We start from the raw sequence: 140,642 nt of genomic DNA on the forward strand, positions 1-140,642 counted from the left end.
CATAAAAGATTAATGAGAGAAAAACAAAAGTTTACTCACACGTACACTTCATATGTACATAGGAGATACCCAAAGGGAAAGTGGGTAACTCCCGAAGGTGACAGAGATTTCAGGATTAAATACCATCCTAACAGGGAAAGGGGAGGAGGGAGGTAGGCCTCTTAGGGGAGAGTAAATGTTTTTGTTTGTTTTTTTTTAAGATTATTTATTTTAGAGAGAGAAAGGGAGGGGTAGAGAGAGAATCTCAAGCAGACTATATGCTGAGCATGGAGCCTTACGCGGGGCTGGATCCCACAACCGTGAGATCATGACTTGAGCTGAAACCAAGAGTTGGACGCTCAACTGACTAAGCCACCCAGGTGCACCAAGAGTAAAGGATTTCTAGGAAAGCTGAATGGGCCCTAAGAAGGATAGATGGGAGGTATGATAGTTTGTGACAGTGTCTGTCTGGATTTGGTACCAACATCTTGCCTCCTCTCCTCTGGTGAGTCCATCTTTCCTGGTTGGTGAAACTCCTTTCTAACACACGAATTCCTCCTGGAGGATCTGTCTTTAGGCAGATACGTCCTTGAGTCTGTAAGTTTATGGCTTTTGCCAGGTATGGGAAATCTTCAGTCATTTTTTCATCAAAATCTTTGTCGGTTTTCCTCTTTCTCCTGTCCTTCCAGTACTCCAGTGACAGTAATGTTAGATCATTTCTTATAGGCCCAAAAGTCCCAGAGGCTCTGTTCATTTTGTTTCCCCAGTCTGTTTTCTCACTGTTGTTCTGGGTAATTGCTGTTGTTCTATCCGCAGATTGAATGAGTCTTCCCTCTGTAATCTTCATTCTGTTGTTGATCCCAGAGGTGTGGTTCTTCTTTACATCTACTTTTCTTATTTCCTGAGACTCTTTCTTTTTTTTTTTAAATTTTTTTTAAGATTATTTATTTGTTTGACAGAGAAAGACACAGCAAGAGAGGGAACACAAGCAGGGGGAGTGGGAGAGGGAGAGGCAGGCTTCCCACGAGTGGTGGTGATATCGAGTTGAGCTCAGAGAGACTGGCACAGTCCACCCTCTTGAAAAATAAGCATCTTTTTCTTTCATAACCATCTTTGACTCTTCCAAATAGAGTGGTGGTACCATTTTTCCACCTAGCGTGATAACAACTTTCTCTAACAACCTACAGACACACTCACCTTCTCCACAAAAGAGAAGTTCGAAGATGCACTCTCTGTCTCTCAGCTGATTCTCAATCCTTGGATGTACCCCTATCATTTGAGAATAGGAGGCCTGAGGATGCATGGATGCTGTGGAATGTTTAAGAAGTATAATAGTGGCTGATATATTTTTTCTGACCTATAGGATGAGTGTTGTGGAAGCCATCTTTTTTTTAAAGATTTTATTTTGGGGCGCCTGGGTGGCTCAGTCAGTTAAACATCTGCCTTTGGCTCAGGTCATGATCCCAGGACGCTGGGATCAAGTCCTCCATCAGGCTACCTGCTCAGCGGGGAGCCTGCTTCTCCCTCTCCTCCCCGCTTGCTATCTCTGTCTCTCTCTCTCAAATAAATAAATAAAATCTTTAAAAAAAAAGGATGTTATTTATTTCACACAGAGAAAGAGAGAGCGAGCACAAGAAGGGGGAGTGGCAGGCAGAGGGAGAGGGAGAAGCAGACTCACCACAGAGCAGGGAGCCCGACGCGGGGCTTGATCCCAGGACTCCAGGATCATGACCTGAGCCGAAGGCAGATACTTAACCGACTGAGCCACCCAGGCGCCCCATGAAAACCATCTTGAATCATAAGTCATATATGAACATACATGGAGTTCTGCGTGCAAGTAGTTTGAATAACACTGGGATATTAGGAAGTAGAGCTAGAAACTAATAAAATATTGCTAATGGTCTCATCTCGGTACACAACACGGTGGATAACAGAGCAGAAAACCATTGCCCGATGGCTAAATCACCTACAAAGTAAACTTTGGTAAAATACAAATTGGCAGAAGCCTTCAGAACTTAAAAAATTACCCCAAATCATACAATCCAATACAGATTGGATTTCAATGAGTTGAATTTAGTGGATTAACCTAAAGAGAGAGAGAAATCAGTATTGTTTCATTTGAATGCCACATCTATACAAAGTAAAGGCCACCACCTCTAAAAACAAAATAAATGATTTCGAAAGCAGAAAGTGGGGGGAGAAAGTGAGTAGATAATTTCAAAGTGGGTACATGAGGAAATAAATCCATATTGTTGGTAGAGCTAGAAACCGAACAGGAATAAAACCGGGAATAATTGTGCCAGGAAATGGGGGAGCGGGGGACGAGGTCTCCTTTTTGTTTGTACAATTCAGTCCTGTTCCAGTACTTGTGTTAGCACAGCCTATGCGTTATGTCTGCCTTAGAGAACTTTTTGGTGGGTTCCGATGAGAGGAAGTTAGGGAGGGAATACGCTCCTTGAATGCGTTGCCCGTGGTTTCCCCCCTAAAGTTACTTCTGGGAAGATCTCCCTAATTGTGCAAATTAAAAGGTCAGGTTTCCTTAATCCTTTCTGTTATTTAGCACTGATTTTTTTTTTTTTTTTGGTGTATTGATTTTGTAAACCACTATAGTTTTGTTTGTGATATTTTCTGTAGGATTTCTACATTCTGTTACACAGGATAATTGCCTAGAGCAGAGTTTCTCGGTGGAAGTTTTTCTTTCCTGCTTAAGTCATTTCTGGCAAAGGCTAGAAACTATCTCCTACTCCGTGTGTCTAGATTGCTCTCATTTATCATGGCTGGCCTCGAACTTATCTTATTGCCCTCATACTGGTCCTCATTCAACATTTCCCAAGACACAACTGGAATTACTACTATCCATCCCGTGTCTGGAAGCTGGAAATTTACAGGGACAAAACAACAACAAATTTAAGATTATTTTTCATTAGGAGAATATTAAGTTCAGGGGCGCCTGGGTGGCTCAGTTGGTTAAGCGTCTGCCTTCGGCTCAGGTCATGATCCCAGGGTCCTGGGATCCAGCCCCATGTCCAGCTCCCGGCTCAGCAGGGAGTCAGCTTCTCCCTCTCCCTCTGCCTCCCACCCCCAGCTCCTGTTTTCTCTCTCTCTCTCTCTCTCTCAAATGAATAAAATCTTTTTTTTTTAAAGAGAGAATATTAAGTTCCAACAAGGAAAGGGAAGAAGAAAGGATGGAGGAAACCCCCCCCCCCGAAAAACTAAAATAACCTGGAGTTTTCAGATCTGGCCCTGGTTTGCCAGGAGTGTTGTTCAGGAGCTGGGGAGCTCAGCGGTGGATCTGGGGGGCAGGGAGAGGCCAAAACCCCAGGGAGAGATGCTGGCTCCCCAGGTCCTGGCTTCATTCCTCAACCCTCTGGTGCCTGGACACCGCTCTCCCTCCTTGTGCTCCGGGATGCGCTCTGCTGATGTGTAATGGTGCATTAGTCCACGAGCGCAAATAAACCAGAGCAGATGTTTCAAAATCCAAGACAGAAAAAAACCAGTGATGAGCCAGAAATTCAAGACTGCTCACAAATATAAGGTAGTTGATGATGGATTGTTTCCAGGACAAGTGTTCTGCCAAGATTCTTGAGAGGGAAATGTCATTCCACGGGGAAAAATTAATCAGAGCTTATTTTTATCTAAACCAGGGAGCAAGTGGCAAGGAAAGCAGGCCAGTTCAACATCAGCAAGCAGCCAGATGGGTAAGTCTCTGTCACAGTGATAGAACTAGCCCACTAACGTTTACAGAGGGCTTAAAAAAAGAATTACCTCGCTGAATAAAAATTCTGAGTTTTTCCAGACTGACTTTTAGGAGCGAAACTATCCAAGGCACAGGGGTTGTATTGCTTTGCTTGGGTGAAAAAATAGAAAAAATAGAGAAAAAATTAAGGTAGGAAAAAAACAGTCATCAATGCCGTGCATTACTCCCGCAAAATTTACAAATTACGACTCATAAAAATGAGAAGGAAGAAGGGAGTCCTGCAGACAAACCAAGAAATAGGTATATCGTTTACAAGGCCTAAAACCAGAAAAAGTTCCTGTTGTACTTTGAGGAGTGTACCTAGACCAGGGTGCTGGAGGTGGGGGGATGGATGCTTCATTTTATTTCCATAGTTTGGTGCATCTTATTATTATGCTAATCTCACACATTCCTGCTGCTTCACAGAATTGTTTTGGGAGGCCAGTTCCCTGCCTGTCTTGCCTTTGGATTCCATGCAAAAGCACTTTTCAGTTGTGTGAATTAAGAAACTTAGAGTCTGGGGCATCTGGGTGGCTCAGTCGTTAAGCGTCTGCCTTCTGCTCAGGTCATGATCCCAGGGTCCTGGGATCCGGCCTCGCATCGGGCTCCCTGCTCGGCGGGAAGCCTGCTTCTCCCTCTCCCACTCCCCCTGCTTGTGTTCCCTCTCTCACTCTGTCTCTCTGTGTCAAATAAATAAATAAAATCTTAAAAGAAAAGAAAAGAAAAACTTAGAGTCAGGGGCGCCCGGCTGGCTCAGTCAGTGGATCATGAGACTTGATCTCAGGGTTGTGAGTTTGAGCCCCACGTTGGGTATAGAGATTTCTTAAAAATAAAAGCTTTAAAAAAAAAAAAGGAAGGAAAGAAAGAAAGGAAAGAAGGGAAGGAAGGGAGGGAGGGAGGAAGGAAGGAAGGAAGAAAGAGAAAAGCAATCCTTGAAGCTGAGAATTGACCCGAGTTTATCATGGTGTTTGATAGTGATGGGTTGTAGAATATCAGCATGTTGATCATTAGATGTTCAAAAAGGAATTCAGTGGGGTGCCTGGGTTAAATGTCCAGCTCTTGTGGGTCTTGATCTTAGGGCCATGAGTTCCTGTGTGTCTTTTCTTTTTAAAAACAACCAGAGAGGGGGCGGGGCCCCTGGGTGGCTCAGTGGGTTGAGCATCCACCTCTTGGCTTTGGCTCAGGTCATGATCTCAGGCTCGTGAGATTGAGCCCTGTGTTGGGCTCCATGCTCCACACGTTGTCTGCTTGAAAGATTCTGTCTCTCCCTCTCCCTCCCCTCCACCCCCCATTCTCTCGCGCTCTCTTAAATAAATAAATAAATAAAATCTTAACCAAAAAAAAGACACAAAGAAAGCTGAATACATAGGTATAAATATAGTTACCTGGGGTAAATGCAATATAAAGCAAACCAAACCAAACCACATTAATATTTAATGAAGTATAATTCAAAGCTATAATTTTCCAATGGGACAAAAGAAGCTTTTCAGTTTGCTGAGTCCAATTCCTGAGTAAGATCTACCAACACTAACAAGTCCCTAATCTGAAAGTGTTTATAAAAACAAAAACCGATTCCCCTTTACAATTAGATAAAAAACAAAACAAAAGTGTACCAAGACTTTTAAAAAACTCTGCCTAAAAAACAATTGGGTCATTAAAAAGGGTATCGGTACAGGAACATTATTCGCCTGGGTTGGAGAGAGAACATTGTAAGGGGACAGGCTTCGGGTCAAGCAGAACACAGTGGTCTAGAAGCTTTCACTAAGAAAAGGTTTCTTTTTGTCAGTTCTCTCTGCAGTGTACAGTGGATTACAGTGTAGACCGCAGTGGAGGCTGCATTCAGAAGTAGCTTCCAGAGCTTTCAAGGCTGCAATCTTTCTTTTGCACATTCCTCAGCAAAGTGTGAGGCAAGAAACTACCTTGACGTTCCACCGCAGCCTTTTCCCATTGGTCACCTCACACACAAACATGGGGATCGCTTGAGTGTCAGCCTTTTTAAAAAAATGAATCTTGAGTGCTTGCTTTGGCAGAACCCGTACTAAAATTGGAATGATACAGAGATTAGCGTGGCCCTGCATGTGAGGATGACAGACACATTCATGAAGCATTCCATATTTTTTTAATTAATTTTGAAATAAATTTAGACTTAGAATTTCAAAAACAGAGTTTCCATATACCCTTCACTCCACCTCCCCTAATATCCTCTTGCATAACCGGAGTACAGTGATCGGAACTGGGAAATTAACATTGGTGTAATACTGTTAAATAAACTCTAAGCCTTATTCAGATTTCATGAGGTTTTCCACTTGTATCCCTTTTATGTCCCAGGATCCAATATGCTGCACTTCCTTATTACGTGTCCTTGGTCTCCTCCAAACTGGCATCTCAGACTTTCCTGTCTCCTGTGACTGACATTTTGAAGAGTAGGTAAGTCACCTGTTCTTTTATAGAGTGGCTTTCAGTGTGGGGACTGAGATTCTGAATTTTTGGTGAGGAGATCCTGAAATCATGGTGTGTCTTCTCCTGTGCATCATATCAAAGGGCTTGTGATGTTGCTGTTAGGTGTAATCACTATTTAGGTGTTTCATATCCAGGTTTCTTCCCTGTAAAGTTATTCGCTTTTCCATCACCAGGTAAGTTGCATTATGCCTGTTAAGTCAATTTCATTACTTAGATTCTTCGGCTGGTGTGATGGTTATTTTTACGTCAACTTGACTGAGTCCAGGAATGCCGGAGTCTGGTTAAACATTATTTCCGGGTATGTCTGGCAGGGTGTTTCTGGAAGAAATTAGCGTTTGAATAGGTAGACTGAGTGAAGCGGATGGCCCTCCTCAAGGAATAGATTTCTCTGCCCTTGCATTTATGATCAAGGACTGGGCAATGCTGCAGATTGCAGAATTGCCTGGGAACAGCCAAATGACCTCGGGGATTCTCTCAGGAAGCAGATCCTGCCCACCTTGCAGTAAGCAGTGGTAAAGGGAAGGGGCTCTTCCAGCTGGTGGCTGAGCTTCAGCCTGGGGTTTGACAGCTCCTTCGTTCCAAGCAGCGTTGAGAACAAAGACAAAACCCCATCCCTTGTGGAGTAGACTGGCACATGAAGCCCCGTGACAGCAGGAGTTTTATTCCACTAGAGCCAGCTACAGAGGTACAAATCCTAACGGCCCCCTGAATAAGTACTTTGAAGTATTATGCATATCGTTGGACACCTGATCCATGAACTGTGGTCAGGTAGGATGGGGTGGGTGGGAGGAACTGGGGCTCAGCCATCCTCTCTCTCCTTCTCCGCTCTATACTTAGGGGGACTGATGCCTGCAGACTGTTTCCCAGGCTCCAGTGTCAGCTGGCTTTGGGCTTGATTCAGCCTGAGGGGTGGGGTGGGGTGGGGGGACATGGGCAGGAGATTGGAAGAGGAGAAGAGAGACCAAGGGTATTGTGGGGCATCTCAAGGGGGTGGGAGCTGATAGCGTCGGTGGTGAAAGAATTCACCTGAGGCAGAACAAAGGAGACAGAAGTGTATTGAATACACCACAAGGGAGCAGCGGGCAGGACAGCAAAGGAGAGACTGGGTGCCACGAGGCGGTGGTGGCGAGGGGCTATAGTTATAGGGAGGAGTGAGGGAGTTTGAGGATGTAAGGAATTTTCCCTTTTTTGGTAATCTTAGGGACTGTACCTGGTTGTAATTGGGCAGTTAGGGCTGTGGCTTAATGAGCCTGTGTGCATCATCTTGGTGGTCGCTGTGGGCCCTTTTGGCTTGCTCACGTTTCCGTTGCTCAAGCCTGTTGCCTAAAAGCAGCCTCTACAGGTATCTCTTTCCCCTGTCCCCCTGCCTTAGCCAGCACCTGTGGCAGCAGCTGCATCTCCCCCTCCCCAGCCCCAACCTTAGCCCCCCGACCCAGTCACACCTGCCTATTCCAGTTTTCATTGGTGACTCCTTCCCTGGGCTCTGAGAGCCCCACCTCTTGCCTTTTCTTTCCAGTAAAGGGATGGGCACGGTTACCCTCTGCTGCTGATCTGGGTTACCACACCATGCCCTGCTTGACTCTCAGCTCCTCCATCCCCTATTTAGCTAGTTCTCTGTATTAAATTCCTCTGTCATAAATACTCGAAGTGATTCCTGTTTTCCTGGAGAGACCCTGACCGAAACAGGTCTCTAGAAAGTCATAGACTCGTGAAACTGGCAGGTGTGGTGATGGAATTAAGAATGACATATATTTTAGAGAATGGAGTCAAGGTAAATATTACCCTTTTGTTAAGAAGCTTACAGGTCACCATAAGCCAGAGATGAAAACCAGCATTTACAGGGTCTCATTTACATACCCTTAATGAGAAACTCAACAACATCAAAAGTTACTTAGAGAACACGAGAGAACAGACAGGGATCTGTCAGACTGTGTCTCAGGAATCCTGGTCTTAGGGATACGGAGACCTTGGGTTAGGACTGTAGATAAAAATCAGCTGCTAATGTGAAGGAGAGCTGAGAAGAAGGAAGAGCATCATGGTGCCATATTTAAAAGAAAAAAGATTTTATTCATTTATTTGAGGGAGGGAGAGAGAGCACGCACAAGCAGGGGGAGGGCAGAGGGTGGAGGAGAAGCAGACTCTCCACCGAGAGCAGAGCCCAGCTTCACTGGACTCCATCCCGGGACCCCGAGATCATGACCTGAGCCCAAGTCAGACGCCTAACTGACTGAGCCGCCCAAGCACCCCTACAGTGCCGTGTTTAGCACTTGTTGGCATACTGGGTAGAATTGTGGCTAGACAAGGAACACCCAAATGAAGGCAAGAGTGTGGCATGATCGCTTGGAGCTCTTTGGTGGGAAATATTGGGGAGCTCTTTGAATGCCTGAATTAAACTACTGCAAGGACTTTTGGCAAAAAGTCAGTCTTTTTTGTGGGACAGATTTTATTTTGTGGCAGACACACACCTTTTGCAATGATTATTGGGGCAACTTTGGAAGAAGCTTATCTGGGATTAGCTTAATTTTAACCAACAGCAACCTCTTGTTAACATGTTGAGAGCAAAGGGGGAAAGGAACAGAGGCAGGGATTTCTTGTTGAATCTCTTGCTGGTTAGCAATCACCGCAATATAATGTTTAGAATCGGGTGCCTCTGTCAGGGCTTCTGGAAGAAAATATTTTCATTCCAGAAAGAACCTATCTTGTATATAATACATGCAACCCGGTTTTGCAAAGATCTCTACTCAACAGGCTGAGGGAAATACATGCTGCTCTGAGATTGGTACCAAGACAGGAGCAAACAGAGGGGAAAAGATAAGACAGAACAGTTCTGTTGGAGGAATCTTCGAGGCAAGCATCATGTCTATAAAGCGTCTGACTTGGGTACTATCTGCTGTGCAGAAGATGGAGGGACACCAGAATACGTTTCCTTTCCCTCCTTGTCCTGATCTGCATTAGCAAGATTTGTAGATTTTGATCTTTCACAAATCCCGTTCTTCCCAATTTATGGTTTCTCCACCTTCTTTGGGGGATTTCAGATTTGACAGTTTTAACCTTAGGTGTTTGGGCTCATTCTGTCATTCTGTCTTCTTCCCTGGATAGGCAGTGGAAGCTGTCGCAGGTCAGCCACCTTGACTGTGAGGTTTTATAACTTGACGCCTGGCCAAATGAAGGAGTGTGATTCCCCATCCTGTAAAGTGGTCATTTGCCCCAGCGAAGCTACTTCTACTTCAGCAAAGAACACGGTGTGACTATTGTCACTTGATAATGTTTAAATGATATAAGAGGGTGATGGTGGCCGGCTAGTGAAATCAAGGATAGCTTTGATTTTTATTTATTTAAGTAATCTCTAGACCCAATGTGGGGCTCGAACTCACAACCCTGAGATCAAGAGTCACATGCTTTTCTGACTGAGCCAGCCAGGTGCCCCCAGGATAGCTTTGATTTTCTTAAAGATTTAATTAATTGATTGATTGATTGATAGAGAGAGAGAGAGAGAAGGGGGAGGGCCAGAGAGAGAGAGAGAGAATCTCAAGCAGACTCCACACTGAGTGCTGACCCTGATGTGGGGCTCAATTTCAGGACCCTGAGATCATGACCTGAGCTGAAATCAAGAGTCGGACGCTTAACTGATTGAGCCACTCAGGCGCCTCTGGATATCTTTGATTTTTAATCTAAAAGTTTATACTTGCCAATTGGGTGTATAAGGAAGTTGTTGGAAATACATACATACATACATACATACATACATACATACACATCATACTTATCTATACTGAAAATTCATCTTTACATTTTTCCCCATGCCCCTTATCTTGGGCTTGGATGAGCACTTGACTGTCTCCTAGAATCAAATAGGAGTTTCATTGAATTTGAGAGACTTATGTCCTTTATTTCTAATTTTTAAATAATTGTGGAAGTGAGAAAAGAGAAAAGCCCTCCCCCTCCCCCCAACATCCAGGAGCTGACCTGGCACCCCCAGCCAGGCCTTGGTGTTTTGTTTTAAGATTGTATTTATTTGTTTGAGAGAGAGGAAGAGAGCACAAGGGGGTGGGGGAGGAGCGGAGGGGCAGAGGAAGAGAAAGAAGCAGACTCCCTGCTGAGCGGACCGATATGGGGCTGGATCCCAGGTCCTGGGGATCATGACTTGAGCTGAAGGCACACACTTAGCCCACTGAGCCACCCAGGTGCCCCAAGCCAGTGACTTTTAAGGAAACCCTTCCTCAGGAAGCCCTTTGTCTGGGACCTATTTCCCTCCCTGAGTCATACATAGGCTCTAGTTTGGATCGTCGTCTGGGTATAGATTCTAAAAGCGAGTCAGCTCCCAGAAGAGGCAGTCACAGTCTAAGGATATTTCTCTCTATATTTCTATTTTGTTTTCATACTCATTTTTGTAATACTTGGTCTCATAAAAATGTGGGAAAGGTAGGTCTCAGCACTCAGATCTTCCTGGAAGCTTTCCTCACATCGTGATTTCACTTACTTGTGTATTTCTGTAGAATTTCTCTATTTTTTTTTTTTAGTAAGGGAAAGGAAGAACCAGATACTCAGAACCCACTTGGGTGGGGTTGCTTGCAGACTAGCCAACAGGGCTCCCTCTGGTCCTTCAACACCATTCCACTCCTCACCAGAGGGAGGCGCTGAGTCCCTGTGGAGAGGCAACCCCCTGGGGCTGTTGCCTGTCATGTGCAGCCTCTCCAGGCTCTCTCCAGGTTTACTAGCAGCTCTCTCTGGTTTCCGAGCAGCAGGGGAAACACCCTGTGCCCATTTGGGCCTCATTTTCATGAAGGAAAAAACACTCTATTAAAACCAGGAACCTAGCCAGGCCTATTTCTGGTGAAGAGAGTTTCTAGCTCTCCCACCCAGAAGCTGGTGGTGGTAACTGATTAAGAATCCACCTTAATCTGTATCAGCCTTCACAGAACACAGATTCTGATTCCTGGCCTGCGAGACAATAGAAAACAACCCGTGTATATATTTTCGTTCACAGTTTCTCTCAGATTTGTTCAGCAAAATGCCTCCTCAATCAGTGTCACTTCAGGTTGAATGAAGAAGATTGCTAGGGCAGACCTCTGTTGGGGCCTCCAGGCAGGTGGGTCGCTCTCAGGTCTCCATCGGTGTCTGGGCAGCTGACCTAGGACCACAGACATCTGTCCTCAGCCCTCAGATCAGTTTAGTCAACTGATTCATGGCCCCATTTGTGTGTGAGTGTACATTTATTTACTTATTAATAATTTATTTAAGTTAGCTTGGGCTGAAATTTTTCAAGATTTTATTTTTTTAAGTAATCTCTACACCCAATGTGGAACTTGAGCTCACAACCCTGAGCTCAAGAGTTGCATGCTCTACCAACTGAGCCAACCAGGCACCCCCATCTGCGTATTTAAATGAAGCAAGCCTCAATATATTGGTTCAGATATGAATACCAGCAGAAACTTGGCCTTTGTATTTCATTATGTGGAAATTTTTTCCTAAAAAAAAAGCATGGTACTTAAGACCACAGAAGTTTTTTTTCACCATTACTGCCAAAGCAGTAAGATAATTAAAGTAAGACAGCTAAGCAGAATTACAAGTTTCTCTCTGAAACGGGACATAGCCACAGTTCCTAAATTCTTGGAATATGGGGCGCCTGGGTGGCTCAGTCGTTAAGCGATTGCCTTCGGCTCAGGTCATGATCCCAGGGTCCTGGGAACGAGCCCCGCCAGAAGCCTGCTTCTCCCTCTCCCACTCCCCCTGCTTGTGTTCCTTCTCTGGCTGTGTCTCTCTCTGTCAAATAAATAAGATCTTTTAAAAAAATAAAAATAAAAATAAATTCTTGGAATATATTCAGGACCACTTTGTGAAAATAACACTGCCAGGATAGAATAAATAAATTGACAAAGAAGAGAATTGCCTTATTGGAAGAGATTTTTAACAGATTTCTGTGGCAGGATGCTGTTTTTCCACCTGTGGCTCCACCTCTTTAGTTGCCTCTTGCTTTTAAAATTCTGAAGACTGGACTTTTAAAACTCAGTTCTAGAATGTAACTACAGTTGACCCTTGGACAACACAGGGGTGAGACACCAACCTCCCATGTGGCCAAAAATTCACGTATAACTTTGACTCCCACAAAACTTCACTGGTAATAGCCTACTGTTGACAGGAAGCCTTAAGGATAACATAAACAGTCAGCTAACACATATGTTGTATGTTTGGTGTATTCTATACTGTATTCTTCCAATAAAGTAGGCTAGAGAAAAGAAAATGTCATTAAGAAAATCATGAAGAAGAGAAAAGACATTTTATAGTACAGGAAAAAATCCACACGCAAGTAGACCCGTGCAGTTGTTGAAGGATCAACTGCAGATAGCTTTAAGTGCACAAAATCGACATGTAGTGATAAGTGATAAGTTGCATTGGTGGAAATGAAGAAGGGTTTTCTGTATATAAGATCATGGCATCTATAGAGACCATTTTACTTATTCCTTTCCAGTTTGAACACCCTTTATTTCTTTTTCTTGCCTAATTGCTCTGGCTCAAACTTCCGGTACTGTGTCAAATAAAAGTGGCAGGAGTAGACCTCCTTGCCATACTCTCGATCTTAGAAGCTTTCAACCTTTCACTACTGGGTGTGGTGTTATCCCTGGGCCTGTCATATACGGCCTTCATTATGTTGAGGCACATTCCCTTGATACCTAATTTGTTGAGAGGTTTTTTTTTTTTTAAACCATGAAAGAGTGTTGAATTTTGTCAAGTGCCTTTTCTGTTATCTATTGAGATGATCATATGATTTTATCCTTCATTTTGGGAGTTGGGTGATGGTTTCACAACAGTATGAATGTACTTAATGTCACTAAACTGTATACTTCTAAATGGTTAAGATGGTAAATTTTGTTATCTGTATTTTACCACAATAAAAAAAAATGGGGAAGAAACTTTATTTTGAAAATAGGCCTATCTTTAATAAAATTTAGATCATAATAGCAATATGTGATTCATTCTTTGAGTAAACAAAGAACGAATCAAATGATGGTTTTTTTGGGGGTTTTTTGTTTTGTTTTGTTTTGTTTTTGGTGGGGAAGGAGGGTAAAAGGATTAGAGTTTTTCCTACAAAATTATTTAGCATTTGACTTTTCTAACCTAAGTCATAAAGTTAATTTTTGCAAAATTATTCTAGGGTGCCAACGATGTCCCCAAAGGCCTCTCTTAACTCCTTCAATATTCACCTCATACTTTTTTGAAGGTTCATTGTGCCATTATCCTTGTGGATGTTAATTTCTTCAAAAGTTAGTGTCTCAGGGGCGCCTGGGTGGCTCAGTCGTTAAGCATCTGCCTTCGGCTCAGGTCGTGATCCCAGGGTCCTGGGATCAAGCCCCGCATCGGGCTCTCTGCTCCGCGGGAAGCCTGCTTCTCCCTCTCCCACTCCCCCTGCTTGTGTTCCCTCTCTCGCTGTGTCTTTCTCTGTCAAATAAATAAATAAAATCTTTAAAAAACAAAAAACAACAAAATAAAGTTAGTGTCTCAGATCCCCGTTGGTCAAGGGATTTGGATGGGATTCCATCACTTTTCCCCCCGTCACTTACAAAGACTTTTTGTAACCAAGCATATTTTGTAAGATCTGCAATTTCACCTTGCATCAGAGGGTCACAAAGAGGACATTCCTGTAATGAGAGAGGATTCACACTAGTAGTAAGTAGGGACATGCTTGGGGACTACCGCATTAACAGTCAGTTTAATATTTTTGTGACAACAGCTTTTATTTCCCCACAAAGTCTTGTAATTGCAAGACCCGGATAATGAACTCTGATAACAAGTACTCCTGCAGCCAAGAACCTAGTGGTTTGGTAAATGTTTGTTGCTGTTATAGCAAACAAACAAAGACTGTGATAACCTTCACATACTTCAGATTTCCCTTTTAAGTTAAGCTGCAACATCAGTCCCTGTTTTTTTCAGTACGAATTCTTTCTGAGTTCATTCCCACTTCCTACTGGTTACTTCTGTCACTGGATTCAGACAAGCCATGCACAACTGCCTAAATAATTCCAAAGACGCTTTGAACCCACCCACACCTGTCACTCCACTGATATTACCCTATTCCTCATATTTCCCCTGACTCCACCCCACATTGTAGCCAGAATGGCCATTTCATCCCACCTGGGCCCCTTTACTAGAGGCCCATTGCTTTTGGAAATCAAACAAGCTCTTTATCATTTAGCATTCCACACTGTTGGCAGATCAATAAGTGTGTTGAGTCAATGAACTGCCTGCATTTTTCCTACCCAGAATTCTACCACAAATGCATTTCCCATCAACATAAAAGGAAAGAGCCACAGAAAGTTAAGACCACATTTCACAAATGTATTCTATGGGTGGCTGTCTCATTCTCTTGGCTCTGGAAACCAATGCATGGTATTTTGCAAGACTGAAACAGATATTTTTAGAATTGTCCTCTTACGTCTTCCCAGAGAGGACCTCCACACTATCTTGATACCTGTGTCTCTATTGAACCCTCATTCCCACCAGAAGGTCTCTTAGAAATCTCTCTGCATATATGTGTGTGCGTGTGTGTGTGTATTTGTTCTTTTTTGTCCTTCATTTTGTTAATGTGGTGTGCCACATTTTTGACTTCCATATGTTAAACCATCTTTGCATTGCAAAAATAAATCCCATCTGGGGGCGCCTGGCTGGCTCAGTTGGAAGAACATGCAACTCTTGATCTTGGGGTCATGAGTTCAAGCCCCATGTTGGGTGTAGAGATTACTTAAATAAATAAAACTTAAAAAAAAATAAATCCCATCTGATCATAGTGTATGATCCTTTTTATATATTGTCATATGCTGCTGTTTTGTTGAGGATTTTTGCATCTGTTATATCAAGGATATTGGTCTGTAATTTTCTTTTAGTGTCCTTGTCTGGCTTTGGTATCTGGGTCATGCTATTCTTGTAAAATTAGTTTGTAAATAATTCCCTCCCCTTCAGATTTTTGGAAGAGTTTGAGAGGGATGGGTGTTAATTCTTCTTTAAATGGTTGATGGGGTTGCCTGGGTGGCTCAGTCAGTTAAGCATCAGACTCTTGATCTCAGCTCAGGTCTTGATCTCAGGGTCATGAATTCAAGCCCCACATTGGGTTCCATGCTGGGCATGGAGCCTACTCAAAATAAATAAATAAATAAATAAATAAATGTTTGATAGGATTCACTAGTGAAACCATCGGGTCATTATTGGTCTGTTCATCATTTCTGTTTCTTCATGACTAAGTCTTGGTAGATTGTATGTTTCTAGAAATGTATTAATTTCTTTTAGGTTATCCAAATTGTTGGCATATACTTGTTCACAGTAGTCTTTTAAGAGCCACTGTATTTTTCTGGTGTCAATTGTAATGCGTCCTCATTCATTTATACTTTTGTTATTTGAGTCCTCTTTTTTTCTTCATTAGTTCAGTGAAAGGTTTGTCAATTGTGTCCGTTTGTTTGTTTTCCAAATAATCTACTTAGTTTCATTGATTTTTTTTGTATTGTCTTTCTAGTCTTCATTTCATTTATTTCTCTTAACTACTGACAGAACTAAAAGGGGAAATAAACTTAAGTACAATAATAGTAGGGCCAGGCATCCAAGTTCACAAAGCTCCTAAGTACCCCCAGAATTTCAACCCAAAGAAATGGTCTCCAAAACACATTTTAATAAAACTGCCTCAAATCGAGGGAGCTTTATTTTATTTCTTTTTTTTTTAAGGTCAAGATAAGTTTAAAAGCAGCAAGAGAAAAAAAAATCCTCACAAATAAGGCTATAATGGATTTTTCAGCTTAAATTCTTCAAGCCACAAGAGAATGGATGATATATTCAAAGTTCTGGAGGAAAAAACCTGTCAAGCAAGAATACTTTACCCAGCACAGGTATCCCTCAGAAAATAAGGTGAGAGAAAGACTCCCAGACAGAAGCTGAGGAAGTTGATCACCAGTAGACCTGCCTACAAGAAATGCTGAAAGGAGTATTTCAGGCAGAAGTGAAAGGACATTAACCAGTGACATAAAACCATACTTAACGACTAATAGCCCACTTTTGACTGAAAGCCTTATTGATAACATAAACAGCTAATTGACACATATTTTGTGTCTGTTATATGTATTATATACTGTATTCTTACAATAAAGTGAGCTAGAGAAAAGAAAATGTTATTAAGAAAGTCATAAGGAAGAGAAAATAAACTTACAGCATTATACTGTATTTTTTTTTTTTATAAAAACCCATGTATAAGTCAGCCTGCACAGTTCAAACCTATGTTGTTCAAGGGTCAACTATATAGAGTCAGATTCAGAATACTCTAATTCTGCAATAGGATGGTGTGTCAATCACTTAACTCTAGTTTAAGGTCAAAAGACAAAAGTGTTAAAGATAACTATAGCTACAATAATTTGTTAATGGATATAGTATACAAAAAGAGGTAAGCTATGTCATCAAAAACACAAAATGTTGGAGGGGGAGTAAAATGGTAGAATTTTTGTATGCCCTCAAAGTTCAGTTGTTATCAGCTTTAAGTAGACTGTTACATCTATAAAATGTCTTATGTAAGCTTCATGGCAATCACAAAGTAAAAACCTAAAGTAGATTCACATAAGATAAAGAGAAGGGAATCACAGCGTACCATTATGGAAAATCATCAATTCAGAAAGAAAACAGAGGAAGAAAGGAACAAGGGAACCAGAAATCAACCATGAAACAGTAAGATGGCATAGTAGTCAAGAATTACTTTAAGTGTAAAGAGATTAATTTCTAAATCAAAAGGCATGGAGTGGCTGAATGGTTATAAAACCAGACCCAACTATATGCTGTCAACAAGATACTTAACTCTAGTATAAAGGTTGAAGGACAAAAGTATTAAAAATAACTTTAAGGACACATGTGGGCTCAAAGTGGAGGCACAGAAAAAGGTAATTTTTTATTATTATTTTATTTTGAGAGAGAGAGAGAGTCCATGAGCATGAGTGAGGGGAGGCGCAGAGGGAGAGAGAATCTCAAGCAGACTCCATGCTGAGCATGGAGCTGGATGCAGGGCTGGACTTCATGACCCTGAGATCATGACCCGAGCTGAAACCAAGAGTCAGACGCTCAACAGCTCAGCCACCCAGGCGCCCCAGAAAAAGATAATTTCATGCAAATGAAACCAACAGAGAGCAGGGGTAGCTATACTTATATAAAACAAAATAGACTTTAAGTCAAAAACTGTAAAAGAGATCAACCCCCCCCCCAAGTCCCCTCCCAAACTAACAAGAGAGAAAGAAGGTCATACTATAAGGATAAAAGAGTCACTTCATCAAGAGTATATAACTATTGTAAATAGCTATGTACCTGACACCGGAGGACCTAAATATATAAAGCAAATACTGACATGTCATTAGTGACTTGAAGCATAATGAACCCAGCAACTAGGAGTTGCCCAGCAAGGCCTGCTGGCATCTGTCATATCTCTTAAGTTAGGAGGCCATACAGAAGAAGTCCAAGCAAGTCTGGTACCTGCTGGAAAATCTTCTCTGGATAAGTTAGGGTCTGAAGAATATATTAGTTTTGCAACAGAAGCCCATGGATATTTAATCACAAAAGGTGTTTCCTAGATCAAGTGTACCCGGGACAGGGCACCTCCCTGAGGTGATTGACTAACACGTATCAGCAAGGGTGGAGAATGACGATGGAGGGGCAGGAGGACAAGGAGCAATGACTGAGACAGTGGGCAGACCATAAAATGGAGCATTTGGGAACATGGCCGTCAGACAAGGCCTCTCAAACGTGTGAACCCCAGGCTCTTCACCGCGCAGACTCCGATGCCTGCCCCAGCCTTCCTTTCCAAGCCGCCGTAGGGGAAATTGATTTTCTTCGGTATCTTTCTCAATGAGAAAACATCTTTCTGCTGCAAAGAAGGAGGAACCAAGAAATTATGAAGCGCAGGCAAGGAGACGAATGTTAAGAGTTGAACCACTGCTGGAGATTAAGTGGGCAGGGTTTCCTCAAGGGGAGTGGCCTGGACACCCAAACTCCCTGCCTCCTTTCTCTCTCCCCACCCCCACCCCCATTCCGTAGCCAGGGGCAAGGTCCTTACCTCTCATAGTCCCCAGAGATGGGGGAGGAATAGCATTGAGCATTTACACCCAGAACCTTCAACTTTATAACCTACTTCTCCTACAAAGGACTCAGGACAACAGAGCTCAAAGCAGGGCCAGAAGGTACAGTTGGGGCCGCAGAGGTTGGTCCGGTTCAGGGGCAGGATAGTGTCATCATGACAGCAGTACTCTAAGGGGTTGTAGATCTTGTCCCCACACCTGGGCGCCTGATGGCACAGCCACGCCTCTGGGCCAGTAGGGGCGTCTGAGCAGACATTGCTGGTGTGAGCTCTGTGAACCATGACCCCACTTCCCAAGGGGAGCCCTGAACCTCTTCACTCCTCCCCATTCTTGTACTCACCTGTGACTGTCTTTGAGCACTGGAGGAGAAGGAAGGCTAACACACAGACAGGAGCTGGAGGAGAGGGAAAGGAGGTTGAGGATGGGGCTTCTGGAATGTGGCCATTGGGCTGACTGACCTCAGGAAGGACAGGCCAGTATGGGGAAGACTTACACCCAGATTTTCTCTACAGGCTTGGGTTTGGGGCCATCTGTGCATAGGGTCTAGTTCCTGAAGGAGGTGAGAGTTCAGACAGCTGGGCCTGAGCAGCTGTCTTTCCCTGCAGGAGAGAATGCAGGGAAAACTCTTGGGATGCCATAGCTTAGGATTCTAAGAATGCAGTGAAGTTGCCCAGTTGGGAGAGAGGGTGGGGCAGGTGTTAAAGATACCGAGAGGGTGAAGAAGAAGAGGAAGGAAGCTGAGGTGAGATTGACAAGGAGAGAATTTGGGTGCAGAGATGGTTTGGGGATATGATTGGGCTTGAATTGTCTTGGAGGTGGAGCTCCCCTTACTTGTATTGCAGCTTCTGGACTCTCCCTGACTGTGGATGGAGTTGGAGAGATACAGGAGATGGGAAAGAAGGAATGGGGCATGAAGGGATTTTAGAGATGCACTCACATGACTGGGGTAGTGATTCACATATTCCACAGTTGTCTTTATTTTGAAAGCATGTAGAGGCAGGTAACAATGGGATTATATGGATGAAACAGGAGGTGAGGCTATGGTTTCATCTTCTACACTTGCAAATGGAAAATGTCCCATTATTCCATAACCTCTGGCCCCTCCTGGGCTACTGCGTATCAGATAGTGAAGGCATCTCTGAGGATCACTCCATGTTGTGGTTCTAGAATGCTGCTGGCCTTCGGCATGATTGGACATTTTCCGTTAAGGTGCAATCAGAGAGGGTGGCTCTCTCCATTTATTTTAAGCTTTTTCCCCGACAAAACACCTGGTATTTCTGTATTTCCCAAGTACCTTATCCTTAGAAGTTTCAAGAGATTCTGTCCCAAACCACTTTGTTTACTCTGTGGAAAGCTATTTGGAATCAGCCTCACAGTTGTCACATGACCTAGCAGAAGTGCACAGGCTCCTTAAACTCCAGAAGGGAATCAGAGGAGAGCAACAGTTGCAATTTCTTTTCAGGGGGTTGTTGTGAGGATCCAAAGAGGGTATGGTTCTAGAGGGCAGATCATAATAATGTTAATAATAACAGGGCGCCTGGGTGGCTCAGTCCATTAAGCATCTGACTCTTGATTTTGTCTCAGGTTATGATCTCAGGATTGTGAGATCAAGCCCCACCTCTGTTCTTCCCACCACTCACTCTCTCTCTCTCTCTCAAATAAATAAAATATTTAATAATAATAGTAATAATAATAATAAGTAGCAGGGGCTCCTGGGTGGTGCAGTCAGTTAAGCATCTCTTGATTTCAGCTCAGGTCATGATCTCATGGGTCATGAGATGTAGCCCCATGTCAGGCTCTGAGCTCAGCACAGAGTCTGCTTGTCCCTCCCTCCCTCCCCCTCTGCCTCTCTCCTGACGCTCACGCTATTTCTCTCTCTCTCTCTCAAATAAATAAATAAAATCTCCTAAAAAAAATGATCCACTACTAGAGGGGAAAGTACCAGCCAAAATCATTTTGGGGAATAAAACTGGGGGAGGAGGGACCTTTACTAGATGTGGTCTGCTTATAAAACTTCAGGGAAAGGTTTTAAAGCCTTCTATGATAATAGCTGTTTGTGAGATGCATTTATTGAATTGCTAAGTAATAACAGTGGCTTTTTATCATGTCCCACTTCCCCTTAAATTTCACTTTAAAAGTTTAAAATCCGTTATGCTTTTTGCCCTTGGGATTTTTCTGGCTTCTGGGCTTTTTTTTTTTTTAATGTTTAAAAATATGTTGGCACAATAGTTCAGTTCTTTACCAGTGACTTAGGCATAATACAGCTTTTGTCATTGGAATTTAGTGAGTATTAGTCATGCACATATGGGGAAATATGTTTGGGTATGCTGTTGGGATATTGTAAGAACTAGTCCTTTTGCATCATGCCTGTGATTACTAATCACTTTTCTTCCTCTTTAAGGCACAAATAAAGGTTTTGAGTTCTAAACAAACAAGGTAAGACAATTCAGCAATGCTAGCTGGAGACTTCACCACCCTCATTTTCAGTAATAGAACAATAAGGCAGATAGATGGTCATCAAGAATATAGAATACTTGGGGCGCCTGGGTGGCTCAGTCATTAAGCGTCTGCCTTCGGCTCAGGTCATGATCCCAGGGTCCTGGGATCAAGCCCCGCATCAGGCCCCTGCTCAGCGGGAAGCCTGCTTCTCCCTCTCCTACTCCCCCTGCCTGTGTTCCCTCTCTCACTGTCTCTCTCTCTCTGTCAAAATAAATAAATAAAATCTTTAAAAAAAAGAATATGGAATACTTGGAAAATCACTAGAAACCCACTAAAACTAACAGACATCTGTAGAACACTTCAAAATAGCAAAATACACATTCTTCCCAAATACGCACGTAACATTCTACAGGATATGCTATATTCTAGGCCATTTAAAAAAGCCTTGATAACGTAAAAGGATTGAAGTCCTACAAAGTATGTTCTCTGACCACAGTGGAACTAAATGAGAAATAAATAACAGAAGGAAATTTGGGAGACTCACAAGTATGTGGCAATTTAAAACCCAACTCCTAAGTAAAATAACCAGTGGATCAAGAAAAAAATCACAAAGGAAAATAAAAAATAGTTTGAGACAAATGAAAATGAAACCACACTGTATCAAAACATATGGCATATAGCTTATAGCAGTAATGACAGAGAACTTTATAGACATAAACACCTAAGTGATGAAAGAAGAAAGCTCTCAAAGCAATAATTTAGTCTTCTAACTGGAAAAATAAAAGCAAACAGACCCAGAGGAGAAGAACTAAGGAAATAGTGAAGATACCAAAGAAAATAAATGAAGTGGGAGAAGAGAAAAAACAAAAATTCAATAAAATCAAAAATGTGGTCTTTGAAAAAATTAACGAAATTGATAAACCTTTAGCTAAAATGACCAAGAAAAAATCTTTAATGCCAATCATTCATAAACTTAAAAAAAATGAAATAACAGAACTTTCCAACTCTCTTTATGAGGTTAATATTACCCTGATATCAAAAGCAGACAAAGATACCACAAGAAAAGAAAACTATAGACCAATATCTCTTATGAATATAAACTAAAAAATTCTCAAAAAAAAAATACTAGCAAACAAAATCCAGCAGCTTGTATAAAGAATTCTACACCATGACCAAGTGGGATTTATCCCAGGAATGCAAGTTGGTTCAACATATGAAAATTAATCAACATAAGAAACCTTATTAGTAGAATATGGTGGGGGGAAACATGATTATCTCAAATGATACAGAAAAGGCATATGACAGAATCTGCATTCTTTCATGATTAAAAAGAACAACAACAAAGAACAAACTGGGAAGGAAGAGAGCTTTCTCAGCCTGATAAAGGGTATCTACAAGAAAACCCAGTTTGCTGTAATGCCAAAAGACTGAGTGCTCCCCCCTAACATCAGGAACAGGACAAGTATATCCACTCTCACCATTCAATTTAATACAGCACTGGAAGTTCAAGCCAGAGAAATTAAGCAAGAAAAGAAAAAAAAATCGGATTGGAAAAAAAGATGTAAAACTATTTCTGTTAGCAAATGACATGATCATCTTGTACATTAAAAATGCTTAAGGAAGCTACTAAGAACTATAGAACCACTATAGAACTAACAGACGAAGTAAGCAAGGTTGCAAGGTACAAGACCAACATATAAAAACCCATTGTATACATTAGCAAAGAACCATCTGACATTGAAATTAAGAAAATAGGGACAACTGGGTGGCTCAGTGGGTTAAGCATCTGCCTTTGGCTCAGGTCATGATCCCAGGGTCCCACATCAGGCTCCTTGCTCATTGAGGAGCCTGCTTCTCCCTCTGCCTGCTACTCCCCCTGTTTGTGCTCTCTCTCAGATAGATAGATAGATAGATAGATAGATAGATAGATAGATAGATAGATAATCTTTTTTTTAAAAAATTAAAATAATTCTACTTAACAACAGTAGCAACAATAATAAAATACTTGTTAATAAATTTAACAAAAGAAATGCAGAACGTGTACACGGAAAACCATGAAACTGTTGAAAGGATTTAAAGAACATGTAAATAAGTTGAACTACATCCGTGTCCATAAATTGAAAAACAATACTGTTAAGATGCCAGTGCCCCCAAGTTGACCTATAAGTTCAATGCAATCCCTATCACAATTCTAGCCGGTTTCTCTGCAGAAATTAACAAGCTGATCCTGAAATTCATATTGGAATGTAAGAGACTCAGAATAGCCAAAGCAAAGAGGAACAAAATTTTTGAACTGACGCTCCATGATTCTAAAGCTTACTACAAAGCCTCAGTAGTTAATTCAGTGTGGTAATGACCTAAGAGATGCACATATAGATCAATGAACAGGATCAACAGTCCAGAAATAAACCCGTATATTTATGGTCAATTAAATTCCAACAAAAGTGCTATGACAAATAAGGACAAGAATAATCTTTTCAACAAATGGTGCTGGGAAAACTGGGTGTCTGTATGCAAAAAGAGACTAAGAAGGACATGGAGGAGAGAAAGAAGGAGAAGAAGAGGGATCCCTTCCACATACTGTACCCAAAGATTAACTTCAAATTGGTCATAGACCTAAATATAAGAATTAATGCTGTAAAACTCTCAGCAGAAAACAGTGGAGTAAATCTTAAGGACTTTGGCTTAGGCAGTGTTTTCTTAGCTATGACATCAAAAGCCCAAGAGACAAAAAAATAGAATTTGTCAAAATTGAAAACCTATGTACTACACACAAAATATCAAGGATGTGAAAAGACAATCATGTCATGGGAGAAAAATATTTGCATATCACATATATGATAAGGGATGAGTATCCAGAATATGCTGAAAAACTCTTACAACTCAATAATGAAAGGACACTACAATTTAAAAGTGGGAAAAGTATCTGAGCACTTTTCCAAAAAGGATGTAGAGACAGCCAATCAGCACACGAAGAGATACTCATCACTGTTCACCAAGGGAATGCAAATTAAAACTACAAGATATCACTTCACTCCCACTAGGATGACTGTAATAAAAAGAAAAGTGGAAAATAACAAGGATTGGAGAGGAGGTAGAGAAATCTGAACTCTCGTTACATTGCCGATAGGAACATAAAATGGTTTAGCCGCAGTGGGAAGCAGTTTGACAGTTCCTCAGAGAGTTAAACATAGAATTACCCTTTGACCCAGCAATTCTGCTCCTAGGTCCTTACCCCACAGAACTGAGAACAGGTACTCAAGACAAATATGTGTATACACACATTCGTAACAGCACCATTCCCAGTGGCCAAAAGATGGGAAGAGCCCAAAGGTCCATTAACAGATGAATGGATAAACTAGTTGTGGGATCTACGCACAGTGGAATAGTATTCAGCTCTATAAAGGAAGGAAGTACTGATAAATTCTACAGTGTCAATAAATCTCAAAAATATGCAAAGTGAAAGACGAAAGTGGGCCACATATGGTAGGATTGATTCCCTTCATACGAAATGTCTAAAATAATAGGAAAATCCATGGAGACGGAATGCAGATTGGTGGTTGCCAGGGGTAAGGATAAGGGGGAATGGGGAGCAACATTAAATGGGTATGAGGTGGCCTCTGGCTCCAATCCTAGGGTGGCTCAGATAAAAAACAATTCTGGAAGATGGTTGGGTGACTTTTCTTCAACGTGAGAGAGAGAAGAAGGGAGGGGGGAGGGGAAGGGAATACAGGGAAGGAGGTAAGAGAGACGTAGTTACCCAAACGGAAGTGTTATGAACGTAGCAGGCATTGCTCATCTGGTTGGACCATAGATGACAAAACTCCATCCACTTCTCCTTCCTCCCTGCATCTGGACTGGAATAAGCCCCTAACTTGGGCACAGATCTGGGTGCAATTGGGCTTCATGCCTGGGACCTTCCACCTCCCAACAGCCTGATCTGAGAGCTCAAGGACTTGGGGAAACAGTGGAAGGAGAGGCAGAAGGTGCAGCTGGAGCCACAGAGGCAGGCCCATTTAGAGGGTAGGAAGGTCCCCTCACCACCGCTCCAAGAGGTTTGTAGGGCTCTATACCTAAGCACCAGTGGCTACATCCACAGTCCAGTATCCGGGGGAGTCAGAGCTGGATTGGATTCCAAGGATTAGCCTAGGACCTCTGGAGCCCCCACCTCCATCCATGGTACCATCTCCTTCCTCCACACTACACCTGCTCTCACCTTCGAGTCCTTCTGAACCTGAGCTCAGGAGTTCAGAATGGAAGGCGGCAGCTGAGAAGCAGAGCGGCATGAGAATGATGGAGAGAGTATCGGCACCAGGGTACAGAAGAAGATGGTTACTGAGCTGCATTCACTGTGGGCCACATCTCAGAGTGGATGTTGACACGGACTCGGGGTGGCAGGGAGGGCTCCGGGAAGGGCTGGGTCTAACAGTTGCAGGTCAGGGGAGAGACTGAGGTGCAGTCAGAGATCCCCTGGGGATGATTACCAAATAGGAAGCCAAGAATTGAACAGGCAAGAGAGCATTACATTTGAGGTTCAGAGGTACATTAGGGATGTGACGAGACAGAAGCTTGGGACCCGAGTGCCCCATGGATCCTTACCAAAGATCCTGGGCACCACGGTTCTCGATTCTTGGCTCCAGAGCAGCTGAGGGCAAAGCAGCCCCAGAGCTGGGTCTGGGACTTTATACTGGGACTTTGATGGACACCCTTACCCCCCACCTGGGGAACCTACTAGACTCACAGGACAACAGAGGAGGCCGAGCCGCTGAAAGGGGAGGGGCATGAAGACTCACGGTTATGTTGAGCCTACCTTCAGCCTCCCCAGGAAACACCTGGGACCAAGGATGTGAGAGTGAATCAATTTTTTATTTATTTTATTTATTTTTAAAGATTTTATTTATTTGAGAGAGAGCGAGAGCATGAGGGGGGTGAAGGGCAGAGGGAAAAGTGGGCTCCCCGCTGAGCAGGGTACCTGATGTGGGGCTTGATCCTGGGACCCCGGGATCATGACCGGAGCCGAAGGCAGATACTTAACCGACTGAGCCACCCAGCGCCCCTGAATCCATTTTTTAGAAGTGATGGGGCAGCTAAATCAGTGGCTCTTAGGAAAGAAGAGCGAGCTTGTGCCTGGAGCCTCTGGTGTCCCTGTGCTTATTAACCATTTGTATGCAACTCACTAGGAGAAGTAGATACTACATCATTGTATGGCTTACAGTCCAAAAGAAAGTTTCATTACCCAGTAATGGTCAAGATTCTCTGCAGTGCATACAATTCTATTTCTAGTCTATTCTCTTTATATTTTTAAAGTACCCATCATGACACTCACTGCTTTTACATTTGGAGCGAATGTCCTGATCCACAGTTTGGAAAACACTTTTCTACCTTGCAGTTAGCTAAAGAGAGGGGAGACCTGGAGAGCAGGAGAGAATGAGGCTGGGAGGGGAACGTGCTGTCCCCCAGCCCTTGGCGAGGACTCTGGTAATTGCACAATTGTTTCTGCTTCAGAAGCCTCCTCCCTGGTTTCCTGCCTCCTGTCTCAATCCTCCTGTCCACTCCCCTCACAGGAGGGGGATCAATCACAGACTGAAACCTCACCATTTCCACCCCTGCTGAGGACCCTGTGAAGTTAAGTCCAAAATCCTCGCCGAGGCCCAGAGGGTGACTGGCCCTGCCCTCTGCCCTCCTAGGGCTGAGCCCCACTGAGACCGTCGGTTCTTGCTCACTCCAAGTCATAGCTCAGATCTCCCTTCCTCCAGGAAGCCATCCCTGATGCCCTTGGCCCTCCTTCCCAACCCTACTCACTATGGGTCACTATTGTTTGGGGTGGCCTGTGTCCCCCACTGGCCATAAGAACCAAAAGGACAGGGCCTGGGGCTAAGTCACTACTATGTCCCCAGCACCAACTAGCACAGGGCTGGTGACAGAGCAGGTGCTCGGGGAATACCGAGTGAATGAATGGATGAGTGGATGGATGGATGGATGGATGGATGGATGGATGGATGGGTGGATGGGTGGATGGGTGGATGGGTGGATGGGTGGGTGGATGGGTGGGTGGGTGGGTGGGTGGGTGGGTGGGTGGGTGGGTGGATGGGTGGGTGGGTGGATGGATGGGTGGGTGGGTGGGTGGATGGATGGGTGGGTGGGTGGATGGGTGGATGGGTGGGTGGGTGGGTGGATGAAAGCACTGTGTTCAGGGTGTATCTAACTCCACATGTCTGTCCTGACATACTGGCTTTCTGAAAATTGGTCAGAAAGTAGCCTGGGTGGCTCAGTCATTAAGTGTCTGCTTTCTGCTCGGGTCATGATACCAGGGTCCTGGGATCGAGCCCCGTGTCAGACTCCATGCTCAGTGGGGAGTCTGCCTCTCCCTCTCCATCTGCCTTCCCCCCAGCTCATGCTCTCTCTTGCTCTCTCTCAAATAAAATCTTCAAAAAATAAAAAAATAAAAACGATATCTCATTCATGACCAACTCAAGTGGTTCTATCACCTACTAACATGGTGAGATCCATAGTTAGGAGAATGCTGCTCTGCGGCACAGAGGCTGGAGAGAGCAGGTCAGAAACGGGCGATGTGGGGCAGGAGGGGAGCATGTCCTTCTTGGGTCTCTCTCTCTTTTTTTTTTTTTTTAAAGATTTTATTTATTTATTTGAGAGAGAGAGAGAATGAGAGATAGAGAGCATGAGAGGGAAGAGGGTCAGAGGGAGAAGCAGACTCCCTGCTGAGCAGGGAGCCCGATGCGGGACTCGATCCCGGGACTCCAGGATCATGACCTGAGCCGAAGGCAGTCGCTTAACCAACTGAGCCACCCAGGCGCCCTTCTTGGGTCTCTCTTTTCCACTGCCCTGCCCACGTTCTGTTCTGTGTGACCCTCCATCTCTGTCTCTCTCTCTCGCTCGCTTTCTCTGTCCTTCTTCAGTGTCAGCAGAGGATCAGGTGATCAGAGGACCTGCTGGATTCTACTTCTTAAATAAGCCTGGTGAGCAGTGTCTGTTTGTTGACTTAGACCCAGGACATGGAGTGGTGTTTGGGAACAGGAGACGCTCAGCCTGAATCTATCCTGTGTAGGGTGACTGTTCCCCTTTCTCTGATTCTGGACAGTTGTGAGGGATGAGTTCACTCTGGGAAGTCCCCAGGGCCCTGACACTTACCCCTACAGCCAAATTCATTAGGCACAATCCCCAGGCTGGCATGGGGTACCCGTTTCTGACACATTTTTCATGACTTAGGCCCTTTTCTTGCCAGATGCAAAACACAAGGCCCTTCATAAATTTTGCAATTTTACATGGACTGTCATCCTTGGAGCTTGAAGGTTTGGGAAGCGTCAGAAATGGTGGACATGGGGTCCCTTCTCTGCTTCCAGAGGTGGCAAGGTATACACACTTTTTCCACCTATGAACAAACTTCAAGATACTCACCATGATCTCCTGGTTTCACTGAATAAAATCCCATCTTTATCACAAGGCTCGGGGTTCTTGCATCGACCTCACCCGGGTATGGGACAGGGACATACAGGATGCACAGGGAAGGAGGCATCAGCACTGAGCCTGAGTCCCACCTGTCTCCACCTGCCCAGGGGAGGGAGGACAGAGCTGCCGCGCCCCCTGGCGGGCATCGGGCGTGGGGGCAGAGTTGGCCTGAGCGTGGACCAGACAGGAATTGCCTAACCTAGGGAGAAAAAAATTCGCCTCTCCTGGAATCCCAAACCCAAGCCTGGTCTCACCGCTTGTGCCCCACCAGCCAGTAAGCGGTGGTGTGGGGGTCAACTGCATTGGCCAATGGGCTACTAATTAAAAGAAAATATTTAGATCCCAGCTTTACATCATTCAAAAAGTCATAAATTGAGCTGGACAAGAATGATGTCAAAGGAAAAGCAACACAAATATTAAGAGTAAATACAGGGTAATAAGCTTAAAACAAAGTGGTAGCAATTGCTTTATGATGACGTATGAGAAACGTCGGTGATTCAGACTATCCAAACAAAAATCTTCCTATGGCATAATCGTTTTGTGTTTAGGACTGAGCACATGACCACATCCACTGATGTCTTGGGAGGAACCCTGGTTTCTGTGTGGGAGAGTGGAATTAGAAATACGGAATTTCAGAGAAAAAAAATGACCAGATAAGAAATCAGGCTACCTCCAACTATGGAGTTGGCCTTTAGAAACTCGGGGGTAACTGAGATAGTTGGCTGCTTGAGTGACCTTCTTATGCTTTAAATTCTCCAATAAAGAGTGAACCTGTGAAAACCTATACACTCCATCCTCCGCCCCTAGCAGAGGCGGAGCCCCCGGGTGCATGCATCTTCCCTCTCTTGCTAGTGGGGACCTCACTCACTCTGTGGCCCTAGGCATGCCATGTACCCCCCAGGACTTGCGAGCAAGAAATCTTATTCAAAGTTCTCTGGTGGTTGTTGCTAAGGTGTGCCCTGTGATCTTAATAAGAACCACAAGGGCTGGTCCAGCCACAACATTGGCTCCAGTTGGGGAAACGCTTGTGGGGGCTCACCCCCACACACATGTATGGGCCCAGGTGAGTGCCTCAGGCATTCCTAGCAGGTAGCATCACTGTTGGAGGCTGAGACCCACACAACATCCATTCATCAGGTGATAGACATGTAGGTTTCCAGTTTGAGGCTATTAGGAATAATTCTGCTGTGAATATTCTTGTACAAGTGGGTGTAAAGAGGTACTTCTTGCTTTTCACCTGGCCTGGGGGGTTGGGGGGCGGGCCTTCTGAGCTATAATGGAAGTAATGCCCTCACGCGGCCAGGAGGGAGAGTTGGCTACTTCCTCCTGGAGCAAAGTGGGAAGCCAGTGGGGAAGCCAGTAACGGGAGGAAAGGAAGCGTCCTTTTCTGTTTCACCTTCCAAAAGTACAGATCTGCCAGCCGCACCCAAGAGCTGTGGGAACATTGCACCGGGGGACTGTCCAGGGGTGTCTGAGGTCAGAACCTTCCTGTCCTTTCTGGAGGGGCTGGCCCCGGACTGAGGGAGGTGGGCTGGGAGTGGCAGTCCAGCCCATGTCTGTGACCTGCAGGGGGTCCTCCTGCTGGGGTCTTCCTTGTATCCTGGGACCCAGGGGGAGAGAAGACCCCAACCCCAGGATGGGGGTTGGGAGATACTCTTCTTTCCTCTGAGACCCTGAGCATCCTGAGGAGAAAGAGACAGAATCCCCAACAACTGGGTACGTGGCGTTGGCCAGGGCAGCCCTAGTCCTTGTCCTCATAGAGCTCTAGGACCAGTACATCCCAAGAAACAGTGACAACCAGAGGGGTAAGGCCTGGCTCAAGAGGGCAGCTGGCTGTGGAGCTTTTTATTTGAGGGTCTAGTGTCTCCTGTTGGGAGGCTGGACAGCTCCTTGCCAGGAATCTTCCATTGGTGTGGGACAGATGACACACAGGCGCCAACGTGTGCGAAATAAAGTTGATCATGCACACAGACAGCAACAGGAACCCTCTGTAAGGAGCAGGGCTCATGAGTGGTCTGGAGGGAAGGCCACATGAGATGAGGTGAAGGATGGCTTTGGTCTTCCTTTGGGCTGGGACTTGGGGTCAGTGAGGGTTCCTGGATATGGGATGGGTTTATGTGGTTGGAACTTGCTGTTGGTACCAAGGGAGGGAGCATCTTGGCTCTCCTATAGGCCTGCCCACGTACAGCAGAAGTGGGGGGATGGGGGGCTGAGGCTGTCAGGATCTAACATCAAAAATGGAGTCTTCCCCTTTATTACGTGGAGGTGGATGGTACTACCTGCAAATGGTTAGGTGCTGAGTCCTGACTGAACTGTTAGAGGGTGCCACAGCCTAAGGACACACCCATGTGGGTGGGTGGGTGAGGGGTGTCTTCCAGACCCATGGCTGATCCTCCAACTTGAGAAGCAGAGGTCCCCAGGTGTGGGCCGGGGTCTCAGACCTCAGGCCACAGGCAAGCAGGAGAGAGAGAAACCTTTTCTCTCCAAGACCCTGATTTTCTGGGATATTGACTTTGCGGCGGGGAGACATCTCGGTTTGAACTCCTTGGCGGAAGCCCTAAGAGGGAGCCAGCCTGGTTGGGAGCTAATACAGAACGTAATATGGCAGCCAGAGTGGATTCAGCCAGAGGAGCGTCCGCCAGAGCAGCACTGACACTCCACTGAGCTTGGTGGCCTGGAGGCCGACTTGAAATGGGCTGCGATTATAGCCAGTGGACCCTTCTTCATACCAGGCTCTTACACGGACTGCCTCCAGCAACCTGGACCCCTAACCTAGGCCCAGAGGAGGACAGCCACTCAGAGGACAACAGGAAAGTTACTGTCCTTGTAGGAACCAGGGCAAACTCAAAAGGACCCTCCTCCTGGGTCCACTGTCCTGTCAGTGCTGTATTCTCTAGGAGGCCCCTGCTGGAGACCAGGTATCTATGGGGTTGGGCAGGACAAGTCTCATGCAGGAAAACCTTAACCAGATCAGCTCTGAGGCCTTGTGTCTCCCAGAGCTTCCTGATGCACTCGGAGGAAAGTGAGGCCACCATCGACAAGACAGGCCCCAGGGCAAAGGTGAGGAAGTCCTGCACCTTGTAGCCCAAGTGCTAGAAGCCTCTAGTACTGAGGCCTCCCTAGAGCCCAGAGCCCTGTGTTGCCTGGTGGGAGTGAAGGCTTGGCCCACCCCAGGCAGTGACCTGTCACTTCACTGTCCCTGACCTTCTTGATCCAATGAGACTCCAGCTCGGAGGGTATGTCCTTTCTTCCACCCAAGTGTGGTGTACCTGGAGCAGCCTCAGGGAGGCCTCACCTCTCTGTGCAATTCCAGCCTTGCTGTGCCCTCCCCTCCCCCAGCAGTAGGGTGAACAGGGCCAGAACTAGAGCTGGGACCCACGTGCCTCTGGGCCTGCTCCCACCCCCCCACCCCCCACCCCCCCGTCTCTTCCAGCGTCTGTCTGAGCTGCCATTCCTTCTCCTCAGGCCCTTGGTCTCCCTCCCAGGCCTCTGCTCCTGGTTCCTTAGACCCCGGCCTGCGACTCTCGCTTATCACAGTGCAAGAAGATCTCATCAGAGTATCCCAGGCTCACCCAGACACAGAGCCGTGAGGTCCTAGTGGACAGGGTTCCCGAGGCAGGAGGGACACACAGGTGATTCTCCCTGCCAGGTTCAAAGTTTCTAACAGCTGCCTCCCTCTTGAGTTCTTTAAACCAGGCTGTTCTGTGCTGCCCCGTTCCAAAGGCAAGAGCGAGGAGTCCGGTGGGGTGTTTTGTGGTGGACAGGCTGAGAGAAAGAGAGGCCTGGGCAAGATGAGGGTGGAAAGAGATTTGAGCGGCGAAAGAGGTGGAGGAGAAGTCACAAGTGCACGTAGGTAGGAGAGGTGTCCTTGTTTCCAGCAGTAACACGCCAGGGATTCAGAGGTGAGGTGATGAGGCATGGCACTGGCCACTTACCCTCAAATGGCTCAGGAAACAAAAGTGAGGTAATAATATTTATTCACAGGAAAGACGTGAGGATCGAGTTTGGTGATGTGAAATAGCTTGTAATAGTCCCTGGCACATCATCTTTCAACAGATTGATAATTTATTAAAATGTAAAATCAGGGGCGCCTGGCTGGCTCAGTCAATAGAGCATGCGATTCTTGACCTCAGGGTTGTGAGTTCCCCACATTGGGTGTGGAGATTACTTAAAATAAAATCTTTAAAAAATGTAAAATCAAGCCACTAAAAATATTTAACCGATGTGGCCTTTTTTTGTTGCTATTTCTTCACAGCCAAACACACACACACACACACACACACACACACACACACACACACACACACACACACACACGTATGTTTGAGTGTGTAGATCGTCACATCCACCCTAATGTCTACCACTAGAGGGCACCTCAGGTTAGGTTAGGGCATGACTGGTTTTTAGTTTAGATAGACCAGAGGTTCTGAACTCCTTTATATTCTTAAAAATTATTGAGGACCCCCAAAGTTATGCAGGCTGTATACAGGGTGGTGTACGGGTAAACCAGCTGTCGGAAGGAAAGTAACCCCGTGATGTGGTGTTTCCACAGTGTAAATACTCCCACCATGGCCCATTGCAAGCTACTGGAGTTTTAACAACTGGCTCACAGGATCCCGAAAATTTAACAATTGGGTCTGCGGGTCAGTAGGGGCTGGTACCAGCGCGCCACTGGATGGCTAGCCATATTTACCTTACATGAATTCAAACAAAGTTTTTAAAGATCTATTTATTCATTTTGAAATAGCAATAATAAATCCATTACATTACTGTCAGAGCGATGACATCATCACATATCACATAGCCTCTGAGAAACCTCACTGCGCTCTGGGGAAAATAATACACAAGTAACATCTTAGAATTATTATGAGAATAGTTTTGACCTTGAGGATCCCATGGATGGATCTTAGAGACCCCCAGGGTTCTGCAGACCATACTTTGGGAACCACTGGCTTAGAATTTCAGTTCTCAACTCCATTCAATCCAGTACCCTTCTTTTAAAAAAAAATAGATATTTTAGGAGCACCTGGGTGATTCAGTCAGTTAAGTGTCCGCCTTTGGCTCAGGTCATGATCCCAGGGTCCTGAGATTGAGCCCCGCATCGGGTTCCTTGCTCATCAAGGAGCCTGCTTCTCCCTCTGCCTGCCGCTCCCCCTGCTTGTGCTCTCTCTCTCTCTCTCTGTCAAATAAATAAAATCTTAGAAAAAATAAAAGATATTTTATAATATCCTTTTATTATCGTGAAATGAAATCTGTACACAGCCCACCTTACCCATGCATATGATCTCTAACTAAAATTCATTGGGATACATTGTCTGTAATATAGAGAAGAAACAAAGGAAAAATACAATCTGTCCTTCACCAGACACATGCATTTAAGAATCGAGGAGGTGGTTAGATTTTAGAAGGGTGGCGTACATACACGGCACCTAGGCTATAATGGCCCAGCTGGGGTCAGGATGGCTCCTGGATTCAAACTCTTCAATATTTCTGCAGGGAAATGTGGCTCTTCACCTCAAAGTGGGATGTATACAGATTACCAAGAAGAGCCTGTGTCAGGTCAGGCTTTGCCATCAAGTTAGACAACAGTCTTTCCTTTTTCAGAGGTTATTTGGATCTTGGAATTATGAGTGGCTGATGGAGAGCCTGTGATTTATAAGGAATAGGAAGTGCTCCGTTAGCTCAGTGCTCACAGACATAACAGAGCCAACTGTCCCTGCTTTTGTGAATTATATGTTTAAATTTCAGGTGAATAAGACAAGAGTCGGTCAAATGTCTATTTTATTTATCGTTGACATTTTGGAATAAGGGCTAAGCAAGAACATTGATCTGTCCGTGTGGACTACAGGAGAAGCCAAAGCAGAATGGCCAGCTAGATTGTCTGGGATTCAAATACCACCATGAGGGGAGACGTTGATGATCGGATTCTCTGAAATGGCGAACACTCCCAATACCAGCTTCTGCCCCAAACAGGGTATGATCTTCCCTTGATTCACATGGACTTGCTCGGAAAATTCAGAGCAGATGAAAATAGTGCAAAATTCTTGCTGTTTAGATATATATAACGGGAGCCACTGTAGCCTCTGGCAGGAACGGATTCCTCCTGCACAAGCAGACTCCAGCAGGACCCAGGAAACCCCACCTCGTTAGGGCTGCCCAATGCAGCACAAGAGGCCTAGGGTCCCTGGTCCCAGCCACCAGCTGCCAGAAACCTTAGGTTTACATACACCTCCTGGGGGCGCCCTGGCTCCTGAGGCTGCTTGCTGAGCTCTGAAAAGTGTAAGCAGGTGAGGTGGGGGGCTCAGGGCTCTGGGGGGGTACTCCCTGGCCCCGCAGAGTCTAGTGAGAGATCCTCTTGCAGGGGGCGCCAGGGCGCTGAGGAAGTGAGCCGGAGGGGAGGGCGGAGACTTGGGCCACAGCATCCATCCATCATCCCAGTGTCCCGGGCGCTTACCTGTACCAACACAAACATACACATCAGCATCCGTACAGGGAACTCTGACGTGCGTGTGAGCATAGACGTGAAGGTGAGCTTTCGCCTGTTTTCTGGATGACAGGTACCCTTATTTGCAGAACCCAGATATGCACTGGTGCCAACATGCATCCACGTGCCAACATCGACAGGCATGCTAATAATCAAGGTGTGCCGAATGCTAAGACACAGAGCTCAATCTTGAGGTACAACACACTTATGTGTCAGAATCCACGGCGGTTGATACGGACGTGTGTTAACGGCAGCCTGTTTTGTGACACCTACATGTGTGATGTCGACACGCACGTGACATGTTTGCATGTGGACACGTGGGTGGCGAAAGTGCCTGTCTGAGCCTTTTCCATCCACCCTCCAGGCTGGAGCCCCTTGCCCAGCAGGGGCAGTTCTGGTGAAATCCTGTGTCCTCTGCATCGGGCAGAGAATAGATGAATCATAAACGCCTGAAGGAATGAGCAGCCGAATGGCACCTGATACTTGAGCTTACCACGTGTGGGGCGCTATGCTAAGCACACACATGCCCGCTCTCATTAAATCCACACCACAGTCTCTGAGACAGAGGGACTATTATATCTTCACCCTGCAGATGAGGAAAACTGAGTCATCAAGACACTATGTAACTTTGGGGCGCCTGGGTGGCTCAGTCAGGTAAGAGGCCAGCTCTTGATTTCAGCTCAGGTTATGGTCTCAGGGTCGTGAGATCGAGCCCCACGCCGGGCTCCGCTGGGCATGGAGCCTGCTTGGGATTCTCTCTCCCTTTCCCTCTGTTCCTCCCTTCTCGCTCTCTCTGTCTCTCTCTCAAAAAAAAAAAAAGAAAGAAAGAAAAGAAAAGAAAGGGGGTGCCTGGGTGGCTCAGTCGGTTAAGCGTCTGCCTTTAGCTCAGGTCATGATCTCAGGGTCCTGGGATCGAGCCCCACTTCGGGCTCCCTGCTCAGCGGGGAGTCCGCCTCTCCCTCTCTCTTTGATCGTCCTCCACTTGTGCTCTTTCTCTCTCTGTCTGTCTCAAATAAATAAACAAAATCTTAAAAAAAAATTGGCAGACTCTGGATTTGATCCAGGCCTCATAAACTCCAAACTGAGTGTGCTTAACCACTGGCCTGTTCCGATCCCCTCCCCCAATTCTTGGGATCCACCGCCATCTTTCTAAGGCAGGCACTCAGCAATCTAGAAGAACAAACAGAAGGCAGCCTTCTATCATCAATTCAGAGAAATAAAGAGGCAGACACAGTTCAATCCCAATTTAATTCAGGAACGCCTGACCCTGTGTGGGGGGGGCGGTGCCTAGTGGACAATTAACTTTCAAGCAGAAGAAGGGGGTCCCTCTCATTCCCCCATCATCATGGATCCATAGCCCTTATGTTAGTGAGGATGTGGACATATTGGAACCCTTGTTCATTGCTAGTGGGAATATAAAGTGGCACAGCCGCTGTGGAAGACAGTTTGGCAGTTCCTCCAAAAGTTAGAATTAGCAGCAATTCCACCTTCCGGGCATGTACCCGCAAAGAACCGAAAACAGGTGTTCAAGCAAATACTTGTCCGTGAATGTTCACCATGGCATCATTCATAAGGACCACAAGATAGAAGCAAACCCAAATGTCTATTAGCTGATGAATGGATAGGCAACATGTGAAACAGCCAGACAATAGCATAATGCAATAATACCCATGCAAAGCAATGAAGTTGTGATACCAGCGACACCGTGCATTACTGCCGGAACCTTGCAAACGCTGTGCTCAGTGAAAGAAGCCAGACACAAAAGGCCACATAATGTGCATGCGACTCTGCCGATGTGAGGCTCGATCCCAATGTTGGGACACCTGGGTGGATCAGTCAGTTAAGTGGCTGCCTTTGGCTCAGGTCATGATCCCGGGGTCCTGGGATCGAGCCCCGCATCGGGCTCCCTGCTCAGCGGGAAGCCTGCTTCTCCCTCTCCCACTCCTCCTGCTTGTGTTCCCTCTCTCGCTGTGTCTCTATCAAGTAAAAAAATAAAATAAAATAAAACGGTTCATTTTATGGTATGTGAATTTCACCTCAATAAAAAAAGATAAAGAGCAAGCTACCTCCGGAGTAGCCTGCGTGGCTCAGTCAGTTGAGTGTCCGGCTCTTGGTTTTGGCTTAGATCGTGATCTCAGGGTTGTGGGATTGAGCCCCATGTGGGGCTCTGCGCTCAGCGGGGAGTCTGCTTGAGATTCTCTCCCTCTGCCCCTCCCCCCACTCCTTTGTGCTCTCCCTCTCTCTTTCTAAAATAAATAAATCAATCTTGGGGCACCTGGGTGGCTCAGTCATTGGGTGTCTGCCTTCGGCTCAGGTCATGATCCCGGGGTCCTGGGATCAAGCCCTCATCAGGCTCCCTGCTCAGCCGGGAGCCTGCTTCTCCCTCTCCTGCTCCCCCTGCTTGTGTTCCCGCTCTAGCTGTGTCTCTCTCTGTGTCAAATAAATAAATAAAATCTTTAAAAAATAAATAAATCTTAAAAAAAAAAAGAAAAGAAGGAGCTACCCCAAAAACTAAAAATAAAAAATTCAGTTCCTCAGTCACACTGCATACATTTCAAGGGCTCAGTAGTCACACGGGGCCAGTGGCTACCATACTGGATGGCACAGACAGAGAACATTTCCATCATCGTGGAAGGTTCTACTGGACAGTGCTGGTCCAGGGTTTCCCGCAGTTTCCATCTGGCTGATTGTTTTTTCATAGTGTTGTTTAATGTGTTTTTCTGTCCACTGTCTTTCCTATGAATGGATAGTTATATCCGGAAGCTTGATCTGATTCAGGTTGGGTTACTTTGACGGAAGTATTTCATGGGCGCTGCTGTGTCCTCCCAACAGGAGGCACATCACGTTTGGTGGAGTCTTTGGTGTGCATGTAATGACAACAGCATCCTTCCCATCTCATTGGCCAAGCGATGGATGTCACATGACCAAATGGGCCAGGGAATGTATATGATTTACTCAGGAGGGCCTCCATGGGCACATAGTGAAATCATGGACGTGCGGTTCTATAACAAGGAGGAACTGGAGATCGGGAGACAATAATCCACTCTACCCCGGGCGACAGTGTGGTTTTTATCAAATGCATTTTTCGGAAATGACTCTCAGAGTCGCAGAGAAGTTAAGTAACTTGCCCAAGGTCACACAGCTGGCAAATGAGGGATCCAAGATTTGAACCCAGGCAGGCGGGCGCCAGTGCCCTGGATGGTAATGCCACACTACAGGGAAATACCTGATGGGGTTGTCATGATGTTCTAGTAAGAGCAGGAATGTGAAGGGCTTAGTACGGCACTTGGCACAGGAGCTGTGCATGATACTTCTGACCTGTGCTGTTTATTTCCATCACCTAATTCCAAGCTAGTCTTGGTTCGATGTTGGAGGGATTTTCTGCCCCTGGCAGCATTCCAGGAATGCCAGCTGGCCTTTCTAAACCTATATGATTAGGAGTCAGAGTCCGGGGAAGGGAGAGTGGGGAGAGAATCAGATCACAAGAGGTAGCTGTAAAGAGGTTAGGAGCAGGGGCGCCTGGGTGGCTCAGTTGGTTGAGCATCTGCCTTCAGCTCGGGTCATGATCTCAGGCTTCTGGGATCAAGCCCCGCATGGGGCTCTCTGCTGAGCAGGGAGCCTGCTTCTCCCTCTCCCTCTGCTGCTCCCCACTACGTACTCACTTGCTGTCTCTCTCTCTGTCAAATAAATAAAATCTTAAAAAAAAAAAAAAAAGAGGTTAGAAGCAACTCCTGCCCATCTCCAGCAGCAGGGAGGGTGAACATAGGGAGGTGAACACCAGGGGTAAAATGTCTGAGCAGATGTACAGGAGAGAGTGGCCAGAGATCCTGACTTATCAGATTTGGGTTGTCTGCACAATTTGGGGACCCTATCCCCCGTTCCTTCTCTGGTATCTCAAAGCTCAAGACTCCACCCCCACGGGGCTGCTCCTAGGCAGAGCTCCAAGATGGTCTTATGAGGAGTGTGGCTCATGTTACCCCCGCCAAATGGCCACAGGAATATTTTGAGTCCCATGAACTCTTCCTTGTGCAAGCTTGCCCCTTCCCATCAGGAAGTGGGGTCTCTTCCCTCCCCTGGAAGCTGGGCAGGACCTCGTGACTGACTTGAGAAAGGGGCGTGGAGGTGACACTGCATGGCTTCCAGGTCTAGGTCATAAAGGAGACACAGCTCCTGCCTGTTCCCTCGCTCGCTCTTCCTCCCTCCCTCCCGGGGCCCCAGCTGCCACGATGTGGGAAAGCCCAAGCGACCACGTGGAAAGGTCGCGTGTGGAGGTTCCAGCCACAGCCCACAGGTGAGGTCCCAGCTGAGAGCAGCAACAACAAGCAGGTGAGTGGGGGAGCTGCAGATCATGCCAGCCCACTGCCTTTGAGCGGCCCCTGCTGATGCCAGGTAGGGTGGAGGTGAGCTTTCTGCACAGAGCCCTGCCCAGATGGCAATTCATGAGCAAAATAAATCTCTCCACGGGATGGTTTGTTTTGTAAACGAGAGAGCTGCCAATTCTTTCCCACCTGAAGGGAACGAGGACTTCATTCAAACCTAACCCAGATGTCACGTCCCTGTTCAAAAGCCTCCCATGCTCCCATCGCCCTCAGAGTGAAAGCCAAGGTCCACGCGTAACCTAAAAACCCATCCTACGTGATCTTCCCACACTGTTGTCCACCTCATACCCCACACCACCTTTTCTGACCTAATCTCCCACTCTCCCCATCCATCCTTCTGCTCTAGCCACACTGGTTTCCTTGCTGATCCCTGAACTTACCGGGCCAGTCCAACCTCAGGACCTTTGCACTTGCTGTTCTCTTCGTTCAGCACACTCTTCTCCCAGAAATCCATGGGGTATCCCCCGTCCTCATCTTCAAGTCTTTGCTCAGATGTCACCTTCTCATTAAGCTCTTCCACAACCAAACCATTTAAAATTATAACTCCCACTGCCAAAAATCACTACGCCCTCCATTCTCTGGGTTACATTTCCCTATAGCACTTGTTAAAATGTACTATATATTTCACTTACGTTTCTGTGTATAGTCATTCTGCCCAAATAGAGTGTAAGTTCCATGAAGGCAGGTCAGGCATCTTAACCTGCCTTGTTCACCACCATATCCCCAGTGCCTACAACAGCTCCTCCTGTATATTTGGCACTCTGTCTCCTGAGTCCTTCTGCCTTCTATCAATATTTGTTTGCTCTTCAGATTTTTCTCTTTTGAGATAAAACTTACATATAACAAGATGCACAAATCTTAAGAGTACGATTTGCTGAGTTTTGACAAATGCGTATACCTTTGTAACCCAGACTCTGTCGAGATAAGGAACCACTGTCCTGATTTTTTTTTTCCCACCTGCGATCAGCCTTGCCCATTCTGAACTTCATGTAATTGAAATCACGCAGCATACTTTGTTTTGTGTCTGGCTTCTTTCATTCATCATAATGATCTTGAGATTCATCCATGTCGGATGTGTATCAAAAGTTCATCCTTTTTCTTGCTGGGTAGTGTTCACCATACGGGTATACCACAGTTTGTTACTCATATTGATATATTGATGTGTTGGTATGTGAACCTCAATATCTCTTCAATCCATCTCCTCTCCTTCACCCCCCCACGGCCCCTGCCCTGGCCCCGGTCTTCTTTATACCCAGGCTCCTTCCAGTTCTCTGACCTCCTGTCTCACCCCATCATCCGCTCTCCACAGAGCAACCAGAGGAATCTTTATAGGCACACATCGTGTTCCTGTCCTGCTCAAAACTCTGCCATGGCTCCCTAGTGCCCTCAGGAGATCGCCCAATCTTCTTCAATGCCTTTCAGACCTGCTTTGATCTCACCTGCATGCACCACTCCAGCATCACCTCCCACCTCTTTATGCTCCAGGTTGCAGGCGGTCTCCTTCTCAGGTCCCTCATGGTACCAAGCTGTCTTGCCTCCACACCATTATAGTCTCTGTCCAGAGTACTTTTCCCTAGCCCTCTCTTTACCTTCCTAACTGCTATTCATCCTATTCATTCAGATGTCTCCTCCTTAGGAAACCTTCTTGAGAGGCTGGGTGAGACACCTGCACAGAGCTCCCATGGTCCCTGGTGGCTCAGATCAGTCTACATTTTAATAACAAAAAGGTCTCTGCTAAACTTCCGTTCCAGGAACAAACCTTGTTTCTCGAGGCAAACAAGAACACATCCATTCAGCAAAAATGGGAAACCATTTCAACAAACACATTTCCCCTATTGCCTTAGCTAGGAAGCACCGAGTGAAGCTTCATGCTAACCTAGATCATAGATGCCTGGTGCATCCATACGTATTTGTAAATTCTGTTTCGATGTGTGTTTAACAAGTGCCAGTTTTCCTTGGGTCCTGTAGATCCTCACATGGCTCTCTGCTGTGTCTTGCATAGCCCCTACTTCTTCGTGTAGGATACTGCTTCCCCAGCAGCCCTTTCTAATTTAGGCCTCTTGTTTTCTCATACTCCACATGCCTCCACACTGGAGCGTGGGAGATGTTTTCTCTGTTTATCAAGATTCTTTCTTTTGGGTGAAAGCAGCTGAAATTAATTCACACCAATCTAAGCACAAAGTAAATGAATAAAGTAATATTTAACAACAACAGCAACAGCCAAAAAAGCCCATAATGGTTCTGAGAGTAGAGTGAAGTTCAGGTACGGCTGGATCCAGGTACCCAAGTGCTGATGTCAGGACCGTCTTTCACAAATTTTCATTTCTGCTTTCTTCTGTATAAACTTTCATCTCATAAAGCCTCTTCTTTCCTGGTGACAGGCTCACCTCCCACCAGCTGGGCAACTCCAGTAGAAATAAAGAACCTTTTTCTTTAGTTGCAGCAAATGTCTCAGGGTTGGTTCTCACTGGCCAGGTTAGGTCACATGCCTTCCCTGAACCAATTACTGTGACCAAGGAAACAGAATAAACTGATTGGCTAGGTTGGGATCCTATGTCTCTGGAGCTGGTGCGGTGAGGGTTATGGCCAGCCCTATTCAAATTTAATAGAGTGAGAGCCGAAAGAAATGGTTCCCCACAAGAAAGCTGAGTGAGGGCAAATCCTAGAAACTTTGGCTATAGTATCCTTTTCCCTGTCCAAAGCTGCATCCAGAATACCGGTCCCCTGTGGATTAGTAAACCGTCCCATACACACACACACACACACACACACACACACGCACACACACACACTCGGTTCCCTAGCCAATCCTAATGCTTTAGCCACTCCTTGGTGACCTTGTACCTCTCTCTTCTTACTTCACTAGTAGAAAGATACCATTTCTCTGCCCTTTTAAAAAGTGGGTGTGTTTGGGTTTTACATATTTACTTGACATAAACTTAATCATTCAACAGTGGGAACTTGAAAAGGGAGTGAGGGAGGCAAGGAGGTGGGGCTGGGGTACAAAGGGTGCCACACTGGAGGAGGGGGGTGAGGTGGGGGGTACTGGCTGCAGGGATGGGGGCAGAGGGGCTGCGGACCGAGAGGGAATGGCGAGATACAGAGGGGGAGGGATTGTAGAGCTGCGGTATGGGTGGCGAGAAGCGGGGGTTCTCCGTGGATAAGGACGAGGAGATGGAGGAAGCAGAGCTAGGCGACTTGCAGGGGGTGGGACTGGTGGTCTGAGGGGCCCAACCGGGGGTGGGAAATGGAGGGGTGGGCCGGGGGTGAGGGTTAAAGGGTGCGGTGTCAGGTCAGAGTGAACTGGGTGGTTCGGGAGAGGGCTGGTGTCGGAACTTGGCGAGAGAGGCTGGGCCAGGAGGCGCGGCCCGCGGACCTTGCGGGCGACACTGCCGAGGAAGCCCGCGGCTAGGGGAGTGGCTGGGGGGCGGTGTACGCCGCGGTATTCCCCCCCCCCCCCGGGAGTTCCAGGTCTTCGCCTCTGGTCCCGCCTCTTTCTGGGAAGTGACACACCCGTCGTCCAACCGGAGCCGCGGGCCGGGCGCGGCGCAGCCAACGGCGCGGCGGGGGGCGGAGCTGGGGAGGGGGCTCGCTGGGCCAGGGGAGGGGGCTAGGGGCCTCGAAGGGCTCCGGAGCGGCGACGGCGAGCCATGGCGCTGGGGCTACAGCGCGCAAGGTACTCGGGTTCGGGGCAGGAATGATGGGAAGCGGGGGGCTCTCCTTCCAGGGACCCCCCCGAGCCGGGTGGGGGATGCGCGGGTGCAAGCCGAGGACGCCCCGGGACGCGCGGTTGGAGGCACATCCCCGGCGCACCCTCCACCCTACGGGATTGCAGGCAAGGGGGATTTCCCCAAGTCCCCGGCTGCCCCGCCCCGCCCCTTTAGCCTGGAGTGACTTCAGGGTGGTGATCCCCAATTTCCTGCTGCTCCGGGTTCGCTTTCCCTCCAGGTTAGGGTCCGTACGGAATTGGGGGTGCTTGTGTTCGAGTAGTTCCCGGGCTTCTGCGGAAGGCATTCTCTTTCCACGTATTGAACCTACTGGCCTCCGAATTCCCAGAATTGAGGTTGTTCCTTGCCACGGGACTCTGGGGATCCTAGGGTATATGGGGTAACCGCCAAACTAAGCCTTCCCAGATCCAGGGAGTCCCTTGGAATGGGAAGTCAGATTCTGAGTTCAAGAGCAGAGAGAGATCCCCTATAATTGGATGCTCCCTGACAGTCTCTCAAACCTTGGGTTCCTTAGAAATAAGCAGGGGGGGGTCCCCTTTCAGCAACTACCTGGGACCGTTCCCAGGGACCTTTTTGTATCCTTTTGAAAGGTAGAGTCACCCCTTTTAATAACAGAGAAACAGCCTGACCCACTTCCCAAAGTCTAGCCCCTTATCTCCCTCTCCACCCCCACTCAGTGCCTGTGACTGTGGACAGGGGCACACCATCCAAGCCTTATTTGGGGAATCCCCCATGGAGGGTGCTGTGCCTGATTCAGTGCAAGCCTTGATGGGAGCACCCCCTGCCGAAGTGTTCAGCTGGGTCCTACTGGCCAGAGGGTAGGTTTCTGTGATCACCTCCATCTGCTGAGTGCTCTGGGTCCAATGCCAGGGGGTCTACCTGGCCATGTTTTCTTGGGGCCCTGGAAAATCTTGCAGGCCCTTGGTTTCCCTTGTCCAATCTGAGGCATCCAGGAAGCCTCACCCCCTTCCCTCCTCCCTGGCTTCCCAGGTCTGATTGGGTCTGTCCACACCCCCATGTTTTTTAGTCCCCCCTCCCCTGCTGTTCCCCCCTTCAGTTCTATTCCAGTCTCTGGCTCTGGGCCTGCCAGGGAACTCCATCCCACCCCTTCTGGGCCAGTCTCAGCGCAGCCCCTCCCAGCGCCCCCTCCTGGCTAGGTGGGGGCCCCTCTTGGCTGAGCTGGGGCGCTCCCCCCCTCCCCACCAAGGCCAGCCCTTTCCTGTGGTGTCATCCCAGTGCTGCGCACCACCCACTCATAACTCGCACCCGGATCCTGGCCACGCTCCGTCCCCTCCTGCACCCCTAGGATGGCCCTTGGGCCAAAGGGGGCCTGGGTGATGGTGAGTGGGCCCCCGTACCTCCTCACCCCTTTCCCTTCTTCCAGCTCAGGCTTACTGCCATCCTACCCCGGGCAGGGATGTTCTTGGGAAGTCCCTGATGGGTATAAGGGCCCGGGTGCCCCCCAGATCCGAGGGTTCCCAGAGAAGATGGACTTTGGGTACAGGTACCCCACTGGATTACCATGTCCTTGGGAATGAGCAGAGGCAGAGGCAGAGATACTCCTCCTGACTGACCCCACCCCAAGTCCTTTCTCAAACCCAAACCCTGCTTCTGGACAGCCTAAGGCCCCATAGATCCTCTATACTTTCTTCAAGACCCCCACTACCCGCTCAGTGTCAGAAGAGAGAGGGCCAAGAGCAGCCCTGAATGTGGCTCAGGGTCTTCCTACTTTCTCCTTGCCTTTGCTCTCTGGTGGCAGTTTCTTCAGAGGTGGGCTTCTCCCTCTCTTGGTTGGGCGGGGGGTACTGGGCCCCAGCCCCCATTCCCAGGCCTCACTCTGGGGCCTCCAGACCCTGGCCCCGCCTTCTGTTCTCTGCTGGAACACAGAGGAAGGGTGGCAGGGTTCCAGCTGCACGTCCCAAGCTGGGCAGGGTGCCAGGGGGCTGGACCAGGGCTGGGCATGGGGCCAGCTGGGGAGGCTGGCCAGCTGGGGAAATCCGGAGGCAGCAGAGGTGGGACAAGGGGAAGGCACTGAGGCCACCGGGCAAAGGAGGGACAGGGCGGGGGCCCCTGGGGTGGACGTGCCCACCCAGGCACGCATTTAAGAGCAGAGGCCCTAAAGTCAGGTTCAGATCCCCGCTCATCTGCTTCTTGGGTGGGTGGCCTTGGGCCAGTGACTGCCTCTCTGAGCCTCAGTGACATATCCTGGAAAATGGGGGGTCATACCTCCCCTCCCTTGCACCACATCAAAATAAGGAGCAGTGAGGGAACCGATCTTTAGGGGCAAGATACCCCACGGGTTGCAATAAACTGTGCTCAAGTCAGACAGTGTTCTGGGTAGAAGTAGATACAGCATGGGACTCACTGAGATGCGTGGAACAGAGTTGCACTGTGTGGTGGGGTGGGGGGGGCCTGATTACCAGCTGGGTTACTTGGGCCAGTGATGCCATTGCTCAGAGCCTCAGGTTCAGGCCCTGTGAAAGGGAGACCACTTTTCCTGCTGCATCGGGCTATTGAGAGGATTTAAGGGGGTCTCTAGCTCCTTGAGTGCTCAGTACAGCAAAGCGATCATGATGATTACTCTCATGATGCTTTGGTCTACTTCCAAGGCGCCTGTGTGAAGGTCTTGTACACACACCACACCACGGGGTTACCACCAAAGCCCACAGGTCTCTCCAGTGCGCAGGAGACTCCGGAGCCTTCCGTCCCTGATGTCGACAAAGAGGGAATAATAAAAAGTTTAGCCTTCTCATGGCACTTACCAATTGCCAGGCCCTGTCCTAAGTCCTTGACGTATATGAATGCATGTAATCTTTAAAACAACCCTGTGGGGTTGTGTCGTTATGCTCAGGGAAGGCCTGCAATTTGTCCCAAAGTAACACAGCTCTTACGTAGTGGAGTCGAGACTGGAACCCTGCTCTGGGCGAACTCATCCCTGCTCAGTTTAATGAAAGAAAGGCTGGAGACCCAGGCTTCTCTGAAGCCAGGACTTCCTGTCAGAAGAACATCCAGAGGTCAGGCTGGGAGCTGGAAGGAGGGTCCCGTGCAGCCACCAGCTGGCTCCTTCTATGGAGGGAGAAGTCAGCCACAGAGAGGATTGCTGAGCCCAGCTGCCCAGGAGGTGGGGGGCCGGCCCCACCCCCATCCCCCACTCCCGCTCCCACTCCCTCTTCCCTCTGTCTGGGCCCCCGGCTCAGGGAGGCCCGCCCACCCCCACCCTCTGGGCAGGAAGACAAACAGGGCTGGAACAGAACAGGACAGCACGGAATGTCCTCTGGGCAGAGTAGGGCTGGAGGCCCCTGCCTCCCACCAGCCAGGAGGGAGGGGATGGGGGTGACTGCTGGCTCCCTCCACCCCTCCACCCAGCCTGCCCCCTTCTGTGCCTCCCACTGGTTGCATGGAGTTTTTTCCATCTGCAGCCTGACAGGACAGTCCCCTCCCCTCTCCCCATCAGGCCTGTGGGTGGGGCTGCAGGTCTCCTGCTTGGCCCCGAGGTTGATGCCATCCCCAGGAGTGGCCTCCGGTTTTTGGAAGGGACAGCCTCCCTTCCTAGAGTTCTGCTTCCCCCGGGGTGGGTCACAAGGAAGGGATCAGAGAGAAGAAGGAAGGCTTTGGAACTGCACTGCCCGAGTTCAAATCCCGGCTCTGCCAATACTAGCTTTGTGACTTTTTGGGCAAAGGACTTTACCTTTCAGAGCCCCGGTGTCCCCTTTGTGAAGTGGAAATTTAAGGTGCGTCCTGGGATTGAATGAGTGCACACAGGCAGAGTACTTAGAACAGGGCCAGACCCATGCATGCTCAGCAAATCGTAACTGCTTATTAACGGTTTTATCAATATTATAAATATACAGAAGATTATGCATACTGTACTATATGTAATATACTCCGGTTTTTTTTTTTCAAAACCTGTTGTTTGGATTCAGACATTTAAGACAGTGAGAAGCACTAACCTGGAGATAAACCCAGGGCCATAGAACAGAGAAAACTGAAGAGCTCAGGCAGACCACTGTTCAAACCTGCCTTCACTCCTTAGGAGCAAGCACTACAACCTCTCTGTGCCTTGGTTTCCTCATCTGTTCAATGGGGATAACGTTATTACCTTCTTTCTGGGGTTGTCTGAGCTCTTAGTGGGTTAATGTAAGTTACCCACTTGGCACAGGGCACTGATGGAAAAAAGCTGGATAAGTGGCAGATATTTCTGACAAAACAGTCCTCATCCCTCTTCCCCTTCCCCCCCCCCATCCCACATTTGAAGCGGATTAAAGGGTAGGGGTGAGTGGTTAGCTGTTGGCTCCAGAGAACACTCGGGTTGGTTTGCTGTGTGACATCGGCAGGGCCCCTGTTGGTGGGTGGTTGGACTTTGAGATCTGTGTTCTAAGATTCTGAGGATTCAGCTCAGCTGAGGAGGGGAAAGGGCAGGAGAGGGGGTTCTGGGAGGCTGGAGGGCAGGGGGCCCGGAGGCTGCTGACATCTTCATGTTCCCTCCCTTCCCTGGCTTCGGGCCAGCTCGGCCAGCCCCCTCCCAGCAGGAGGCCTCCCTGTCCCCCAGGCGTCCCAAGCCCGGGGAACAAACAGCAGATAAGTCAGGGAGGGGACAGCGGGCCCCGGGCACGCCTTAGAGAGCGAGGCGCTGGGGGCAGCCTGGGCTGGCGCAGGGACAGATAAAATCTGCGGCTAGGAGCTGCCCCGGAGTATAACCCTCGCAGGCCCAGAGAGCTCCGGGAACTCAGCTCCGGGCCACACAGCGAGCCCTGCACGGTCGCGGCCCTGCCCTCTGGGAGCCCGGGCCCCATGTGGCAGCGCCCCACGTGCATGTCCCATCCAACTCTTTCCCTTCCGGGGGCGCCGCCAGTGAACGCTGCCGATGCCCGCAGGTCGAGCACGGAGCTGCGCAAGGAGAAGTCCCGGGATGCGGCCCGCAGCCGGCGCAGCCAGGAGACCGAGGTGCTGTACCAGCTGGCGCACACGCTGCCCTTCGCTCGCGGGGTCAGCGCCCACCTGGACAAGGCCTCCATCATGCGCCTCACCATCAGCTACCTGCGCATGCACCGCCTCTGCGCCGCAGGTGAGCCCCGCCCCCGGGAAGTCCCACCTCGACAAGGCCCCGCCCCTTAACATATTCCCGGCGGAGCCCCACCCCCTGGGAGCGGCTTCCCTGGCGAGGCCCCGCCCCCTCGCTGGTCTATCACGTGCGAGGCCCCGCCCCTTGGGAAGCCCCACCTCCTTCGGGTTGGCATTCTAAGGAATTGGAGGCCAGCTAACTCCCTTGGGTGCTTCAACCCGTAGGATTCGGTCCCCAGGGCGACCTTCTTGCAACAAATATCCCTGCGAGGCTTAGCTGCCCAATTTTTAATGACCACTTGAGAGAGTCCCCTCCCTAGCTCCCTAGGTCTGCCTCCCCTCCCCTCAGTGCCACCCTCTTGAATTCCCACCCAGTTAGAATTCTACCCTGCAGGGAGCTTTCACACACACACACACACACACACACACACACACACACACACACACACACTCCCCTTGGAGTCCCCGAGACCCTGAAAAGATTTTATTTACAAGGTCACCTGGGAGTCCCTGCTTTATTAGAATTCTGCCCATCTACAAGGTCTTGCCCCAAGAATTCTGAAATTCTGAACTCCTGGGAGGCTTGCCCCCCGCTTAGAATTCTGACTCCCTCTAGCTCCTGGCCCCTTAAATTTTGACCCCTGGGAATCCCATCCTTTTAGAGGTCTGTCCCCGTAGCAGGCCCACCCCCTTAGGATTTGATTCTCATGCGAGACCCCCACCTCCTTAGAATTCTGTGCCCTTGGGAAGCTCTGCCCCCCGAGGATTATAATCATTGGTGGCCCTGCCCCCTTCCTTGGGACTCCCAAACCACTGGCATATATTCTTGCTCACCTGGGGGCACCTGCAAGTTCTTCTGAGTGAGGGAAGGCAGAGGGAGGCTAGCCAGGGTGGCTCCGTGGCTGACTAGAGACACGCCATCCACCCTGATGCGGACACCAGGGGAGTGGAACCAGGTGGGAGCAGGGGGCGAAGCTCTGGATGCCTGCTACCTGAAAGCCCTGGAGGGCTTCGTCATGGTGCTCACTGCCGAGGGAGACATGGCTTACCTGTCGGAGAATGTCAGCAAACACCTGGGCCTCAGTCAGGTGAGAGGAGCTGTCTGCTTTGTGCCTGGCCCTGTGCAGGTGATGCCAGGATACAGAGGTGACCGAGACTGCCCTAGCCCTGCCTTTACAGGGCTCACAGCACAGAGGAGAGACAGATGTGTCACCAGACAGGAAGATGCAGAAGGGTCAGGGCTGGGACGGGGCAGCCTAGGGGGCCCTGTGAGCCAGGGGAAGGGGGTTACCTGAGCCAGCCTCAAGGGGGAGTCGAGGGCTTCCTGGAAAAGAAGACATCTGAGCTGAAACCTGAAGGACTTAGCCAGTCAGAAGTTATGGGGAATGGATGGGAACAGTGAAGACTGGGAATGTGCATGGCTGAGGGAACAGAATATGCAAAGACCCAGAGGTGAGATAAAACAGAGCATTGGGGGGAAATAAAGATGTTTATCCTGGCTAAGTGCAGAGTGCAGTGGGAAAGGTGAGAGAAAAAAGTCTAGAGAGGTCAACAGAGCTGGATAATTTAGGGCCAAATTAGGTTTATTGCCAGGGCACTGGGGAACCGTGGATGGATTTTCATCAGGGGAGAGGCTGTGAGAGAGGCAGAATCGGATTTACCATTTGAAAAGCTCCCTCTTGGTTCCCACAGAGGTAGAGTTGGAGGGATAAGACTAGAGGCTGAGGGGGCGCCTGGGTGGCTCAGTTGGTTAAGCAACTGCCTTCGGCTCAGGTCATGATCCTGGAGTCCCAGGATCGAGTCCCGCATCGGGCTCCCTGCTCGGCGGGGAGTCTGCTTCTCCCTCTGACCCTCCCCCCTCTCATGCTCTCTCGCTCTCTCTCAAACAAATAAATAAAATCTTTAAAAAAAAATATTAAAAAAAAAAAAAAAAAGACTAGAGGCTGAGGGTCCATCCACAGGGAGGGGTGCAGGGCCCTGGGCGGGAGAAGAGGAGTATGAGCAGCGGTCTGGGGACGGGAAAGCAGGAGACACAGGGGAGAACTGATTTCAGCAAATCCATACAGCATGCCTCACAGGAGAGTTATTGTTCTTTCTCCTATTTCACATAAATGGGCTCCATAGTTGGCATCTATTCCTTTCTCCTTCCTTGTTATCCCACTCCTGGTACCAATTTCTCTGTTAGCTTGAGCTCTTCTTGGGTTCAGAGAGGTGAATGTCCCAAGGCCCCACAGCTAGGAAGTGGCAGAGCCAGGATTTGAATCCAGCTACAGGAGGTGCCGTCAGAGGAGAGAGATCCCTCTTCACTGGACTGTGAGCTGTGGAGGCCCCCTCCTGCCAGCACCATGCCCGTTTCCTGAATTGAAACAACCTGCCGAATCTTTGGCTTGGCAAACAGTGGGATCTGAATGGGGTCTCACCTCAGGGCCTTTGCACTTGCTGTTCCCTCTTTTCAGAACACTCCAGAGAGCCACATGACCACCTCCCTGGCTTGGTTCAGCAATTTGTTTAAATATCACCTCAAGACACAGACTCTGACTACGGCCTCTAAGATAGCATGCCATCATTTCATGGCCTTACGCTAGTTTTCTTCCTAATACTTAGCATTTTGTTTTATATCTGTGTTGTTTTGTTTTATTTGTTTCCTTATTGACCATCTACCCCGCTAGCCAGTAAGCTCTGAGAGGCAGGGATTTTGTCTGTGTGGTCACAGCTCTGCCTACCCATCTGGAAGGGGGCCTGGCTATAGCAGGTGCTAAAGCCATGGTTGCTCAGTGAGCGTGTGAGTGAGTGAATGAATGAACGAATGAACAAATGAATGAATGGACTAGTGAAGTAATCCAGGCTCGTGAATCAGCGCAGGGATGGTGAGGATGGGAAGGAGAACTCCGGTGAAAGTGCTCTTCCTCCCAGACGCCCTCTGCTTCCCTCCCTGGCAGCTTGAGCTCATCGGACACAGTATCTTTGATTTCATCCATCCCTGTGACCAAGAGGAGCTCCAGGACGCCCTGACCCCCCAGCAGAGTGAGTTCCTCAGAGGCCTCTGACCCTGGTTATAGAAGCTGAGGCTCCACCCTCCCCTCAGCATATCCCCTCCTCCTCTGGACGACCGGACTGAGGAAGATGGAAGAGGGGACGTGGCCCTGCCCTGGGGTATCTGAAGGAGCATTCCCTCCCCGTGGGGGCCCCTCCCTGGTTCCAGGTCTCAACTCTGGGGAATGAGGCTGGCGGGGTGCTGGAGGGAACTGGGCCGTGTCCAGAGCCTCCTGGTGACCTGCTCACCCCCCTCCCCGTGGCCCTCCCCAGGCCTGTCCAAAAAGAAGCCGGAGGCTCCCACCGAGCGGTGCTTCTCCTTGCGCATGAAGAGCACCCTCACCAGCCGCGGGCGCACCCTCAACCTCAAGGCGGCCACCTGGAAGGTGGGCAGGGCCCGGCCTGGAGGAGGGTAGAGGTTTCTCCTTCTCAGCTCCCAGTGGGGCCCCCAGAGACATACCTCCCAGCCCCATGGGAGCCCCAGGCCCACGTGCATCCCTGCCTTGCCTCCTTCACCCCAACCAGGTGCTGCACTGCTCTGGACACATGAGGGCCTACAAGCCCCCTGCACAGACTTCCCCAGCAGGGAGCCCCAACTTGGAGCCCCCCCTGCAATGCCTGGTGCTCATCTGTGAAGCCATCCCCCACCCGGGCAGCCTGGAGCCCCCACTAGGCCGGGGGGCCTTCCTCAGCCGCCACAGCCTGGACATGAAGTTCACCTACTGTGATGAGAGGTGGGCAGGAGCCCCGCTGCCCCCCCACCCCTCCACTGGCCCGGCTCCTCTTCCTTTCTGCCCAGGGTCCCTCACTGGTTCTTCTTCCGCCCCCTGGTTCTCCCTCTGGTCCATCTCCATCTCTCTCTGATGCCATCTATCTCTGTCTCTGTGGCTGTCCGTCTTGGCATTCTCTGTGGGTCTTTTTACCTTGGGTTCTCTCCCTGTCCCCTTTGAGTCTTCATCACTCCCTCCCTGTCCTTCTGTTGCTTTCCTTAAATGAGTCGGTGCGCCTAAAGCAGTTAGCGCAGTGCCCAACACGGAAGGCAGCACTCAGCACACTGTCCTTATTCATCGCCCCCCCATCCTTCCCTTTCTCTCTCCTTCTCTTCCTCCCTCTCCCCCTCTCTCCCTTCAGCCCTTCATGTTCCTGCGTCTTCCCTCCTTCCCTCGCCCTGGAGTCATGCTTGGGAGTGGCAAGCCTGGGCTCCGTCAGCTCGGGTTTAAAGCCTGGCTGTGTACCCTTGGCCAAACGCGGGCGCCTCTCTGCACCGTGCTCTCCTGGTCTGTCCTGTGGAGTGAAACCAGAACCTCCTTAGAGCAGTTGTTCTGAGCACCCAGTGTGTTTCCTGGTGCAGAACACTATAGAGCTGTGTTTTTTTAAAAAAAAATTTTTTTTTTATTCAGTGGGGCTCGAACTCATGACCCTGAGATCAAGAGTCACATGCTCCACCGACTAAGCCAGCCAGGCACCCCCAGAAGTGTATATTTTTAATCATTATCATCATTATTATGTCTTATTTTATTCATTTCTTCCTATCTTTCTTTTTCTGGTTTTCTTTCTTCCTTTCTCTTCCCCCGCTCCTTTTCTCTCTTCTTTTTCTTTTTTTTTTTTTAAAGATTTATTTATTTATTTTGAGAGAGTGAGAATGAGAGAGAGAGAGAGAGAGAGAGAGAGAGCGCACATGAGAGGGGGGAGGGCCAGAGGGAGAAGCAGGTTCCTCGCTGAGCAGGGAGCCCGACGCGGGACCCGATCCCGGGACTCCAGGATCATGACCTGAGCCGAAGGCAGTCGCGTAACCAACTGAGCCACCCAGGCGCCCTCTCTCTTCCTTTTCTTTACTCACCCCGTCCCCATCACGCCTGTCCCTTTCCTGCTGCGTCTGTAACAATCACCACAAGCCAAGGGGCTCAGCACAACGCACGTTCACCGTCTCAGCGCTCTGGAGGCTCCTTGCCTTAAACACTTCTGGAATCTTCCTACATTCCTTGGTTTGGAGCCCCTTCCTCCCATCTTCAAAACCCATGGCCCTGCCATCTGCCTCCACAGAACGTGTCCTGTTCTCCGAATCTCTCTGTAAGGGCCCCTGTCGCCACAGGGGGCCCATCTGGCTTGTCCAGGTGAAGCTCCACATCTCAAGACCCTTCCCTTAATCAGCCCCGCAGAGTCCCCTTTGCCTCCCCCCCCCCCCCCGCAGAGGTCACAGTAGTCACAGGTCCCCGGGATTAGGAGGCGGACCTCTCCGAGGGCCCTTGTTCAGCCTGTCACAGTCCCTTTTCTCTTTCTTACTCTCCCTTTCTCTCTGTTACAACCCTGTCTGCCTCTGTCTTGCTGGCTTCATCCCTGTATCCCCCAGCCCCACCCTCCACCTCAGCCAGTTGAACTGACCGGGCCCCACTGCACCCACCCCAGGATCGCGGAGGTCGCTGGCTACAGCCCTGATGATCTGATCGGCTGCTCCGCCTACGAGTACATTCACGCTCTGGACTCGGACGCTGTTGGCCAGAGCATCCACACCCGTACGTGAGACTTCCTGGCACTCTGAAACCAGCTCCCCAGCTCCCCATGCTCCAGGGAGCCTCCCCCCACACCCCGACTCCAGCTCCCTGCTCCCCACGCCCCAAGGAACCTTCTCTTCCCTGGTCCCTGGTACCCAAGCCCCTGCCCCCAGCGCCTTTTCTCCCCATCTGCCCCTTCTATGGCCCTGACCCCTCCCCGTCCCCCTCCCCAGTGCTGAGCAAGGGCCAGGCAGTAACGGGGCAGTATCGCTTCCTGGCCCGGAGTGGTGGCTATCTGTGGACCCAGACTCAGGCCACAGTGGTGTCAGGGGGCCGGGGTCCCCAGTCTGAGAGTATCGTCTGCGTCCACTTCCTGATCAGGTAAGTGGGAGGGGGTGTGCGTGGGTCTGGTCTGCATGGGTGTGGTTAGGTGTGTGTGCGCGCACATGACCGTGAGAGGGAGTGCTCACATGTCCGTGTATGCAGACCGTGTGTGACTGGATGCACACAGGTGTGTCTGCATGTACGCACACGTGCGTGGGTGTCTGTACAGTACACCCACGCACGTGTGCGTACTGTTCACTGAAATTGAAAAGTACTCTATATCCAAATTAAAGTGAGAAATCTAGCAGAATCATGGGGGCTTTTTTGCTTTTTAAAAATTGAAGTGTAATTTACATATAATAAATTCACTTCTTGCTCTACGGTACTATGAGTTTTGACAAAGGCGTGGGATTGTGTAATCACTTCCACAATCAAGCTATAGAGAATCACCCAAAAATATTTTGTCATGGTGAATCCCACCTCCCCTAAACACCCCTCACCCCCACCCCGAGTCCCTGGCAACCACCGAGCTGTTCTGTGACCCCTAGCATTTTGCCTTTTCCAGAATGTCATGTTCACAGAATCCTGCAGGATGGAACATTTTGAGTCTGGCTTCTTTCCCTTAGCATAATATATTTAAAATGGATCTCTGCTGTGTGTATCACAGTCGCTCCTTTTTAATGTTGAGTGGTGTTCTACGGTATGAATATGAACAGACCAGAGTTTGTTTATCCATTCGCCAGTTGGAGGACATTTGGGCCGGTTCCTATTTCGGGTGATTACGAAAAAAGCTACTGTAAACATTCTCATAGAAGATTTTGTGAGGTCATGTTTTCGTTTCCCTTGGATAAACACCTAGGCATGGTCAGTGTATATTTAACTTCATAAGAAACGACCAGGTCATTTTCCCAAAAGCCTGCACCATTTTGCCTTCCCACCAGCAATGTGAGGGTTCCCGTTCTCCTGCATGGCTGCCAGCATTTTGTGTTGTCTGTTTTTGTCTTCTTTGCTTTTAATTTTAACCATTCTAATGGATGTGCAGTGGTAAATCACAGGCTGTCCTCCACTGCATTCAGCATATTAGAAGTTTTTCACCATGACAACATTGTGACAAGGGGCAGCAGATTAGCACAGAAAACAGAGAATTACAGCTTTTCTTTGCAAATTATCTTCCAGGACATGGTATCAATTTCTAAAGCCTTAGGTGTTTCCCTACTCCTTTTTGATCAAGGACAGATTCTATTTGAAGACAGAAGTGGGGACGGGAGCCTGGGTGGCTCCAGTCAGTTAAGCATCTGGCTCTTGATCTCAGCTCAGGTCTCGAGATCTCACAGTTGTGAGTTCAAGCCCCATGTTGGGCTCCATGCTGGGTGTGGAACCTACTTAAAAAAAAAAAAAAAGCGGGTAGCAGGAATATCCATAGTCTTTGTATGGCACAAGAAAACAAGACTGATCGTCTGTGGAATGTTCTCATTTTAACATCTTTCCAAATCAGAGTCTGAATAACTTGTCCACATAGCAAGAGGGGCCTTGCCATTGTCACTGCGAAGGAGAGGGGACCTGCCCCCGCCTCTTCTGGAAACTCCTTTTATTCATTGTGAAGATTTGCCTTTCTATGGCCAGGCCCTGTGGTTTCAGTCTTCTGTACTCTAAGCAAAGAGCAGGCCCGGAGCGTTCATCTTCATTGGCAGACTTGGGTGAAGAAGGAATAGCTTACTTAATTACAGTGAAATAAGGAGCGTATGGTATTAATTGTCCTTGTTATGTGTACGTTGTGTGGTGTGCAGTTGTGTGGCTATTTGTGTGTGCTCAGATGCTTATACTTTGTAGTATAAAAACTCCTCCCCTTCCAGACCTAAGCCTCCCTCCATTGCAGTGAGCAATTGCTTTATAAGAATAAAACTCATTTACATAGGGCACTGCTGAATCTTCAGCACCTAGAACAGCGCCTGGCACCTAGTAGTTGTTCAATAAACAAGAATCGCAAATACTTACATAGAGCTCACCATTTGCCAGGCACAGTTCTATGCATTTTATGTGTATTAGCCCACTGAGGCCTCCTAATAACCTGGGGAGGAGGTATTATTATTTTTTTTTTTAGATTTTATTTACTTATTTATTTGAGAGAGAGAGAGCATGAGCAGGGAAGAGCATTAGAGGGGGAGTAGTAGACTCTCTGATGAGCAGGGAGCCCGGTGCGGGACTCGACCCCAGGACCCTGGGATCATGACCTGAGCTGAGGGCAGACGCTTAACCAACTGAGCCACCCAGGTGCCTGGGAGGAGGTATTATTATATTGCCTCTTTACAGAGGAGGAAAATGAGGCGCAGAAAGGTTCAGCCACAGGCTCGAGGTCACACAGCTTCTAAGTGGCACGGCTGGGATTTGACCCCAGGCTGCTGGCTGTAGGTCCATTGCTCTTAGCCACCAGACAGTACTAGTTGTCTAGGACATGTTTATGGAATGAACGAATGAATGAACGAATGAGTCAACTTCATGTGCCGAATATGCACATGCGTGAGCCTGGGAATAGGGATTATGAGTGCACATCTGTCTGTGTATACACTTGGATGTATATGAGTGCTCCTGTTTGTGCTCCCGTGAACCGTGCGTATACATGTGGGCCAGGTGCATGCTGGCGTTTTTTCAAAAAGGGGAAGGTGTGGCTTTGGTCCAGCCTAAACTGGGAGGTGGTCCAGCCCAGAAGGGGTTTGGTGAGGGTGGGGAAGGGGTGTAGCTTCTCAAAGAGCCAGTGGGAGGACCACCCCTGCGCTAGCCTGGGTATTGTTATGCAAATGAGATGCAAACGACGGCCTGGTTTTCAGCCCCCTGGCCAATTCTCCAAAAGCCGATTGGGCTCGGAACATTTGGGTTGTCTCAGCAGCTAGAGACTGGGGAGAAGGTAAGCGCGGGGGCATAAGAAGGATATATTTATAAATCCATTCCCTTGAATATGAAAAATGTCTATGAATAGAAACTTCATAAATAAAATCTTATTCATTAAAGTATATCCCTCTGAATTCTTCATATTTGGTAATGTAAGAATGTTAAATACATATAATTCATCAATCATTTATAAGAGTATGTTTATAAGTAAATATAAAGAGAATATTTCGTTCTTACGCCTTTTGACTCTCACCTTCTCTGTTCCCCGTTCCCCCCACCCATCTCCCCTTTCTATCCAAGCTGTGTTAAATGCCAACTCTTTTTTTTTTTTTTTCCCCTGTCTCCTTCCACAGAGAGAGCTTGGGAAGACACACGTAACTTTATTTTAAATGCTATTATAATAAAAAGCATCCAACCAAAATTAAATCCATAAAAGAAACAAGTAAATGTGGCAAATTATTTTCTGCACAATGTCCTCCTGCCCCTGAACAAGATCACCTCCTGTGATGGGAATCATCTAAGGGGGCTGCCTGGGCCGGGGCCCGAGGACGCTCCCTGACTTCCGCTCCCCTTTTTGCCCTATACCCCAGCCGGGTGGAAGAGACCGGAGTGGTGCTGTCCCTGGAGCAAACGGAGAGACACTCTCGCAGACCCGTTCAGAGGGGCACCCCTTCCCAGAAGGACGCCCCTAATTCCGGGGACAGCTTTGGTATGGGGCAGGGCTGGGACTGGGAGGGGTTGTGGCCCCAGGACGCTTGACAGAAAGCCCAGATGCTTTAAGAATGGGGCTCACCAGGCCCTGTGTGACCTGACTCCCGCCTCCCTCCCCTTCTCACTCACTTTGAGCTCCCAGCTTCCTTAGTGCTGTCGGAATGCTAGTCTCTCATGCCTCGCGGCCTGTGCACTGGCAGCTTCCTCTGCCCAGAATGCTCTTCTCTCTTCTGTCCTTCCACTTCTCCTCTGAGAAGAGGAGATTGCTTCAGTCTTGTTGCTCCTCTGCTTGGAATCCTGCTATGGCTCCCCATTGCCCCCACCCTTCAGCTGGTTCCCTGCTCCCACCTCACTGCTCACTGGCATCCAATAATCCTGATCCTCCTGGGTCTGGCTCCTTTCTCCCTCTTCCTTCTTTCCCACCTGACCCCCCCCCCCCGCCTCCAGTCCTGGAGGAGTTTCTCTTCCGGTTGGTTCTTCAAGGCCATCACCTTCTTCAAGCTGTTGCTGGCAGCCCATGCTCCTGGGTGTGGTGTGGGGGTCACTGGTATCCTTTCCTTTTCTGGCTCAAAACTCACCTCCAGGGACCTTAGAACCTTCTTGAGGGCCTGGGGCCAGTCTTTTCTCCTAATATGCAAGCCCCCCCCCCCCAGAGCGGAGTGGCTGATTGCTGCTCTGTGCCATTGGAGAATCGGGTCAGTCGTGTGCCTTGGTCTGGCCATGCTGATTTTAAATACTAAAACGTTTCCCCATCATTGGGCAGTTGCTACTCTCCCCAGCCTACTGTGTGCCCCCCACCCCACACTGGCCCCTCTAGGACCCTTCAGGGTCTCACCACAGTCTGGCAACTGGAGGGATAGAACCTGGTCCCGCAAGGGTTCTCCAGAAATCAGCTCCCCAGCACTGTGAACAGCCTCCACCCTGTTTATAGAAAATGTCAACGAAGCTCCCTGGGGTTGGTGGGGAGGGCTCTGCCCCTCAGCCCTGGATAACCATCCTGTGTCCTCCCCATCTGTGTGTCCCGTAGATGCCTCTGGTCCCCGGATCCTGGCCTTCCTGCACCCCCCTGCCCTGAGCGAGGCCACCCTGGCCGCTGACCCCCGCCGCTTCTGCAGCCCTGACCTGCGTCGCCTCCTGGCACCTATCCTGGATGGGACTTCAGGAGCCGCCACCCCCAGCGCACCCCCAGCCACACGGCGCCCCCAAAGTCCTCTTCCAGTAAGCCGTCCCTCCCAAGTAAACCCTCAGCATCCAGGCTGCTTTGGCCTTTGGCTTGAATCTTGCTATTCTCTGGGCCTCAGTTTCTCCCTCTGTGCAGTGGGAAGGTTGGGGTGAGATGGGGTTCCTTTAAGACCTAGATCCCAGATTCTTCAACTGTTATCTGGACCAAAACCTAGGTCACTGGGGACTGGCATGGGTGACCCCTCCCTCCTCCTGCTTGTGACCCATCATCCAGGCTCTCAGAGTCAAGAATGTCTAATGTCTTAAATGACACAGACCAGGATTCAAATCCTAAATCTGCCACTTACCAGCTATGTTACCCTGGACACGTGGCCCCTCAGTGTCTTCATCTATAAAATTAGGATCATAGCAAGTAGCCATCTCATTGGTGTAAGTGAGGGTTCATTGCGATCATTCATGGGAAGCACTTAGTAGACACCTGATACCTGGTAGGTGCTCGATATACCATAGCAGTTACTTTTTTTTACTTGAGTTCAGATAGTGTGACCTCTGACTCGGGGGCCCATATTATCTGGTGTTGACTCTCCTCATCCTTCCCCAACCCCCCACACCTCCCAGATCTTCTCTCCACCAGAGAAATAAGACGGTGGCCTTTGACGTCACCTGTACACCTGGGAGAGCGGACTCTGCATCATTTTACCCAGACTCCAGACACCAAGAGGGCCTGAATATCTTGGCCTCAGGCTTTGGTCTTTGAATCTTCGAGTTTTCCCTGTCAATCTATCCCTGGCCACTTCCACCTTCTGAACACCCAGGTCCAGAATTCATTTGCTTTTGCTGTTTGACCCCCTTGGTGTCCCAGCTATCTGACATTTAACCCTGAATTCTGCCCCTGAGCTCAGATGTCCACACTATCTTACTGTTAACATTTCCTAAACTCCAGATTTCCTTAAGTGTCTACTCTCTCCCCACAGGCCGATCTCCCAGATGAACCACCCGTGAACATGGAGAATACACACAAACTCTTGGCCTCGGGGAAAGACCTTGAGGCTGTGGAGACAGATCTAGATATAGCTCAGGTAAGGGCTGGCCTGGAAGGAACAGTCTTTACCTCTGTGCTCTGGGGGCTGACATATCTGAGCTTTAGAGAGGGTGGTAGCATGGTTGAGGGGACGAATGGATGGAGGGATGGATGGATGGACCACTGTATTCATTAGGTGATGATGGGGGACAGATGGATGGGTGACGGTTAGACAGACGGATGGATGGAGGGATGGATGGATGGACCACTGTATTCATTAGGTGATGATGGGGGACAGATGGATGGGTGACGGTTAGACAGACGGATGGATGGAGGGATGGATGGATGGACCACTGTATTCATTAGGTGATGATGGGGGACAGATGGATGGGTGACGGTTAGACAGACGGATGGATGGAGGGATGGATGGATGGACCACTGTATTCATTAGGTGATGATGGGGGACAGATGGATGGGTGACGGTTAGACAGACGGATGGATGGAGGGATGGATGGATGGACCACTGTATTCATTAGGTGATGATGGGGGACAGATGGATGGGTGACGGTTAGACAGACGGATGGATGGAGGGATGGATGGATGGACCACTGTATTCATTAGGTGATGATGGGGGACAGATGGATGGGTGATGGTTAGACGGATGGATGGAGGGATGGGTAATGGATGTTTGGATGGGTAGTTAGACAGGCCACTGGTTCATTGGATAGATGATAGATGGATGGATAATGTTTGGATGATTGAGCGGCTAGATGAATGACAGTAACATGATGTAGTAGTTATCTATTGCTCCGTAACAAATCACCCCCAAACCAAGCACCTTGAAACAACTAACATTTATTGTGTCACACCATTTCTGAGATTCAGGAATCTGGGAGCAGCTCAGCTGGATTGTTTTTGCCGAGTCTCTCGTGAGACTGAAGTCAAGCTCTCCATCAGGGGTACAGTCATGTGGGGCTAGAGGATCCACGTCCAAGCTCACACACATGGTTGTTGGCAGGCATCAGTCCCTCATTGGCTCTGGCTGGAGGCCTCAGTTCCTTACCACGTAGGCTCTCTGGCTTCCCTGAAGGCAAGGAACCCAGGAGATAATGAGAGTGAGCCCAAGACAGAAAATGCAGTCTTGTATAACCTAATCTCAGAAGCAACACACCGTCACTTCACTGTATCGTATTGGTCATAGAGACCAACCCTGGTACAATTCAGAAGGCATCCACATACACCAGAAGGCAAGGATCATTGGGGCCCCCAATAATTCATGTCTCTCCCTCATGCAAAACACACTCACCCCCTCCCAAGTGCCCCCAAATTCTCTTCCCATGACAGTATCAGCCTAATGTCTGGAACCTCATCACCTACATCAGGTCTGGGCGTGAAGCGCTCACCCTGTTGGTCTCACCCCTGAGACAAGTGATGTGCCGCCAGCCACATGCCCCGCATACAGTGGTGGGACAGGCACAGAGTAAGGCCATGCATTCCCCTGTTCAAAAAGAGGGAGAGGACTGGAGCGCATACAGGTGTCACTGGTCGACAGCAGTTTTGAAATCCGGTTGGGCAACTATGGGAAGTTCCTTGATCAGAACTCATTCCTACTACTTCCTAGGGCCTTTCTCCATGGTTCTTGTCTCCACTCTGTAGACGCTGGGCTCCTCACTTGGGAGTCCTCCTTGCTTTTTCATAAAGGGTAATGTGTATTTGCAGCTGAGAGGGTTTTCATGACCTTCTTTCTCGTTAGGGAACTTTGGTGGCCCAAAGGTCTCTCTTCATTTAGTACCATCTCTGTCCCTTCCAGCTTGGACTGTTTATATAATAATCTTAAAAAAGGGGCGCCTGGGTGGCTCAGATGGTTAAGCATCTGCCTTCAGCTCAGGTCATGATCCCAGAGTCCTGGGATCGAGCCCCACATCGGGCTCCCTGCTCCGCGGGAAGCCTGCTTCTCCCTCTCCCACTCCCCCTGCTTGTATTCCCTCTCTCGCTCTGTCTCTCTCTGTCAAATAAACAAATAAAAAATCTTTAAAAAAAATCTTATAAAAAAAATGTAGGGGTCTTAGGTGAATCTCTTCGGAGGTTACTCCTTTAGACAGAAGTCATGCCCACAATCTCTTTGAGATAAGCCCTTCTCTGCTTTGGGCTTTTGCTGAGATGCTGAGTGACAGTCCTCAGAAATTTAACAGAAGCCCCGTTGTCTGATTGAGAGGGTATGTGGGGCACATCCTCAAACTCTAAAGTGCTGTTGTCTGACTAAGGGATATTCTAGGCAACACTTTGATCTTCCTTAACAAAGAATTTTATAGTCGTACCCTGGGCCTCATCTTTAGACCATGCCCTCCCAAGAGTGCTCTTCGCTGCTCAGTTTTCGCATCCTTTGCCACCTGGGGAGTTCCCAGGGTCAGCGAAACCCAAGGTGAGGGCCGCAGTCCTCTCGTCTGCCATGTCTGTCCAAGACTTCCAGCCTCGGCTGCAAGCTCAGGGCAGGAGGGGTTGCCCAGGGCCACCCTCACTATAGACCAGCTGCCTACAAAGTCAGAGATTCCCACTGACTCCCTCAGTCTCAATAATTTGCTAGAAGTAGCTCTAGAACTTAGGACAGCACTGGACTTAATGATGATAGTTTTATTACTTCAAAAGAATATTACAGCCAAACGAAGAAATGTATAGGGTGGAATCTGGGACTGGGAGGGTCCCAAATGCAAAACTTTCATGACCCTGGCGACATGTCATGCTCCCGGCAGCACACATGGCGTATTGCCACATCAGGAAGCTCACCCAAGTTGTGGTGTCCAGAGTTTGTTTGTTTGTTTTTTAAAGATTTATTATTTATTTGAGAGAGAGAGAGAGAGAGAGAGAGAGAGAGAGCGTGAGCAGGGGGAGGGGCAGAGGGAGAGAATATCCAAGCAGACTCCTGCTGAACTCAGAGCCTGAAGTGGAGCTCAATCCCTGAGATCATGACCTGAGCCGAAACCAAGAGGCAGACACAACGCACTGAGCCGGGCAGGTGCCCCAGGTGTCCAGAGTTTTCAGTTAAGGGTCATTATGTAGGCATGGCTGAATTCTTGCCCATGCAGTTGACCTTGATCTTCATCTCTACCTCCCCAACACACACGCTTCTCCTGGAGGTTAGGCTGATCTCATGTGGCCCCAATCCTCTCATCACATGGTTGGCTCTTTGGGCACAGCCAGCCCCCCAGCCTGAGTCATCTTGTTGGCATTCGCTGTCAGATGTGGCCCCAGAGACTCACCATGAGGAGCAAAGACGCCTGTCACTCAGGAAATCCCAAGGAGCTGGGGCAAAGGCTGCACCTCGTTTTGGGTAAAGTTAATTCTTCATTTGAACGGCGAGGTTGAGAATCTTCCAGACCTTCAAATCCCCAGCTCCTTCGTGTTTCACATTTCTCCTTCAGCTCCTCTCTCCACTTGCCTTTACTCCAAGTGGCAAGAAGAAATCAGGCAGCCGTTCAGCACTCGGGCTGGGAATCTTGTAGCTGGATCGCCTGGCTCACTAGTTACCTGTTCTGAGTTCCACAAAACCGCACGCGACACTAAAACTTTAGCCACCACACAACAAAAACCTCCTTTCCTCAGACTTCTGGTCACGCATTCCTCACCTCCCTTTATGCCCTCACGGGCCAGCTCCTCATGCTTCACGTTGTTTGTTCAAGGCAGTCTAGGCCCCGACAGGCTCTCCAGAGCCCTTCCAGCCCCCAGCCCCTGCCCAGTGCCAAAGCCGTAGGGCAGCACCCCACTCTTGGGATCAAAATCCTACCTGCCATTTGTTTGTGGGTAACAAATTCCCCTAAAACTGAAAATAACAAGCATGTACAACCTCACGTAATTTCTGGGGATCAGGGGCCTGGGAGCCACTTAGCGGGGTGGCGTTTGCTCCGGGTCTCTCTCTCGAGGTTGCAATCGAGATGTCATCACCCAGGGCTGCCATCACTTGAAGGCTTGCAAGGGACTACAGGATGCGCGTCTAAGATCACTCACTCATCTGTTGGCAGGACGTCTCAGTTTCTTGCCATTTGGGCCTCTCTGTAGGGCTTCCCCCAGAGCACGTGACCCAAGAGAGTTTGCAGCAAAAACAGAAGCCATGGTATCTTTATAACCTAATGTTGGGAGTCCCACACTGTCATCTCCTCAATAGCCTATTGTTCCCAGCTCAACCCCAGTTGCTGTAGTGGGGGATTACACTAGGGCTCAGATACCAAGAGGCGAGGATCCTTGGGGGCCATCTTGGTGACTGGCTACACAGAGTCCTTCTACCCATTTTACAGATGAGGAAAGTGAAGCTCAGACTCTTGACCTCGGGCACACAACTCAGAGGTGGTGGAGCTGGGAGTCCAGCTCAGGCCCACCTGAGGCTGAGGCCCTTGCTCTTAACCTCCTCCTGCCTCCCGCAGGACGTCGATGCTCTGGATCTGGAGATGCTGGCCCCCTACATCTCCATGGATGATGACTTCCAGCTCAACTCCAGCGAGCAGCTACCCAGGGCCTTCCACAGACCTCCAGGCGCTGTCCCCCGGCCCCGTGCTCGGAGCTTCCATGGCCTGTCGCCCCCAACCCCTGAGCCCTCCCTGCTGCCCCGCTGGGGGAGTGACCCCCGGCTGAGCTGCTCCAGCCCTTCCAGAGGGGACCCCTTGGCACCCTCCCCCATGGCTGGGGCTCGGAAGAGGTGAGCCACAGTAGCCGGAGGATATAAAGGGAGTGACCCCCTGTCTTGCTTTTGCCTCCTGTTTCAGCCCCATCCCTCATCTTTCCTCCTGCTGACCTGCTGATCTCTGCTCCAGCCAGGCCACATCCCCAGCCCATGCCATGTTTGTTCCAACCTCCGGCTCTGCCTCGGCTGTGCCCCCTGGAGTGCCCTCCACTCTTCTCCTCGTTTATCCAAATCCCACCGGTCCAGTAGGGCCCTCTCCTTTACAACATATTTATATCTGGCCTTGTCAGGATTTTTGTCACAGTTAAGAGAACATTGCAACAGTGTCAAAGAAACTGTCTAGAACCAAGTTTCCTAACACCTTTGAGAATCTGTTGAAAGCTATGGACTCTTTCCCAAGAACATTTACACATACGTACAGATGCACAATTTTGCATATAATTTCAGAGGGTCCATGTCCTTCCAGAGACATTAAATTACTAATACTCAAGCTTTTGCTCTCCACGTTGCAGGCATGTGCCCATTTAGTGTCCAGAATGGTTCCTTTACTATCCCTATGAGGTTTTATGGATACATCTCATTATTTCCCAAAGCTCTCAGCTTCGTGCTGGATACACAGTGGGTGCCTGATACACAGTGGGTGCCTGATAAAGGCTTACTGAATGAGGGAGGGAGGGAATTAATGAATATAGTAGGTAGATGGATGGATGGTGAGTGGGTGGGTGGCAGATGGATCACTGGATAGATGAATGGGAAGATGGATTGGTGGGTGGGTGGCTGGATGGATGGATGGACGGATGGATGGGTAGATGGACGGATGGGTGGGTGGATGGGTGGATGGATGGATGGATGGACAGATGAATGGACAGATGGATGAACATATGGGTGGGTGGGTGGGTGGATGGATGGATAGATGGATGGATGGACGGGTGGATGGATGATTGGTGGATGGATGGATGGATGGATGGATGGATGGACGGATGGGTAGAATGGACGGATGGGTGGGTGGGTGGGTGGATGGATGGATGGATGGATGGACGGGTGGATGGATGATTGGTGGATGGGTGGGTGGATGATGGATGGATGGATGGATGGGTAGATGGATGGATGGGTGGGTGGGTGGGTGGGTGGATGGGTGGATAGATGGATGGATGGACGGGTGGATGGACGGATGGGTAGATGGACAGATGGGTGGGTGGATGGATGGACGGGTGGATGGATGATTGGTGGATGGGTGGATGGATGATTGGTGGATGGATGGATGGATGGGTAGATGGATGGGTGGGTGGGTGGGTGGGTGGGTGGGTGGGTGGATGGGTGGATAGATGGATGGATGGACGGGTGGATGGATGATTGGTGGATGGGTGGATGGACAGATGGGTGGGTGGGTGAATGGATGGATGGATGGACGGGTGGATGGATGGATGGATGGGTGGGTGGGTGAATGGATGGATGGATGGATGGGTGGGTGGATAGATGGGTGGATGAATGGCTGATGGATAGAAGGATAGGTAGATACACAAGTAAAGGAATAAACAGGCACTTGGGAGAGTGAATGAGTGCTCATCACCTGCTTACAGTGGTGCCCACACCTGCTCAGGTTTGTTGTGTTCTGAGATTCTGACCTGTTTCCCTCCAGGACCCTGGCTCAGAGCTCAGAGGACGAAGCCGAGGGGGTGGAGCTGCTGGGAGTGAGACCCCCCAAACGGTCCCCCAGCCCAGAGCCCGAAAATTTCCTGCTGCCTCCCCTCAGCCTGGTATGTTGGGGGATTTGTGGGATTCTCTGGCCCTCAGAACCTAGTGGGCTTAAACCTACTGTTTTACGGGTGGGAAAATCAGAGGGGCAGGGCCTGGCTGAAGGTCAAATGGAAGGTGAGTCATCCAGGTGAGGCTAGGACCCTGAATTGCTAGCTCAGGTCATGGGTATGAAAAGGCTCTGCAAATTCATATAAGTTGGTGGTAAGTTCTAAGAAGAAAAATTAAGCAGGGTAAAGGGGGGAAATGACAAAGGCTAGTATGTATAGGAACTTCTCCTGTGGGCCTCCCTCCCAAACCTAGGACAGTTCTTGGCCTCGGATTATTAGTGTAGCATTAAGAGTCCAGACACTGAAGTCAGACTGACTTGGGTTCAAGTCCCAGGTCTGCCACCTAGTAACTGCGAGACCTTGAGCAGGTGATGGGACCACCATGAACCTCAGTTTCCTCATCTGGGAAGTGGGATGGTTACATCTCACAGGACTCATGAGAAGCAAATGAAAACAGGCCGATCCTTAGTGGCTATTGATAAACCGTATAAAAACCACCAAGCAAACGCAACATCCCCCGTCCCCTTCCTTCCCCCATCTCCCCGCTTCCATCTCGCTCCTGCTGTCCTTTCAGCACAACGGCAACCAGGACGCCCTTTCCAAAACCCAGCCTAGGCTGCGCCCCTGCCACCAGGCCTCCCTCCAGGACCTTCCGTGGCTCTCTGGCTCCTCACTCGGAGCAGGGCTATTTGAACGCGAGAGGTGTGTGATGGTATCCACAGCTGATCGTTACCAAGTGTCTATGCGGCAGACGTTGCGCGAAATGCCTTGTGTGATTAAACTATTTCATCCCCACGACCACTCTTCAGATACTGTTGCCGTGATCGTTAATTCTTCACGGTCACATTTGCACAAGAGAAGACGAGCAACTGCATTGGTCAGAGTCTGGGCAGGAAAGAGCACGCGCACATGGGGGCGTTGAGGAGCATTTAAAAGCAGGACCACTGGGGCGCCTGGGTGGCTTGGTCATTAAGGTCGTGATCCCAGGGTCCTGGGATCGAGCCCCGCATCGGGCTCCCTGCTCAGCAGGAAGCCTGCTTCTCCCTCTCCCACTCCCCCTGCTTGTGTTCCTGCTCTCGCTGTGTCTCTCTGTCAAATAAATATATAAATAAATAAAATCTTTAAAAATAACTAAGTAAAAGCAGGACTGGCAAAGGTGTGGGCAGCACACTGGGAATCAGCAAGAGGTGGCGCATCGCAGAGAAGCAGCTGGATCACATAGCACTGCTTCCTCCCCCCTCCTGCTGGCATCTCCTGTTTGGCAAACCCAGCAGGAGCACATGGAGCCAGGACTCCGTGATTCTGGAGCCCACATGCACGGTCCACCTGCTGGGGCACAGACAAAGGGCAGGACAAGGCTCTGGCGGGGACACACGGAGGAGATCTAGGACGCTGGCTTCACCCACAGTCAGACAGCCCGTCCGCGGCCGCTGGGCCCCGCCACGCTCTGAACCACAGCCGCACTGTTGTACCTCCTGGGACAGTGACAGTGACGACGGTGGTGGTGGCAGCTTTGTCTTTCTCCTGCAGAGCTTCCTTCTGACAGGAGGGCCAGCCCCAGGGAGCCAGCAGGATGCCAGCACCCACCTCCTGGAACTGAATGAGCCCCTGCGTGAGTAGCACAGCCCTGTGTCCCTCTCTCCCCAAGCAGGTGCCCCAGATGGCTGAGAGAGGGGAGGGGCGGGGCAATCCAAAAGGTGGGAGGGGGGGGCGCTGTCATTGGCTGGACCAGACCTTGGTAAAGACAGACAGCCCTTCCCTGCTCTCAGCGGCACTGGGGGGTGGGGGGGAGAGGCCCCCAGGGAGGCAGGGGCTTGCCAAAGCTGCACCTTGGGGTGGAAGCTGAGTCCAGGCCCAGGCTAGGCCTCCCGAAGCCTGTGTCTGATTGCGATTTGGGCTTGCCCTTCCTTGGTCATTCCCAGCTGTGTGGCTTTGGGAAAGACTTAGGACCTGTTATAATAGTTCTTACCTTAAGGAGATGTTTTCAGGATCTGTGGAGGGGCAGCACAGGAAAAGTTTATTAGCACAAGACCTGATTGGTAGTAAACGCTCGAGAAACGTCCGCCATCACGCGACGTTGGTGCTGCAGACCCTCCACAGAGTGAGACAACTGCTAGGCTTCTTTAGGTTACCATTCTCATTGTCCAGCACAATTGTCAGTCGCCAGAGCTCCACCCCAAAGCTCCACACATCAGCTAGGGGATCTTCCCAAAGCACGAATCTGACCCTGGCCTCCCTCTGCTCCCAACTCATCCATGGCTCCCTAGTGCTCTTCCGAGAAAGAGCAAGCTCCTCACCTTGTGCTCCAGTCTCTGCGGGGTCTGACCGCTGCCTCATCTCAGACCACACTTGGCTTCACATCCTGTTCCAGCCACGGTCACGGTCTTTTGGTTCATTCTGTCCTTCATACACATAACAAAGATTTACTGAACGCAGAGTCAATGCCAGGCACTGTCCTAGGAGCTGGAGACACAACTGTGAACAAAAACAGAAATCCCTGCTGTCACAGTGCTGACGTTCTAGCGGGGGACACAGTCCAGAATAAAGACGCAAATACAAGAAGGGGCGTGAGAGAGGAAGCTAAGTGCTTCCGGGAAAAAATAATGCATGCAAAGGGAAAGGGAACTTGGGGGTGGGGGGGATTTCAATTTTAAGTAGTATGATTAAGAGTGGTCTCATGGAGAAGGCGACATTTGAGCAAAGACCTGAAGGAAGTGAGAGAGTGAGCCGTGCCAATTTCTGGGGGAGGAGCATTCCAGGCAGAGGGAACAAATGCAAAGGTCTGGAGGTGGGAGTATATCTTAGTTGAGGAAAACAGGGCCAGTATAGTTGTAGCAGAGTGGCGCGGCGGAGGGTGGGGGCGCTAATTGCGTGGGGACTCTGTAGGGCATTGTGCTGACTTTGAAGTAATCTCACTTGAGGAGACAGCCTCAGGACCTTTGCATATGCTGATCCTTCTGCCTGAATGCTTTTCCTTCTATTCTTCGCCCAATTACTGCATCCTTTAGATCTCAGATCAAATATTACGCCTTCCATGAAGCCCTCCCTAACTTCCTAAGCTCATGGCTCATAACATCGTAGACCATATTTATGTGGGTGTTTATGTCATTATTTGATTTTTGGCTGTCCTCTCTCTGTGGGTGTGAGCCGTGTGAGGGCAGGGGCCAGGCTTGTCTTGTCATGGCTGTACTCTACTGTCTGTGAGGCAGGGCAGTGGCTGGACACAGAGCAGGGCCTCAGTACATATTTGTAAAGGAAGAGCTAATATTTATCTAGCACTCACTCTGTGCCAAGTTTTGTGCAAAACCTATTGTGTACATGACCGAACTGACACCCTTCCCTAGAACTCAGGGCAGGGAGTTTCGTCTGTCCTGTTAACTGCTGGGTCCTGCGTGCCTGGCACACAGCAGGTGCTCAATAAATATTTTCTGACTGGGTAAATTCTCACGAGTGAGGTAGGTCTAAGTCTCCCTGTTTCCTGGGTAATAGCAGGAGCTCACTTACTGAGCACTCACCAGTACTAATTATTGTCCAAAGCACTTTACACGGATTCACTCATTCCCTTCCCACAGTAGCCCTGGAAAGGAAGTATTGTTGGTGTGTTTTACGTATCAGGTAGCCCAGGCACAGACAGGTGAAGTCACCTGCCTCAGGTCACACAGCAAGTAAAGAGCAGAGCCGGGAATTCAAACTCAGGCCTCATGTGGTTCCAGCCTTGTTAACTTCTGCCTTACATATCCTGAGCATTTTGAGGTTCAGAGAATAGAATTTGCCCAAGATTTTACCATGGTTTGAATCCAGGCACGGCTGCCTCACCACCCACGCTTTTAACTGTCAAGAGGGGAAGACGGGTTTGGGGAGTAATCCCCCACCTTCCATCTTCCCCCCGCAGGCTTGGGCCCCTCGCTGCTCTCTCTCTACCCGGATGAGGACACCGCTGAGCCCAGGAGCCACTTCCAGCCAGCAGCAGGCTTGGCCCAGGCCAACTGAGCCAGCCCCCCTTCCCTTCTACTCCCCAGAAAGGACCTCAACCACACTCCACGCCGGCAGCCAACGCACAGGATGGGGGTACCAGGAGAGGGGTTCCCTCTCTCCTCTCAGCGCCCCCCCCGCCCACCTTGGGCCTACCTCAGCCCTCACCCCTCTGCCCCCCACGTCTGGGGGCTCTTTGGGGTGGTCTCAGCTCAGTGACCTCTGGGAGGGGGGCCCCTGGAGCCCTCCTCCTCCTTCTCTCAGGACTTCCCTTGGGGTTCTCAATACTGGTGACCTCATCCCTTTCTCCAACTCTCCTGGCTTGATTTTGGGTGACTAGGGGTGGGGGAGGTTGGGGTTCAGATCTGTGTTTCTGGGCTCTGGGGAGTATCGATAACCATAATCACATTTCTTTTCCATCCATCTTTTATTATTATTTCTCTTTTTTCATTTTCGTGATAGGTTTTGAATTGCTATGAATGGCCTGGGGTCCATAAGAATGCAGGACTCTGATCCCCCCCTCCTCCCTCAGGTGTTAATGGGGGGGGCGTTTCAGGCAGACCTCACCCCTAGCAACTTGATTAGCCCCTTAGCCTTCCAAGTGGCCACCCCGCTCTGCCTGCCCCTCCACTGGGGACTTCCGCTGCCCCCAGCCTTGCCTGGACACTGGTTTCATTTCCAGGGGTAGCCTCCAGCTTCCTCTGCCCCCAGACCAGGCAACCTCCGGCTCTCTAAGGTTCTAGACCACATAACTTCTGACATGCTCTTCTAGACTGCCCCGCCCCCAACACATCCTCCAAACCCCTCTGACTCCAGACCTCGCAACGTCCAGCTTTCTCGTTCTGGACCTCCCCACCTCCAGCAGTCTCTTTTCATACCTCCACGGTCTCCCAAGTTATCTGGTTCTAGGTCTCACGGCCTCCAAGTCCCTCAAGCTCCAGAGCCTACACCCACCAGAGTCCTCTGGTTCTAGACCTTTCCCTGTATATAAGTCTCCCTTGTACCAGATGTCACATGCTCTGACTCCTGCCGATGCCAGCTCTCACAACCAACAGCTGCCTCCAACTCTGGACCCCATGACCCAAGCTTCATACTGGTTCTAGTCTTCCTGATCTGGAATACACCTGGCTCCAAATCCAGACTTCCTAATTTCTGAATCGTGTTGGTGGTACGCTTGATGCCCAGCTCCTTCCTTTTCAACTTTCTACCCTCAAGACTTACTTTCCCCATCAAAAAGAAGTAAAATGAGTTTTAAGTCGATCTTATAACCATTATAGTACTTCCAGGGCAGACTCCATGCTCTAGGTCTCTCCTGCTCTAGACCTTGTGACGACCACCATCCACTGGTTTGAGACCACCCAACCTTTAGAACTTACAGTCCCCAGGACCCTCTGATTCCGTATCTGCTGATCTCACTTTTCTCTGATTCTTGAACTTGGCTTCAGAGGTCTTCCGGTTCCAGACCTCCCCCTATCGATTCCCTTGGTTCTAGACCTCACAATCTCCAGTTTGCTGTCCAGATCTTAGGACTCCCAATTACTCTAGATCTAGAACTTAGTCTTCAGACTTCTGATTATAGACCTTGCCTTTACCAGTTTTTCTGGTTCTAGACCCTACAATGCCCAGCTCCTGATTTTAGATCTGATGACTCCAAAATCTCTCTGGTTCTAGAACTTGGTCCTCAGAGTTTTTCAAATTCTACTCTTACTCTACAGATTCCTCTGGTTCTAGGCCTCACAGCCTCCAACTGTCTCTGATTTCAGATCCAAATTCTTTTGGTTCAAGAACTCAGCCTCCAGGTTCTTTTGATTCTAGAATCTGGACGTCACCCTGTGGATTCCTCTGGTTCAGAATCTTAAGACCTCTGACTCTCTGATTCCAGACCCCACCCTCCTAATTCTATTCTGGGCTTCCTGCCCTGCTCAGCTTGCCCCAATTCCTGCTCTGTCTGAAGTCTTCCCATTCCAGGTCCCTCCACTGGTGGACCTCATGCTCAAGCCTCATCATCCTCGAGCTCTTATCCCTACAGTTTCCCTGTCTTGGAACCCTCAGCTCTCCAGGGATGCACTTACCTTTACTTTACCCCAGGTACCTTGGGGACCTGGGGCTCCCTTACAATCCAGGAGACTTCCCCAGCCGTACAGACACACGCACAGCTCTATGTGCCTATCACGGGGTGGGGAGAGAGGCCAGGACTCCTTAGTACTCCTGCCACCACCCGGGTGTCACTCTTACCCTCCAACCCTGTTTCTACGATGGTGCTACTTTTGGGTCTCCCACACAAAAAGGCACCCCCTCTCTCAGCCCAATTCACCTCCTTTTTGGAAGGCACTTTTCACTCTGTTTTGTCGTGGGATGGCCTATCCAGATTGGTGCTATGGGGAAGAAGGGTCGGGTCCCTCCTTCCCTCAGGGGGTAACCTGGGCCCTCAATGGAGGGAACTGGGCTGGGCTGGGGAGGGGAAGGGACTGGCCCAGCCACTCTGGCTCTGAAACCCACTAATCTCTATGCCACCATAAAGACCTCGCCTTGGTAGGCACCAGAGCTCTGTGTGTTGACTCATCTTTGGGGTTGCTTCGGGGTGTGGTTGTCCCGTGTGGCTGTGATTCTGTGTGTATGTGTGACTCTGTGTTCCTGCATGGGTCTAAGTAACATTGTGGGCCTGGTGATGTTGTAATTCTACATATGTGTCTTTGTGAAATAATTCTGTGACCCTGTCGGGGTGGGGAGTTGTAATTCCATGTACCTGTGTGTTAGTATCCGAGTGAAATGATCCTGCTTTATGTGTGTTTCTGGTGACTCCGGGTTTCTGTGTTCCTGAGTGTGGGAGGTTTTGTGTTGAAATTGTGCTTACACATATGGGACTGTTTGACACTATCATTCTGTATACTGATATCTATGTGACGTGGTTTTCTGTACTTGAGTGTATGTGTGAGAGATTGTGTGTCTACAGATTCATGTGCAGATGGGCGTGCCTGTTGTGTCCTGTCTCTCTATAACCCCTCTCCTATGTTCCATGGAGGAATCTTTTTTTTTTTTTTTTTTTGGTCACGTTTCCTTATTTTTAAGTAATCTCTATGCCCAATGGGGGCTTGAACTCATGACCCCAAGGTCAAGAGCCACATGCTCTACAGGGCCAGCCATGTGCCCCGTCATGTAGGAATCTTTTCAAAGAAAGAAAACACTTTCAAGCCTTGACATTTGTTGCCCCCTTGCCTTAAATGCCTTTCTCCCTTCCTCCTTCTCACTTGGTTATCTCCTACTCACACTTCAGATCTTGGTTCAGATACCCCCTCCTCCAGGAAGTCTTCCCTGCCCTCCCAGCAAGATGAGGTCCCCTCAAGACCTTCTGAGAGCCCCTCCCCTCACAGCTCTAGGTACTCAGTCCCACTCTGGATATTTATAATGGAGTAGGTATTAAAAAGTACTTTATTCCTATGATCTTATCAAACTTTCCTCTAATCATCTATAATAGGCACAGTTATCGTCCCCATTTTACAGAGGACGAAACTGAGATTCAGAGAGGATGATCACTTGCTAAGGTCACACAGCAGGGAAGGACTGAGCTGGATTCGAATCTGGGATTCAAATCCATTACAGCAGCTTTCCCATACACACCCCTAAAAATCCTCAAAAATCTAACCCACAAGGTGGGGCTATGGAGCGTAGAGACAGTAGAGTAGGACTGAAGAGCACAGAATCAGGTGGGACAAGGTGAAGTCCTGGCTCTGCCGCTCTCATTGTATGACCTTGGGCAAGTTTGCTGACCTCTCCGTATCTCAGTGGCCTCAGTGGTAAAATGCAGCTGATACTAGTATCTACCTTCTAGGCTGATGGTTGGCTGTGACAGGAGGTGGTGGGATCAGGCTGCCAGGACAAGGAGACGGGCGCATGGGGTAGCTCATGCTTCCAAGAGGGGAAGCCACAGCAGGGCCTTAAAGGATTTAGTGCTCTAGTTCCACAGGAGTCCCAGCAGAGGGCTGGGAAAGGATGGCCTGCAAGGGTGTACAGTGGGTGGGGGTGGCATCTAGAGATACTGCCTGAGGCTGTACTATTCAGGGTTTCCTAGGTCTTTAGAAAGAGTTTAGGGGTTTTTTTTCTAAGGGCACTGAGGCACTTAGGCAGGCTGGGGACTGGGGGATGGTCTAACAAACTTCTGAGCCTTGCCCAGGACTAGGGGATCCGGGGCGCCTACAGTTAACAGCTAGGAGCACTGCCCTCAAGATTGGAACTTTATTCTCTTGGTTTGAGAAACCACGCATTTTTCACACGGGGGGGAACTGCCCCTAAATTGCTCAAGGTCACACAAATAATTGGCAGGAGGGCTAGTCTCCTGGCTCTGGTTCGGCGCTGGGCCCGGAGCTGCCCTGCAACCACACCCACCCACCCGAGAAGCCGGGACGGGGAAATCCCACCGTGGAAGCCCTTCTCCCCTCGCCCCCCGCCCCGAACTTCCGCGGCCTTGGCACACGGTAACTTTGGGAGCCTTCCTCCCCCGCGCCCCGCGCGCCCCCTTTCGCCCTCCCCATTGGCTCGTTCTAAGAAGGGCGCTGTCTAGGAGCCCTCTGGTCACCTTGTCCTCCGCGCGCTCTATGGCGAGAGGGCTCTGCGCACGCGCGCGAAAGACGCCTTCGGGGCCCGCGCTTTACGACACTTGTGCAGCAGCGGCAGCAGCAACTCGGCACTCCTTCGCGACGATTCGGCCGGGTGCCCCTGGCGGCCGTTGCCAGGGTGGGGGTCGCTTTGCGGCATGGCGATGGCGGAGGGCGAGCGGACTGAGTGTGCTGAGCCCCCCCGGGACGAGCCCCCGGCTGATGGCGCTTTGAAGCGGGCAGAGGAGCTCAAGACGCAGGCGAACGACTACTTCAAAGGTGAGCCCACCCCGGAGGGGACCAAGGGAGGGTGGAGAGCGGCCCAGGGCAAGGGGTGCCCGGCCCGCGCGGAACCATGGCAACGCGGAGCGGCAGCCTGGGCGCGGGGCAGACACTACCAAGTGACCCGGCGTGGGGGGGCCCAGGATGGCGCTACGAGGGGGCAACAGAAGGGGCTTCTGACAGAAGGGGTGATACCTAGTAGTGGCGTTCGGAGCGGGTGCTACTAAGTGGGGAGACTGGGGAGGGCGCTACCAAGTGTGAGGCGGGAGGGGGACGGGAACGAGGGCATATCCGTCTGTGAGATCCTTGAGAGATGCTAGCTATGGTGAGACCTGAAGAGGGCGCTGTCAAGTAGTGACAGGGGGCTGGGGAGTGATGGTGCTACCAAATGGGGAGATCTGGGGTTGTGGCACCAAGTGGGGCGTGGGGGGCACTGTCCCAATAGAGTAGGGAATTGTGGGGGGTGGGGAATAGATCATTAGGTGGAAGGGCAAGGAGATAGGAGATTTGGGGTTGCACGAGGAAAAGGGATGCGTGGGAGGCCCTGGGAGGAAAGGTGGGAAATCCCAAGAATAGTATGACATAAGATCTTGGGAAAGAGTAAGATGTGGGGGCACTCATTCATTCACTAATTCAACATGTTTATTGAGCACCTGCTTTGTGCTAAGGCCTGTGCTAGGCTCTGGGGATTTAGCAGTGAATGAGGCAGATGTGGCCCTGCCCTTTTATAGCATGTAATTTAGCAGGAGAATCAGACATTGGGTAAAAACACAAGAAATAATAAAATACTTAGAAGTTGTGAGGAATGCTTTGAAAACAACCCCCACAGGGTGTGAAGTAGAGAACAAGGGCTGGAGGCTACTTTAGAAAGCATGGTCAGGGAAGGCCTTACTGAGAAGAAGGCATTTAAGTTGAAAAGAATCTCAAAGGAGTGTTCCAGGTGGGTGCAGCCACATGTATAAAGGTCTTGAGGTAGGAAATGAAAGGCTGGCGTGGCTGAAACTTTGGCAAGTTAGCGGGGAGACTGATACAAGATGAGTTTAGACCAGGGCCAGAACCGGATAGGGTTTCAGAAGTCACTGCAAAGCTAGTTTGGATTTTACCCTAAGAGGAGACATTGAGTAGATAGATGGGCCAGCCTGGAGCTCCAAGGAGAATTTGGGCATGGTCAGCCTATGAATGGAATAGAACACCTGGGAATGGATGAGGTCATATAGGGAGAGAAGGGGCCAGAACCTTGAGGAATTTTAATGTTTAGAAAAGAAGGAGAAGAGGCTGAGGAGGAGTAGTCAGTGAAGTGGAAGGGAAGTCGGGAAAGGTGTCAGGAAAGATGAGAGAAGAGAGTGCTTCTAGAAGGAGAGGGCTGTGCCTTGGGTCGGGTGCTGCCAGGGTGAGCACTGAGCCTTGACTATTGGATTTGGCTCCACGAATGTTGGTGGTAGCCTTAACAGAGCAGTTTCTGGGGAATAATGAAGGTGGTAGTCAGCTGGGTAGTCACTCACCCAAAAGTGAACAGGAAGTGAGGAAGTAGAGACAGCAGATGTTGACAAAGTGGTTCGAGTATTTTGGTCCTAAAAGGGAGTGGAGAAACAGGGAGGGGGAGCTGCTTTTTTTTTTTTTTTTTTTTTAAACGGATGGATGAGTCTAAGAGTCTGGTCCCATAGCCAGAACTGATCCTGCAGGAGAGAAGGGAGACTTAGAGCAGCAAAGCCTGGGAGAAGGGAGTGGGGGAGGAATCTAGAGCCTTAGTGGCCTTCAGTTGGCCTTTAGTGGGAGCACAAGGGGATTCAGAGTGGGAGCATTTGGTCAGGCTGCAGCGACAAGGATGTAGGACCTGTGAGGGATGAGGCTGGAGGTGGAGTGGGGATGTCATCCTCAGGGTGGTGGGGAGGCATGGTAAGATCCCCCAGCTTCTTGGCTGGCATTGGATGCAAGGGCAGAGCTGGAGCCAGGAAGGAGACTAGGGTGGTGGACAGGTGAGGGACGGTGGCATTGCTGACCAGAGACAGAAACCAACTTAAGAAGTGTCTCAGAGAGGAAATGAGGGCTGGAGAGAGGGAGGAGGGAGTGCCAGGCAGAAAGAACAGGATGGCAGAGGCCTCTCCCGGCAAAGGGGGGCAGGGCCCGGCACCGAGGAAGTGAGTGGGGCTGGAGTGTAAGAGGCAAGGGAGGAGCCTGAGCTTTCTGCTGGGGACTCTGGGGAGCCATGGATGGTTCTGAGAAAGGGAAGGACAGAGTCAGGTTTGTGCTTTAGCCAGACCCCCTGCAGAGGGGCAGGACTGGAGGCTGGGAGAGCAGGGAGGAGGAAGGGGGAGGAACCTGGGCCGAACAGGATGAAGGCCAGACTGGGGCAGGGCGGGGCTGTAGGGATGGAAGTGGATGAATAAATCTGAGATGTTGGGGAGGCTGACTTGACAGAACATGGCCACTGCCTGGCGTTGGGGGGTTGAAGGGTCAGGAGAAGTGTCCAGGACAAGGCACGGTCTCCAGCTGGGGGATGGCAAGGAAGGTGGGGTTGTCCCTGAAATGGGGCTAGGAAAGAGCAGCCAGCACGAGGCTTGATGCTGAGGTGAGGTAAGAATTCTGGGAAACAGTAAGCCATGGGGAGGGGCCCTCTGCGCCCCAGGACCTGGGCGCTCAGAAACCCTGAGGCTGGGCAGGCAGCCAGAGGTGCTCGCATTGAGCTGGCAGAGGAGAAAGCTCCTCCTGGTCCAGGCCGCTCGCTGTCTGGCAGGCAGTGGCAGGCACAGAGCCCCAGCCTCAGGGGCTGTGGGAATAACAATAAAAAGAATAATTACAGCTCTCCTTAATTGAGCCCCTGTGGTGGCCAGGTACACCACTTTGCTTAATCTGCCCCGTGGCACTGGGAGGTAGGTAGGAGCAGCCCTGTTTGTTTTATAGAGGAAGCTGAGGCTCAGAGAAGTGAAACCACTTGCCCAAGGTCAGAGTGTGAGCAGCAGAGCCCGGATATCCCCCTTCCTCGCCGCGTGCTTGGCTCCCATGTTCAGAGTCCTTACCTGGAGCCTGCAGGGGGAAGAGGGTAGCCCCCCTGCCAACACGGCTGGATCCCCTCTGTGAGCTCGGAGCCTGGTCCCCGATGTTGCTCTGCTCTCTTCCCCTCTCTCTGGTCCTCATCGCCCCCCCCTCCTGTAAAATGGGAGGGGTTGTATTTAACCCCCAAAGAGGCCTCTGGGTCTAAGACTTTGTAGACATGGTTAAGATCTCGGGCTGCCTGGATCCAAATCTTGTTTCTTTCTCCAGCATGCTGTGTGACCTCCAGGCAAATGACTTAACCTCTCTGTGCCTTTGTGGCCTCACCTCTAAAATGGGGACCGTCTCGAGGGTTAGATGCACCCAATTTGTAAAGCAGATAGAACAGGGCCGGGATACGGTGTCGTTGGGTAGATGCGTGAAGTGCAGTCCGCTCCCATTTCCTCTGATTCTCCTCTTCTCCTCAGTCAGTCATGTATTCACTTCTTTTGCAAGTATCTGCTGATGGTTTTCTCTGCTGTGGCCACATTCCGTGTGAGAGTTTATTTAGCTCTCACAGCTCGGCGAGGCAGGGCACGGCCGATCGTGATTCCTGCATTTTCAGATGAGCCAGTGGAGATGCAGGGAGGGAAGGCTGTTTGCCTGAGGCCTCGTGGTCAGCATTCGTAGAGCCAGGTGTCAGGCCACACGGCCACTTGAGTAGCACCTCAGCCGTTGAGAGAGCTGGCCAGCTGGCCTCTGGAACGCAGCCAGGAGGCTGGAGGTAGTCCTCGAAGGCACTGGCATTCCAGGGAGGGTCCGTCAGACTTAGGCTGTCTGGTTCTGCCCTTGCTTGTTTCTGGGAAGTCCTGGGCCTGCCCTCCGGGACTCCCAGTCCTGAAGAGACACACTCACCACCTAACGGCGACAAACCCAGAATGGGCAGGGCTGGGATAGGTGAGCCCAGGGCCCGGGGCAGCCCGAAGGAGTGCCTGACCCAGCCTGGGGGTCAAGGAGGGCTTCCCAAAAGAGGGGACATCGGAGCCATTTGAAAGATCGCCATTTATTAGGCTGCAGGAGGAATTGTTCTGTTGCTCCTGGCCATCTCCCCAGGACCTGACTTCTCCTTTTCCTAGTGTCGGTGTGTCTGCCTCTGTCTTCCTTCCTTCCTTTATTCATTGAAGAACTATTCATGGAGCCTGGAACCCTCTTCTTCCATTTTCTTCACCTGACTCACTCTTGCTCACTCTTTCTCATCCTCCAGGTCTCCCGCTCTGGCAACCTCTTGGTCTGTCCCTGTGCTGAACACTCGGGGTCATCAGTGTCTGGAGAGGGTGTGTGTGTGTGTGTGTGTGTGTGTGTGTGTGTGTCCCCGACCTACTGGACTGTGTGTGTGTGTGTGTGTGAGAGACCAACACTCGGGGTCATCAGTGTCTGGAGAGGTTGTGTGTGTGTGTGTGTGTGTGTGTGTGTGTGTGTGTGTGTGTGTGTGTGTGACCCCGACCTACTGGACTGTGTGTGAGGGGTGTGTGTGTGTGTGTGTGTGTGTGTGTGTGTGTGTGTGTGTGTGACCCCGACCTACTGGACTGTGTGTGTGTGTGTGTGTGTGTGTGAGAGACCGACCTACTGGACCGTGAGCCCCAGAAGGGCAGGGCAGAGGGGGTACTGTGTCTTCGGACAGGGCAAGGCTCAGAGAAGTAAGACAAACAGGGCCCCAGGCCTCACAGGGCTTAGGTTCAATTTGGGGAAATGGAAATGGATTATAAGCAAACAAAACAAAGGTTTATCATGATTTATCCAGTGGCACTGGAGAAAAGAGGTGGGAGTTAGGGCAAGCATTCCCATTTTAGGCCAAGTGCTAGGAGAAGGACTCCCAAACTCAGGTCCAGAGGGGGTAAGTAAGTTGCCCAAAGACACCTGGCAAGTAAGAGATGGAGCCAGGGATCGGGCCCAGGCCACCAGCCCTCATGCTAGGCTTCCTCTCAGGGCCACCTGGCACAGAGTAAGAATGGGAGTGTTTGGGTCTCAGCTTGTCCCCCAATTCCTGCCTCCCACTTGCCTTGTGACCTCAAGTGTGGGCTTTCCCTCTCTGAGCATCAGGACCCTCATCTGGAAAATGGGGCTAATGCAGCTGTCCTCAGGGGTATTGTGAGGGTTCAGGGAAGGGACTCATGTACCAAGAGCCCATGGGACTTGGCACATCATGGTCCGCCAAATCAGGCAAGCCTCTGTGCCTTAGCCTCCTGCCTGTCGAATGGGCACATGGGAGGGGTCCAAGCCTGGCTCTGCAGATACAGACCAGGTGTCTGACCTTGAACAAGACCTCCGTGGCTCGGGTGTCTGGGTGGCTCAGATGGTTAAGCGTCTGCCTTCAGCTCATGTCATGATCCCAGGGTTCTGGGATCAGGTCCCGCATCGGGCTCCCTGCTCAGCGGGGAGTCTGCTTCTCCCTCTGCCTCTCTCTCTCTCTCTCTCTCTCTCTCTCTCTCTCTCTCTCTCTCTCATGAATAAATAAAATCTTAAAAAAAAAAAAAGACCTCCGTGGCTCATCTGTAAAGTGAGCACCAGACGGTGCCTATGCCATGGAGGTGTGAGGATCTCTGGGTCAAGATATAAAGTGCAGGGCACAGCCATAGCTCATTTCAGATACAACGAACCTTTTCCCCATGGCCAGACGGCACATCCTGCTGCTCTGCACTTAGGACCGCAGTGTCCGCACCCTGCTGTGGCTGTGGCCTGCAGGATCTGTCTTGCCGGCCTCCCTGCCCTCATCCCCTTGCATCTTCCCGCTCGCTCCACCCCAGCCACACCAGCCTCTCACTGGTCCTGGAACACAGGCTTGTGCTAGCAGCACACCCCTCCCCGCCCCGCCCCAGGGCCTTTGCCCCTCCTCTTCCTTCTGTTGGAAATGCGTTTCCTCTTGTCCAGTTTGTTGCTTCTTTTGGGTCTCTGCTGCTGTGTTCCCTTCTTCTTGAGGCCTAAGTAGATTCCTTCTCCTTTCCCACGTCCTGTTCTCCTACTGGGCCCCCTCTTTGGGCTTGTTTACTTGTTTTGGGGGGCTGGACTACCAAGGGGCTCAGGGCAAACTCATTTGCTGATTCACAACATCTCAGCTCTGGTACTCGAATGTATCTTCTCCGGGCCATGGGACTGCAAGAAGACCCTCCTGAGGTTCTGGAAGAAGTATCACCCAGGTTGGGGCCTTAAGGGGTGATGGCTGGGTGGGTGTGTGGAAGTGACTTTGAGTCCTGGAGATTTGAACCTGAGGGGACCGTTGGGACAGGGAAGAGGGGACAGGCTGAGTAGACATTTCTGAGCTCAGCTGCGGACCTCGGTTTCCCCATCAGTGCATGCGGAGACTGGGCCAGTACCCAGCGTGTGGCCCATTCTCACTGGGTGGCAGCAGCCCTGCCTCATGCCGCCTCCTCCTCCATCTCCACAGCCAAGGACTACGAGAACGCGATCAAGTTCTACAGCCAGGCCATCGAGCTGAACCCCAGCAATGCCATCTACTATGGCAACCGCAGCCTGGCCTACCTGCGCACCGAGTGCTACGGCTACGCGCTGGCCGACGCCACACGGGCCGTTGAGATAGACAAGAAGTACATTAAGGGCTACTACCGCCGGGCCGCCAGCAACATGGCACTGGGCAAGTTCCGGGCTGCCCTGCGTGACTACGAGACGGTGAGCCGGGCCTCGGGGAGTGGGCCGCCTCCCGGCACCTGAGCCGGGTGGGTGGCGTCCACCTTGGGCCAGATGGGGCGGGCGGGGGAGCGCGGGGGGAGCAGGGATGGCCTCAGGGTGCGTGGCTGGCGGGGGAGGGAGGGTGTGAAGAGGCCATCTGCCTGTTCATCCACCCCTCACCCATCTGACAGATAGAGTGTGTTCACATCCCAGCTCTGCCATCACTTGCTTGGTGACCCTGGATGAGTTACCTGGCCTCTCTGTGCCGCCTGGTCCACATCATGAAATGGGGAGAACACCAAGACCTGCCTCTGAGGGTTGCCATGAAGAATCAATGAGTTTCTGTTTTTCAAGCGTTCAGACCAGTGCCTGGCCCGTAGCCCATGCCCTGTGACAACGCACCGTTGGGGTTTTTGGCTGTTGGTGACCAAGAGCCACGCAACCCATCTTTCAGCGGAGCTGTAATTTGGAGGAAGGCAAAACCCAAACCTGTGACTTAGAGTAGGCAAACAGAGTCATGGCAGGCGAGGATATGTGCTTGAAAGGAGGCAGAACAGGGCCATATGCTGTGGAGGGCAGCAGATGGGGCACGTGTCGTGATGAGACGAGGGAGGGGACCTAGAGCATGGCAGGTCACTAGTTCACCCACTCATTGGCCACTCCCATCCCTGTGATTTCCTCTGATGGTCATGATAGGCGTGAGGACATCAGAACGCATGCGTTCCTGCCAGGCATGTCCGTGCCCTCCGTGCGGACTGCCAGAACGAATCGTTGTGGCAGCCCTGTGGGGGGGGGGGCTGGTGATTAACCCCATTGTGCAGATGGGGAGGCTGAGGCCCAGGGAGTCGGGTCACCTGTCTGCCAACATGCGACTGGCAAGTGGCAGACCTGGGGTTTGAACCCCTGGCACCTGTGTCTACTGCTTCAGAGAGCCTGACAGGAGGGGTTTTGCTTATTCTGTTCATTGGGTCATTGCATGGCACCAACAGGGGCTCAGTCAGAATGTGTTGCATTATTCTGCACTCCCCCCATACACACCCCCATACTCCTTCCTTTTGTTTCCTTCACTGCTGGGCACCGGGCAGCTCCTGTTGGGTGGGGAGGGGCGCCTAGGGGGTTGAGAGCCACAGGCTGCAGTTGGAGGGAGTGGGGCTGGCTGCTGGCCTGGGCTGGAGGGTGGATTTCAGGCCAAGTGAAGTCTTGAGCCAAGCCCTGGGCCAAGGGACACCTGTATCAGGGTGGGGGCAGGGGCATGGAAGAGGCGGTAATGTAGAGACTGGGGGGCAAAATGGAGGAGGTAGTGGGGTGACACCCAGGAGGATGGGGGAAGGAACAGTGGGGCAATGCTTAGGAGCTTCAGGTCTCAGGCCGCTCCCCAGCCTGGCCTCCGCCTTGTCCCCTGGTGTCCTCGTCCAGAGAATAGCAGCAAGAGGAGCGGCCACCTCCTGGGTGGCCATGGTGTGAGTAGAGGTTACTGGGGCAAAGGGTCCGTTAATGAGTAACCCAGGAGGGCCCTCAGGGTTGGACGGGGGCAGGGTTTTTCTGCAGGGCTCCCAGTGTGGGGACAGGCCTGGAGGACACGGGGCGGGGCAGAGGACCGACGAGCCTGAGCGCGGGTCTGTGGCAGGGTCTTCCCCATGCGTGGAGTTGTAGGAAAGTCTTTCCCGGGGTACAGTCCCCTTCTCCTCATGGCTCTGGGCCTTGGTCAAGCAAGGGCCTAACCCCACATACTCGATGAGACTGAGGTGGTTGGTTCTAGCCATCATGTGGACATAATCACATCTGAACTTCTTCCCAGGCCTTTTGGATGCCATGGAAGGCTGGGTGGCGGGGGTCCACAGCCTTTTGGGAACCAACCTGAGGTGGGGCCACACTCAGCATTTAAATGGTCACAGCCTGTTTCCCTGTGGAGGCTTCGCCAGGAGCAGTGGCGAGTCCCCACATGAGCCCGGGATCCTTGCCCGTGTGGGTCCTCCCCAAGCCTTCAGGCTGTCCGCTTCTCCACTCTGACACATTTCATCAGGCTCGGTGAGCGCCAGGCAGCTCCCCGTCCAGAGGTCTCTACCTCCTGCCCCCCTGCCTTCCAGAGGTGCCTTGCGACATGCTAGAGCTTCAGGCCCCCGCTTAGATCGCGGCTTCCGTGGAGGCAGGGCCACAGTGTGGCCTTGGATGAACACAGGCCTGAGACTTTCTTTCTCTTTCTTTTCTCGGCCCCAGTGTCCTCATCTTCACGCTCACCATGGGCCTCGCTCTGTTGGGAGCTCTTTACATGCCTGGGCTCAGTCCATTGTGCAGGCAGGAAGCAGAGGTCTGGAGGGGAAGCCCCTCCAAAGCCTTGGGGAAGAGTTGGGACTGGAACCCAGAGTTCCGTCTTGTGTCTGTTAGTGGGCCATGAAGTCAATCCAGTGGTTTGACACCAGCACCTCTGTCTTCCTCAAATAGAGTAGAAAAAAACAGTTCCTTTGGAGGAAGTGTGTATATATATTTGTGAAAAAATGTTTCTCACGTACGTGAATATGAGTGTGTGGTATAAAATGTATCTTTCCTTACTCTGAGTCATAATCCAAAGCCTCAAGGCTACTAATGTAAGAGCTGACATTGGCAGCAGTCCGGCACCCAGCCATGGGCTGGCTCTGAGTGCTTTGGCTCTCTGCCCTCGGTGTCCTCATCTGTAGAAAGGGGAGAACACTAGGGCCTGCCTCAGAGTGTTCCTGTGAGAAATAAATGAGATTGGTACGTGGAGAATGGGGCCTGCCCCCACTTAGCACTCGCTGCCCTTCGTCCTGGGGGTGTTTCGGGGGAGAGCCCCTGGCCCGCAGGAAGGCTGTGTGCCCCTCCAGGGGCCTCAGCAGGAACTGGTCTCCCTTTTCCATGGGTCCACACTGAACCCCGCCCCCCCATCCCTCTCACCTCCAAGTTAATCCTTTCAGAGGGACCCTTGCTCCAGGATTCCTTGTCCGTTTTTTGGGTCCTCTTCTCAGAAGACTGCTCCGCCCCTGCCGTGTTCTTTCCTGTTTGTGGTTAGAATGTAGCTGGTCATCCGGGCTCAAGCCGGATCCAGGGGACTCCTTCTACGCTCCCCACCTCGGATTTTGGAGGTTTGGTTTATAATAGGGTTTGCGTTTGGGTTTCTTCTTGCAGCATCGTCCAGCCTTGCAAGCCCGTACGGCGTGCGTACACCTAAGGAGTGGCGACCCCGTAGTTCCAGGAGTCGCTGTAGCTGATGCCTCGTACAGCCCGCACCGTGGGCCGGGCGCCAGGGTGACCTTCATGCCCTAGTAACGGGCAGTCTTCACACCAACCCTGCGCCGTGGGGCCTGTCCTTCTCCCTGATTTATAGATGCAGAAACCGAAGCTCAGAGTGTGGGTCTCTCCCTCGAGGTCCCACAGCCAGGAAGTGACAGGGTGGTACCCGAGTCAGGCTCGTGACCACTGACCGTCCGCAGCGGGCAGAGCGCCTCGGCACAGCACTCTCCCATCGCTCAGCCCGACTCCGACCGTCTCTCCTCTTCTGTTGCGTTTTATAAAAGGAACGTTGAGTATGACTCGCTAAATTAAGTCACTAGAGGGTCTTGCCTTGGAGGGTGACAACCTTGGTGTCATGCTTGAGACTGTCCCTGTGCATTGCCTGCCCGAGACCCGGCCTCCCTCCCGCTGCCTGTGTGCCTCGGACAGGCCCCTCCGGGCCGCATCTCAGCACTTTTAGAGTCAAGTTCGGGCAAATTGTTTGGTGGCCAGATCTGACCCGAACTTACGAGCGGGATACTGTGACTACCAGTGCCGCTCGGACCTGCCGGGGGCGTTACGGTCCCCACGGTATTGCCCGGCTGCCACCCGCAGGCGGCCCCCGCGGCGTCATGTAGGGATCACGAACCCGGCTTACCGTGCGGTCAGTTTGAACATCGTGGTTCTTGCCTGTGAGCACTCCCGGCTGAATGGCACTTGTCAAAACAGTTTCTCAAGGGCATCGTGGCTTCACACGCAGTTGTGAGAAGTGAAGTGAGACCGTGCTCCTGGTTTCCCCCGTAACCACGTAGACACCTTGGTCAGAATCTGGACCATGATACGACCCACATACCACTTTCTAAAGACAAGTCCAGCGTTGAGTTCTGACCCGCCAGGCCCCTCCAGTCTGGAGGGAATGACCTTCCCCTGGAGCAGGGGTGCCCGTCAGGGCCACTTCCCCTTTCCCAGCCCGTAGTGAGTCGAGGCGGCAGCTACCGGGCCTGGAGTGAGTACTTGCTGGCTGTCGGCCCCTGTGATGGGCCCTCCGCAGGGGTGCTGGCACCCTGCCCTCTTCCTAGGAGCTGAGGGGGGCTCAGGCTGGGGACAGGTGGCAGTGGGCAGGGAGAGGGTGCAGCCCAGCGTGCACAGTGGAAGGCAGGGTCCTAGGCAGGGACAAAACAGAATCCTGGCTTCTTGGGCCTCGGTTTCTCTGCCTCATGTCTCTGGGCCTCAGTTTTTTCATCCGTCAAATGGGGGTTGTGTTAACACCCAACAGAACTGCTTGGAGGGTAAAATGAGCCAGTTCAGTGTAGACGACGACGTCAGGTACATAGTAAGGGCTCCGAAATTTAGCCGTGTATTGTTACTGCTACTGGTCCTCTTTTCCCGGCCTTGTTAGTATTCGTCCCCATTCTCCACCTACCCTGCGAGCTCTCTTGAGAACGGGGACTGGCCGGAGGAAATGCTTAGTGGTTCATCCTTCCCCTGGGATGTGTCTATTCCCTCCTGGGGCGCAGTTGCAGCCTCACCCTTGTGGGGCCACCTTCCAGTGGAGAGACACCCACCTCCAGCCATGCTTAGGGCTGGGCCTGGTGAGCCCCGGGGCTTGTGGGAGCACAGAGGGGTGCTTGACCCAGCCTGGGGGGTGGGGGTGCTCCTGGAGGAGGAGGAGAGCTAGGAAGGAGCTGGAGGTGGAAGGGAGGTGTCCTGGGCCGGGAGCAGCCTGTGCAAGGTGACGGGAGCTAGCACATGGCACTTGTGGGTTTGCTCTGGCTGGGTTGTGCTGGGCGGACAGAAAGTAGAGGGGTGGGCAGGCCCGCGTGGGCCAGGCCGAGTGGCGGTTTGGACTTGATCCCAGACTCATACCCTCTCCCTGTTGGGAAGGACTCCAGGGGGTGTCTGGTGCCGCCTCCCGAGCCTCGCACCACACCCACAGCCCAGGTGGAGTCGCCTGGCAGGCTCCCCTAGCCTGAGCCTGCCCAGACAGGAAAGAAGCCATCGCCTGCCACCACCCAGCTCCCTGCCATCCGCTGGGTCTGCGCACCCGTCCCCAGGGTGGATGAGCCCCCGTGATCCTCCAGGGTTAGCAAGTGCCTCTCGCACAGGCTGCTGACTCCTCTGGGGGTGGTGGCATCCCCACACTTGAGGGCCAGCTCTGGCACCTCTCTCTAGGCCCCCGGCACAGGAGCTGTGGACCTACTCCTCGGGCCACCCGCGGAGTGGGCACGTCAGGCAGGGTTCACTCATAGCAATTAGAGTTAACAGATAAGGAAACTGAGGGGACGGGGGCGGGGAGGGTGACGTCCTTGCTGAAGGTGACACAATAAGCAAGTGGAAGAGCCCTGTCTGCTTCCGAATTGGGAGGGTCAGAGTTTGTAGAAAGCGGGATAGGAGGTGGGGGGGGGCGGGGGATGGGCTCCTTTTATTGAGAACTTACTGTACCTCCAAGTCCCGGGCCTGGTGCCTGTTTGCGTTTGACCCCATCGCAGGCACAGCAGCCCGTGAAAGGGGCCATGAGGTGCAGCCACCGCTTGTGTGGACTTTACTCTTGCCGGCCCGGCGGCGCACGCACGCTGTGTGCAAGTTCTTGCCTGTGATCCTCACGGCCGCCCTCGGAGGCGGAGACCGTTACCGCTTCCCTCCCGTGGAGAGGCTGCCCGGCTGCCCCGGGGTTCCCCGCTGCTCCGTGTGACTCGGCTGAGGATTGGTGGAGCTGGGCTTTGAACCCGGGCAGCCTGCTAATGCCCACAGTCTCTACTGCCCCTCAGGGGCAGAGACTGAGGGGACAGCACTCAGTGCTGGTGCTAGCTACAGCGGGCGGGGCCCTGGCTTCCTTACTTGGGCTTCCCCACGGCCCTGCCAGGTGGAGCCTGCCATTGTGTCCCCCCACCCCTTTTATAGATGAGAAAATGGAGGCCCAGGGGGTCCAGGTTATCCAGCAGGTCGTTGGTTCTGTTGAGCCTGGGCTGTTCCTTGTGACTGTGGACCCAGCCCACCCTCTCCTCTTCCTCCCACAGTCCTCAGTGTTGACTGTCATGTCAATAAAGCGAGCCTCAGCCTGCTGGGGTCCGCACGAGGAGCTCCGAGCTGAGCACATGCTCCGAAGCTGGGACACTTATTTTAACGACTAAAATTTTTGTAAGAAATCCCACCTGCTTGGGTTAACGGTGTTTACCAAACCTCCGGACAGCCCTGAGTGGGCAGCTGTCCTTGCCCAGTTTCGGGAGGCACAGGCTGCGGTCTGGAGGTGGATCACGTTCAGGATCGTGCCGCTAGCGCATGGAGGCCGGTGGTCTGGCTCCAGGTTCGTGGCGCCCGGGCCCAGGCTGAGTGAGCGCGGCCCCGGCGTCCCCTCTTCCACCTGCTCCTCTGCCCCAGGCCGGCTGTGCCGGGGCGTTGATGCCTCTTTTCTTCCTTCCTCTGCCCACCTGCCTGCCCAGGTGGTGAAGGTGAAGCCCCACGACAGGGATGCCAAAATGAAGTACCAGGAGTGCAACAAGATCGTGAAGCAGAAAGCCTTCGAGCGGGCCATTGCAGGCGATGAGCACAAGCGCTCCGTGGTGGACTCGCTGGACATCGAGAGCATGAGTGAGTCGGGCCTGGGTGCCCTGCCACACCCAGCCCCGAACATTCCACATCCTTGCACGGGCCCTCTCCATTCCCCACGCACACTGGGGAGTGGCGGCGGGGGTGGCCTCTGGCCCCGGGCCGCTGTCTTTTGCTCCTCTTCCTGCGTTCCTGGGAACTCCACAGTCCCACACTGGGGCTTGCATTCCCCAGGTCAGGCCAGGTGGGTGAGCCCCTTCTACCCCCCCCCCCCGCCCCGCCGGGGTCTAGCTCCCTGCCCGCATCTGTACCGCCCAGGCCACCCTTCCCGGGCCTCCCTGTGGGACTTGTCTAGGTCCTCCAGGCCCTCCGACGATTCAGTTATTCGTTCCACAGCTAATTACCGAGCACCTGCTACGTGCCAAACCCTGTTCTAGGCACTGGGGATACAGCTGTGAATAAAATAGTCTCTGCCCTCATCAAGCTGATGCCCTGGTAGGGAAAGAGATGATTAACAAGTCAACAAATGAATTAACTGTGTTAAGTGCTATCAAACCAAGCAGGCGGTGGGGAGAGAGGGTGCTGGAAGAGGGGGGGCCCACTGGACAGAGAGGAAAGCAGAGCCGGCCCGAACAGAAAGAGCGGGCAGGGAAAGGGCCTGGCTGGGGAGTGGGACCTTCTCCCTCCATCTTCCTCTCGCCCTGTGCCCGGGAGCGCCCCCCCACTCCCTGATGGCTATGGTCACTGACTCGCCCCTGCTCCCCGTTCACACACCAGCCATTGAGGATGAGTACAGCGGGCCCAAGCTCGAGGATGGCAAAGTGACAATCACCTTCATGAAGGAGCTCATGCAGTGGTACAAGGACCAGAAGAAACTGCACCGGAAATGCGCCTACCAGGTAACGCACCTGCCGGGGGCTGCACACACCTAGGACCTCCGCCACAAAGGGCAGGTCGAGGGGCAGGGCGGCCATGGCGGCCAACACTGAGGAGCAGGGAGTGTGCTGAGCACAGTGCAGAGGAAGGCTTTATTTCTGATGCTGCGTTTTCGTTTCTGGCATTTCCATCTAGTTATTTTTATTAATAGTTCTCATCTCCCTGCCCCATATGTTCATGCATGTTGTCTTTTCCACTAGATCTTTTACACATTTATCATAGTTATTTTTAAAGTCTCTGGTAATTCCACCATCTGGGTCATCTCTGGGTCTGCTTCTGTTGTCTGTTCTTCGTGTGTCTCATCGTTTTTTATTGTCTGCCAGACATTTTGGGTAAAAGAACAGTAGCGACTGAGCTAAGTAAGAATTGTGCACAGACAATGGCGGCCCTGTCTTCCGTCAGGCCGCTGGTATGAGGGCCCCTATCCGAGCGATCTGCAGTTGCACGCAGCTCTTGCTGGAGTTTGCTCCTGGCTCGCACCGTTTTCAGACTGGAATCAGGACTCTCCCGTCAGCCCTGGCAGGATCCCAGGGATGTCTTTACGTTGTAAAGTCTCCAGCTTCTGGAACTGTGGGAGCACTCTCTTGATTTTCAGCCCCACGGCCAGATTTTTGGGCTGCTGGGGGAACTCTGTGCTCTCCAGTGTTGCCCCCACTCTTGTGCCTCAGGAGGCCCCCCCTCACACACACACCATGCTCCTCACACCTCGCTTTCTGTGACGGCGGCATGAGCAGGTTGGCAGGTGAGAGCAGAAGCATTCGGTGGCGGGGGCTACTCCGGGCTCTCCGCTGTCACCAGCCCGCACACGGCCTGAGTGCTCTGCTGGCTGCCCTCACTCTGGGCCTCGCGGTGCCTCTTGGCCTCCTGCCCTCCTGCCACGCTGGTGGGAAGCGCCAAGGAAGGGCTTGTTGCTGCTACAGCTGATGCATTTAGGTTTCTTTGCGAACACCCTCGGCTCTCAGATGGTTTTCATGAGATTGGATTTTGTGGGTTTGGGGTTTGTTGTCATGAGGGCAAGAGTGAGTCTTTTGTAACCTTCTCCATTCTGACCAGAGGTGGACATCTTCTACTTTTTTTTTGATACTTTGGGTCCCCCTTCCCCCCCAACTTTTTATTTTGAAAATTGTCAAACCTGCAGAAACATGGAAAGAACAGTACAGCTGATATCCATGCCCCCTTCACCCAGATGCGCCTGTTGTTCGCATTTTGACACATTTACCTTAGCTTTCTACACACATATGTGCATGCACATGCACTGCAGTCTTTCTTTCCTCGTTTCTTGTCCTGAACCAGAGAGAAGTTGCATCATAACCTGTATCTCCTAAAAGCAGGACCTTGTCCTCCGACCACAGTTCAGGTGTCTCCCCTTAGAAATTAATACTGCCTGGGGCGCCTGGGTGGCTCAGTCATTAAGTGTCTGCCTTCGGCTCAGGTCATGATCCCAGGGTCCTGGGATCGAGCCCCGCATCGGGCTCCCTGCTCGGCGGGAAGCCTGCTTCTCCCTCTCCCACTCCCCCTGCTTGTGTTCCCTCTCTCACTGTGTCTCTCTGTCAAATAAACAAATAAAATCTTAAAAAAAAAAAAATTAATACCGCCTAATGCAAACAGTCCATAGGCCATCCACAAAATCTGGAAACACTGTCAACTATACATGACAACATCAAAGTCATGTTCAATCTTTTCTTAGCAAAAATTAGTATTGTCTACATTTCCAGACAAATACTTTAATTTCCCTCGGTTCTCCCAAAAATGTCCTTTTTAGCTATTTTGTGGTTTTGTTTTTTATGGGTGTTTGTTTGTTTTTAATCCAGAATCCATTGAAAGAGCAAATGTTGCATTTTTATCTTCTTTCATCTAGAACAGTCTCGTGCCCTTTTGGGGAGACGCTTTCATGACACATGTAGACATGTCCCGGCCAGTTGTGTTAGAAAATATTCCACATCTGGATTCATCCATGTTTCTTCATGTTGCTGATTGTATTAAGGGGAACCCAGAATCTCCGTTTTCATGTGAAATATCCTGATGTTGAAATGCCACAGAGGCCGCTGGGGCCACAGCTTGAGGGCCGCCGGTGGCTCCTGCCAGCGCTCACTTGTCCAGCCTCCCCTGCCCATTCCTCTCCCCTCCCGGCCTCTCCCTCACCCTCCACACAGCAGTGTCTCCCGGTTAGCCCAGGCTCCCCAGGGCCTGGGATGGGTGGCTGGCCCTCCCTCCAGCCAAGCTCACAGCCTGCCCTGCCTTCCAGATCCTGGTACAGGTCAAAGAGGCCCTCTCCAAACTGAGCACGCTCGTGGAGACCACGCTCAAAGAGGTGCGCGCTGTGGGGCAGTGTGTGGACAGGGCAGGGGTGGGGGGGCTCCCCGGCTGGGGAGGGGCTGTGGAGCTCAGAAACTCACAGAACCCCCTGGCTTGGTCTGCCTTTCCTCCCCCTCCACCCCCCGCCACTCCGAACCTCTCCCCCGATGCCCCTCCCCTCTCCTGGCCTCCTGATTTCTGTCCCACCCTCTTCCTTTCTGTGTCCCCTGTCTGTGTCTTTTGCATGCTTCTTCTTGGTCTCCCGTGACCTCTTGCCCCTCCCCTCACCTCTGCCCCCTCCCCACGTCTCTCTCTGGGCCCCTCCCTCTCCGGTGGCCTCTTTTCTTCCAGACAGAGAAGATTACGGTGTGCGGGGACACCCATGGCCAGTTCTATGATCTCCTCAACATATTTGAGCTCAATGGTTTACCCTCAGAGACCAACCCCTATGTATCCTTCCTCAGAAGAGCACACCCTACCTGTTCCGTCACGGGGCTTTGAGAGACGAGCCTCCGCCAGCAGGCAGGGCATGGGCCCGCAAAGGGAGAAGCCGGAGCAGTGGCTTGGGCGCGGGGGTGTGGGTGGAGTGGCCGGCCGGCACCAGATGGGCCAGGGCCCGTCCCCCCATGCTGTGTGACCTGGGCAGGTGGCCCAGTCCCTCTGGGCCCCAGCCCCTCTTCATCTTCAGATGAAGCTGCTGTAAGAGCGCACGTGTAACAGCACCAGGCACTGCCACTTCCAGCTGTGGGACCGTGGCACGCCCTCTCCTCTCGGGCCTCATATTCCTCGTTTGCAAAATGGGTGTCGTAGGGTCCGCCTCATGGGATTGTTGAGAGCGTTGTGAAGAGCCGAGCGGCCCACAGTCAGAGCTGTATAAGTATTTGCTGAGGTTACAACCATTGCTTGATAAATGGCCATGGTGTGGGGCCACCAGGCCTGTGCAGTATTGGGGGGGGCGGGGGTGAGTATTCTGTTTCCCCTGTGGCTTTAGGGCTTGTATTTGGGGGGGGAGCAAAGCAAGCTGACCACCCCACGTCCCCCTCCACCACCTGTTTCCTTGAGAAACAGGTGAGGTTGGGGACATCAGTACTGTCCTGCTGAGCCTCAGAGAGGCCCAGCTGCTGGGCCAGAGCCAAACAGCAAGGAGAGACAGCAGTGCAGACCTCCAGCCCTGCTGACACCCCCACTCCTAGGGAGGAAATGGCAGGAGCTGTGAGACATGGAGAGGCTGAGGAAGAAGGCAGTGCCCGCCCCCCTCGTTTTCCTTAGCAGAGCAGATATTTAATGGCGACTTCGTGGACCGTGGCTCCTTCTCCGTAGAAGTGATCCTCACCCTGTTTGGCTTTAAGCTCCTGTACCCAGATCATTTTCACCTACTTCGAGGTAAGCTGGGCAGCAGCAGGGTCTGGGGTCAGTGTGGCCTTGTGCAGGATGAGCTCGCTGGGGAACAAGGGCCCCTCTGGGGTGGGGGGGTCCTGTCCATGGAGAGATGAGCAGGAGGAGGGAGCAAGGGCAGTGGGCTGCGTTGGGGGCTCCGGGGGGCCTGGGTGCCAGGTTCGTGGCCAGGTTCAGGGGCTTCACGCAGCAGCGCTCGGCACGTGGTAGGTGCTTGGGAACCACCTGTGGTGGGCTTCCCTGTAGGAGGTGGTGAAGAGCTGGCCGCAGCAGACATGGGGGCCTGGACAGCTTCCTTGTCCGCCCGCGTAAGCCCCAGGAGCCCTGGGAGGGAAGAATGAGGTTGCGTGGGGGACACTGGAGGCACAGCCTGGGGCCAGCCCACGTTAGGTGTTCTGTAGTAGGCCCATTGTTTTGTTAAGACTCGCCCCCTCCTTGGTCCTTCTAGCCTGGAAGGCATGCAGCTTCTCCAAACAGGAGCCCAAGGCCCACAGGGGCAAAGGACACAGCTGTGGTCACTCGGGGCTGGAGGCTGGACCAGGCCTGCGCCTTGTGGCCTCACACCCCACGTGTGCCCCTCAGACTGTATTTCCCTCCAGAAAAGGGACTGAGAACAGTATCTGCACCTCCTTGGGTTTCTCTGAGAGGCCAACCAGCTGATGGTGTGAACGTTGTTGGCTTGGGGCCGCCGGGCAGTCCTCCCCAGGCCCCTGGACATGGGCCCCAGGGGGTGCCCAGACAGGGGGTGCTGAGGCTTCTCTTCATCCTGCTGCTGGCCAGGCAACCACGAGACGGACAACATGAACCAGATCTATGGCTTTGAGGGCGAGGTGAAGGCCAAATACACAGCCCAGATGTACGAGCTCTTCAGCGAGGTGTTCGAGTGGCTCCCACTGGCTCAGTGTATCAACGGCAAAGTGCTGGTGAGGGCGGCGGCAGGACCGCGGGCCCCTCTGCACCCCCAGGGGCCGCATGCGGGCACATGTGCTGGGGAAGCAAGTCGGAGGGTTGGGGTGTGGCCGGTGCCTCCACCCACACCGCTGTTTCCCCTCTCCCCCCACCCCCTGCACCCCAGATCATGCACGGGGGCTTGTTCAGTGAGGACGGCGTCACCCTGGACGATATCAGGAAGATTGAGCGGAACCGGCAGCCCCCAGATTCAGGTGACCAGGGTGGGCCGGGTGGCAGCCCCTTCCCTCGAGGGGCTGCAGCATCTCCAGCGGAGAGGGGTGGCCCTGCGCCAGGTGGGCTTCGCGCCCTTGGCAGGGACCGCAAGGCTGAGCCTCTGTGTCCTCACCTATAACTCGGGTTGGCGCACTCCCCTCCCGGGGCCGTGCTGACGAGGGAGCGTTCGTGTTCACCATGGGGAGCACGCATCGATCACTTATTTGTGAGTTTGGCCGCTGAGCCCAGAGGGTGACGTATCAGGGCTCCTGCTGGAGCCATGAGCACAGACGGAGAGCGCGCACACGCACACACAGCTGTGGGAAGCGTGGCATGGGGCCCGGATTGGGTGGGTGGGTGCCCTCTCTGGGGACACCGGATTTGAACTGATGGGGAAGCAGGCACCTGCCACCCAGAAGAACGTCCTTGGCCAGCAGCACAAGGGGGTCCCACATCGGGTGCGCTTCACAGGTGGGAGGAACAGCTAGCAGGCCAGTGGTTGGGGGGTGAACAGGGATGTACTTTTTGAAGGAGTGGATGGGGCCAGACCCTGCAGAGCCTCACAGGCCCGGGTGAAGAGTATGGGCTTGGTTCCTAGGGCAGTGGGAGCCACAGCAGGCTTTGAGCAGCAGAGGGGTGTGATCTAAACTGCACGGTTAAAAGTTCCTCCCATTGTGGGGTCAGAATATGTTGAACGGGTCTGGAGGGGAGGTCACGGAGCTCAGAACCCCACTTCACGGGCCCTTGCTCAGGGATGCCCTGCCCAGCCCCCACCCCAGCTGTGCTCTGGGGTGGGCCAGTCCCTGACGTCCCCTCTCCTCCCCCCCCACCAGGTCCCATGTGCGACCTGCTCTGGTCAGACCCACAGCCGCAGGTCAGTGTGCACAGGGCTGTGGCCGGCAGGTGTGGGCTGCGGGCAGAGAGGGGTGGGGGGCGGTCAGCACCCTGAGCTCCCTATCTCCCCAGAATGGACGCTCAGTCAGCAAACGGGGCGTGAGCTGCCAGTTTGGCCCTGATGTCACCAAGGCCTTCCTGGAGGAGAACCACCTGGACTACATCATCCGCAGCCACGAAGTCAAGGCTGAGGGTTACGAGGTGGCGCACGGTGGCCGCTGTGTCACCGTTTTCTCCGCCCCCAACTACTGGTGGGTGCCGCCCCCCCCACTGCTCTGGGCTTCTCTTCCCCGCCCATTGTGTTTTGTGCTGTGGGTTTGTTTTTTTTTTTTTAACTTTACGATCAGAAAATGTCAAAGACAGGCAGGCCTAGGTAAAATAGTATAAGGAACGCCCACGTGGCCATCACTCAGGTTCAGCAGTTCCCAACTCCCTGGGCTCTTTTAAAGCAAACCCCAGGCATCCCTTCTTTCATGCGCTGACACCCCCGTATGTGTCTGGAAGAAAGAACTCTGCTTTTCTCTACGTACGCAGAACACGCTGTCACGCTGTCAGGTGTCAGAAGAGGTCACCTGAACCCAGCTCTCTTTTTCCTCATGTCTCTCATAGATGTCTCTTTTCAGTTTGATGTTTTCCAAGTAGGACCCGAACAAGGGCCACACTCTCAGTCTCCTTGTCTTCCATTTCCCCGTCCCTCCTTCCCTGCCGTTTGCCGGGTTTTGGTTGAAGAAACCAGGCCCCTCGTCCTGCAGTTGCCTGTGCTCTGGACCAGGCCGCCCATATCCTCTGGGTGCTGGGCACCACGTTCCTCTGTCCCCTATGTTTCTGGGTGCTGAGGGGCAGGGTGTGCTCAGGTCAGAGTTCAGGTTTTGGCAAGAGCCCTGCCTCCATGGGGCTGGCTGTGTGTGCCTCCTGCCTGTCGGGTCAGGAAGGCCCTCTGCTGGCCCCGCCTGCACGCCCCCTGCCCCCCCTCCCACCTTCACCCTCCTTCCCCTCCTCCCCCAGCTTCCCGCCCAAGCCTCCCCGGGGGGGCCCCCTCCTTCCCCCTGGATTCCTGCATTTCCCTGTTGGCCTCTTTCTCACTTCTGTGTCTCTCTGTGCACCTGTGTCTGACTTTCTCCCTCTTCCAGCTCTCAGCTCCTCCGTCCCTCTGTTTCTGTCAGAGTCTCTGATGGGTTCTGTCTGTCTCTCCCTCTTCTCTCAGACTTTCTGCCATCCAGTCTCCTTGGACCCTCCTCTCTCCACCGCCCCCCCCAGCCCCTCCTTGTGTTTCCCCCTGCCCCACCGGTGACGGGCTCCTCTGCCCCTGTCCCCACAGTGACCAGATGGGGAATAAAGCCTCCTACATCCACCTCCGGGGCTCCGACCTACGGCCCCAGTTCCACCAGTTCACAGCAGTGGTGAGTCACCTGCGCAGCCCCCTGCTCTCCCTGGCTTGGTCAAGGGCAGGGCACAGTGCCCAGCACCTCTCGCGGGGAGGGCTGCTCCCTGCATCTGGTGCTGTGAAGCTCTGCCCCATTTCTGTCTCCCCTGTGCTCTCGTTCCCCAGCCTCATCCCGACGTCAAGCCCATGGCCTACGCCAGCACGCTGCTGCAGTTAGGGATGATGTGAGGCCCGCGCGTCCCAGGGCCTGCTCCCCATGTGACCCCAGGCCCGGTCCAGGGCAACGTTGGACCCCCTTTTACTTTGTAAAGTTTGTATTTATTCCCCTTTAGGTTTGCAGAGGGGGTGGGGAGCCGACCAGAGGGTCCGCTCCCTGGAGAAAGAGAAAGGAGGAGGTAGAGAGGCTGGGGTTGGGGCACACCCGGGCATTGCAGGGCATTGCAGGGCATTGCGGAGGGAGGCTGCAGGGGGTGGGGTGGGTGGGGCCCAGAGGCTTCCCCGCCTCCCTCATTTGCATGGCCACCCCCCCCAAGCAATAGGGCCCCGCCATAGGAAGACCCCCAGAAGGAGGGTCATCAGGGAGGCCTCACCTGCATCCCCCCCTCCTTGCGGCCCCGAGATGGGGCAAGGCTGGGGCTCAACCCCCTTCCCCAGCTATTTTATGTCTGTAATTAAATATGTTAAAATAAAGTCATTATTGTAAGTCAGCTGGTCTCAGGTGGTGGAGCTGCTGGGATTGGGATGACTAGCATCTGGAGGGGAGGGGGCTCCACAAAGCCCCACACCCCTCCTCTTCCATCTCTCGGGGGCTGGGCTGGCTGGACCGCTGGGCTCGGGGCTGTGGAGGGAGAAGCCCCAGCCTCCCCAGGGCGCACGCCGGGAGACAAGGCGCAGGCTGGGCTGGGGCTGCCGGGCCACAGCGGAAGCTGGAGAGACTCGTCCTTCCCTCTCACGATCCTGGCGGCGGGCACTCACCGAGGCTGCCGCGTGCCCTCAGTGGCTCACAGTGTCTGCCAGGCCGACCCCACACTGGCTCTTGCAGCGCCCAACGAGGCAGACATTTCCCCCACCAAGGAAGACCAGAGGTGTTTTCTACTGCTCATCTTTCATTCTCCATCAGAGATTAATACCGAATCCTGTCTATGCTGCTCTGCCTGCCCCTGGCCCTGTGGAGACATTTCTGTTTTCACGTTTGAGCTTCTCCAGACCTACCTTTTTCCAGGGAGATGTTGTCTACGGGCAGGTGACAGCAGTAAGATGGGGGGAGTCCTGTGAGTGCTTTGAGCCTGTGGGTTGCCTCCCCTGGGGCAGAAATGAGATGGCGGCCCTCGTTCTGCTGTGGCATCCCAGAGGCTCTGCGGTAGAGTCCTTTCTCAAGCCAGTCAGCAGCGTAGTGTGTGAACCTCCGTCCTGGGGGATGTGGCCTGGGGGTTAGAGTATCCTGAGGAGGACAGGCACAGATCCCAGTGTGCCGAGTCCATTTCCTCCCCGCGGGAAGGACATGTCCTGAGGAGGCCTTCAGACCTGCTCGTGGACCCGGCCTGGCGAGAGGCCGCCGTTCCGTAGGCACACTGGGGGTCATGGCTCTGACAGCTGTGCTCGGGAGTCCCCAGGCCACCCCTCCTGTTCAGTCATTAGCTAGGACTCTCAGGACTCAGCAAAGCTGTGATGGTTACAGCTAATTACAGCAGAAAGAGATGAAAGTAAGCAGAGACAAGGGGCACATAACAAGGAGTTCAGGAGAGCCCGGGCTGGAGCTCCCAGGTGTCCCCCACACGGTGGAGTCACACGCACTGATTTCTCCCAGTACACACAGGAGAAGCACTCAAGCCTTGGCGTCCAGGGTCTTTGTTGGGCTTGGTCACTTTGCCTTGATCACACACTGACCTTAGTCTCCAGAGACACAAGCTGATGTCATATGACCCAGGGTCCCCAGCATAAACCCACCTCGAGTGACACAGGGTGCTAGGTAAACAAAGACCCTCATCAGGGAGGACATTCCCAAGGCTTCGAGGTCCCCTCCCAGGGGCTGGGCAAGGGCCAGAGTCCTTTACTTAACTGCACGGCTGCACAACAAACTACTTACTGGCTTTAGGTGCCCATGTATCTGTCTCAGCTCTGTGGGTTGAGTGGGCTTGGCCTTGCAGTTCCCACTTGAGGTCTTTGGCATTTGCGGTCAGGTGACATCTGGGGCTGGAGTCATCTGGAGACTAGAAGACTATCCTAGCTGGACAGCCACGGTGGCTCATTCTGACACCTGGCAGTTGGTGCAGGCAGCTGGCTGGGAGTGGTGCCTGGATCGTGCACACGGGCCTCCTGTGGCCTGGGCTTCTTCCCGACGGGGTAGCCGGGTTCCCCGGGGGGCGGGGCACACTTGCACACCCAGGTGGGAGCCCACAAGTCTCCATGACCTGATCTTGGAAGTCCCACTGCATCACTGCCACCACATTGTGCCTGTCGAGCAAGTCACTGAGGCCACCCCAGATTCAGTGGGGCAGAGGAATACATTTATCTGTACAAATTTCTGATTCAAAGTAGAGTTTTGGGTTGAGCTCACGATGCCAGAATTAACTTTAAGCCCAGAGATGCAGTTTTTCCTATAGAAAGAGGCCCATAGCTAGCATTTAATTGGTCAGCTGCTTGGCTTTATGTGTTAAGGATGACTCGATTCCAGATTGTATATTACTGGCATTCCTCATAAAATCCTGATTGGTTTCTTTTTTGACTTTTTATTTGGGAACAATCTTTAACTGTACAAAAAGCTGGAAGAGAAATGCAAAGAACACTCGTATACCCTTTACCTAGCTTCATCTATTATGAACAAACCATTTTGTTCGGTGTGCGCGCGCACCAGTGTTTCCTGAGCCACTTGGGAGACCGTTGCCTTGCACAGGTCTTGGCCCTTTACCCCTGTGTCCTTCAGTGTGTTTTTCCTACGAGTCAGGGTCCTCTGACATAACCACACTCCACCTACCCGCTAGGAGAGCCTCATGGTGCTAGGATGTCTGTATTTATGTATCTGTCCGTGTCAGCGGACCCAGGCGTGCCCTGTGTCACACTTAGTCGTCCACCTTGGTCTGCTTCGATCTGGAATGTTTCCTCAGCCTCTGTCTTTTATGACATTGACATTTTTGACAAATACGATCCTTCCCCCTTTATTTTTTTAAAAGATTTTATTTATTTATTTGACAGAGTGAGAGAGCACAAGCAGGGGGAACAGTAGAGGGAGAGGGAGAAGCAGGCTCCCTGCCAAGCAGGGAGCCCAATGCAGGGCTCAGTCCCAGGACCCTGGGATCATGACCTAAGCTGAAGGCAGACGCTTAACGATCTGAGCCACCCAGGCGCCCCTCCTTCCCCCTATAAAGAACATTTATTTGGGGTTGGTCTGGTGTCTCTTCATGAGATTCGGGTTGGGGACCTCTAGCTGGAACAGCACGTAAGGGATGTACTGGAAGACCCTGTGTTTGGGAAATAAGCTGCAAAGAATTTCCTCCCGGGCTTTGTCTCCCCCCACCCTTTTTTTTTAATTGTGGTAAAAATGTACTTATGCTCTGTGTAAGTCTTAACCATATTTCAGTTTATGTGCCAGTCCTTTCCCCTTAGACTTGGCTTGGGCTGCATTGGCCAGGCAAAAGTTTATTTTGATGAGGTCGAATGTATTGGTTTTTCTTTTGCGGTCTCTGTATTGTGAGTCTAGGTCAGGACTTTCTCTACACCCAGGTTTCATAGGAATCCCGACAGGTGTTCTGACATTTGTACAATTTTGTGCGTTACATCTGGATCTCAGGTCTGTGTGGAGTTTATTCTGGTACGTGGGGTGTTTTCTTTCCCTGAGTGGCTGCTAGAGGAATTTTTTAAATGAAAAGACAAACCACTTCAGGAGATGCTGTGAGGGTTGTGGGAAGCTCCGGTGATCAACATCTTGGTAACATTTATTGTCTTAACAAAAAGGAACAAAGAAAATCAGGAGTTATACCCACAAGCACTAAAACCATGAACATCAGCGTGACGAGGGTTGGGGGTGGAGCAGGAGGGACTGAGGAGGAGAGGGTCTCGTTAGGGGAAGGTCTCAATCCATCCCTAAGTTTTAAAGGAATCAGTAGGAACAGATCTATATGAGCATAGGTCTGAATGAGGTTCAGGCAGTTAGTTGAACAACCACAGAAACAACCAATGTCTAAATTCTAAAAGGGTGTTTGGCCAAGAGATGTCCGTGAAAACAGGAAATTAAGAAGCAGGGCTGCAGATGCTGGGATGGGGGACCCCACCCTGGTACGAGTTTAGGTCAGGGTCACCAAGCTGGGGACGTGGGAGGTACACGGGGTGGCGGAGCAGAGAGACACTGAGATCAGGTGTAGACACCGCGATGTGTGGTCAGGTCAGAGGCCACTGGAAGGTCTTGGGGTCTGAGCAGGAGCAAATATGGGGGTCCCCGGAGTCTGGGCATGGATGAGGGGCCCCTAAGATACCTCCCTACCTGAGAAGGGCCTGCTGGAGCCGGGGTTGGCTGCAGTAGGGAAGCTGGAGAACCAGGAGGGGTCTCAGGAGCCTCCCACCCCCGCTGGCTGTGATGGACCCAGGCACCTGCCCCACTGGACAGAGCTGAGACTTGGAGGGAGCCGGACCTGGGGGTCTCTGGGGTCCCAACATGTTGCCCCATCTTACAAATGAGACGGGCACAGAGGCAGTCAGCCACCTGCCTGGGAACACAGCAAGGAGGTGGGTCCTCACCCGGGAAATGAAAACCTTTGATGCAAACGCTAAAAGCAGAACATCTGCGGGAAAGCTTTTGACCCTTTCGGCAAACAAAAGAGACCGACGTAATTTTCAGTGAAGCCCCTCGGTAAAGGGGGTGACTTTTTCCCGATGCACCTGATTTGTTCTAATTCTCATGATCTGTACAGGATACATGTATTTCTAACTGCTGTAATTTGGTTCCACCTACCAGGTTTAACAAAGCCTGGGTCAATGTATTTTGGGGCTTACACTTCTCTATTTCCCCTTCTTTCTGGGCCTCAGTCTTCCTGTCAGAAAGACGAGTGTTTAAAGGAGTTTTGTGGGGGAGGGCTCTTTCTCACAGGTGCCCCGTGTGAGGCAATTTCTCTCTGGAGCCGGAGGCTGGTCTAAGGCTTCTGGCCGCTGGATCCCCAGATGGCAGGGTGCACGCTCCCCTCCTTCCCTTCCTTACTGGCCCTGCCTTCCCTCACTCAGCCCTTTCTAGCTCCCTCCTCGTTCCCAGGCTCCAAAGCCCCGATTCTAAAATAGTTACCCGGCATGTGAAGAGGAGGGAGGTGGGCACCGGACCGCCGTAATGCGCAAAGGCAAACAGGATTTAAACAAGAAGGAAAAAGTGAGAACCCTGCAGACAGTCTGGGAACAGGATTTGTTTCTACAATTTGGGGCACAAAATGGTTATTATCCGGAAGCCGGGAACGAGCAGTCTTGCTGGGGGCATTGAAACGATTACAGGATGTTTGGGATTTTCCGGAAAACCTTGAGAGTTCAGCTGCGGAGCGTTCTTTGGGGGAGGCTGTGCCTGTGACTTCTGCGGTGGCGCCCCACAGTCAGCCCGGGCTGGCTCCGGTCTTTCATCGGGGCTTCCTCAAGACCTGGATTCTGTCTGTCTGTCTGTGGCAGTGGCCACATTGATGTCTGTGTCCGTCAACATCTGTCTCCCCTGACAGCTACATGGGTGCATATCCACAGCCACCGCCGCGTCTGGATCTGGATCTGGATCCGCAGTGGTCTCCCTGCCACCTTCCAGACCCATCTGTGTTCCTCTCCTAGGGCTGCCCTAACGGATCCCCACAAGCTGGGTGGCATAAAGCAACAGAAATTTTTTTTTTTTTCCTTTGCTCCCAATGCTGGAGGCCAGAGGTTCAAAATAAAAATATCAGCAGGGCCACGCTCCATCCCAGGGCTCTAGGGGACCATCTTGCTTGCCTCTCCCAGCTCCCGGGGGCTCCTGGCATTTCGCAGCTCCCACCTCCGCCTCGGTCTTTGCTCCCTCTTCTCTCTCTCATCGTGGCGCTTGTCATTAGATTTAGCCCCCACTCGGATAATCCAGGATGATCTCATCTCGAGATCCTTTATTACATTTGCAAAGACCTTTATTCCATATGAGGTCTCCAGTGACAGGTTCCAGGGGTTGGGTTACGATGTGGACGTGTTTTGAGGGGCGTCATTCACCCCACTATACTATATATGCCTCTTTCTGTCTATAACTACATCTCATCTCCATCCTTACCTGTATCCACATATATATCGACGCTATAGCCATATTTCTAACCACATCCTTAGCTCTGTGCATATTCCTGTCTCTGTATCCCTGTATCTATGTAACCAAGATTATAAGTATGCAATCAAGTCACAACAGGAATTATCTTATTTTTGGTGGAAGAATCCTAGCTGATTTTTACTGCGTATGATTTTGTATTCATCTAAATCCTTTCAAAGAGCACAGATTAGGGCGCCTGGGTGGCTCAGTCGTTAAGCGTCTGCCTTCGGCTCAGGTCATGATCTCAGGGTCCTGGGATCGAGCCCCGCATCGGGCTCCCTGCTCAGCGGGAAGCCTGCTTCTCCCTCTCCCACTCCCCCTGCTTGTGTTCCTGCTCTCGCTCTCTCTCTCTCTGTGTCAAATAAATAAATAAAATCTTAAAAAAAAAACAAAGAGCACAGATTAGTTTTGTAATAAAAAAAGAAGAAATCTAGGGATGACTGGGTGGTTCTGTCAGTTAAGCGGCTGCCTTCAGCTCAGGTCATGATCCCAGATCCGGCCCTGCATCCGGCTCTTCCTCGGAGGGGAGCCTGCTTCTCCCTCTCCCTCTGCCTGCCACTCCCCCTGCTTGTGCCCTTTTTCTCTGTCAAATAAATAAATAAAAACCTTAAAAAAAGCATATGCAGAAAAAAATCTGATTAGAGGCCGCCACGGGAATGAGAGATCGCGGACTCCCAGGTGAATGGAACCAACCGGAGACTTTTGAAACAAATCCACCTTTTGTTGTTGTTGTTGTTCATAATCATCCTTTGGTTGCTAGCTGTCTGGTTGAAGAAGGAAACGGAGTGGTTCACGGCCCATCCCATTCCAGCTTTTCATTCCAGCGACCTTACCGCAGTGGCCCACAGTCCGAACTCTTAGTGATCTCTACCGATTCCGATTCAAGCCAACCTGTTCCCACAGTTTATCGTACTATCTAGAAAACACCTTTCCCATTAGAAAATAGAATTCTTGCCCAGTGCAGATGCCCTAGAAAACACAGAAAGACGCCGTGCCCGTTTGCCCGCGGAGGTTGCTGCGAAGTTTTCCCTGGCCCGTATGTACGTGCATGTCACTCCTCCCACCACTAGGGGCAGCCTACTTCCCCGCCCTGGAGGCCGGTAGGGCCTTGTGACTCGTTTTGACCAAAAGAATACTGCCGGTGATGCTGTTTCAACGTAGGCATCACCAGGCCCGCCTGGCCTCTCGCTCCCGCCAATGATCTCTTGGAAACCAGCTGCCGTTTTGCAGGGCAGCTCGGGCTTCACTACCGAATACGTGGAGGGAGAGAGGCCACGTGGCGGGGAACCAACCCAGGCGTCCTGGCCCTCAGCCCCAGCTGACTGCAGCCACAGGTGAGACCAACCGAAGAAACACCCAGTGAACCCAAGTGCGATGGGGTAATAATTGGATAATGTAAATGTGATGATAATAATCCTTGCTGTCTGAAGCCCAAAGCTCTTGCTGGTGGTTACGCAACAGGACAGAGTTGAAGCTGACGCCCCCCCTCCCATACGATCCACCCCCGCCCCAGCCCGGAGAGGGACGCTGCTAACATTTCGATGTGGGTCCTTCCAGATTTCTTCCCCCTGTGCTCATACATGTAATTAAAAAATTAACAATAGGAATATGTGGAATCTACATAAATAAGCATCTTGGCATTATTTTTGTGTATCAGGAAAACTGTCCAAAGTGACTTTATTAATAGTTAAACTGTAGCGGGAAGAATTATGGCAAAGTTCTCCTCTTGGCTGCCAGGAACGATGCTGAGCTTTTCATAGCTATGAAAATCAAGCCCACATTCACGAGCTTAACACGTTTGTGCTGAGTTGTTTTAATACTTGGTCCGCAAGGTCCACTGGGCAGGAGCAGCTCTCTTTTGAGCACCTCCCCAATATCAGGGAGAAAAAGGTACCCAATCCCTAAATACGGAAAGAAACCAGCAAAATCGCCGTTAGCTAACGCCTCTTTCAATGTCTGACAGTGAGTCAAGTTGAGTAACTATTAAATAAGCCTACATGTCTCTACATTTGAAAACAATTTAGGTTAGCTTTGTCTCAGTTCACAAGAATTCTTGAGAAGGCAGGATGAGTGCAGAGAAAACAGCCACATTTAAATTAAAACACTGCTGTGGGGGCGCCTGGGTGGCTCAGTGTTAAGCATCTGCCTTTGGCTCAGGTCATGATCCCAACATCCTAGGATTGAGCCCCGCTTCCGGCTCCCCGCTCAGCGGGGAGCCTGCTTCTCCCTCTCTTTCTGGCCCTCCTCCTGCTCATGCTCTCTCTCAAACAAACAAACAAACAAACAAATAAATAAACTCTTTAAAAAATAATATTTAAAAAAGAAACGCTGCTGTGGAAAACAGTCTGGCAGTTCCCCAAGAGGTAAAACAGAGTTACCACATGGGACAGGCTGAATTGCGTCCCCTCCAAGTTCGTATGTTGAAATCCTAACCCCCCAGTACCTCCGAATATGAGGGAACGGGGACAGTAAGAGGTGGTTAAATGAGGTCACTAGGGTGGGTCCTCATCCAGTATGACTGGCGTCCTGATAACAAGAGATTAGGACACAGATACACAGAGGGAAGTCCATGTGAGGACAGCAAGAGAAGATGGCCACCTCCGCCCCAGATCTCAGACTTGCAGCCTCCAGAATTATGAGAAAATGTGTTTCGGTTGTCGAAGCCCCCCAGTCTGTGGTAAGCTTTGTGATGGCAGCCTGAGCAGACTAATACCCCCTATGACCCAGCAGTCTTGTCCTAGAGAGAAATGAAAACATCTGTCCACACAAAAACCTGTCCATGACTGTTCATCGCAGCATTGTTCATAATAGTCAAAAAGCAGAAACAACCCAAATGTACATTGACCAATGAATGGATAGCCCAACTGTGGTAGATCCAGGAAATGGAGTATTATTTGGCCATAAAAAGAAATGAAGCACTAACACGCGCTACAACATGGATGAACCTTCAAAACATTACGCTAAGTTGGGGCGCCTGGGTGGCTCAGTCAGTTGAGCATCTAACTTTTTTTTTTTAAGATTTTATTTATTTATTTGACAGAGAGAGACCCAGCCAGAGAGGGAACACAAGCAGGGGGAGTGGGAGAGGGAGAAGCAGGCTTCCTGTGGAGCAGGGAGCCCGATGTGGGGCTCGATCCCAGGACCCTGGATCATGACCTGAGCCGAAGGCAGACGCTTAACGACTGAGCCACCCAGGCACCCCGAGCATCTAACTCTTGATTTCAGCTCAGGTTATGGTCTCAGGGTTGTGGAATCGAGCCCCGCATTGGGCTCCGCACTCGGTGGGGAGTCCGCTTGATATTCTCTCTCTCTCTCTCCTTCTCTCCCTCTGCCCCTCTCCCTCCTCGCGTTCTCTCTTTCTCTAAAATAAATAAAAATCTTTAAAGAAAACATTATGCTAAGTCAAAGAAGTTAGTCACAAAAGACCACATATTCTATGATTCTGTTTATATGAGCTGTCCAGAATAGAGAAACCCATAGAGACAGGAAGCAGATAAGTGCCTGTCGGGAGCTGAGAGGGAAGTGGGAGAGAGAAAGGTGGGGATTGGCTGCTAATAAGTATACAGTTTCTTCTGGGGGTCATGAAAACATTAAAAAAAAAATTGTGGTGATGTTGCACGACTCTGAATGTACTCAAAGCCACGGAACTGTACTCTTTAAATGGGTGAATTGCATGGTATGAGAATTATATCTCAATAAAGCCATTACCCACAGAAAAAAGGAAGGAAGGGAGGGAGGAAGGAAAAAGGAAAACAAGAAAAAATAAAAATAAAAGACAAAGTTAACTGTGGTCAAGACACAGCTGTAAGTGTCCTGATAAGAAATCAACTTTGAGATGTGCTTGTTAAGGGCAAAATACAGGAGTAGAAAGGTGTGTGGAATGCAATGCCATTCGTATGGCAGAAAGAATATATCACATTGTACATGTGTGTGTACACGTGTGTACCCCTCTGGAAGGACACACAAGACAGCTGAAGGGTTCCCCTGCTCCCCTGCTCAGGTCAAGCCTGCCCCAGCCCACCCTCACCCCCTTTCCTTGACCTTGGCTTAATCATTTCAGGTCTTCGGTCAAAAGGAGCTTTTCCTGCTCCATCTGCCTGGGATTCCCTTTCTTCTCAGGATTGTGTCTTGTGCTTCTGTACCCCTTTAAGTTAAATAAGAACATTTATAGTACATGAAAGTCACCTAGGATGGTGGACTTCAAAGCTTTATTTTTTTGTGCCCCCTAAAAAAGTATTTTTTTAAGATTTTTATTTATTCATTTAACAGAGGGAGACACAGCAAGAGAGGGAACACAAGCAGGGGGAGTGGGAGAGGGAGAAGCAGGCTCCCTCCTGAGCAGGGAGCCCGATGCAGGGCTTAATCCCAGGACCCCGGGATCATGACCTGAGCCGAAGGCAGACGCTTAATGACTGAGCCACCTAAAAAAAGTATTTTTGAAAACCTATCTTCCGGGGTGCCTGGGTGGCTCAGTTGGTTAGGCATCTGACTTGGTTTGGGCTCAGGTCATGATCTTAGGGTTGTAGTATCAAGCCCCATGTTGGGCTCTGCACTCATATGGAGTCTGCTGGAGATAATCTCTCCCTCTCCCTCTGCCCCTCTGTTACTCCCCTCTGCTCACTCTCTCTCAAATAAATAAATACAGTCTTAAAAAAACAAACAAACCATCTTCCCGAACATCACATCTAAACATTTTCATCATATGAGTTGAAAAATTGATTTTTTTTTAATGGGGGGAGAAAAATGCATACATTTTCTAAATGACTTGGCAGCTTGTTGACTAAGATGGTTGACTATCTTTGACTGATATGAATGACTGCACTAGATCTCTTCCCCCATAACTCATTTATCCCCATTTGCCAGGTCAGTGCTTTGGGACCCTGCCCATGATTTTTAATAGTCATGCAACAGTCTCTGGAGTTGACAGGTAGTAATTAAACAGCTTTGTGTGATTAACATTGTCAGCTGGAACCAGACCTATCTTCATCTCAATGGTATCCATCAATGGTGGGTGCTCTCTTGGATGGATGGATGGATGGATGGATGGATGGATGGATGGATGGATGGATGGACTGTTGGAAGAATGAATGAATCAATGAGTAAATGAATGAATGGCAGGGATGGTGATGCTGAAGGCTGCCTGACATAGTGGTTAAGAGTTTGGAATTTGAGATATGAGAGACCAATGACTTCCTCTCCTTCTACTTCCCAGCTTGTGGGACTTGGCAAGGTCCCCCCACCCTTCTCCCCACCAAGCCTCAGGTTTCTCATCTGGAAAATGGGTGTATTAATAGCATTTTCCAGCTTTCTCGTTTCTCCAGCCCCACAGGTATAAATCGGTAACTCGTTACTTTCTTTTGTATATCTCTAATTTCAATTATTTTTGAGCATCTAATCTTCTGCAGATGAGCCTTTGAGCCACCCTCTCTTCTACACTGCCTGTTCATGTTCTCGCCCATTTTTCTCTTGTATTTGCCTTCTTTTTCTCCCTGATTTGCATTAATATTGTGTACATTTCTCATGTGTTCCCAACATGTAGCAATTTGCATTGCTTCTCTTCCATTCTCTGTGTCTTTACTTTGTCTATGGTGATGTGCTAACAGAAACTCTTAATCTTTAAAAATTCTTTCCAGCTTGGGGCACCTGGGTGGCTCAGTTGGTTGGGCATCTGCCTTCGACTGAGGTCATAATCTCAGGGTCCTGGGATCGAGCACTGTGTTGGGCTCTGCGCTCGGTGGGGAGTCTGCTTCTCCCTCTCCCCCTGTTCGTGCTCTTTCTCTCTCTCTCTCAAATAAATAAACAAAATCTTTAAAGAAAATTCTTTCCAGCTTTATTGAGCTATAATTGACATAACATTGTGTAAGTCTGAGGCATACAATGGGATGATTTGGTATATGTATGTACTGTGAAGCCATTACCACAATAAGGTTAGTTAACACACCCATCAATTCACATAGTTACCATTTATTTTGTGAGTGTGCAGTGAAAACTTTTAAGAGCTACTCTCTTAGAAACCCTTAATTTTGGGGTACCTGGGTGGCTCAGTCGTTAGGCATCTGCCTTCGGCTCAGGTCATGGTCCCAGGGTCCTGGGATCGAGCCCCACATGGGCTCCCTGCTCCGCGGGAAGCCTGCTTCTCCCTCTCCCACTCCCCCTGCTTGTGTTCCCTCTCTCACTGTGTCTCTCTCTGTCAAATAAATAAATAAAATCTTAAAAAAAAAGAAACCCTTAAGTTTGATATAATCAGAGTCACATGGATTTTGCCTGATGGTTTATAATTTTGAAGTTTTGTTTAAGATGTACTTCTTACTTACCTCAAACCCCCAAGTTCATCAGGATAGCTCCCGACATCCTAGTCTTCTGAGCTTGATTTTTTTGGTGTGGATTTTGTTGTTGTTGGTTTTTTGTGTTTTTTTTTTTTTTTTGCATAGAGCTCTAGAGTCCCCTTTTGTGCATAGCAGTGTGAATTAGAGATTCAGTTTTCATTTCCTATATATATATATATATATATATATATATATATATTTACTCAGCTTCTCGTGAACCACCTTTGCTTTTCAAACAAAAACCTGCTCTGACAGTTACCTGTTTAACATGTTGAAAAGCACCAGCACCGCGGTTCCCTAGCCTTGAGCTATTTTAAATTTTTTATTGGAACACAGCGACATCTGTCGGACACTGTGTGAACTACCAGCTCAGGTAGCTCTCAGCTTCCCCCTTCGCTACTGGCCTTTCCATGACGTCATAGCTTCGTGAAGGGGCGATTTCGCGGATGGCAGAGAATAAAAAGCAAACCCCACGCAAAAATACATGTGAAACAGAGAATGAAGGCGGTGGTGCTCAATTTGATCCTAAGGTTTGAGAAGTTGTGCAGTGCCCAACAGGCACACATATCCCATTAGTAAATAATTATGCTTATTTAAGAATGAAGGGACGCCTGGGTGGCTCAGTCAGTTCAGTGTCTGATTTCAGCTCAGGGGGTGATTCGGGGTCCTGTGATCAAACTCGTGTGGGGCTCCCTGCTCAGCGGGGAGTCTGCTTCTCCCTCCCTCTCTCTCTCTCTGCCCCTCCCCCCACTCGTGCTTATGCATGTGAGCTGTCTCTCTCTCAAATAAATAAAATCTTTTTTTAAAAAGAATGAAATTGGGGTACCTGGGTGGCTCAGTCAGTTGGGTGTGTGCGTTTGGCTGGGGTCATGATCCTGGAGCCCCAGGATCGAGTCCTACATTGGACTCCCTGCTCAGTGGAGAGTCTGCTTCTCCCTCTGCCTCTGCTCCTTCCTCTGCTCATTCTCTCTCTCAAATAAATAAATAAATAAATAAATAAATAAATAAATAAAATCTTTAAAAAAATTTAAAAATGAAATTAAAATATTGCTTTTTTTCTTTCAATTTATATATATTCAAGTGGTTACTAAGTTGTTAGGACATAAGGACTCACCAGGTTGTTTGGACCAAACTAGGCAATAGATGAGACAGGTATTTGTTTTGGGGTGCCGTGGAAATATGACCGAAACATGAAGAGCCCACACACAGAACAAGTTTGGGGCTATGGGCACCAAGGCACAGAGAACTGGGGTTCTGGGGTCAGAAAACCTGGGTCTGCAACCATGCTTTGCCCCTCTTGAGCTTCGCACCACTTCTTTGCCGATGGGAACTATAAAAGTTATGGAAATTAATGACAAAAGTTCAGGTAAAATTCTTAGACGATTCCTGGCATGTAATTGGCAGTCAATAAAAGTCAGCTTTAGAAAATTATTTATTTAATGAACCAAAACGGAGTCACTCTACACTCAAATTTCTACTAATGGCTTTTTTCTCCACTAAATCATATTACCTGGGCCTTTTTTCCAGGCTGGCCCATAAGGGACCTAGATTCCTCTTTTTAATAGCTGCACAGTTTGCGGTTACTTCCTTTTTCTTCACTCTGCATCCTTCGTGTTTTTGGACTTTTTTTTTTTTTTTTAGATTTTTTTTTTTTAAGTAATCTCTGCACCCACCGTGGGGCTCGAACTCACAACCCAGAGATCAAGCGTCATATGCTCTACTGACTGAGCCAGCCAGGCGCCCCTACTTTGGATTCTTTTAAAAATAAACTTTAGGGGCGCCCGGGTGGTTCAGTCGTTAAACGTCTGCCTTGGGCTCAGGTCATGGTTCCAGGGTCCTGGGATCGAGCCTGCATCGGGCTCCTTGCTCGGCGGAAAGCCTGCCTCTCCCTCTCCCACTCCCCCTGCTCCTGCTTCTCTCTGTATCTCAAATAAATAAATAAATAAAATCTTTTAAAAAATAATAAAAATAGAAATAAACTTCAGAGAAGTCGAGGTTCCCTGGGCTCTTTTGAACCTTTCATATAGACCTACAAAGGACTGCCTTTCTTCCTCCTAAAATAGGCTCCCGTTCTCCCCTCAGGCCCTCACCCATTAGTTACTTCTGTCGGGAAGGACTTCCATTTCCCCCTCCCAGCTGTGCTGTTAGTCAGCAGCTAAGGCTTCAAACCTGCCCTGTGGTACACAGGTCCTGTTGGGGGCTGGGGGGTAGGGGGGAGAGCGGGATGCCTGGCTGGAGGCCCTGTTTCCAAGCATTAGCCCTCATTCCCATTAAGGGCACCAGCACCTTGTCACCATGTCTCTTTGGGGAACCTTGGCAAACAACAGAGCAAGGAGCCGTGAAGTCAGCTTAGTGGAAGTGGAAGGGAGTGGAAGCTTAGCTGTAAGCTTAGATGCTGTGTGACTTAGGAAAATTAAACAATCTTTCTGTGCCTTGCTTTCCTCGGCTATCTTGATTAGGTCTCATCTCGCTGTTGATGTAGAGATCAGGTCTGTGGAACACTTAGCCGGGGGCCTGGCAGGCAGCAGGGCCGAAATTAATAAAGGTTGATAAAGTTGTTACTCCTTTCTCAATGCGAGAGATGGACGCGCGGAATTAGATATTTGTTGGTTCCGAGCGCCCTCTGGTGGGCACAGGAAACCACAAGGGAAAGGAATATAGAACCAAAGTCTAAACGGAGAACTAATCCATTTCTTCACTCAACGAACTTCCTTGAACCCCTTCTACAACCTGGATGGTGCTGGGGACCCATCAATGCCCATGACAGTCCTGGACCCGCCCTCCTGCGGCTCACAGTTCAGAGGCTGAGACATTAGTGACGCCCAGAGGGGGGCACCTGACCGGGTCCAGGCACTTGAAGCTGGAGTGAAGGAGACCAGGGAGGAGTACACGCCAGACCTTTTCAGACCTCCGGGGCCATGATGAAGAGCCGGGCTCTGTCCTGAGGGCACTGGGGAGCCATGGCAGGTTCTGAGCTGGGCGGGCGCAGGGTCAGATTTGTGCAGCTATGCGGACGGTGAACGGGATGAAGTGACACTGGGGAGTGGGGACCAGGAATGAGGCACCCAGACAGGAGGGATGGGGTCTGGGGGTGGGGGAGATAGCAGAATGAAGCCCAGGGCTCCATAGAGAGGGAGGGTCCCAGCGCAGTCCCAGTCGAAGAGAGGCTGGGGTGGTCTCCAGTCTGATGCCCCACCTCACTCCCCAGGTGTGGTGCGTGTGAATGCTCAAAGGTGTGTGCGTCTCTGTGTATATCTGGGTGGGCCGGGTGTATGTGTGAGTGCATGAGTGTGCCTCGTGCCTCGGTGTATGTTAGAATGTGTGAGGACCGAGTGTGTATTTTCTGAGCGTGTTGGTTTCGGTGAATTTGTGTGTGTGAGCGTGTTAGTGTGCATTAGTGTGATTGTGACACAGGCTGACACGAGCCTACACCACACCTTGAAGCTACCAAATCTCCCTGCGTCTTTGCGCGGAGCATCACCGGGAGCCTGCGCCCTGAGCAGGCTCCCAAAGTTCGGGTGTCACCCTCAGTGTAATCCCCGCATGCTGGCGACTCCCAAATACAGGGTCACTGGCTTCTTAGGTGACCTAAACCAAATAAACTCAAAACAAATAGAAACAAACATAAAACTACAACCGACGTAAAGACAGGAAACCACAAAATCAAAGAGTGGGTGGGAGATGATCTCAGGCTACAACTCTTCTTTCACATGAAATCCATGCTTAGACTTATCCAAACCCTACTTCGTAGCTCAGCTCCCTCAGGTTTCCCCCCCCTTTCTCACCAACTTGTGGAAGCCAGACCCCGGGGGCGCCTTTCCGGGCCTGACACTGAAGAACAGGACAAAGAGGTTTCCACCCCCATTTCCCAGACAAAACTGAGGCTCGGAGAGCAGCGGAAGAAGAGCTCTAACCCGGGTCTGACCCCAGGGCCCCTCTTATTACTGCCCCTAGTGCCGCGTGGGGGTGTAGATTGACTACGCAGGGCGGAGGTCCCAGTGTCCCTGAGCCAGCCCCCGACCCCCACCCCCTGAGGCTGACCCTGTCCCGGCCCTTTGGCCTGTCCGGGCAAGGAGAGGGGCGCCGGGAGACTCTCGAGTGTGCGACCAGGTCTTAGAACCGCCGGAGGGAAAAATGAGGGTTCCGGGGATAGAAGTCGACGCCCTCCCCTCGCCCCCCCCCCCACCCCGTCTGCAAGATCCGGGACGCTGTCTACGCAAGTCGCGGTGCCCGGAATTCCCACAAGGGGGCGCTCCAGGACCGCTGGCTGAGGACGCGCCGACCAGGAGGCTCCGGAATCCGCCGGTGTGCAGGCGAAATAACCTGCCCGGATCGGTTCAGTTCTGAACTGGGCGGGTGGGGAGGTGGGATTCAGCACCAATTACAAAAACAACACTATTTCTTCTATGGTTCTTCCTATATTCCAAGCACTGTTTGAAGTGCTCCAATTGTCTTTTAAATTCATTCTTATTTTTTTAGTTATAATACACATAACACACAATTTACCTTCAGAGCCATTTTTAATTGTACAGCTCGGTGGTATTAAATCCACCCGCCTTGTTGTGCAGTCTGAAACTATACCTATTAAAAACTCCCACTCTCCCTCTCCCCTCCCCCCTCCCGCCCCCCAACCCCTGCCAACCACCATTAGACCTTCTTGTCTTTATGATTTGGGCTGCTCTAAGGACCTCCTGTGACTGGAACCATTCGGAAGTATTGTGGCTGGCTTATTACACTTAACAATGTCCTCAAGGTGCATCCCCTTCTAGCATATTGCAGAATTAACTTCTTGCTGAGGCTGAATAATATTCCATTGTGTGTACATAACCGTTTTGCTTATCCAGCCATCGATGGATGGGCACTTGGGTTCCTGCCATCTTTTAGCGATGACGCTCAGATTGTTTTAGCACAACTTTGGGCTCTTATTTTTCACATTCTACACAGGAGGAAATGGAGACTCAGAGAAGGTAGATGACTTGCCTAAGGTCACACAGCACTAGAATCTGAATGCAGGCCGTCTACCTTGACCCAAACTACATCTGTGTGACTCCAGAATCCGTGATGTTCCTTCCTTGTGGTCCCCCAACCCTCCGGCGGGGTTTCGGCAGAAGGGGAAAAGCGGGGTGTAGGGGAGGTACTTGAGGTGAGCTGAGGCAGATCAGGAGGACCCTGAGTCACCGGGCAGAGTCCCATGTGCATCCGGTGGATAAGACTCGCTGTTTGGGGGTGGGGGGGAGTCCCGCGCAGTCTGATGCCCTGCTCTAAGCCTGAGCACTTCACACTCTCCCATCTTCCTGAGGGCGCTAAGAAAACATGATCCCCGTTTTTGGGCGAGTGAATGGAGACATTGAGAGGTCAGTAACCAGCCCAAGGTCATAAGGAGGATGGGCAGAGAGTGGGAGTGAGCCCAGGCAGCTCCACTCCAAATACCTGTAGCCACGCTTTATTGTTTCAGCGTCTCGCCCTGCCCGCCCCCCCCCACATAAGGATGGGGGGCCGAAAATATCCCCGTCTCTCTCCCTCCCCTCAAGCCCAGGCAGGAGCTCTCCCCCTTCGTCTGTGTTCTGTCGACATTCTCTCTCTCTCTTTTTTTTTAAGATTTTATTTATTTCTTTGTCAGAGAGAGAGAGAGCACAGCAGAGGGAGCAGCAGAGGGAGAGGGAGAAGCAGTCTTCCTGCCGAGCAGGGAACCAGGCGTCCCTCGACATTCTCTTTGATGACAGCCAGGGGCGCCTGGGCAGGTGCTGATAAACACTGGTTTGGAGTCGAAATCCCGGTTCCTGGGGCTACCGCCTTAATAATCCTGCTGAGTCCGAAACCACAACCCCAGAAGGATCCAACGGGCTCAATCTGGGGACTAGGCCCTGCAGGCACCATTTACACCCTCCTGGCTTTATAAATGGCCAGGTCATTTGCTGGCGTTCTTGCTGCCATCTCCAGGTCACCAAAGTGAGCATTCCACATCTGAGTCCCCTGCTCATGCTCACGCTGGGCTCCAGACCGCAGAGAGGGTCGTGTCCCCTGCTGGAGCCAGACGGACTCTGGGTCATCTCACCCAGCCGCCGCCAGAGGGCGCACGGCGGAGAATTGTCTCCAAAATGGCCGCTCCACTCCTTCCCAGGCCTGTAGCGCCTGGTACCGCCCCCATCAGGAGGTCGAGTCTGTTTCCCCTCCGTTTGAATTTCGGCTGGCCTTAATGACTCGGTTTCCCCAAGAAGTCAAGTCCCAGGCAATCACTCCCTTCTTCGAACTCTCTAACGTTTTCTTAGGTCTCTAAATGTCAAATCATAAGTCTTCATAATGGTTAGACATGCTCTGTCCAATACCACTGGGCAATTGGGACAATTTAAAATTAATTGATTGAATTGATTCAATGTAAGATTGAACATACCATTCCAGCGCAAGTATAGGACATTTCCACCATCACAGAAAGGTCTCTGGGACAGCACCGGAGTGGTTCCTCTGTCCGCATTTTCTCTGCCTCACTGCCCACCACTCTCCCGCGCCTTCAGACACTCAGATCTCCTTGCTGTTCAGGGAGCACTTGGAGCCCATTCCTGCCTCAGGGCCTTTGCGCTTGCGGTCCCCCCTGGCCTGGAGTGCCTTTCCCCAGGATATTTGCATAGCTCCACCCTCCACTTCATCCCAGTCTTTGTGCAACTGTCCCATTCCCAGGGAGGACTTCCCTGACCACCCTATCTAAATGTAACCCTTCCCCCACACGCCCACTTGTCCAAGCTCTGATGGATTGTCGCCTGCCACACTAATTTGTTTCCAGACGCCCCGCTGAGGACACGGGTACTGCAGGTCAAAGTGCAGAAGGGAAGGTCAGGTTGCCCCAAGATGAGGAGTGCAGCAAGCTGCTCCGGCCCCGGGAAGCGCCGCTGCGGCCCGGAGCCCGGGTCGCTGCGCTGAAGAGGATCCACCAAGCAGCCGCGTTCCCCGACCAGGGACCCAGGGCCACGCCCCCGCCGCCAACACCGCGGGCCCAGCAGCTTCCGGAGAGCGTCCCCCGGCCCCGGCTTTCCGACGGCCGCCGCGCGGCGGGCAGACGAGTCGGGACGGTGGCTGAGGCCGAGCGTCGGGCCCGGAGCCGGGGGTGGGCGACCGTGGGGCGAGGGGCCGCGGGAGCGCTCAGGCGCCGCCCCCGGGACCCGGGCTGGGGTCGCCCTGTCCCCCGCCGCGTCCCCGGCGCCAGCACGCTGCCCGCGCACGGTGGCGCGCAGCCCCGAGGACACCGAGCCGAGCGCCCGCGGGCCCGGCGGCGGGAGGAGGCGGCGCCCGGGCGGAGGCGGGACGGACGGTGCGGGCCGCGGGGACACGGAGCCAGGCTCGGGGCTCGCTCGGCGCTGGCGCGGCGGCCGGAGCGACACCCACAAACGCGGACCCTCGCGGGGCGCCGTGGGGCCGGGACACTGAGAAGACGCTTCTGGAGCCGCGCGCGCTATGGCGCGACCCGGGGAGGCGGCAGGGCGAGCCGTCGGCGGGGCAGGGTTTGCCAGCGTCGCCCATTTCGGGTGGCGCGGGGACGCCGTCACGGAGAAGGTGACCTTTGAGCGAAGAGCCGAAGGGGGGAGGGCTGGGGCAGGCGGGTGCCCGAGGGAGGCGCGTTCAGGCCGCGGAACGGCTCAGGCCCGTGATCCGAGGGGTCATTCACGGGTGATCGCGGACCCCTCCAGTGCCACCTCCCTGTGGGCGTCTGTGGGGTGACGAGATTGGGGTTGGGTTGGATGTGTCTTTCTTTGATTCTGTGCGTAGAGTAGGGCTGGGGGAATAGGAGGAAAGCAGGTTTTCACTCGCATTTCCCCGATGAGGAAAGTGGGGCTCTGGAGGCGGGGAAGGGAGCTCGAACTTGGGTTTGTCCTCCTGCGGGGCTCCCTCGCATAACCGCTTACCGTTCCAGAGCCTGTGGCCGCGGTGCCCCCCAACCCCATCCCCTACGCAAGCTCGCCCCGCACTCCCGGGCCCGACCTGTCCCGTCCCGGCCGCTCGGCCCGGTCGAGTCCCGGGACTTCTGCGAATGGGGTCGGGTCCCAGAACTTCTAGAGGGAAGATCGAGGGCTCCAGGACCAGCTGACGCCGCCGGCTCCCCACCACCCACCACCCGCCAGAGGGGAGAAAGCCCGCACCAACTGCGGCCCCCCGCGGTGCCCACCAGGGGGCGCTGCAGGACCGCTCGTTAAAGGCGCGCCCGCGAAGGCTCCCGCCGAGCGCGCAGGATGCGGCACGCACTGGCCCAGGGCCTTCCAGGCCCAAAGCTCCACCTCTGAATGTCAGGCTGCGAAAAGTGGACGTTGCTGGAGGACAGCGGTCCTTCGTGTGGGGTCCTGGGATCAGCAGCATTAGCATCACCTGGAGCCTGATAGAAAAGCATATTCTTGAGCCCACCCCACACCTAGGGAATCCCTTGGGGTTGGGATCCAGCAGTCCGTGTTTTAGAAGACCGTCCGATGGATTCTGCTGCACCACCAGCTTGAGGGGGGTCTGCTGTGGGGTCTGATTATCTCCTGGAGCCCTGGGGTAGCAGTTGTCGGTCCCGGGTGCGCGTTGGAATCACCCAGCAAGCCTCGGGGCTCTGGGAGCCCCAGCCACACCCTGCACCACCTGCACGAGAATCTCTGAGCGTGCAGCCTGGGCAGGGTCATTCCACACACCAGCCGGGATTGGCAACCCCTGTCCCAGGGGCCCTCATCAGGGCTGAGAGGTCTCGTGAAGTTCTGGCTGTCTCTCACGTAGAACACGAATAGGACGATGAGAGATGAGGTCTGTTGGGGTTGATTTGAACTCCCAACACATTACGTCTTCTTCCACTGTCTCCGCAAATCTTGGGAGGAAAGCTCTATAACGATCCGCCCTTGGGATGAGAATTGCAGGCACAGAGAGGTTAAGTAAGCAGCTGATAGTGACACAGCTTTCGAGGGGCAGTGCCTGGGGATGACCCAAATCCCCCCTCAGCCTGTCCCCCTAATGGTTTTGTTTTTCAGGCACATCACCATGGAGGCTGAGTTGGGGTCCCCACCTGTCATGGGGCGGCATCTCTCCCCTCCTTGTCTGCGTTTACTGTTTTTCTCCTTGGTGATGGTCAGGGGCAGCTGGGCTGTTCCAGATAAATGATGGTTTCCATTTCCTGGGGCTTCCTTCCTGAAAATCCTGGCACATTTGAAATCACAACCCTGGAGAAGCCAACCGGCTGCATTTTGGAGACTGAGCCCTGCAGGTACCATTTGAACCCCCCTTGGGTTAAAAACGTATTGAAAGCCCTGATGTCACATCTTAGGTTGCCAGGGGCCCTCCCTTTTCTGGGGCCTCGCTGGATGGACGCTCATGCTGGAGACTCTGGGGATGGGAGGGCAGAGAAGGTTGTGTCCACTCGAGGGAGGGACAGACTGAGACTCGGTAGAAAACAACTTTGTCCCAAGTCTCAGGTCTGTGTGAATGTATGTCTGTGGTTGTGATTGTGGGTGTGTCGGGGAGGGCGGGGAGGAAGGGAGAGAAGAAATAGCTTCCTCATCAGGGAGAAGAGTTTCATGAGTAACAAGGCTGGGCTTTTGAGCAGGATTTACTGGAAAACGCCATAGTGTGTGCTCCTTGCTGAGTCCCTAGGCAGGCGGCAGTGGCCCCCTCCCTGCTCTCTGAACTCTTCTCCGTGGTGTCTCCACCATCTCTGCTTCTCCCACAGCCTCCCACCCTGCAGATTCCCAAACAGGCGATGTCTCCTTAGGCTGTGGCCAGTGGTGTACCTTCACCCCGCCCCCCCCATCCTGGCACCCAAGACTCCTTTGCAGACAGCTCCAAAGATGTCCCTTGTGCAAAGAGGGTTAACCTAGTGGGCTCAGGCCCCTGCACATTCCAAAAAAAGCCAACAAACCAAACTGGCTTCCTGGGAGGGAACCACTAAGCCCCTGGAATGTCCTTCTTTGTAATGGTGTCTTTGCTTACCTGGGGACTCGGGCCAGCCAGGGGGTCTACGCTAACGTGATTTATGCTGGACCCCTGTTTCTGCCTCCAGGCTCCCTATATCAGTCTGACCGCTGGAGGGAATGAAGGCTGATAACTCAGGCCCGCCACATGCATGCTCTGTGCCTAGGGGACCAACTCCCAGAAAAATCCTGGATAGCAAGTCTCAGGTAACTCTCCAGGCTCCCTCTTACCCACCAGAAAAGTCAGGATCGCTTCGCTTTTTAAAAATGGCTTCTAGTTCATTAAAAAAAAAAAAAAACGATGTGACAAAACATGTTGAGCACGCCCGAAACGGTGGTATAGTTTGATCAGGTACATTTAACGGATGAAGGCTTGAATACACACAGCCCATCAGGTGACACGATCACTGCTGTTATAGACAAGCAGGGGGTTCGGGGAAGAGGAAGGATTTCTAGTGCACCCCGGGTTGGTCCAGACCTCGGGTCTCGAGCATCGGGATGGCTTACTTGTGAGGCAGAAAGTCCTGCCACAGCTCCCCAGTGCCCTCAGGACAGAGCCCGGCTCTTCATCATGGCCCCAGAGGTCTGAAAAGGTGTGGTGTGTACTCCTCCCTGGTCTCATTCATTCCAGCTTCAAGTGCCTGGACCGGGCCAGGTGCCCCCCTCTGGGCTGTCACTAATGTCTCGGCCTCTGAACTGTGAGCCGCAGGAGGGCGGGTCCAGGACTGTCATGGGCATTGATGGGTCCCCAGCATCATCCAGGATGTAGAAGGAGTTCAAGGAAGTTCGTTGAATGAAGAAATGGATTAATTCTCTGTTTAGACTTTGGTTCTATATTCCTTTCCCTTGTGTTTTCCTGTGCCCACCAGAGGGCGCTCGGACCCAACAAATATGTAATTCAGCGCGTCCATTGATTGGAGGGTGTAGCCGCCTGCGGGCTCCACGCAGCCTGCAGAGGTTCCATGGTCCTTTTTAGTAAATGCAGTGAGGGGCCAAAAAAGTTGTAATAGGATCTCCTTTTTTGGTCAAAGAATAAGATACCCCAGGGGCACCTGGCTGGCTCAGTCAGGGGAGCATGCAACTCTTGATATCAGGGTCTGAGTTCCAGCCCCATGTTGGGGGTAGAGTTTACTTAATAAAAAAATGTTTTTAAATACCCCCAAATAACCTCTGTATGTGTGTATGTGTCCATATCAGGCTTTGCTGAACAAAGAAAACGTGAAGGCTGAATCAGGAGCTCAAGAGGTAGCGGCAGGAGCACAGCCAAATCTTGGCTCCGTGACTCGGCTTTGTGACCTCCCTGGGCCTCAGTGTCCTCATCTGTATAATGGAGATAAAAGGATCTGCCTTGCAGAATACATGTAGAGGGCTTCCAACAGCTCCTGGAACACAGCAGCGCTCAGTACAAAAGTGTGGGAGGTTAACCTGGTTATGTAGGGAGAGGGGGTTTGTGGGTCCAGACCACAACGACGGTAAAAGATCACCACCCCGTGATAATGTTTGTCCGCTCACGTCGTTTTATGTGCGTGTAAAGAAATTAAGTAGAAACGCTTTTTAAAAGGAAAATTGTAAAATAAGCCTCTCCTTTCCAAGCTGTCCTGCTTCTGGACCTCCCCAAAAAAACTCAGATGAGAAAACGGAGGCACAGAGAAGTTAATTAATTGTCCAAAATCATGCCTCCAGGAGGGATTAGTGGGGGGTGGGGGGGTGTCTAATGGCAGAGAGGATATTCTCAAATACTGTTTCACTGACTTTAAAAAATGGATCCGTGGTAGATGATAGAACAAAGTATGTTATTAATCGGAAATAGCAAAGTGTGGAGCGGTGGACATTATATCCCTTTACAACAAAGGCCCATGTACCGCCCGGGAGCTGGTTACACAGCTGACCCGCAGGTGCCTCCCAGACCTACCGCATCAGGGGCTACCTTGTAACAGGGGGCTCAGGTGATTTGGATGCGTTACTAATTTGTGTGTTACCATTCGAGTTACCAAAAAAAGAAGAAATACACATGTGGATAAACAACAGATGGTTTTCATTGGGTTTTCATAAAGAGAGAAAACAGCACTGTGGGCAGGAGTCTAATCTCTGGAGGTCCGACCTGAGTTCAGGTCCTAATCTCTCCCCCCACCCAACTCATTGCCTTTGTGACCTTAGGCTGATCACTCAGCTCGGTGGGCGGCGGCTTCCACCGGGCCGGGCGGGGGGGGGGGGGGGGCGGGGAGCGGCGGAGGGGCGGTAGCGGGCGGTAGGGGGCAGTGCCGGAAGTAGCCCCTCCCTCGCAGGGCCTCCGTGAGGTTTCAATGAGGATTAAGCACAGAGGATTTAGGACAGTACACAGCACCCGGCGGGGTTTGTGTTAAGTGCAGCAGTCCAGTCTTTATGCCACTTATATTTTATAATCATGCATAAATAGCGCTGCCAAAAGTAAAACCCCTGCAATGAGGCTATTTTTTTTGAGGTTTGACAGCTTTTTTTTTTTTTAAGTAGGCTCTGAGCCCAGCGCGGAACCCTAAGGGGTGCTTGAACTCATGACCCTGAGATCAAGACCTAGGCTGAGACCAAGAATCTGACCCCTACTAACTGAGCGACCCAGGCGCCCGACCACGGACAACTTTTAGATTGCCGGCCCCATGCCCCACATCTAGGAAGGCTGATAGAAAAGGCTCCCTCCCTTGGGGCTGGTATGAAGGTCAAGCCTTGCAAACCTTCAGCCCCCGCCCCCAGCCACTATAAAGGCCCAACGCCCTCCCTCTGATTTTGTTCAAACCAACGGGACTGGCTTACTATGCCTGCCCCAGTCTCCTCAGAAAAGTCCCAGCATGTGAGTTAACAAACCTTTTTTTTCCCCAAAGATTTTATTTTTAAGTAATCTTTACACCCAACATGGGGCTCGAACTCACAACTACAAGATCAAGAGTCAGATGCTCAACTGACTGAGCTAGCCAGGCGCCCCGAATCCAGGAGTCTTGACTCCCACTCCAAGCTTCTTTGCACTGCATATGTTGCCCCTGGGCCCTGTCATTCCTATCATCATGGTCATATGCCATAGGAGGACTGCTAATGGCTTATTTAAAGGCTTCCACTTGGGACGCCTGGGTGGCTCAGTTGGTTAAGTGACTGTCTTCGGCTCAGGTCATGATCCCAGAGTCCTGGGATCAAGCCCAGCATCAAGCCCCGCGTCGGGCTCCCTGCTCAGCGGGGGGGGGGGGGGGGGGGGGGGAGTCTGCTTCTCCCTCTGACCCTACCCCCTCTTGTGCTCTCTCTCTCTCTCACTCTCTCTCTCAAATAAATAAAATGAAATCTTTAAAAAAAAAAAGTCTTCCACAGTCTTTGAATTAAAACCAGTATTCTAACGTTAAGAAGCAAAATGTTCAGCAGTAAAATGTTAGTTACATGTGTGGAAAAATGATGGGTAATTTTTCCGTTATTTACTGGAGGTTTTCTATAGCAGTCATAATTACTTTTTTTAAAGATTTATTTATTTACTTATTTATTTATTTGAGAGAGAGCGAGCGTGAGTGAGCACGAGCAGGGGGAGGGTCAGAGAGAGAAGCAGACTCCCCGCTGAGCAGGGAGCCTGACATGGGGCTCAAGCCCAGGACCCCTGGGATCATGACCTGAACTGAAGGCAGGCGCTAAACCAACTGAGCCACCCAGGCGCCTGGATCATAATTACTTTTTTTTTTTAAAGATTTTATTTATTTATTTGAGAGAGAGAATGAGAGAGAGCTCGAGAGGGAAGAGGGTCAGAGGGAGAGGCAGACTCCCTGCCGAGCAGGGAGCCCGATGCGGGACTCGATCCCGGGACTCCAGGATCACGACCTGAGCCGAAGGCAGTCGCTCAACCAACTGAGCCACCCAGGCGCCCCTGGATCATAATCACTTTTATAGACAGATGAAGAATGTCATCTCAACAGCACTGGGGGAAAGAAACGAAAACAGGTGGCCCAAGTAGGGTGGGATGGACATGAAGCACTTTAACGGAAATGCTAGCTCTAGCCAGGAAAAAAAAAAAAAAAAAAAGAACGAAAGATGTACAAATGATTCATTTTTCCCTTCAACCTCTAAACGAGAAACCTTCCCAGTGTGTGTGTGGGTGGCCCCAGAGGGCAGCCTTATTCCTGCGTAAACCTTATTTCAGTTGGAATAAAATCTCGTGGCTCATAGGCATGCTCTTCATTAGGATGGCTCCGGTCCTGATGTCCTGCATATACTGTTTCCTTACATTTAGGACTTAAATATACATGATTTTTGTTCCCTCCACGGATCTTCCAGGCCCCCACGAGAATATGATCTCCCTCCTTAACGCCTGGTAGAGAGACCCTCTCTCCATTATGTTTATTAAATTTGGTTTACGAGGTGTTTTTCTGACATGGTGCCATCTTTAAGTAGATATTTATAATGTTTGTCAAACATAAATTATACATTTTGAATTTAAAGACGATAATATACATCTTCTTTTAAAAAATAAATAAATAACACAGTTCATTCTCTTTCTTTTTTTTCCTTGGTTAAGAGCTTCGGACAAAAAGCAGGATTAGTCACCAGCCAAGGCTATTCTGCCCACGTGACATTTTCCAGACCCCAGGAGGAAACATGATCAGCCTCCATAACACACACAACAGAAGCTTCACCTGACTGTTTGTGTGTGTGTGTGTGCATTTCATTTATGAGTCTTTTTAAAAATGCACATTTGTACCGCTGGGTGCAGATTTTCATCTGTGGAACATTCTAGAAAATAGGTATAACATTTATTTCACTGCTGTACTCTGTGTGACTGTTTTTTTTTTAAACATTAAAAAAAAATCCTGGGGGCTCCTGGGTGCCTCAGTCAAGTGTCTGCCTTTGGCTCTGGTCATGATCCCAGGGTCCTGGGCTCAAGCCCCGAATCGCATGGGGCTCCCTGCACAGCCAGAAGCCTGCTTCTCCCTCTCCCACTCCCCCTGCTTGTGTTCCCTCTCTCGCTGTGTCTCTCTCTGTCAAATAAATAAAATCTTTAAAAAAAAAATCCTGGCATATTTAACACCTGTATGGAAATGCACACCAAACAGAAACATACAGCTTAACAGATAATTATATAGCAAACTCCAGGATACTATGACGGATCAGGAAAAGCCCAGAACTCCCTCTGTGTCCTGCCCATCACAAACCCCTCCCTCCCCCAGGGCAAATAATATCCTCTTTTAGGATAAACAGAACTTGATTTTTCTATAGATAAGTATGCTTATTACCAAGCTGTATATTTTTCAACCCTGCAGCGTTGACCGTTTTGAACGTTATGCTAATGCAATCTTACTATATGGACTATTTTGCTGCGTGGCTGTTTTTTTAGGAAAAATAAATTAAGCAAAGAAAAAGCATGTGGGGGCCCCTCGGGTTCCTGGCCACGTTTCCTCACTTGGAAGCTTGTTCCCCTGGCTGCAGAGTGGAGGCCAGGAGGAGATTTCATTCAGCGCCTGCAGCTGGAGGCTGTAACCTGAGCCGCGGCTCAGATGAGAACACTTCTCCTCTCCCTTTGCAAAATCCCAAGGTTTTGTGGTTACTTCCAGAGAGAAGGAGAGAAGGAGCTCAGAATGGCCCCCGGGGAGGAACAGAGGGTTGCCAGGTCCGTGGTACTGAAGCATGAGCCTGTATTTTAGATTCCCGGTCGGTGCAGTGAAAATGTACAAACCAGATGCTCTGTTTTTTAAAAACATCACCATTTCAGGGCGCCTGGGTGGCTCAGTCAATAGGCGTCTGCCCCCGGCTCAGGTCGTGATCCCAGGGTCCTGGGATCGAGACCCGTCCGGCTCCCTGCTCGGCAGGAAGCCTGCTTCTCCCTCTCCCACTCCCCCTGCTTGTGTTCCCTCTCTCGCTGTGTCTCTCTCTGTCAAATAAATAAATAAAATTTTAAAAAAATCACCATTTCAAACAAGCTGAGAAGTCACCTCTGAATCCAAGCCACGTCAAAATCTGTGGGCACCACCCGCCCACGAATGTCCGCTCTTCATTTGAAATGGCAAAGAACTGGAGAAACTTACAGATCTATTGGTAACTAACGAATCTGGCAGAGACTGTCACACGTTATTGGCCGTGATCCATGGTAAGAATACATTTTACTGTGACCTAGGACACACACTTAAACTTCCTAAAACATATTACCCTGTGAGATGCATTCAGATTATTTTGTCTTCTGTTGTTTCCATAGGGAAAACTTGAAATATACCAACAAGACACGTAGGGTCTGATGTAGGAAAGAACATTAGAGTTTGAAGCCAACGGCCAAGAAAGAATTCTTGAGATGTCTTTGGTGCAAAAAGGTGGTTTTATTAAGGCCCGAGGACAGGACCCGTGGGCAGAAAGAGCCACACGGGGGTCCTGAGGAGTGGTCCATTATATACTTTCACGTTGGGAGGGGGTTAGGGATAGCTGAAGTCTCTAAGGAATTTCGGAGGCAAGGTTTCCAGGACCTTGAGGGGGCTAGCTATTGTTAAGAAAAGGTCATTTATTACTGTCTAATAAAATCTTAGTCATGAGACCCTTCAGATATATATCGGTGGGCCGTATGCTTGGGGGGTTTAGAGATAAAGGAAATTTCCAAAGGAATTTTTATATGTTGAAGTGGACTCACAGGACTGGGGGGCGGGGAGGGGGCAGGCTAGGATTGCATTTTGCCCTTAGCAAAGTATTAACATCGAGGCAGTTGAGTCCCGAGAGGAATGTCACCCTGCCTGTTTCAAGGACTTGTCAATGGACTGTAGGTAGTAAGGAAATTTAATAATTTTTCTTCTGCCTTTGTTTCCCACATCAGGGTCTTTACTGGGAAACAACTCGTAGTCCAGAGCACCTTTCCAAGTGCTCTGATCCTCTGGGGTCTCTGCGTCTTGGAGCAGAGGAGCTTTAGCTTCTGTAAATTGTAAATAACAGCGATGCAAATGGTCCTTGTCCGCAGACCTTGCCCTTGTCTGCAAGCGAATTTTGTCTGCTGGAGGTTCAGTTGATTTCCCTCTTCCCCTGGAGGAAAAGCCAATTTTCTCCATATACTTAGCAAATTCCTTGCAGCATTCCTCAATGAATGCCTACATACATATCTGGTGGCCCTTGGGATTTGTCCTTTGAACTGGCTGTAATATCCTACGGAGTCATCTTAACTAAAATGCTTGACATGCTTCCATTTGATAGTTGTACGAGAGTCATTTTACCTTTAGAAACGTGGCAACAAAGTTCTCCACGCAGCATGGATTTATGGGAGATTTTTATTTCCCTCTTTTCAGGATTTGTTCAACTCTTCATAATAGGTATATGTTGCTCTTTTTTTTTAGTATTCTATAATCAAATAAAAATGCTTATTCATACCTGCTTCCCTCTGCCCTCCCCCACAAAATCAGGAAAAGACAAAACTAAATGCTTAAGAAAAGCATTTGTGTCATTTCTTTCCCCATCTTGGATAATAAAAAAGGATGAAAACACACGTTCTGGCAGACGCCAGGCCCCATGATTGATCTGCCTCCAAAATCCCCATGTCCCACTTTCCAGACAGAGAAACTGAGGCCCAGAGAGATGGGATGATGTGCTCAAAGCTTCACACCTCTGAGGTCACAGAGCCCAGATCTGAACCTGAGCCTGACCCGAGTTGTCTTAACCATTACCTCAATCTTCCTCCTAGCTTGCATTAGGTCTTTGGAAAATTTACGGGAAATCCAGCCAATAAAAATATCCCCTAAGCCCTTTCTCTGGGTCCAGCCTGTGCTGGGGACAGAGAGGTGACCACTGACAGTCCTGGCCCTGCCCTCCCTGGATTCACAATCCAGTGGGGGAGAAAGACCCATCTGAAGACAGTATGGCCCAAAGTGGACAGAGGTGAGACAAAGGAGCCTAAAGGGGGCACTGAACCCAGCTTAGGGGGTCAAGGAGGGCTTCCTGGAGGAGGAGGTGAATAAGCTGAGATCTGAAGGACAAGGAGGCGTGTCCCAGTTCAAGAGTAATCAATGCTTTGCAGAGAGAAGCCCAGGGGACTAAGAGAGTCCACAAAAACTTATAATAAATGTACAAGTCCAAACCAAACAATAAAAGTACATTCGAGAACCTCTCCAGAGCTACTCTAAGGTAATCACATATTTCAGGCCTGGCCCTGAGGCTTGGCCTCAGACTGGTGGGTGGTGGAACAGAGGAGCATCTCTGATGAGAGCAGCCGTCAGTCTGTACCAGGCCCAGCCCTGCTCAGGGGACCCTGCAGATCTCCGTCCTTCCTGTCTCCTCTGCTCAGTTCCAGAGCCAGTGTCACCAGGCTGGCTTTATATCCTCTTCACTTGGGGTCTAAGTCCGCCGTTAGGGGCACAGGGAGTCAGATAGATGCAGGTCCAAATCCTGGCTCCCTATACAAATTGGATTGTAGTCTCTGAGCCTCGGTATCCTCATCTGTAGAATGGGTTCATAATCTCTATTCAATGTGCCTACTGTAAGGGTTAAATACAGACCAGATCACACCTCTGCTCAGATCACCACAGTGGCTCCATGTTCCTCTGAGGAAAAGCCAAGTCCTCCCAGAGCCCAACAAAACCCTGTTCTCTTCCCTCTCTGGCCACTTCTCCCACCCTCTCCCCTTCCCTCATTCTGCACACTGGCCTCCTCACTGCTTCTCAAACTGCTCACAAGCTCCGACCTCAGGGCCTTTGCATGGGCCATTTCCCCCACCTGGAAAGCCTTTACTGCACATATCTCTAAAACTCATTCTCTCCCTTCATTCAGGTCTCCATTTAAAAGTCACCTCCTCAGAGAAGCCTTCTGTGACTGCTCTCTCAAAAATATACTTTCTCATCCCTCTCCGCTGCCTTATTTTACTTCATGGCACCTCTAATCCCCAACAGGATTTGTTGTTCCATTTATGTGTTTCTTGTTTATCTCTTCCACTAAAAGCCATGGATTTTGTTTTGCTCACTGCTGTACCCATGGTATTAGAACCATGCTCTAAAAATAATAGCAGGCATTTTATATTACACTATATGAATATATTAATTTGCTAATGATGGTGATGGTGATAAATGGCAAGAGCTCAGCCCCACCCCGGAGTTCACCCCCCTAACTCAGGGCCTCCCTTTCTCCGGCTGCCCGCACACCCAGGAGCCAGGCCCACATGGGTTTTCCTAGAAGATGGCTCTCCTTGGCTCTTCCCTTCTGGTGATTTTTTCAGCTGGACCATTAGGGAGAGGGAATTCAAGAAATCCGCTGGGAAAGTTTGCCAGGCTGAAAAACAAATGTTTGTGGTAAGGCCGGATGCAAGCGATGGAGTTTCATGAAAACATATGTGTGTTGGGGGGGACGGTGAGGGAATATAAAGAAGGCTACATTAGTGGTCACTACTCCCCACTCAATGTGCCTGGGGGAGCCACACTTTGGGAGAGGTCAGATTGGACATTTCCCCGAGAATGGCCACCCACAGGACTCAGGGCCATCTGGAGTGACTGGCCTCACTGCCTGGCACTGGGAAAACCCTCCTCCCGAGGCAGAGGGAGGGTGGGAGTTTCTCCCATGGAGTTTACTATTTACCTGTCTACACTGATGAATAAGCACTCCTTTGTTCTCACTTTTTCCCAGCGGTGCAGACAGAGGCAACCTTCTCTCTTCCCTCTTCTTTTTTTTTAAAGAGCGTCTCACTCTCTGGCTTTAGTTAGAATTACAGTGGTTGTCCAAATGGCCCACTCCATTTCCAACCCAAGACACATATATTTATTCACATAACAAAGAACGATTCAATGTCTCTCTGTGACAAACATTGTCTAGGTTCTGAGACTATAATAGCGGACAAGACAGAGAAGGTGCCTACCCTTGGGGGGCTTACATTGTCATGAGGAATACAGTTTTAGGGAAAGCACTATCTTTAAACCACTCTGGGGGCTGTTTGTCATGCAGCAAATGCTAACTGATACACTAATAAACCAAAGGAATGTGATAGTGACTGGTGAATATGTGTGAGGGGAAAACTACTTTTGCTAGGTGGAACCTGGTAAGACTTCTTAGACGCGGTGACATCTGGACCAGTTTGGAATGACAAGAAGGGAACCATGCAAAGGGCCCAGGAAACAGCAAGTGCAAACATCCTATGGTAAGGACCCCAGAAGCCCATGGCTGAGAAAGACCTAAATGAACAGGGAATGTTTTCACTCAAGCTGGAGGGTAGGTGGGTGGGGAAACTGGCACCCAGGTGCTCATTCTGGTATTATTTATACCCTTGTTCATTTAACTAAATATTTAGTAATGACAGTTCTAAAATTATGAGAATAATTAATATTTATTTATTTATTTATTTATTTATTGTACAGAACACAGTACATATTCTTTTGGTTAAATATTTTAATAAAATAAAAAGGGATGGGGTGCCTCTTTCTTCTCAGTTAACAATATGAATTTTATCCTTAAAAGTTACAGAAGGGGGTACATGTTATGAGAAAGATTAGGATTAAAACGATAAATCCTGGGGTGCCTGGGTGGCTCAGTCAGTTAAGCGTCTGATTTCGGCTCAGGTCATGATCTCAGGGTCCTGGGATTGAGCCCCGCATCGTGCTCCCCGCTCAGTGGGGAGTCACTTCTCCCTCTCCCTCTGTGCCCCTCCCCCTTCATCAGGCTCTCTGTTTTTCTCTCAAATAAATAAATAAAATCTTTATTTTTTATTTTTGAAAAGATTTTATTTATTTATTTGTCAGAGAGAGAGAAAGAGAGCACAAGCAGGGGAAGGCAGGCAGAGAGAGAAGCAGGTTCCCCGCTGAGGAAGGATCGGTGTGGGGCTCGATCCCAGGACCCCAGGATCATGACCTGAGCCGAAGGCAGCCGCTTAACCAACTGAGCCACCCAGGCGCCCCTAAATAAAATCTTTAAACAACAACAACAACAATAAAATCCTGTGGGGATGCACTTTACTCTTTCCATAAACCATGTTAGCAAAAAGAGAAAAATAAAATCCCAAAGACAGAGGCATTTTCTTTCCTTCCTTTTAAACACTTTTCATTATGGAAATTTTAAAACGTATGCAATAGCAGAGAGAAGAGTATGTAATGAGCCTCCAGCAATAACAATGATCAACTCATGGCCAATCTTGTTTCATCCCCCCTTGCCCTCTATTTTTTTTTTTTTTACCCCTGGAGTATCTTAATAACTTTTTTAAGAGTTTTATTTATTTGAGGGGGGAATGGGCAGAGAGAGAGAGACAGAATCCTCAGGCAGACTCTGTGCTGAGCCTGACACAGGCCTTGATCCCATGACCCCGAGATCATGAACTGAGCTGAAAACAAGAGTCGGAGACTTAATCAAATGAGCCACCCAGGTGCCCTTGTAACAATGATTTTTTAAGAGATAAATTAAGGCTATTTATTTTTAAATCTGAAAAGGTACTTTATTTTCTCTATTTTCTTTTTTTATTGAATTATAGTTGACACTAGTCTATACATTTCTTTTAAAGATTTTATTTTTAAGTAATCTCTACACCTGACATGGGGCTCGAGCTTACAACCCTGAGATCAAGAGTCACGTGCTCTACTGATTGAGCCAGCCAAGCGCCCCTAGTCTATGTATTTTTAAATGATTATATGAGATGGAGAAATGTATGTGCAGACTCACACCAGATTTGAGGTTGGTAACCTGGGGGGAAGAGGTGAAATTGGGGGGTGAGGAGGAGGGAGAGGGGACCTTTAGCAAGTATGAGCTTAAGAAACTCTGGAGCAATGAGAGACAATGGACTCTGAGAAACAAACTGAGGGTTCTAGAGGGGAGGGGGTGGGGGGATGGGTTAGCCTGGTGATAGGTATTAAAGAGAGCATGTTCTGCATGGAGCACTGGGTGTTATATGCAAACAATGAATCATGGACCACTACATTAAAAACTAATGATATAATGTATGGTGATTAACATAACATAATTAAAAAAATAAAGTGTATTTCTTTTACACACACACACACACACACACACACACACACACAACTCTGGAGCAAGAAGGGGCTCTCACAGTACAAACCAGATAGAACACATCACAGAAGCATCCTGGTGCATTATTACGGCTTACTTGAGAGGAGAAATTTGGGTGGGAGCTCAGAGCTGCCTGGACCTTCTTCATGTTTACTATTTATGGAAATTCTGTGGGCTCTCACTTAAAATGCACAGATACATAGCGGTGCCTGGGTGGTGTCTGCCTTCGGCTCAGGTTATGATCCTGGAGTCCTGGGATCGGATTGAGCCTGCCTGTTAGGCTCCCTGCTCAGCAGGGAGTCGGCTTCTCCCTCTGCTCCTCCCCCTCGCTTGTGTTCTCTCTCTCTCTCTCTCAGATAAATAAATAAAGATCTAAAAAAAATTTTTTAATAAAATGCACGGACACAAAATAAAAACCCAAAGGTGAAACAGAGAGGAAGAGAATGAAAAGGTGACCCCAGACCAGAAGTGCAGAAATGGGTAGAAGGGTTGGGGCTGTGGGGATGTGCTGTCATGGAAACCACAGCACTGACTTCCATCAAGAGTGCTTCAAAACTATTTTTAGGTCTGCTGGTAATCAGGGTGGCTCCTCGACAGGAGAGGGAGCAGGTAGCGGATTCCATTTAACACACAGGCACACACTCACGCTCACCCCCCCACCCATACACGTACACACATATATATACGCACACACACACATATACACACATGTCATTGTACATGTACAAATACATATTTATATATTCCTTTTGATATTTAAAAACAAATTAAAAATTTTAATCTCTCTTAAATATTTATTTATCTTTTAGGTATTTTGGAACACTTAGCAATCTGCTTCTCTGATCGATCCCTGATTGATACACTCATAGGCATCCATGCAATAAAGGGTTAACTCAGGAGGCCTGGGTTGTCCAAACCTGCACATCCCAAGGAAATGACTGGCTCTTGACTGGCTCCTAGTTAACCTCTAAGTCCCTGGAGAATCCTATACTAACAACGCCATTCATGGTGGGGGCCTTGGGCCATGCACTATCACTTTGAGCTCTGGAGTAGCTGGAGGCTGAGTAAGCTCAGCTACACAGGTGCTCCATGCCTATGTGATTGACCCAGAAATAAAAATCGTGCACACTGCGGCTCAGGTGAGCTGCCCTGTTGGCAACACTCTGTATGTGTTGTCACCCATTGTTGCCGGAAAAAGTCAATGCTGTTCACATGACTCCACCGGGAGAGACAACTTGAAGCTCATGCCTGGTCTCTTCTGGGCTCTGTCCTATCTACTCTTGTTCATTTGCTGTAATAAACTATAACCATGAGTACAATAACTCTTCTGTGTTCCATACATCCTAGGAAACCACTGAACCTGAGCGTGGTCTTGGGGACCCCCAACCCAACATCTTAAACTCAACATGGCCCAAACTAAACTTGTGATTTGCCCTCTCCCCTCCGCCACAAATGCGTTCTCCATCAAATCTTCCCCAGGCAAAAAGAAATGGCATCACTCTCCTTCTAGTTGCTCATGCCAAAAATTTCAGGAGTCATTCTTTCTCGGTTACCCTTGCACTTCACATCCAACCCATCAGCAAAACAGTAAAGCCTATTATTGCAGTATACATTATTTACTCAAAAGTGCGCATGTCATGGGCATACAGCATGCTGAATTTTCATAGTCTGAACACACCCATAACCAATACCCACAAAGAGAAAGAGAGCATCACCAGCTCTCCCTCCCCCTGGGAGTCCCACAGTTCAAGTCATTAAGACATTCCACAGGAAACCACTGTCCCGACTTCTAATAGCATAGATTGATTTTGCCTGTCTTCTGTACTTCATATAATAAATGGGATCATACCATACATGCTTTTGTGTCTGGTTTCTTTGGCTTAACATCATAGTCGCAAGATTCGTCCACACTGTTGTGTGTAGTTGTAGCTCATTCTTTCTAATCGAGTAGTATTTCATTGGGTGAACATGCCACAATTATCTATTCTTCTGTTGATTGGCATTTGGGTAGCTTCTGGATTACAGCTATATCATAAATCGTGTTGCAGTGAATATCCTCACCCATGGCTTTTAGTGAACACATTTCTGTTGGGTATATACATCTAAGGTGTAGAGTTTTCATACGTTTCGCTTTAGTAGATATAGCTAAAGAGTTTTCCAAAGTTTACATTGTCACCAGCCATGTACCTGTATGAGAGTTCCAGCTGCTCTTTTCCTCATCAACGCTGGGTGTTTTTGTGCTTTCTCAATTGAGCTATTCTCAATCAGCAAATTTAAAATAGCTCCCTGTGCTAGCGCTAGATTTCAGTACAAGTTGCCAGAATTTTCTAAAGAGAACATCCCATTTGGTAGCAGTTAAGTCATACCCTCTTGCTACTTTCCAGGACCCATCCATTCAACCATCCCAGAACAAACTCCAGGTCAGTGGAGAGAGCATAAAAGAAGTCTGCTCAACAGTGGGAAAGCCCTTTGGGACTCCTGCTGTTACAAGAATAAAAAGAGCTGGCTATGTGTCAGGACCAAATACACATTTTGACAAAATATTGAATGGCTGAGTATTTGGTCACAGGCAAAGATCACCATTATAGAATAAACTTTAGGGAATATAGGAATAAATCTGAAATGTTATGAAAACCTTTCAATTTATATCACAATTTTATTTTTTCAAAATGTAGTCGCCAGTGTAATTTTGTAGCACAGGTGGCTACTAGCTGACTCCTCTGGTCTCTCTCCTGCCCATTTATGATACTAAATGGCTGATGAAGGAACAAGACTTTTTTTTAAGATTTTTTTATTTACTTATTTGACAGAGAGAGAATAAGCAGGTGGAGTAGCAGGCAGAGGGAGAGGGAGAAGCAGGTACCCCGCTGAGCAGGGAGCCTAATGTGGGGCTCGATCCCAAGACCCTGGGATCATGACCTGTGCCAAAGGCAGACGCTTAACCGACTGAACCACCCAGACACCCCGGAACAAGACATTTTTGACCAGCATTGTTGAGGGTGACATGTCACCAAACTATCAAGAGTTCCTTCTTTGCTAAAAGTAACTGACTACAGTAGAAAATTTATTTCCTCTTCAACTCACAAGGTGGAAGATCTGGTTGATGGCGATGATGCTATTTCATTGAAACAATCCCATGGAACTGAAATCCCATGAAAGCGCATCTTTGTGCACTGCTTGAAAAAGCCATTTAGGGGAATCTTTTTTGGGGAGCAGACTTAAGGTTGTTGCTTTCTTTTCTTTTGTAGTAGTGCTTTATCAATCATCATTTATCCTTGCTGCATTTCACCTTTGCAGGATCTTCCAATGATCTCTTGCTGCCTAATAGGCAACCCCAAGACTTAGCGGTGTAGACGATCATTTTGTTACATTCATTGATTCTGTGGGTTAGAAATTCACACAGGTGACAGCTGTGATGGTTTGTTTCCACTACACGATGGCTGGGCCTCAACTGGGAAGATGTAAATCGTTCGGGAGTGAGTCAAATGGTTAGGAGCTAGAATCATCTAGAAGTTTTCTCACTCACATGTCTGATGCCTGGGCCAAGATCATTTGAAGGTTGGGTTCAGCTGGGAATTGTTGATTGGCACACACACATGTGGCGTCTCCAGTTGGCTTGAGCTTCCTCACAACATGGCAGCCAGAGGCTAGTTGACCTTCTTACTTGGAGTTCAGGGATCCAAGAATGAGAGGGTCCCAACAAACAAGGAAGAAGTTGCATGGCCCTTTATAACATGAGAAGTCACATAGATTCCCTTCCATGATGCTCTTGGCCCAATAATTTCCCCTTGACCACACTCTCTATTGGTTAAAGAATTTACAAGTCTGCTCAGATTCAATAAGAGGGATATACATCACTACCTTTCAATAGGAATATAAAAAAACTTACAGCCATGTTTTAAAACCACTGCATGATGATACACATTCATTCTTTGGCTGATTAATAGAATTTCCACAGGTAAAGTACATGGGATTTTTAAACTCTAGTTATGGCTAGAGTGTTTATTAGAATGAGATATTCAGATTTAACAATTTGAATGACATGTCTTTTTTTTCTCCCCATGAAATATCATGGGAACTTGGGCAATCACACACATATTGCAAAATCAGAGGACTGATCACACCCACGTTCAGGGATGCTAGAGATGACAGCTGAACACGCATTTGGCTAGTTGGTCTTGCAAAGGTCCCAATTCCAAAATGGAATCCAAATTACAGATTTTGGTTGAATACTCAGGCCAAAATTGTACTTTGCTGCATCTTTCCTATGTGATATCCCTGAACCTTCAAAGTGCTGATCACGAAGGTTTTTATTGGTATTTCTTTTAGGAAGAAGAGGAAGGAGCTCGGAGAGCTCAAAGTGTCCGAGGCTGTGCAGCCAGTAAGCAGCATTGCTAGGTGCATCAGTGAGGTCCTGACAGGAAACAGCAACTCAAAACTGAGTCATTGAGAAGTGTTTCATTAACCATCAACAAAGGTGTTGCCTGTGGGCAGCAAGTTGAGGAAGCCAGCAAGGAGAGATGAGGCACTATGCCCAGACTTGAAGGGCACGTGGGGCAGAAGGCGGGAGTTTCTAGAAGCTCCTGGATATTTCTGGAAGTAGGGAAACTGTGGCCGAATGACGGAGCTGTCAGGAACTTCGGCTTTGTTAGAAGAACTCAGGGGGATTAAAGCTGCTGTTTCCTCTCGCCCTCGGGTTTCTGGTGGCTCCCAGGAGTCCCATGGGCTGAACCCAGGCGAAAGGGAGAGGTTAGGAGGGCTAGTTGGTTGCCATCATAGAAGTTGGGGCACTCCACCCCGGTCCCCGAGGCCCACGTTGAATTGAAAAGAGTGGAAAGAGTGCGTCTGGAGGGAACATCGGAGATGCGCAGGCCCTTTGCTCGGTGAGCTGCTGAACGCCCCCCACCCCCCCGCCCCAACTCTCGCGCTGGGCCCCCCTCAGGCCGGAGGGCGCATCCGCAGCCAGGGCCGGTTGCCATGACGACCGCTGGACCGGCGCGGACGCAAGTGCGCAAGCGCGCGCTGCGACGCCAGCCTGGGCTCCGCGCAGCTGCCGGGATCGAGGTGAGGCGCCGCGTGACCAGCCGGGGCCCGAGCAGGAGCGGCCGCCGGCTTCTCGGCAGCTTCGGCCGGGAGCAGCCGGCCTGGGTGGGCCGAGCAGGCGCCTCGCGAGCGGCTGCATCCCGGCGGCCTGTCCTCTGCCCGACCCGAGCGGGCGGCCGGGGGCAGGGCTGCCAGATCCCTACTGGGCGGCCCCCGGCCAGGCCCGGGGCAGGGCCGAGCGCGGATTTCGGCGGGTCGCAGGACACGTGTGAGCACCCGGGGGCCCGGTTTGGGGAGGAGGGGCCTGGGGAAGCCCGAGGCCGCCTGTAGGCCCGCCGCGCAGGGGGCAGCTGAGATCTCTGAACCTGGCCGTCTTCCGGGGAATCTGACCTCCCTGTCCTGTCACCTTACAGGATCAATATCTGGGGACCGTCCACCTTATAGACTGTTGAGTGCACGTGAGATTAGAGCCGCCAGGTGTCCGCGACCATGGCCCTGAACCTTCTGGAGGACTGGTGCCGGGGGATGGAAGTGGACATCCACAGGTCCCTGTTGGTCACGGGCATCCCAGAGGACTGTGGTCAAGCAGAAATTGAGGAGACTTTGAATGGGGTCCTCTCCCCGCTGGGCCCATACTTCGTGCTCAATAAGATTTTTCTGAGGGAAGAGAATGCCAAAGCTGCCCTCATTGAGGTCGGAGAGGGTGTGAATCTCAGGGCCATACCCCGGGAATTCCCAGGAAGGGGGGGCGTCTGGACAGTGGTTTGTAGAGACCCCACCCAGGATGCTGAGTTTCTGAAAAATCTGAATGAATTCCTGGATGCCGAGGGGCGTACCTGGGAGGATGTGGTCCGTCTGCTCCAGCTCAGCCACCCCTCACGGCCCCAGAATCAGCCCCCAGAGAACTGGGCAGAAGCTTTGGGGGTGCTCCTGGGGGCAGTGGTGCAAATCATCTTCTACATGGATGCCGAGATCCGCGGCCGCGAGGAAGCTAGGGCTCAAGAAGTGGCTGATGCCCAGGCAGTAGCAACGTCAGCCTTAGCAGCGTGGAGGAAGGTCAAGAAGGAGCCAGGGCGGGCTGCAGAACTGGGTTCTGCTTTGAAGATGGAGAATCCCGACACCTGGAATGACCTGGAAGACGATGGTGACCCTCCCAAACCTCTGGTTCGCCGGCTTGGAGCTAAAAGTCGCTCCAGGAGAAAGAAGCAGAAAAAAACCACTAAGCAGGAATCAGTGCTCTGGAATAAGCCCAAAGGCCACCATTCCAACAGCTCAGCCCCTTTGGAGGATCCTGAGGCTGATGGTACTGAAAATATGGAGGTGTCAGAATCCGTCAGGAGCAACAGAAAGCCCTGTGTGAAGCAGAAGTCGGCTTTGAAAAAGCCTGTGGCGAAAGGTGCCTGGAAGGCTCCCAGCAGCCCCTCCCATGATGCCCGGTCAGAAGCTGTGAGCCCTGGGGTCGCTTCGCCGCAGTCAGACCAAGATGGCGGTCAGGAGGGCCTCCCAAAGAAGAAGGCCATGGGCTGGGCCTTGGCAAAGAGCCCTGCCCCCGTGAGAAAGAAGAAGGTGAGCTTGGGCCCTGTTTCGTACGTCCTTGTCGATTCAGAAGATGCCAAGAAGAAGCCAGTGATGGGGAAGAAAGGGCCGGGCTCAAGAAGAGATGGCTCCGCTCAGAAGGCCTTTCGAGGCCCCCAGCCCATGGGGTTGCCCGCCTCGACGTCTCGGGGCCCAAAGGCCAAGCCGGAAGGCTCTCCTCATGCCTCCAGTGGTCAGAATGACAATAGAAGTCACTGGGGTTGTGCCGGCAAATGGTTGAGTCGGGAACCCGAGCCGGAGCGGCGGGTAGGCGCAGAGTCACTAGGGGGCGTGGCAGGTCAGGTGGTGCGCGAGGAGGACCCCAGTGCCGTGGAGGAGGCGGATGACACACCAGTTGAGGTTTTAGAGGGCGGGAGCCCTGACCTCCCTCCTAGGAGCCCCTGAAGGCCAACCTTGGGGACACCTATGGGCAGGAGGTGGCAAAGCAAACCCCTCACCTCTCCTTTGTTGCTTGAGTGTCGCTGTGGTAGTCTCAAGTCATTCTGCTACTCCATCCGACCTAGCTCCCTTGATAAGAATCGAATAGTTGGGAGTGAGAACATTTGTCTGGGTCGACGGCTTTGAGGGTGGAGTTTTCTGGAAGCCTGGTTGCAGGATAGAAATGTTCAAGCACTTAAAATGTCCAAGGAAGTAAGAAATTCCAAATGACCTCTCCTTCCCTGGTGAGCTCTTCTAATTTACCCACAGAACCCAGAAAGCTTTGATTCGGGGGACCACCCATACCCTATTAGTTGAAAGAAGACCAAGGATGAAGTATCAAATGGGGAACAGAGTTTTTTTCCTTAATGAATGAACCATGACTTTGGACTCTTAGGGACCCAGTTTGGAGAGATGGGCCTCTCAGAGGAAAACCATGCCTGAGCTCTTAGGTGGGAGAGGTTAAGGGAGGGAGGTACACCTCTCTGCTCCTTTCTCTGCCAGGTCTGCTTTTGCCCCTCCCCGTCGACTCACCTTCAGAGGTTGGAGAATTCGCTAAGCAGACTGGGAAAATCCTAGCATATTCACTTTTCCGTACATGGGCAGGGTGCCTGTTCATGTTCTGCCTTTCATCCTTATTCCCTGCTTCCTGGAGAGTGAGCCGACCTCTACATGCAGGGCCTGGCACTTTCTCCCACCTTCTCTTTCACCTACTGGGAAGTTAAGCATAGATCTTCAAAGCAGACCTGCCTTCCTTGCACCTCCTGCTCTTCAGCTTCCATCCTCCAGTTAACTAGCCAGAGGGCAGGCAGGTCCCAAAAGTTAGTTCTGGGGGACAAGAGTGTGTGCTTAGGCTTTGAAGTGTTTGAGGTTTAGGTTCTATGAATAAAAATGGTACTTGGACTCCCATTTGGGGTCAGATGCTCTCTGGAAGCCTGTGGGGAGGAAGGGTGATTGGTAGGGAAGGACTCGAGCACTTCTGGCTTCCCAGGCCCAAGTCCATCCAGCACTACCAAATTCTCCACATCTTTGGGGCTGAAAACACTTCTCACGTTATAATAAGAAAGGGAAAAAGTTCTTAAGAAGTTGGCTGTTAATTTCTGTTCTCTGAATAGACTAGCATACCATGTTTCCTGTGTGTGTGTGTGTGTGTGTGTAGGGGGAGGGGGCGGGATACCCAACACCAATGGTTAAAAAGTGTCCTGGGAGGGCACCTGGGTGGCTCAGTCGTTAAGCATCTGCCTTCGGCTCAGGTCATGATCCCAGGGTCCTGGGATTGAGTCCCGCATCGGGCTCCCTGCTCAGCGGGAAGGCTGCTTCTCCCTCTCCCACTCCCCCTGCTTGTGTTCCCTCTCTCACTGTCTCTCTCAAATAAATAAATAAAATCTTTATTAAAAAAAAAAAAGTGTCCTGGGAGGCCCAAGGAATGCTCAAAGATGTAAACCGAATCTATTTTTTTCATGTCTATAAAAAAAAACAAAACGCTGGAGCTTGAACGTCGTAGGCCAAACCCATCACATAGGAGACGATCAGAATATTACCTTGTGTTCCTAAGTGAACTTGATTTCGTACAGGTCTCCAGTGAGTTGTTTCTGCCATCTATTTGTATATAGCCGAATTTCTTATAAGTGTGGCTGATAAGAGAGGTTGCAAGTGGAAGAGTTTGCGTCCAGTGCATGCCCTGTGCTGTAACGCTCTGGAAGAAGTTTCCCTTTGTAATTCACATGCTCTTGTTACGCTGTGACGTTCAGCTGTATGATAGCATGTCAGTGTATTCACATGGCGCTCAGTAATAATACCGTCGTGCGGAGTTTCAGCCCTTGGATGTGTCCGGGGCTCTCTTCTGACTTCAGTTTTTGTGCTCGAGAATATGAACAGTTGTTAGATGTTGTTAGTAAGTCCGCCTTGAAAATAAACGTGACAATTAATTTCAAAAACCTGGATGAGTTTTAACTGAAGATGCCTGGGGCGGGGGGTGGGGGGAGAAGAAACCGGTTTCCGTTTGCAGCTCTTCCTCTGGATCCGCATCATCCATGCACATCGAGGTTTTCCTTGGGTTTGTGCAAAACAAAACACAGGAGTGTGTTGGCCTCTCAAGGTGAGGGAAGTCTGGGACTCCCCAGCACCCGGTTTCAAAATCAGGTCCATTAGGGCTTCATTGTGTTAACAGATGGCCACCATGATGGGTAAAGGTAAACATGTATGTTACAAAATAAAGTTAGCAAATTAAGTATCTGTTGATGCTCTTATAGGTGAGGTCACGGATTATGTGAGAAGCGGGTCCCCCCAGTGAACAACACACTGTCCTAGACTCCCAGCCTGGCACGAGCTGTTGTCAGTCCTGCAAGGATCGTCAGTTTTCCGTGACAGAAGATGCCTTTGAGGTGCCCTCTTTGCAGCCTGTCACCAACTCGAGAGGATCTCCCGCAGATCTTGGGGTTTCTAGAAGTTTCAAAAACAGGTAACTAGTGACATGAATTTATCTGAAAATGTTAGTTCGCTTTGAAAAGCAGCTGGAAGAGGAAGGCCCTTTCCTCCCCTCCCCTCAGACAGAAGCAGATTTTTCAGTTTTCTCCTGCCCAGCGCCCTCCCCTGCAAGGTTTTCTGAAAGGTCAATGGAGATGGTCAGGGAGGGAAGAAGCACAAGAGACCGAAAGGGAAGCTGGGTTTGAGGACGGGAGTGAATGAGGTGCCGGAGTAGAGGCACATAGAGACCTGGGTAGTGGGTTTATCAATTGGGTGTTTTCCCCCTCTCCCTCTCTGGAAAAGCCGTATCTGGCCAACATCTCTAAGTACCTCCCAAGATGTAGTCACTCCCTGTAGTTCACCCAGGCCGGCA

General features: G+C 50.7%; 3 protein-coding genes, 1 long non-coding RNA gene and 1 other non-coding gene across 10 annotated transcripts; 4 read left to right on the forward strand and 1 right to left on the reverse strand.

The window, feature by feature from the left end:
• The first annotated feature begins 5,729 nt into the window (after positions 1-5,729).
• Positions 5,730-5,834, forward strand: LOC114197220 (U6 spliceosomal RNA). Its single transcript, XR_003606866.1, has one exon. It is a non-coding gene; the product is annotated as a U6 spliceosomal RNA (small nuclear RNA).
• An 11,873-nt stretch (positions 5,835-17,707) lies between these two features.
• On the reverse strand, positions 17,708-25,162 carry LOC114197115 (uncharacterized). Of its 2 annotated transcripts, none has more exons than XR_003606858.1 (3): positions 24,920-25,162; positions 18,605-18,658; positions 17,708-18,053 (listed from the first exon to the last, which is right to left on the reverse strand). It is a non-coding gene; the product is annotated as an uncharacterized LOC114197115 (long non-coding RNA). The 2 variants fall into 2 exon arrangements; XR_003606857.2 differs by lacking the exon at positions 24,920-25,162 and adding an exon at positions 18,758-19,757.
• A 17,521-nt stretch (positions 25,163-42,683) lies between these two features.
• On the forward strand, positions 42,684-69,938 carry HIF3A (hypoxia inducible factor 3 subunit alpha). Of its 3 annotated transcripts, XM_028087978.1 has the most exons (15): positions 42,684-42,709; positions 47,636-47,826; positions 48,765-48,910; positions 50,762-50,846; positions 51,129-51,241; positions 51,381-51,589; positions 53,262-53,368; positions 53,581-53,728; positions 57,148-57,266; positions 58,296-58,486; positions 59,425-59,529; positions 63,887-64,158; positions 65,783-65,900; positions 67,479-67,560; positions 69,841-69,938. In XM_028087978.1, the coding sequence occupies exons 1-15, from the start codon at positions 42,684-42,686 to the stop codon at positions 69,936-69,938; spliced, it is 2,010 nt and encodes a 669-aa protein (XP_027943779.1). The 3 variants fall into 3 exon arrangements, with proteins under 3 accessions (XP_027943779.1, XP_027943778.1, XP_027943780.1); XM_028087977.1 differs by lacking the exon at positions 42,684-42,709 and having other exon boundaries at positions 47,553-47,826; XM_028087979.1 differs by lacking the exons at positions 42,684-42,709; positions 48,765-48,910 and having other exon boundaries at positions 47,671-47,826.
• A 4,639-nt stretch (positions 69,939-74,577) lies between these two features.
• Positions 74,578-96,994, forward strand: PPP5C (protein phosphatase 5 catalytic subunit). 2 transcript variants are annotated; one of them, XM_028087980.2, is made up of 13 exons: positions 74,578-74,791; positions 81,207-81,448; positions 88,114-88,261; positions 88,997-89,118; positions 91,401-91,466; positions 91,802-91,900; positions 92,728-92,833; positions 93,626-93,768; positions 93,921-94,008; positions 94,843-94,883; positions 94,976-95,154; positions 96,222-96,303; positions 96,453-96,994. In XM_028087980.2, the coding sequence occupies exons 1-13, from the start codon at positions 74,671-74,673 to the stop codon at positions 96,513-96,515; spliced, it is 1,500 nt and encodes a 499-aa protein (XP_027943781.1). In that variant the 5' UTR covers positions 74,578-74,670; the 3' UTR covers positions 96,516-96,994. The 2 variants fall into 2 exon arrangements, with proteins under 2 accessions (XP_027943781.1, XP_027943782.1); XM_028087981.2 differs by lacking the exon at positions 74,578-74,791 and adding an exon at positions 76,972-77,035.
• A 39,279-nt stretch (positions 96,995-136,273) lies between these two features.
• Positions 136,274-137,770, forward strand: PNMA8A (PNMA family member 8A). Of its 2 annotated transcripts, XM_088027182.1 has the most exons (2): positions 136,280-137,606; positions 137,637-137,770. In XM_088027182.1, exons 1-2 carry the CDS (start codon positions 136,280-136,282, stop codon positions 137,768-137,770), a joined length of 1,461 nt encoding a protein of 486 aa, XP_087883308.1. The 2 variants fall into 2 exon arrangements, with proteins under 2 accessions (XP_027943637.1, XP_087883308.1); XM_028087836.1 differs by having other exon boundaries at positions 136,274-137,770.
• Positions 137,771-140,642: the final 2,872 nt, after the last annotated feature.

The sequence above is a fragment of the Eumetopias jubatus genome, unplaced genomic scaffold (assembly GCF_037043125.1).
Source record: "Eumetopias jubatus isolate StellerSeaLion01/CBP00866 unplaced genomic scaffold, mEumJub1_p1.0 scaffold_10, whole genome shotgun sequence".
Taxonomy (NCBI): Eukaryota; Metazoa; Chordata; class Mammalia; order Carnivora; family Otariidae; genus Eumetopias; species Eumetopias jubatus.

Excerpts from the sequence above, each read along its gene's own strand:
- PPP5C (XM_028087980.2), top strand. The coding sequence starts at position 74,671 with ATGGCGATGGCGGAGGGCGAGCGGACTGAGTGTGCTGAGCCCCCCCGG. Across the intron at positions 81,449-88,113 it reads CCCTGCGTGACTACGAGACG|GTGGTGAAGGTGAAGCCCCA; the intron begins GTGAGCCGGGCC and ends CTGCCTGCCCAG. Across the intron at positions 94,009-94,842 it reads CCGGCAGCCCCCAGATTCAG|GTCCCATGTGCGACCTGCTC; the intron begins GTGACCAGGGTG and ends CCCCCCCACCAG.
- HIF3A (XM_028087977.1), top strand. The coding sequence starts at position 47,553 with ATGTGGCAGCGCCCCACGTGCATGTCCCATCCAACTCTTTCCCTTCCG. Across the intron at positions 59,530-63,886 it reads CAGATCTAGATATAGCTCAG|GACGTCGATGCTCTGGATCT; the intron begins GTAAGGGCTGGC and ends TGCCTCCCGCAG. Across the intron at positions 64,159-65,782 it reads ATGGCTGGGGCTCGGAAGAG|GACCCTGGCTCAGAGCTCAG; the intron begins GTGAGCCACAGT and ends GTTTCCCTCCAG.
- PNMA8A (XM_028087836.1), top strand. The coding sequence starts at position 136,280 with ATGGCCCTGAACCTTCTGGAGGACTGGTGCCGGGGGATGGAAGTGGAC.